The sequence below is a fragment of the Nicotiana tabacum genome, chromosome 3, assembly GCF_000715075.1.
Source record: "Nicotiana tabacum cultivar K326 chromosome 3, ASM71507v2, whole genome shotgun sequence".
Classification (NCBI taxonomy): Eukaryota; Viridiplantae; Streptophyta; class Magnoliopsida; order Solanales; family Solanaceae; genus Nicotiana; species Nicotiana tabacum.
Genome location: NC_134082.1, coordinates 172,953,928 through 173,098,106, shown reverse-complemented (window position 1 = coordinate 173,098,106; position 144,179 = coordinate 172,953,928). Strand labels below are relative to the sequence as shown.

Here is a 144,179-nt window from a genome sequence, read left to right as displayed (position 1 = left end):
GCACTGGGACCAATGACGACATGGAGCTCATAGAACATCAATCAACATTCAACACTGCCAATTCCAGAACAATGTCCGAGAGATATTATTGATAAGTTACAAAGAAACTATATAGGAGCTTACAAAAATATTAGTATGATAATTTGTAATTGGCTATTAAGAGGCCTAGTTCAAACAGAACCCTTCCTAGAAGGTGGCTGCGTAGATTAATTGTCTTAGTTACTTAATAGTTAATACTTTGAAATTATATTAAATAAATTATAACTCTATTATAAATTTATAATTACTAGAATATTTCACTACAAGTCTTTTGTTTTAATATTTTATAATTCTTTACTTAGTTTTCTAATTTTCGTTTTAACATAATAACATTTAAGTTATTAAATAAGTCAAAAATCTAGCCGTTGCAAACTTTAAAAACATAGTAATTTTCAAAAAACTAGATGTTTTTTTAAAAAAATACACTTAAGGCCAACGAGCCTATCCCAACCCGTCCCGTCCCGTTCCGTCCCGTCCCGTCCCGTCTCATCCCGTCCCGTTCCGTACCGTACCGTCTCGTCCCGTTTGTTAGCGGGACGGGATGGGACGACCGTCTCGTCCCGTCTCGTTTCGTCCCGTTAATTTCGTCACGTCCCGTCCCGTTGGACAGTCATACATGTACCCATATCAAATGAATAAATAATTTTCATGAGTCACATAAATATTATTAAATAATATATTTAAGTTATAAAATAAATTAAACATATAAGTTTTTGAAAATGATGAATGTTGATCCATTCAGTTAACTCTACAAAGGAAAAAATCATGCTCCACATATTAATATTGAGCCTTTTGGTCGTTGAGAGACTTGAAAATGAAAGGCTGGCCATTAGGGGTGTACATGGACAGGTTGATTTGGCTTTTATCAAAACCAAACCAAATTGACTATATCGGTTGGATTGGTTCGGTTTGGTCGGGTTTTTCGGGTTAACGGGTTTTTTTGTTACATGAATATTATTTCAATCTTACTTTGTTAAAATTATAGATAAAGCTTCGATAAGTGAATATATGTTTAGTAAATATGAAAAAAATTGACAGACATATGATCTATTAAAATATTCTAATGGAAGAATTATTTTAGTAACACATGATAGTTATTTTCTTAGTCGTTTAACAATAATTTTTCGTTAATTTATGCTTTCAAGGTTAATACATTAGAGGATCCCAAATATTTCTACATTTTCTAAAGAAAATTCACTATAGTGTCTTAAAATATAAATAAAATTTATATATTTATATGTCGGTTTGGTTCGGGTTTTTTAACTCAATACCAAACCAAGTCAAACCAAACCTAGTCGGGTTTTTTAATCGGTATGATTTGGTTTTTCGATTTGGTGCGGTTTTTCGGTTCGGTTTGAACACCCCTACTGACCATATAGCTCCTAGAAAAAAAATGGCAATAAGTCTAAAAATGACAAATGTTGTATTAATATTTTACAACAAATAAATTTAAAAATAAGAAAATATAAGGAGTTGTTATTTATTAAAATAAATGTAAAAATAAAGAAAATAATTAATTTCAACTCATAAGTACATTTTTTTTTACTATTTCATTCTTATTGTTTCAAGTTCGTATTTTAATTACCAATTTAACTTTAATTAATACTATATTATAGAAAGTTTTTGCTCTATTTTCAGTAATTAAAAATTAGTACAAGATTCAAAAATTAAAATATTTGAGAAGTATCTGATTATGTTAATATAAATCAGTACAAGATTTAGAAATTAAAATATTTCAAAAGTATTTGCTATTTTATCTGTAGTAGAGTTGATTTAATTACCTGGCCATTAAAAATATAAGTAATTATATTACTTTATGAAACGGCGGATTTGGTGTGCTGGCGTCGTTACCTTGTTTGTTTCCCTCATATTATCCTTCCTTATTATTAAATAATCATATTTTATCCATTACTCTACTTTTTATATAGTAATAATTCTACTCTATATCCTATTTTTCTTAGTAATGTTGCTAGTTTATTCTCCATATTGTTGGTGTGTGACATCAAGAATTTATCCAAACGTTATATTTATCAAACAATCTATATCTATACTATATTAAAAGCACGACGGCCCTTAGTGAAATGTCGTTCGCCTTTTTTGTCCTTTAGAAATAGATTTCACATTAGACAAATCGTAATTTAATTACTTCCTAACATTTAGGAATAGTACTTTAATTATTTTACTATTATTTAGGAATAATTATTTAATTATTTTTGTATTTGAGTTACGTGGAAAAATATAGTATTTAGGACTTTATACATAAATTTTTCCCCTTATTTGACTATCCATAATAACTATAATTCCTTTTATATTAATTTTTCATAATATTAGGACTTTAAATCAACTTTTACAATTTAGTTTATTAAATTCTTTTGCAAATTGATTATCCACTTCAAGATTGTTTCTTTTTTCTTTTCTAAACCTTCACGGTTGGCTACTTGCATCACTCACGATTATTTTTGTTGTTTGTTCTTTTGCAAAATTTTAGGACTTGCGTCTTCCTTGTTTTATTTTTTATATTTTTAATTAAATAAAAAAAGACTATTTACTTGTTATTCGCACAGTTTGGTTGCAAATTAATTATTTATATTATTTGTGCATTCTCGAGTAGAATGGCAGAGTTTTCCCTGATATGTATTTAGAATTTTAAATCAATAAAATTTTGTGCAATAAATTCTTCCTTATTTGAGATATATAAAGAATTAATAAGAACGACAAAATCCACAAAGAATAAATAAAAACTAACTGTTACTTAAGTTAGTAATTATATCAGTCGAGCACTCCTTTGATGTTCAAAGATATTTAGATTCTCAAACTATATGCCTTTTGCTTTGTAATATATAGTATATTGAAATCTTTTTAAAATATTATTATTAGTGCTAACATCTTAAAATTGTTGCAATATTACTTAAGCAAAAATACAAAAGTGAATCTGCATATTTTGAAAGGAAAAAAAAAAAACTTTTTTGGAACTTTAATACTTGAAGAAAAAGTTGAGAAAAAATTAATAGTAAGAGGAAAAGATGCTATAAAAAAATTAATTTTGGACAAGGGTCGGAAATTTAAATTTGGAGATCTCATCTATTCTTTAAAGTATGGTTGAGAGATAGGTGACAAGCTCAATACAAATCAAAGTTAGACTACATCCTTTTGTGAATGACTATAATAGTTCCTTCGTTGATCTGACTGACCATTGATAAACATTAATCAATTTTAAGAACTTATACTTTTTTTAGTTTTTTATTCATAACTTAATTATATTATTTAATAATATTTATCTAAATTTTTTAATTATATACTCATTGATATAATGCAGTACAATACAATATAATACATTATGAAAACAACCTTCCAAACAAGCTTTAAGTCAAAACACACATTCTTTCTCTTCTCCATCTCAGAGAAGAACCCAAAGCCTTTCTAGACTTAGAAAGATCGTTCAAGTATCAAAACCTGAGAAGATCTTCAATCAAGTTTTCTGCTATGGATCAAGATAAGTACCCTTATCCATTGTTCTTCAGTACCTATTCATTTACATGAGATTCTGAGTAGATTGACTGTTAGAAGTTAGAACCAATCTACGAAATACGAATATAGTTTTTCCAACAAAAGTTTCCAGTAATAATACCTTTTTATCTGTGCTCTTAAGAGTAGTATTATTTAGAAGGCTCTCTTATTGTTTCCTGTCAAATCATGTGAACATCAGAAGAACATGGTCAATTATAGCTGCAAAACTATGGCCTATATTTTTTTGTTCAGAGGTTTTATTTAAGTTGTGTGGGGTGGGAGGGGGTGATTTGGGTCGGGTAATGGGTATAATTAAGTGTGAATTTTAATTGAACCGGAAAATTTAAAATTGGGGTTAGTCTTTTTAATCTTGAGCTGTCACATGGCCTTCCATCCAAATCAAGAGCAAATTAGTGTCATAGTATAACAACAGGAAGTTTATAAGATAGAACAGTGAAATGGAGGGTTACTTTAAACTATTTCTAACAGTACAAGGGTATATTTGGTCCTTTCCCGTTTAATAAAAAATATTTTTTTCATCACATAATATTGGAGAAAAAGTTGCATTCAAAGGCATTTATATTATTTAGAGATCCCACCATGTTGTATATCGTGACTGAAAAGTATGACTACAATTAAGGCAAACATCTCAACATAGCAAAATAGCCTTAACATGTCTCAGCGGATAAACACATAGTCCAAACATGATTTCTATCATGAATAATAGCCCATGTAGTCGTACAAGTAGAGAAAACACGGTAATACAAAGGCATAATAGCAAAACAAGGCACATAATAGCCTAAGGTCTACCCAGATCATGAATAACCATAATATACGCATATGAGCTCGTCACCAACTATATGCGTCGCCCCAACACATAAAAAGTATCATGTCTAGGGGGAAAATACCCTCAAGGGTATATTTGGTCCTTTCCTGTTTAATAACAAATAGGTTTTTTCTTCACATAATATTGGAGAAAATGTTGTATTCAAAGGCATTTATATTATTTAGAGATCCCACCATGTCGTTGTATATCATCAAGTAACTGTGACAAATGCACATAACTGATAAATTCTTACTCCAGATAGCGACTTCAAGAACATATCTTAGACTATATTGAGGCCAGTCATTAAACATTTGAATCCCTAAGTTATCAATGATTTAGATAGGGAACTATCCTAGGAATATTTATGAAACACATAAAAGAAAAAGCACAATATAGTATGTTGGAATTACTACATTTAGCTAATGTGCCTGTTAGCTCTATCTTGCCTTTTCTCCTATAGAATTGAAGCCTTCCTTTTCTCCTTTCATTGATAGGGGACTGGCTTGAAGCCTTTAATCGATACAAGGCTCTCAGTATAGTAGGAAACTGAATGAATAAAACATATTCCCATTAGCCTCCTTTATTTTGTTCTCAGGTTGAACAAGAACGGCTGATTTGGAGCATTTCCAACTACTATATCTCCATTGTTCAGACCCCAATGCCTAGTAAAATCGAAACCCATGGCAAATGTGAGCTTTTTTCCCCATAGACCCTCTCCACAGCTACTACCTTCAATTACCCAAACCTCAAGACACTTCGAGTTCCCGGGAACCCAGTAACTTTTGCGTAGACACTGTATTTATATTAAGAAATTCACTAAATATTTGTAAATATCTAACTGTGAACCTAGATATTATTGCATATTAATTTAAAATTACGGTAGGAACCCATAAGCCTCAAATTCTGGATCCGCCTCCGCTACCACTTTCAATTACCCAAACCTCAAGACACTTCTTAAATTCATAGTGTGAAGAGTATGCAAGCAATGCAAGTGACCCATGATAGTTCATGGGCATGGAACTGTGAGATTCAGTAACCAACTCTTCTAGTACAGGAATAATGCTGAACACTAGGGGTGTTCACGGTTCGGTTTGGCCGATTTTTGATTAAAACCAAAACCAAACCAATTTAATTGGTGTTTAAAATTTTAAAACCAAAACCAAACCAAATTACATACAAACCATCGGTTTGGTTGTTGTTGGTTTGGTTCGGTTTTTCGGTTCTTAGTAAGCTAATAATAAGTCGATAATAGTAAAACAATACCAGACAACAATCTGAAAATAATTTGCTAAATTTATGCTTTTTTATATATTTATTTCGGAACTGAAAGTTTATTTACCTGTTTATACGAAAAAAATGAACAAAAAACAAACTAAAAGTTTACTTTCTCAAGCTTTAGCTACTATAGTCTTGCAATTTGAGTTTGTTTTCTTTACTCTTGTCGTAGATTTTTTTTTTTCTAACTCTTTTATTAGGAAAAATTATGTGTGTAGGTTAGAGAATTAGATTCTCTTAAGGAAAAGAAAAATGGCCGATTCCTGTTCTTTTGGGCTTAGGCAATCTTTTAAGATATAAGTAGGAAAAATCAAAATTCAAAATAATAATTAAAATGCATAAAGTATTTAAAATTATTTACGAAAAGATATTATATCATCTATCAATATTATTCATATTTTTATATAATTAATCGGTTCGGTTCGATTTTTTATAATAGAACCAAAACCAAACCAAATATTATCGGTTTTTAAAATTTAAAACCAAAACCAATCCAAATCAAGAAAAATATCGGTTTATTTAATCGGTTTGGTTCGGTTTTCGATTTGAACCGTGAACAGCCCTAACTGAACACCTCGCTCCTCAAATCAAACGAGGCAAGAACAGTTTTACGGGTTCATTCCTGTTTCTAATAACCCACTAAATAAACCCTTCAACAATTGCATCACAGATGCAGGTAGTCACAGAACATCAGCCTTAACTTCTCTCCCAAGATTCAATTTGGTCGAATAAACCTCAACAATAGTTGATTGACTTCCTTTATAGTAGTTTAGAATCCTCATGACCTTATAATCATCAGAATTCTGTTCATACCCAAAACCCACACTCACATAACATTTGCGCGTCTTTTGCAGCTTAATATTGTGCAAGGGGAGCAGCTTGAATTGATCTATCGACGGGTTCCATAGGCAAACCAATTTACGAACACTTGTGCTTAGACAGACTAAGCTATTGATTGAACCTACAACAGAATAATCAGACCTACACGGTTCAGTAATCTTTATGAATCAGCTTAGATTTCGCATAGGGATCAAACCATTAGTTGCCCTAGTTTGAACAAGGATATAGTGGCTACCAGGGTCTGAACTAAATCTCTTAAGGTGCACAGAGATGAACCGGGGGGTCGAAACCAGAAGTGCGCCAGCGGTTACATACGCACTTTAATAGCCGCATAATTTTAACTGGTAATCTTAAGAAAATATCCACAATAATTTCTTCTGCAAGAACCGAAATAATGGATTTTGTCTTGTATTCTGCATCTTCTCACATAAGGAAAAGCGAGATTCTATTTCTCGTTTAGGCAATCCATCAAGCAGGTTGTATGCAGAAACTATAGTCGCCCTGATTTAAGTCAAGCGTTTCAAGAGATTACCTAAATGCTGATTTAAGGGGGATTCGAGTTCAAGCACTTACCTGAGGATGATTTGATGAAAGGCAGAACCCGAACCCGAATTCATATTTCGGTTCGTTCTCCACATTTTGTCAGCTTAGCTTTAATTATTACTTTGACACATTGAGATAGGTAAATAAGGGCAAATTTTTGAAAACTAACTAAAAAAGACACTTATTTTAGACCAAAATAAAAAAGTCAAAATGTCACTTATTATGAACCGGAGGAATACTAACTTAAGATGCAACAACAACAACAACAACCCAGTATAATCCCACAAGTGGGGTCTGGAGAGGGTAGTGTGTACGCAGACTTTACCCCTACCCTAGGGTAGAGAGACCGTTTCCAAATAGATCCCCGACATCTTTCCCTCCAAGAACTTCCCACCTTGCTCTTGGGAAGACTCGAACTCACAACCTCTCCGTTGGAAGTGGGGGGTTGCTTACCATCAGAGCAACCCCTCTTGACGTGGGGCTGACATGGAAAGCCACTTAGCATTTTTAATGATGTGGTATGCCAATTAAGCTATAATAAAATCTAATATAGTATTATGATAAATATCACACTATGGTGGATGTCTACTCTTCTTCCATGATCTTCATTTCAAATGTTTAATGATATATTCAATGACATATTTTGTATGTTCAATGACATATTCCATGACATATTTTTTTCGCTTTTTATGCCTATATAAAGACCTTGTAATAGATAGGAAAACACACGCAGTTGAAGAAGAAATAAGAATCTCTCTTCCACTCTTTCTCTCTATATCTCTTAGTTTGTTTTTGCTTGTTCTATATTGTTATTTTGGGTTATATTTTATAACACGTTATCAGCACGAGACTCTACCATCTCAAGAAGATCTTTGAGAAAATTAAGGTATAATTTTTCTCAAATTTGTATTTTTTAAATTATGTCTGATATTATGAAAAGAAAGTTCGTTGCTCTTGAAATTTTGGGCAAGAACTATATGACATGAGTATTGGATGCTGAAATTCATTTAGATGCAATGGGTCTTGGAGACGCCATTAAAGATAAAGATAAAGCATCTACCCAAGACTGTGCTAAGGCCTTGATTTTCTTGCGCCATCACCTTGATGAAGGGTTGAAAATTAAATATCTCACAGTGAAAGATTCACTTGTTTTGTGGAATAGTTTAAAGAAAAGATATGACAACTTAAAATTGGTCACTCTTCCACAAGCACGATATGATTGGGCTCCTCTTAGACTTCAAGACTTTAAGTCTGTTTCTGAATATAATTCTGCTATATTTAGAATTAGGGGTGTTCATGGTTCGGTTTGGATCGGTTTTTTCCTAAAAAGAAACCAAACCAAGTAAGTCGGTTTTTGAAATATTAGAACCAAACCAATTAAGTCGGTTTTTCTCGATTCGGTTTATGTCAGTTTTTCGATTTTTCGGTTATTTATCGGTTTTTCTTAAATATAAGACATACACTACCAAACACACATTTCGGCGACCACATTTTCAACGTAACATTATCAAATCAATTGCCCTTTGAGAAATCTATTATTTACCAAGATATATTGATAATAATTGAATCAAATATTGATGAATAATTTAAGGACTCAATTAAAAATATATTATTTTTAACATGAAATAGATTCCTACACTTAACAAAAGAAAACTACCAATTAAACTAGAATGTAAAAGTGAAGAACTGTACTAAAAGTGCAAACGATTAATATTTACTATAAAAATTTTAAAACTTTGTATAAAAGTATACATATATATAGGTGTAATAATAAATTTAAAATAGCTACTCCTATATTCGGTTTGGTTCGGTTTTTTTAATTAAAACCAAAACCAAACCAAATTTGATCGGTTTTTAAATTTCAAAACCAAAACCAAACCAAACCAAAAAGTATCGGTTTTTTTGGTCGGTTTGCTTTGGTTTTCGGATTTTTATGAACATCTCTAATTTGAATGAACACCCCTAGTAGGCAGCCTTACCCTTGAAACTCTGTGGAGATAATATCAGTGACTATGATATGCTTGAAAAAAGGTTTACAACGTTTCATGCCTCCAATATGGTCTTACAACAGCAGTACCGAGAGAAAGGCTCCACAAAGTACTCTCAGTTGATTTCTCTTCTACTTGTGGCTGAACGAAACAATGAATTTGACATCACCCACTTGGATGTGGCAGATTTTTTTGAGCACCCTAATGAAAAAATTGTTACACCTTGTGTATTCGGCGTTATCATGCTGTAAATAGGCTAATTCGATAGGAAGATAATTTTTATGAGATATTTAAATGATGCGATAGTTATACGTTAAGATTGGAAGTCATTTGAGTTGTGATTAAAAATTCGACAAAGATCGCCGCAAGTTACGGGTTTAAATTTCACTGGAATTTGGATAAAATGTTGATGAGCTTTTCTCTCAATATACTAGGAGTTATGGTCTGTTCTACCTGCCGAATCGAATGTCTATGAGTCTAGTTTCCAACGCAACAAACCATTCGTTAATACAACTTCGGAGTAGAGAGATATTAACCTTTTCGTACATGGGTGCACACTATTACGGGAACAGTGTGCTTAGTCGGGTTTAGTTAAAAAAAAATTATTTAAGTCATTCTTTAAAACTGAAACCCCTGCGTTTTATCCTCTCCAAAACAGAACCTAACACCTAGGGATTTCCTCTCAAACTCCTCCCATCCATCTAGCCAATGATAACAACAATTTAGTCATCCTCAAGATGGAAAACACCATGGTAACTTCGGAATCGTGAATTCTTCAATGTTTCACTTTTCATAGCAAGACTCCGCCTTGAAGTAATTTCGAATTTTGAGTAATTCTGGTCACATAAGGTATGATTTAAGTTCCTCTTTGATCTTTGTAAACTTCTACCATAAGAATTCCTAAGAAATAGTTGAAACCTCTATAGAAATGTTCTTGATTTTTTTAAGAAACCTCTCATAATATGGCTTGATTGTTGGGGCTGTTCTATATGGTTTTATTGTGTTGTTTGGATCTGTGAAGACATGGATGGATTCTTGTCGATGAGGAGATGTAGTAAAGTAAAATTTGGTGGTGTGTTAGGGGAAATTAATCTACAAAAGAGTCTACAAATTCATGGCTACAAGTTATTCGCGTAAATGTCTAAATGAAGAATTATATAAGCTATGAGCTTGAATTTGATTTTGAATGGTTCGTATTATGTAGGAAATCATTCCTAAGGCTTTCGAGGTCTCGGAAACAGTATATAACTCCATCGACAAGGTATGTAGGGCTTTCGCTATACTTTTCGCCATGACTAGAATTCGAATAAACGTTTATCGAATTGTCTCGTCGGATTCGAGTTATTTCACCTTCAACTTATAAAGATGCTTAGACCTGATCCTTTCTCATAGATTGCTTACTCTAGAGGATATCTATGAATTCTCGGATTTCCTTGTTTCTTGCTTAAAAAGAACTAGAGCATTTTTACTCGTTCTCATTTCGACGTTCATATAAATCATGAATAAGTAACACTTACTTCAAAGGTATTCATAATACATAACTCTCATGTTCTTAGTACTTGTTGGCTTGTAGTAAAAAAAATTAAATATTTTAGAAACAACCATGATAGTCGAGGAATAATGATGGTAGGCCACTTTGACTCTTCTTAGAATACATCTTTTAAGGTTGGTTTTGCATTGCACCTATATGATTCATGATTTAGTATATGTATGTATTTACTTTCATTACCGAGCCACACTATAGATGGCCGGGTATGACACATATTGTGTAACCACTGATCAGTTGGGATTACCGAGCTTCACGTGGCCGGGTATGATTTTACCGAGCCTTTATTATGGTCGGGTATGTTATGGATATTATAGCCCCACAAAGGGATTTATTATTATATAATGTGATATATTATAAGTAGCAATAGTGAACGACGGTGTCACGAGCATACATTTATATCCATGTTGAATTTTAGTTTCCTACCGAGGCTAGTTTCAGAATTTAAATTATCTCTATGTCTCTTCTCTTGTTAATTACATTTTTCATGTTACACTTGTCGCCCTACATATTCAGTACATATTTCGTACTGACGCATTTTTATGCGCTGTGTTCATGCCCACAGGTTCGAATAGACAGAGTGGCGTGCCTCCTCAGTAGGACCCCCAGGATCAGCGTTGGGTTTCGCACTCCACTTCTTCGGAGTTGCTGACTTTGAGTCCATAGGTACTATTACAGATGTATATGTGTGGTTTTGGGCATGTCGGGGGCTTTGTCCCGCCCTGTTGAGATTGTCTTACACTCTTAGAGGCTTGCAGACTAGCGGTCATTGTATATATATATTTTTCGTATGGCCCTATCGGCCTCCTGGATAGCTGTTATACTGTGGTTGCAGCCTTGTTGCCCTAGGTTATATATATATATGTGTGTGTGTGTGTGTCGTGTTGGGCTCTTCTGCCTGTAGGTTATTATATTTCAGAACATATCTCATGGTTGGGTCGCTCAGGCTTTCGGGCATCGGGTGCCAGCCACACCTCCCAAGGTTGGGGTGTGACAAACTTGGTATCAGAGCAGGTCAATCCTAGGGAGTCTGCAAGCCGTGTCTAGTAGAGTCTTGTTTATGGTGTGCTGTGCACCACACTTATAAACATGAGGCTATTGGGCATTTAGGATTATTAATTTCTTCTTGATCTAGATCGTGCAATAGAGCCTAATCATAAGTGTTCATTCCTAATTCTCTTTTTGTTTACCTTCTCAGTGATGCCTAATACTACGAGACGACAAGTGGCTATGAAATTTATTCAAAGGTTGGATGAGGAGGCAGGAGAGGGCAAGTCAGGTGCCACCTGCTAATGTAGATCAACATGAGCCACAGAATGAGGCTGATTCTCAAGCTTCCGGGGCAGCACCCCCACCACCCTCGGAAGGGCGTAGAGGAGCTAACATACCTCCAGTCCCTCTCCCAGTTGTTCCTGATCAGGACCTAGACATGCGGAGTGCTGTACAATTGCTGACTCGAATAGTGGCCTCCTAGGCCCAACACCAGACCCTCGGTATTGCTGATAAGTCCGTGAGTGCGAGAGTTCGGGACTTTATCAACTTGGATCCTCCAGTATTTATAGGGGTTGATCCTAATGCTGACACACAGGATTTTCTGGATCTTATGCAATGGACCTTACAAATTATACATGCCACGGATATTGAGTCAGCGGAGTTTACTTCTTATAGACTACGTGATGTTGCTGTGACATGGTATGAGACTTGGAAGCAGACTTGGGGGCCTAATGTGCCACCAGTGACATGGAAGGAGTTCTCTGAGGCATTTTTACAGAAATATTTGCTAATCGAGCTTCGAAGAGCCCGACGAGATAGGTTCTTACACTTAGAACAGGGTAATATGAGCGTTCGGGAATATAGCATGCAGTTCAACTCTTTGGCTAGCTATGCTCCTACGATTGTTGCTGATATGAGTGATCGGGTACACCAGTTTGTTAGTGGTTTGGGGGCATATTTGATAAATGAGTACACTACAGCTTCTCTAAACCAAGGAATGGATATTGCCCGTATTCAAGCATATGCACAGGGTCTAGAGGATCGCAAGAGGCAACAATGAACCAATCGAGAGCATGATAGAGGTCAGCAGAAGAGGGCACGGTTCGCAGGTAACACAGGAGAGTTTCGAGGTGGATTTAGGCCACAGTTTCCCAGGCATCAATCTTATTCGGTAGCCAGTGCACCGCCACAGTTTTAGGGACAGTGACATGATCGAACCACTTATTCTGGTCCAGGTCAGAGTTCACGTACCCCAGGTCCACAGTTTAGAGGCAAGTTCAGTCAGATGAGGCCTCAGTTTCCTATATGTGATCGATGTGGCCAAAATCATTTTGGACCCAGGGTTCTGATGCATGTTATGCATGTGGACAACCAGGTCATATTATGAGACATTGTCCGATGACAGGTGGAGGGGGTATGGCTCAGCCGACGGAATCTGCAGGGGCTTCTTCTTCTTCTTCGGTACGTCCTCCTAGGCAGAGTATGAAGACATTAGCTGGCAGGGGTAGGGGAAGATTTGGCGCTTCTGGTTCAGGAGGTCAACAGAATCACATATATGCTTTACCGAGTCATCAGGATTTAGAGTCATCTCCGGACGTGGTTACAGGTATACTATCCGTCTTTTCTATCGATATGTATGCCTTGATAGATCCTGGTTCTATATTGTCGTATATCTCCCCCTTTGTTACTAGTAAATGGGATAGAGAGCCTGAATTGTTGCATAAGTCATTTGGGGTATCTACGCCAATGGGTGAGTCTGTTGTAGTTAGACAGGTATATCGAAGTTGTGACGTGAAGATTCATGACCGCCATACGTTAGCTGATTTGCATGAGCTAGAAATGGTTGATTTTGACATCATTATGGGTATGGATTGGTTGGCTTCTTGTTATGCCAATGTAGATTGCTGGACAAAGATTGTTTGTTTTAATTTTCCAGGTGAGCCTATTATTGAATGGAAAGGTGATGCTGCAGCGCCTAAGGGAAAGTTTATTTCTTACCTTAAAGCTCGAAGGATGATTTTGAAAGGGTACATCTATCATTTGGTACGAGTGCATGATATGGAGGTGAAATCTCCAACTCTTCAATCAGTTCCCGTCGTGAATGAATTTCCCGATGTATTTCCTTATGAACTTCCTGATCTTCCTCCAGAAAGAGAAATCGACTTTGCTATTGATATGCTTCCAGATACTCAACCAATATCTATTCCTCCATACAGAATGGCTCCTGCTGAGTTAAAAGAATTGAAAGCCCAGTTGAAGGATCTTCTGAATAAGGGCTTTATCAGGCCCAACACATCTCCCTGAGGGTGCACCAGTGTTGTTTGTTCGTAAGAAGGATGGTTCGTTAAGAATGTGTATTGACTATCGTCAGCTCAACAAAGTGACTATCAAGAACAAGTACCCCTTACCCAGAATTGATGATTTGTTTGATCAGTTGCAAGGTGCCAAATATTTCTCAAAGATTGACCTTCGATCTGGCTATCACCAATTGCGAGTTAAGGAGAGGGATATTCCGAAAACGGCTTTCCGGACTAGATATGGCCATTATGAATTCCTTGTGATGTCTTTTGGTCTTACTAATGCGCCATTAGCTTTCATGGATTTAATGAATCGGGTTTTCAAGCCATTTCTAGATATATTTGTAATTGTTTTCATTGATGATATTCTGGTATATTCTCGATCAGAAGCAGAACATGAGGATCATTTGTGTGTGGTGTTGCAGACTTTGAAAAATCAGAAATTATATGCTAAATTCTCCAAATGTGAATTTTGGTTGAATTCAGTGGCTTTCCTTGGGCATATCGTTTCCGATGAAGGTATTAAGGTAGATGGTCAGAAAATTGAAGCAATACAAAATTGGCCTAGACCCACAAATCCTACGGAAGTTCGTAGTTTCTTGGGATTAGCTGGTTATTATCGGAGATTTGTTGAGAACTTCTCTTCTATTGCTGCTCCCATGACAAAATTGACACACAAAGCCATTAAGTTCCAATGGTCTGATGCATGTGAAAAGAGCTTTCATGAGTTGAAGAAACGCTTAACATCGGCACCTGTTCTAGCACTTCCTGAGGGATCTGAAGGTTATATTATGATGCATCCAGGGTGGGATTGGGATGTGTTCTAATGCAGCATGGAAAAGTTATTGCATATGCTTAGAGGTAGTTGCGGAAGCACGAATACAATTATCCGACTCACGATATTGAGTTAGCAGCCGTTATATTTGCCTTGAAAATATGGCGTCATTATCTTTATGGTGTTCATATGGATATCTATACAGATCACAAAAGTTTACAATATATATTTAAGCAGAAAGACTTGAACTTGAGACAAAGGAGATGGCTTGAATTGCTGAAGGACTATGATGTGGATATTTTGTACCATCCGGGCAAAGCGAATGTGGTAGCTGATGCGTTGAGTCGCAAATCCATGGGCAGCTTGAAGCATGTAGAAGTTGGGAAATTAGAAATGACTAAGGAGATATATCGATTGGCTAACCTGAGTGTGCGGCTACATGATACAGGTGACCAGGGTGTAGTAGTCCAAAATATTGCGGGGTCATCACTGGTAGCTGAGGTAGAAATGCATCAATTTGAGGATCCGGAGCTAGTCAACATTAAAGAGAGCATCCCTTTTCAGAAGAAGCAGTTGTTCGAGCATTCTGATAATGGAATTCTAAAATATAAAGGCTGATGGTGTGTACCTAATGTTGGGGAGCTTCGTAAGCAAATTATGACAGAGATGCACCAGTCTCGGTACCCAGTTCATCCTGGTTCAACCAAAATGTATCATGATCTTTGTCAGCTATACTGGTGGAATGACATGAAAAAAGATATAGCCACATTTGTGGCTCAGTGTCCCAACTGCCAGCAGGTTAAAGCTGAACACCAGAAACCTGGAGGGCTACTTCAAAATATTGAGATTCCAGCTTGGAAATGGGAATCGATTAATATGGATTTCATTACAGGATTGCCCAATTCTTGCCGTAAGTTCAATTCTATTTGGGTCATTGTGGATAGGCTGACGAAATAAGCTCACTTTCTCCCAGTTAGGACCACATATTCAGCTGAAGACTATGCGAGCCTGTATATCAAGGAAATAGTTCGGCTATATGGAGTTCCGTTTTCTATTATATCTAACAGAGGTGCCCAATTTACAGCTAATTTCTGGAGGTCCTTTCAAGAAGGTTTGGGTACCCTTGTTAACCTTAGTACAACATTTCATCTGCAGACCGACGGACAAGCCGAACGCACTATTCAAACACTCGAAGATATGTTGCGAGCTTATGTCTTAGACTTCAAGGGAAGTTGGGAAGATCATTTACCGCTTATTGAGTTTGCCTACAATAACAGTTATCATGCCGGTATTTAGATGGCACCTTATGAGGCACTATATGGGAGGAAATACAGATCTCCTATTGGCTGGTTTGATGTTGGCGAGACAAAGTTGCTAGGACCCGAATTGGTACAGCAAGCTGTAGAAAAGGTAAAGTTGATCCAGGAAAGGTTGCGTACAACTCAAAGTCGACAGAAATCATATTCAGATAACCGACGTCGAGACTTGGAATTTGCTGTGGGAGACTGGGTATTCTTGAAAGAATCGCCTATGAAGGGTGTAATGAGATTTGGCAAGAAGGGAAAACTCAGCCCTAGATATGTCGGTCCATATCAGATTGTTCAGAGAATTTGGCGAGTAGCCTACAAACTTGACCTGCCACCAGAATTAGAAACAATCCATCCGGTATTTCACATTTCCATTCTTCGCAAATTCTTAGGTGATCCTTCTTGCATCAGCCCTATTGAGGATATTGAAATTTCCGAGAACTTGTCATATGAAGAAATACCTGTTGCCATTCTTGACCGTCAAATTCGTAAGCTACGGACTAAAGAGGTAGTCTCAGTAAAAGTACTTTGGAGGAGCAATAATGTAGAGGAAATGACATGGGAGGCCGAGGAGGACATGAAGTCCAGATACCCTCATTTATTTGAGTCTTCAGGTAATATGCTTGAGAAAAATATGGCAGGTGTTGCACATATATCAACCAGTGACAACTGAGGTAATTAAGTTACGGCTAACCTTCTTATTATCATTATTGTATAAGTAAATGGTCGTGTGAGGCCAAGTTGATGTTATTATGATGATGTGTAGCCCTGTGTGGCCTTAGATATGTATGTTTGGGCTGATGACAGGTTTTGGATAGTCCTATTTATAGGGGAAACTCTGGCGAAATTTTTTTTTTAAAAAAATTCAGAAGTTAGGTTAACCGTTAACATTCGAGGACGAATGTTCTTAAGGAGGGGAGAATGTTACACCTTGTGTATTCGGCGTTATCATGCTGTAAATGGGCTAATTCGATAGGAAGATAATTTCTATGAGATATTTAAATGATGCGATAGTTATACGTTAAGATTGGAAGTCATTTGAGTTGTGATTAAAAATTCGACAAAGATCGCGCGCAAGTTACGGGTTTAAATTTCACTGGAATTTGGATAAAATGTTGATGACCTTTTCTCTCAATATACTAGGAGTTATGGTGTGTTCTACCTACCGAATCGAAGGTCTATGAGTCTAGTTTCTAACGCAACAAACCGTTACGGGAACAGTGTGCTTAGTCGGGTTTAGTTAAAAAAAATTTTATTTAAGTCATTCTTTAAAACTGAAACCCCTGCGTTTTATCCTCTCCAAAATAGAACCTAACACCTAGGGATTTCCACTCAAACTCCTCCCATCCATCTAGCCAATGATAACAACAATTTAGTCATCCTCAAGATGGAGAACACCATGGTAACTTCGGAATCGTGAATTCTTCGGTGTTTCACTTTTCATAGCAAGACTCCGCCTTGAAGTAATTTCGAATTTTGAGTAATTCTGGTCACATAAGGTATGATTTAAGTTCCTCTTTTATCTTTGTAAACTTCTACCATAAGAATTCCTAAGAAATAGTTGAAACCTCTATAGAAATGTTCTTGATTTGTTAAAGAAACCTCTCTTAATATGGCTTGATTGTTGGGGCTGTTCTATATGGTTTTATTGTGTTGTTTGGATCTGTGAAGACAGGGATGGAATCTTGTCGATGAGGAGATATAGTAAAGTAAAATTTGGTGGTGTGTTGGGGGGAAATTAATCTACAAAAGAGTCTACAAATTCATGGCCACAAGTTGTTCGCGTAAACGTCTAAATGAAGAATTATATAAGCTATGAGCTTGAATTTGATTTTGAATGGTTCGTATTATGTGGGAAATCATTCTTAAGGCTTTCGAGGTCTCGGAAACAGTATATAACTCCATCGACAAGGTATGTAGGACTTTCGCTATAGTTTTCAGCATGACTAGAATTCGAATAAACGTTTATCGAATTGTCTCGTCGGATTCGAGTTATTTCACCTTCAACTTATAAAGATGCTTAGACCTGATCCTTTCTCATAGATTGCTTACTCTAGAGGATATCTATGAATTCTCGAATTTCCTTGTTCCTTGCTTAAAAAGAACTAGATCCTTTTTACTCGTTCTCCTTTCGACGTTCATATAAATCATGAATAAGTAACACTTACTTCAATGGTATTCATAATACATAACTCTCATGTTCTTAGTACTTGTTGGCTCGTAGTAAAAAAAAATATATTAGCAACAACCATGATAGTCGAGGAATAATGATGGTAGGCCACTTTGACTCTTCTTAGAATACGTCTTTTAAGGTTGGTTTCGTATTGCACCTATATGATTCATGATTTAGTATATGTATGTATTTACTTTCATTACCGAGCCGCACTATAGACGGCCGGGTATGACACATATTGTGTAACCACTGATCAGTTGGGATTACCGAGCTTCACGTGGCCGGGTATGATTCTACCGAGCCTTTATTATGGCCGGGTATGTTATGGATATTATAGCCCCACAAAGGGATTTATTATTATATAATGGGATATATTATAAGTAGAAATAGTGAACGACGATTTCACGAGCATACATTTATATCCATGTTGAATTTTAGTTTCTTACCGAGGCTAGTTTCAGAATTCAAATTGTCTCTATATCTCTTCTTTTGTTAATTACATTTTTCATGTTACACTTGTCGCCCTACATATTCAGTACATATTTCATACTGACGTATTTTTATGCGTTGTGTTTATGCCCACAGGTTACGGATAGACAGAGTGGCGTGCCTTCTCAGTAGGACCCCCAGGATCAGCGTTGGGTTTCGCACTCCACTTCTTCGGAGTTGCTGACTTTGACTCCATATGTACTATTACAGATGTATATGTGTGGTTTTGGGCATGTCGGGGGCTTTGTCCCGCCCTGTTGAGATTGTCTTACACTCTTAGAGGCTTGTAGACTAACAGTCATTGTATATATATATTTTTTGTGTGGCCCTATCGGCCTCCTGGATAGCTGTTATACTGTGGTTGCAGCCTTGTTGCCCTAGGTTATATATATATCTATATATATATATATATATATATATATGTGTGTGTGTGTGTGTGTGTGTGTGTGTGTCGTGTTGGGCTCTTCTGCCTGTAGGTTATTATATTTCAGATCATATCTCATGGTTGGTTCGCTCGGGCCTTCGGGCATCGGGTGCCAGCCATACCTCCCAAGGTTGGGGTGTGACAAAAATAAACCACTTGATCGGTGATGGATCTGTGGTTAGAAATGATTGAGCAATTTAATTTTTATGCTTTCCTACTCGTAGTATGTAATGAATAAATATCTCGTAATTTTTATTGCACTTTATAATTCTTCTTATGTAGTTCTTAAGAATATTTTTATTTCCGAAATTTTATAAATTTCACAAACAAGGAGTAATATCCTATTAATTAGTATTCTAGTCTTAGTGATCTTTTAACAATTTTAACTTTCCTTTACGTTGCTTTAATTCTCTTTAAGAAAAAGGTTTACAAGCACCCTGGAACAACTTTTGATTTTTTTTATGAGTATGTTTTTTTCTTATACGGATCAATTATTTTCATACAATGTGTAGAAAATGCAAATAATTTATGCATGTAAATAAATTTGTTGTAGTTGTATTAGTCATATGTGTACTTGTATTATTTTTTGTGTAATTATTTGTATAATAATTAGAATTTGCCAAAAAAATGCATTAAAGGCTGATATTGAATTATTGGTTTAACTTTATTTCTTTTCCATTTTTCTCTAAAAATACTAATATTTATTCATATACTTCTTTTGTATGTCAAACTACGGGAAACAAATATGGATATCTTTCAAAGCAAACTTTGATCAAAGTTCAATTGTAAAAATATTTGCTTAATTGATTCATGTACGACACATACAATATTCAAAGAGAAGAAATATTTCTCTCATTTAAGTATGTATAAGACAGATATTACTACAATTTCTGGTAGTAGTAATCTAATTGAAGGCTCTGGAAGAGCTACTATAACTCTGCCTATGGGAACAATAATTATCATAGAGAATGCAATGTTCTCCTCCAAGTACAAGAGGAACTTGTTGAGTTTTAAAGATATCCGCAGAAATGGATTTCATATTGAGATAATAGATGAGAATAATATGGAATATCTCATCGTTATCAAGAATGTCTCTGGCCAGAAAAGAATTATTGAGAAGTTCCCATCTTTATCTTGTGGCTTGTATTGGACAAAAATTAGTGCAATTGAGGCACATTCTACCTTAAACCAAAAGGTTACTGCTTCCAATACTTTTGTACTTTGGCATGATCGATTGGGCCATCCTGGATCAATTATGATGAGACGAATCATAGAAAACTCAAATGGGCATCCATTAAAGAATTTGAAAATTCTTTTAAATAATGAATTTTCTTGCACTTCTTGTTATCAAGGCAAGTTAATTATAAGACCATCACCAACAAAGGTTGGGATTGAGTCCCCTGCGTTTTTAGAACGCATACAAGGGGACATTTGTGGACCTATTCACCCACCTAGTGGGTCGTTGTCACACCTCTTTTTCGCCTGCGCCACCGCAAAGGGGCGCAGAGGGAGTTTTTCCAATTGAAGGACAATCGAAATGAGATTTATTATTTAATCAGAGTCGCTACTTGGGAGATTTATGGTGTCCCAAGTCATCGGTTGGATCCCGAATCGAGGAAAAGATTAACTCTGTTTAATAGTCTGCGCGCAGAAATCCGGATAAGGAATTCTGTTAACTCGGGAGAAGGCGTTAGGCATTCCCGAGTTCCATGGTTCTAGCACGATCGCTCAACTGTCATATTCGGCTTAATTATCTGATTTTTATATAATTATGAACCTATGTGCAAATTTTAACTTAAACCGTTTTTATTATTATCATTATTATTTTAACAAAGAATTGCAACGTTGTGAAAACGTATCTCGAACCCCGTCACATCAATGTACCCGTGGTTATCGACACATTTCGACTCCGTTGAGATTTGGATTTGGGTCACATAAATGTGCACCTGAGTTTAAGAAAGTAAATCATTAAAAGTGCGCCTAACAGTGACTAACGCGTTATTACTTTGGGGAAGGCCGTGAAATCTGCAAAACGGCCCATCCCAAATTTTATGTATTCATGATATTCCTTTATTGAGGGCCCCGCAGTTTGTGCGTTTTATTTGGCGAGGCTCGTTTCCTTTTTTTATTTTTTTATTTTTAAAATAAGCCTAAAGCAACTATAATTTGTTATTTTATTGTCTCTAAAGTAAAAAAAAAAGTCCTAATTAATTTGTTTAAGAGTGGCTTCCCCTTTAAGAAAGAAACTTATAATTAATCCGCATCGGGCCTCCAAGGCCTACCCGTGGGACAGCCGGCTTTCATCTCCAAATCCAAGAACAACTTTCCTAATCAGTTAACTAATTAACAATGGTTACAATTATTAGCTTAATAACACATTACTATTAATTTCCAATCTCGTGTTAACTATTGACCATTGTCTATTACTATCAGATTGAAAACGTGTACCATAACATTATTATTACAACTAAAATATATTACTTGTCTAAACTACAACGATACAAGTTTACGCATTACAAAATATTGTCTAAAACTTGTCTAAACTCATTAATGACAATATTATCTAAACTTACATAAATATACGCATTATAAAATACATAAAAAAAGAATTTTACGAGAATACATAGATACAAGTTTAATTCTATAAACAATTACGAGAATACATAGATACAAGTTTAATTCTTAACAAAATATGAATAACGGATGCACTCTTAATCAATAACCACATTTAAACCTATACTTGCTGATTTCAACTCAATTTTATTAGTGCAGGCGAAATGCATAAATTCGAAAAACACTTTCCTGTTTCAGCTTGCAGCTTGCTTCTTATTTCAAAATTATACTACAAAACCACACTAAACCAATATGCTATTACATAATCATATTCCAAAATCCAAACAGTCCCGGAATCAAGCAGCCCAAACAACTTATAAATAGTCCTAATTATACAGTCGTCTATTATTCATGTAATATAAACAGTCCTAGTTCAAATCTGTGCAGTCCATATCATGTCAACAAGCCAACTAGTTTAAAAAAAAACTAAATAAGTACAATCTTTAACGAACTATAACTACAAGTATTCAAATGAACTCAACTCTGGCATAAAACTACATTTTTCACTCCAAGGTTGAACTTACATCAAGGGAATTCGAAGCATGTACCTGGATATGGAACATAAATAAAAGTAGAAGAGAGATCAGCAACAATAGTAATATGGGCAGCAATACAACAACAGTTCAACAACAACAATTGGGAGTTCCAAACGGCTACCGACACAGCCCAGAAAGTTTGTAAAAAGACCAAACAACAGCAACCAATATCACCACAAACAAACTCAACCAAGCGTATATTAAACCCGAAACTGAACCACTAGACCACTGAACCACTCAAGCAATCAAAGGGAATCGAATTCAATGTTCAGAGTTCGAGTTCCTCCTACAGATGCAATGAAAACAGGATCTTTCTTTCTTTTTTGTTTTCTCCTTTTAAACTCTCCAGCCATCCCTCCTCCTTTCAGTCCTAAATCCCCCCTTTATATCCAGACCTACCCCCTCTTTTTGAACTTAACTACCCGACCCCCTTTTCCCACTAAAATCTGCATTTTTCCACTTAAAACCCACTAAGGAAAGCTTTTTCCTTATTTTCAGCCTCCATTCCCTCTTGTTCCCCATTACCTTATTAATTTAAGAACATTTAATACCCCACTAACAAGTCACTAACACTAAAATATTACCCTAACTGTTTCATTCCCAAATCACCCCTGAAACCCTTAATATTACTGCCCCTAATACAATCTATTCATCCGTATTAAAACCTTTTAACTGTAAAATCTGTTCAAGCTATCAATGATTTAAAACTAAACCTGACTAACAACTATAATCAATCCTCCTAACAACTAAATGACTAAGGTTGAGTTCCAATTAAAACCAATGAACTGAATTTAAATTATAACACAGAACTCAACAGAATCATTAAAACTGAAATTGAAAATTGAATCAAAATAAACATGAATGTAGGATCATTGTCAGCCTATTGACAATGCCCTGAAGCTAAGTGTCCACAGATCAGGCATACACAACAACCATTTGACGAACTTATTGGTTTACAAACAAGAACGAATTAATCGACGAAAACTAATTAACCGATTGCCTACAACAACTGACATTAATCAATCAGAAATAGATAATCAGGCAATTTAAGCAGCATTGACAAGAACAAGGATTTGTAATAAAACTTAATTAATCGACAAAACTTATTTGAATCGATTACACAACCTATAATCATTCACAACAACGAGCAGAAACAAATTCAACCAAATAAAAAGGTCTGAGGGAGAAGAACAGAACAATCGACAAAAATTAAAAATTAATATAACAACACTAGACAAATAAACAGATGTTTTAAAACATCAAAATAGAATAAAAGGAAAAATACCTTAAATGGAACAGAGAACAGGCGGACTTGAATCGACTCGGCCTTGAACTTTTTGAGGTCAAACGGACCTTAATCGAGTGTTCTCAACTGAGAACACTTCGACTAAGGTCAGTTAAACCCCCAAAACCCCTTAAACTTCGGACAAAAACCAGTCTTGATTTTCTAGGGTTCTTACGTTTTGATTTGGGGTTCGAGTGTTTTTAGCCCGATTCGAACCAAACCAACGGTGGTTTGGTTATGAGGTAGGTCAAGGGATGCCAGGGTGTGAGTTCAAGGCGGATTGGGGTAGGTCCAGGTTTTGCTCGAATCTTCAAATGAAGATTCGAGGCGTTTGAGGATGATTCGAAGCAAACGGGTACTAGATCTGTGTTGAGGGTGGTTAGGAGGTTCAGGGGTGTTATTTGGTGGCCGGCGGTGTCGTTGCCGCCGGGTTTCAGGCGAAAGAATGCCATGGTGGCTATGGTTTGGGAAAGGGGCTTCGTCTCTGAGAGACAATGATGAACAGGGGTTTGGACTGGGGGGGCTGGGTATGATATTTCATTTATATAGTGGGGAGATTTGATCTTGTCCGTTCGATCAAGAGATATCGAGGGTCCAGATCAGTTCACTTAACTCAAACGGTGTCGTTTGGTCTTATTAAAAGATCGGGTTGATTTGGGGCCATGGGTCGGGTATGGGGTTACGGGTGAGGGCGGAGTGATCTGGACCGTTGATCAAGTGAGATCAACGGCCCTGATCAGGGCTTCCCCAAAACGATGTCGTTTGGGTGTCTCCGAGATGGACTGGATTGGACTGGTAATGGGCTGGATCAGGTGTGGGTTTGGACGAGTTTGGTTTGGGCTTTGCTGCTTTTGGCCCAAATTTGGTTCTTCTCTTTTTATTGATTCTCTCTTTATTTTCTTCTTATTTCTTTTATTCTTTTCATTCATTTTGATTTCTAAATTATTTTCTAAAATCATAAACCAAGTTAACTTAGTAAAAATACTAATTATCTTTTAATAACATTTATCACATACAATTAAATGCCAATTAACAATAAAATCACACAATTCAATATTAAATGCTAAAAATTCAAAGTACATTATTTTTTATGATTTTCATTTTCATAAAACAAATCACTGGTTAATTAATCCTAAATTGTAAATGCAAATGCAAATGCAACACATATATTTTTGTATTTTTCTTAACTAAAGTAGAAATAAACACGCGCAAACAAAAATACCAATAAATTACAAACAATACAAAACCATTTTATTTTGAATTTTTGGGAGTAGTTCTCATAGAGCAAAAATCACGTGCTCACTGCTGCCCCTCTTTGTCCGAAAACACGAAGAGTTTTCGTGCAAAGATAAAGTGAGCGGATTCAAACGATTTTTGCCCGTTGGAATACTCTGTGTGAAGCATTTTTTTTTGAAAAGATTTAACCGAACCTTTGCTTCAAAGGTTTCCTACATATCCCTGGCTAAAAGGGAATCAAGTTAATGTAGTTCGGGAAGTTTTGGTAGCTGGGACTACCATGGGACTGCGATGTTGTTGTTACTGCTGTTGCATGCTGTTACTGCTGTTGCATGCTGTTACCACTGCCTTTCGACCTCCTTATTACTCCATTGCTAGAAAGAAAATAAAAGCTAGACTAAACTAGTGATTACAGAATCTTATCTATCTTCGACTTGCTCTTGTAGTCTTTTTTCTGATTTCTGAAATGGGATTCGTGCTGGGGGTATTTTTGTTGTGACCTTCCGCATTACTGACTTCTGACTTGCTCTTGGAATGTATTCCTCTGTTCTGCAGGCGGGCTCCTGACTTTATCAACTTCAAATATAACAACCTCCGTTCTAACAGGCGGGCTCCTGACTCCTTCAACTTAAAATTTAACAACCTCCATTCTACAGGCGGGCTCCTGACTCCAACAACAACTTAAAAATAATTCAGCCTCCATTCTCCAGGCGGGCTCCTGACTTCATCAGCAACTTTGAAAATAAGTCAGCCTCCATTCTCCAGGCGGGCTCCTGACTCCAAAAATAATTCAGCCTCCATTCTCCAGGCGGGCTCCTGACTCCAAAAATAATTCAGCCTTCATTCTCCAGGCAGGATCCTGACCTCAACAACTTCTTAAACATAATTCAGCCTCCATTTTCCAGGCGGGCTCCTGACCTCAACAACTTTTTAAAATGTAATACCTTCATTCTCCAGGCGGGGTCCTGACCTCAACAACTTCTTAAAATGTAACACCTTCATTCTCCAAGCGGGCTCCTGACCTCAACAACTTCTTAAAATGTAACACCTCCATTCTCCAGGCGGGCTCCTGACTTCAACAACTTCTTAAACATACAATACCTCCATTCTCCAGGCGGGCTCCTGACCTCAACAACTTCTTAAAATGTAACACCTCCATTCTCCAGGCGGGCTCCTGACTTCAATAACTTCTTAAATATAACACCTCCATTCTCCAGGTGGGCTCCTGACTTCAACTACTTCTTCAAAGTATAGTGTTTTATTGTTGTTGCTCCTTCTTGCCTTCTGAACCATTTTCCTTCTAACTTGAAATTATCTTTTCAGAACTGCTTCCCTCTAAACTAGTGTTTCATTCCTCTGCAAACTGACGGGGATAACACCTGTGTTTTATTCAAAAATATGTTATTTTCCTTCTTCAAATACTACTTTCTTTAAAGTTGGCACTTTCCTTCCACTGGAACTACTTCCCTCAAACTACTTCTCTGAAACCTGTCGGGGATAACACTGCTGGGGAATTATCTTCCTTCTTTAAGACTAGTTACTTCCCTCATTTTAACAATGGTGGGGATGACACTGATTCAAAGACCACTATCCTTTAAACTTGGGTTATCTTGTTTCTTCCCAGATTGCTTTCTTCAAAACTTGTATTGCCTTCTCCCGTATACTGCTGGGGATTCCACTTCCTTCAAAACTTGTGTTATCTTCCATCTTCCCCAAGTGGGTATCAAATTTCACGAAAATTTTTGCAATGAGAGAAAATTGTCTGCCCCAGTTTGATAATCTTCTTTGTGGCCATGTCTTCCTGCTGTCAATAGCATTTCCTTTCCCTGCTTCAAATCAAAGAAAAATTTGTTAGTTTAAAATATGGTGAGTGGTCATGCCACTCCTGCCAGGGATGGTTTTTCCCTTCTCCCTTTCCCTGCTTTGCATTTTATTACAAAACTTGCTGGGGATGATATTATTTGATTCTCTTCCTTCCCCGCTTTGTGCTGTCCAACCATTGCGGAACTTGGTCGAGAATCTGTCGGAGTTGTTCCTATATCTCGCAAATCTACTGGGGATCCTCTTGGAATTTGATCCATAACTTCTCAACTTCCTAATTTTCTATTTTTCTCCAACTTCCCCTGGAAATTTGGTCCCCTTGGAATCTAGACCCATTCCTCATTTGGTCTTGCGACAAACTTCTTTTCGCTTTGGCGCCTTATCTTTGGCCTGTCCCATTCGCATTTTGCTTTGCACCGTTTTGGCAACTGGTAATAAGCGCTCTGAAAAATCTTTCTCAAAACAAACTGCTGGAGAGATAAAGTCTTTAGACCAATAATGAAAAAATGATGATTTCAAAAGATAGAAAAAGAAGAAGTCTTTCTGAACAAATGCTGGGGAAAAAGAAAGAAAAGAACTTATCTGAATGATATAACCAATCCCAACGATCATGTCGTGCATTCCGAATTAATCAACCCAGTCTATTTGTATTAATCAATCTTTCGGACGGCCTCATCCTGCCGGGGATAAACGGGCACTCAACTCTTTGCCAACTACGGATTCTTTCCGTCAATCTTGTCTTGTCGCCTTATAGTGCCATTCGAGGGGTTTTCACTAATAAGACTCTCTCATTTCTCTCAACTCCCGTCGCCTTATGGTGCCTGTGAAGGTTTTCACCAATAAGACTCTCTCGTTTTATTTCTCTCAACTTACGTCGCCTTATGGTGCCTGTGGAGGTTTTCACCGATAAGACTCTCTTATTTTATTTTATTTTTCAGATGGGGATTGGAGTGTTACCGATATGACTCTCTCTTCTAGGGATTCTTTCGGCTATCAATTCATTTCCAGCTTATGATCTTCTTTTTTGCTGGGGATCAGAGTGTTATCCCCGACTTCCGTTTGCATGACTTGGCACTTCTCGGATACTGATCGGGAGGTCTTTTTTGGACATCAATATGTGTTTTTGTGTATGGCTAAAAGAAAAGGGGTATCAAAAGGGTTCAAAATCATTTTGATGGGTAAAACATTACAACTCTTGGAATCGAACTTTCTTCCCAAAATTACAAACACAACTTCTGCCCCAGTTTTCTTGCTTGGGGGTTTTATTTTTTTGTGACACTATGTTACATTATGCACACTATGTTACACTATGACCGAGCCGTGAGGCGCCTACGTATCCTTCTTTGAGGAATCAGGTCAAACGTAGTTCCCAATTCCTTTGTTTTTTTTTACTTTTCTTTTGTCTTTATTATCATTATTTTTTTCTTCTCTTTTCTTTCATTCTCATTACTGATTCCAAAAGAGGGGTATGAAAGAATAAATAAGGCTCAAAAAGGGAAGTAAAGGTTAAAGTGTTTGGATAGAAGAAAGAATTGCCTCCGTCATTTCATTCTCCGATAAATGCCAAGTACAAACAAACAACAATTACAATTAAAAGAAATCATACATAATATCTCTTAACTGCGTCAGAATTGATAGTCATGTCGACGCATCTCCCTTCAATATCTATTAAACATAAAGCGCCATTGGACAACACTCTGGTTACAATGAATGGCCCTTGTCAGTTCGGGGCGAACTTGCCCTTTGCCTCAGCCTGATGTAGGAGGATGCGTTTCAGCACTTGCTGGCCCACTTCAAACTTCCGGGGACGCACCTTTTTGTTGTATGCTCTTGCCATTCTCTTTTGATATAATTGGCCATGACATACAGCTGCCAATCTCTTTTCATCAATCAAGTTCAACTGTTCCAAACGGGTTTTGACCCACTCGTCATCATCGATCTCAGCTTCAGCGATAATCCGAAGGGATGGAATTTCAACTTCTGCCGATATCACTGCTTCAGTTCCGTATACCAACAAATAAGGAGTTGCACCTACTGAAGTACGGACAGTAGTGTGATAACCCAACAATGCAAATGGTAATTTTTCATGCCATTGCCTCGAACCTTCTACCATCTTCCGAAGTATCTTCTTTATGTTTTTGTTGGCTGCCTCAACTGCTCCATTCGCCTTGGGCCGATATGGGGTGGAATTGCGGTGTATAATCTTAAACTGCTGACATACTTCTTTCATCAAACCGCTATTAAGATTAGCACCATTGTCCGTGATGATTACTTTTGGGATCCCAAATCTACAGATGATATGGGAATGAACAAAATCTACCACTGCCTTCTTGGTTACCGACTTGAAAGTTTTAGCCTCAACCCATTTGGTGAAATAATCGATGGTGACCAGAATGAAACTATGACCGTTGGTAGTTGCTGGCTCAATAGGTCCAATGACATCCATGCCCAGGCAACAAATGGCCATGGTGCTGACATTATATGCAATTCTGTCGGCGGAGAATGAATCAAATCTCCGTGTATCTGATACTGATGGCATTTTTGCATGACATTGATACAATCACGCTCCATAGTGAGCCAATAGTACCCTGCTCGAAGAATCTTCTTCGCCAACACATATCCACTCATGTGTGGCCCACAAACTCCAGCATGTACCTCCGTCATAACTGTCGTGGCTTGACTAGCATCTATACATCTCAGCAATCCCAAATCTGGTGTTCTTTTGTATAACACTCCTCCACTGAGGAAAAATCCATTTGCCAGTCGCCGAATGGCTCTCTTTTGATCTCCGGTGGCCTGCTCCGGGTATATCCCCATCCTGAGGTATTCCTTGACATCATAAAACTATGGTTCACCATCCATTTCTTCCTCTATCATGTTGCAATAAGCATGCTGATCACGAACCTGAATATACAACGGGTCAACATGAATTTTGTCTGGGTGGTGCAACATCGATGCTAAAGTGGCCAAAGCATCGACAACCTCATTGTGAACTCTTGGGATGTGTCTGAACTCCACTGATCGAAATCGCTTGCTCAGATCGTGCAAACATTGTCGATATGGTATGAGCTTCAAATCCCTTGTTTCTCATTCACCCTGAATCTGATGCACCAGGAGGTCCGAGTCTCCCAAGACCAAGACGTCCTGGACATCCATGTCTGCAGCTAACCTTAAACCCAAAATGCATGCCTCATATTCAGCCATGTTATTGGTACAATAGAAACGTAGCTGTGCCGTAACAGGATAATGATGTCCTGTTTTAGAAATAAGTACCGCTCCTATTCCAACTCCTTTCGCATTTGCGGCTCCATCAAAGAAGAGCTTCCAACCTGGTTCCTCAGATAATTCCAACTCATCTACATGCATTACTTCTTCATCAGGAAAATATATCCTCAAGGGCTCGTATTCTTCATCAGCAGGATTCTCGGCCAAGTGATCATCCAATGCTTGGGCCTTCATGGTCGTCCTCATCACATAGACGATGTCGAACTCCGTGAGCAATATTTGCCATTTCGCTAACCTCCCTGTGGGCATAGGCTTTTGGAAAATATACTTTAGTGTATCCAAGCGTGAAATGAGATAATTAGTATATGATGACAGATAATGCTTCAATTTCTGGGCCACCCAAGTTAGGGCGCAACATGTCTTCTCAAGTTGAGTGTACTTAACCTTATATCCTGTAAACTTCTTGCTGAGATAATAGATGGCTTGCTCCTTCCTTCCTATAATGTCGTGTTGCCCCAGTACGCAGCCAAACGAATTCTCCAGGACCGTTAGATAAAGAATTAACGGTCTTCCCGGCTCAGGTGGACCCAATACAAGTGGATTTGATAAATATCCTTTGATTTGGTCAAATGCCTCCTAACATTCTGTCGTCCATTCTACCGCAACGTCTTTCTTCAGTAGCCGAAAAATGGGCTCACAAGTTGTCGTGAGTTGCAATGAACCTGCTGATATAATTCAACCTTCCCAACAGACTCATTACTTCTGTCTTGTTCTTCGGCGGTGGCAAATCTTGGATGGATTTGATCTTTGATGGGTCTAACTCAATGCCTCGCCGACTGACGATGAATCCCAACAACTTTCTAGATGGAACACCAAATGCACATTTGGCTGGGTTGAGCTTAATATCGTACCTTCAAAGTCTTTGGAAAAACTTCCTTAGGTCTGCTACGTGGTCCTCCTGATGCTTGGATTTTATGATCACATCGTCCACGTATACCTCAATTTCTTTGTGTATCATGTCATGAAACACAGTAGTCATTGCACTCATGTACGTTGCCCTAGCGTTCTTCAAACCAAATGGCATTACCCGGTAGCAATAAGTCTCCCACGGCGTAATGAAAGCCGTCTTTTCCACATCTTCTTCATCCATCAGAATCTGATGATACCCAACATAGCAGTCCACAAAAGACCCGATCTCACGTCCGGCATAATTATCGATCAAGATATGGATGTTGGGTAATGGAAAGTTATCCTTTGGGCTTGCCATATTCAGATTGCGGTAATCGACACACACCCTGATCTTCCCATCTTTCTTGGGCACTGGCACCACATTAGCCAACCAATCAGGATATCGAGTGACCCGAATAACCTTTGCTTGCAGCAACTTGGTTACTTCCTCTTTAATCTTCACACTCATGTCTGTTTTGAACTTCCTCAATTTCTGCTTGACGGGAGGACATGCCGGGTCAGTGGGCAATTTGTGAACCACTAAATCAGTGCTTAATCCCGGCATGTCATCGTACGACCATGCAAAAATGTCTTTGAATTCAATGAGTGCTTTGACTAGTTCTTCCCTGATATTTGGTTCAATGTGGATGCTTATTTTAGTTTCCCTGATATTGTCTGCATCCCCTAAATTGATGGCTTCTGTGTCATTTAAGTTGGGCTTGGGTTTCTCTTTGCACTGGCTTAATTATCTGTTTATCTCTTCAAAGGCTTCATCCTCATCGTATTCCGATTCATCATCATAATCGACCTCTTGTACAATTAGCTTAGAATCAGATTGATTTTTTTGACTAGGTTGAAGATCCGTTGTACATGTCATGTCATTAGAACCAGTATGAAGAAAACTGTTTAGAAAGAGAAAGAAGAAAATAGAATTAAAACAAAATAAAGAGAGAAAACTTTCACTTTATTAAACTGCGGGATAACAGAGTTTCACACTTTTGCCGAATACAAAAAATAAAACAAAAACTGGATTACAACTCTGGAATAATCCAGAAACAAGAAAGAAAAATCGGATCCCACTACCAAGACTCCCTCCGGGTAGGAAGGGGAGTAGCCATCCAATTGTTGATATTGGCTCTAGGCCCCACAAACTGTATGTCTGCCTTACTAGAACCTTCTCCAGCTTCTATCATGTTGACATCAGCGAACAACCTTTCAAAGCTTTCATTCAAATCTCCATCTGGCCCAATCAGTGGTCCGATAACTTTCGGGACCGACAGCTTTCTGGTACCTGCTCTGACAAATGATCTGGATAGGCGCGGGATTGGCTTGGAAGGACCCAGACTCTTTTCTTCAACTTGCGGTCCCATCGTACATCTGCTGCGGTAGGCTTAAATCCTAGACCAAAAGTATCCAGGTTCTTGGGCAAAGAAATTGGCTGGACGATACCCTGCAGATCAACCCCCAAACCCTTTCCTGGTACAAACCCGCTGTTTAACATTTCCGAGGCTATCATGAAGGTTGCAGCTACTATTCTGGGAAGTGGAAGGCCCCCGCCCTCAGGAATTTTGTCCACTGAAACTGCGTCAAAAACTTGATAAACCCATGGGCCCTTGTCATCGTCGGTTTCTATGAAGGACACAATGGCATTATTAACGGTGCCTGTACCATCATCCCCGTGTACCACAATCTCTTGTCTATACCATTCAAATTTGACCATCTGATGAAGTGTAGAAGGCACTGCTTTGGCTGCGTGGATCCAGGGTCTCCCCAATAGAAGATTATACGACACCGCCACGTCTATCACTTGAAATTCCATGGTGAACTCGACCAGACCAATTGTCAATTCCATCATGATATCACCCATTGTGTCAGTACCACCCCCATCAAAACCTCGGACGCAGACGTTGTTCTTGTGAATCCTATCATCATCAACTTTCAGTTTGTTCAGAGTGGCCAAAGGACAGATATTGGCACTGGACCCATTATCAATCAGTACTCAAGTAACCACCGAGTCTTCGCATTTCGCAGTCAAATATAGTGCTTTGTTGTGTTCTGTACACTCTATTGGCAACTCATCGTCAGAAAATGTCACTCGGTTTACCTCGAAGATTTTGTGCATTATTTTCTCCAAATGGTTCACTGAGAGCTTGTCCGAAACATGGGCTTCGTTCAGAATCTTCATTAAAGCCCGACAATGATCGCTTGAATGGATCAACAAGGATAGCAACAAAATCTGGGCTGGGGTCTTCCTCAACTGCTCTATAATGGAGTAGTCATGTGCCTTCATCTTCTTCAAAAACTCCTCTGCTTCCTCCTCCGTCACTGGCTTCTTTATTGTTATAGGATTGGCCCTTCTCAATTCTGCGGGAGCAAAACACATTCCCGAACGAGTTAACCCCTGGGCCTCGCATACTTCTTCCACAACCTCCTTCCTCTTATGCATCACCGTCACTTGACTGTAGCTCCATAGCACAACTTTCTCACTTGTTATCGGCAACTGCATTACTGGCCTGATAACAACTGGTTCTACGCGGGCCGCCTTCACAACTAACACTGGTGTGCTTGGTACTCCCTGCAGCACTACCTTGACTGGCTCTGGCTTCTTCGCAACAACAAACGAACCTTTCCCCATTACCACAACTGGCTTGTCATCTACCCTTCCCAACTGTACCACTGCCTTTCCACTGGTCGGCTTTTCGTTTGGACTGGCACGAATCATCATTACCATTTGTGAGGGTTTCTTGGGCTCCCCTCCTTCGTGCACTAGTTCGATCATGTAGGCCTCATGGTGCACCGACAATGGGTTCTCATTGATGTTGGGTGCCTATGTTGCCTGAACCTCGATCCTATTTGTGTCAATAAGATCTTGTACGGCAGTCTTCAACTTCCAACACTTCTCAGTATCATGTCCGGGCGCCCCCGAACAATATTCACAACTTACCGAGTGATCCAGATTTTTGGGAAGGGGATTTGGCAATTTGGGCTCAACAGGACCCAATAGGCCTAATTGCCTCAATTTGTGGAATAGAGTAGTATAGGTTTCTCCCAGCGGAGTGAATGTTCTCTACCTGTGCACCCTTTCATTCCTGAAAGCCTGATTTCCGCGGAAGCTTGGCCCTGAAGGATTCCTGTAGGCCATTGGTGGTGGATATGTGCTTTGCGGAGGTAGGTATGTGTTTTGTGGAGGTGGATATGTATTATGGGGAAACGGCGCACGCCATTGTGGGCGAGCCGGAGGCTGGGTGTAAGTTTGGGCGTGATGGACAGAGAAATGTGGCTCTTGTGGTGGATAATAGGGTTGTAGAGGGTTGTATGGAGTGTGTGGGTAATTTGGGTGATGGGGTCTGGGTTGGTAGTGAGGGGAAGGACCTCTGGATCTGGACCAAGTACCTTCTTCGACTGTTGCGACCTCCTCTCTTTTCTTTTTCCCGAGCGCACCTCCCGTGCTGCTTTGGATAGCCTGAGTTGTGGCATTGATTGCCGAATAGCTTATTATCTTGTTGGACCCGAGTCCCTCTTCAACCATACCGCCCATTTTTACTACTTCGTTGAAAGATTTACCAACTGACGTCACCAGGTGACCAAAGTAAGTTGGCTCCAAAGTTTGTAAGAAGTAGTCCACCATTTCACCTTCTCTCATTGGTGGATCGACTCTTGCTGCTTGTTCTCTCCAACGGAATCCGAATTCCCTGAAGCTCTCTCCAGGCTTTTTCTCAAGTTTCAACAGTGTGAGACGGTCAGAGACGATCTCAAGGTTATACTAGAAGTGACCTGCAAATGCTTGTGCTAGATCGTCCCAGGTATACCACCTGCTAGGATCCTGCCTCGTGTACCATTCCAGTGCAGACCCGCTTAAACTTTGACCAAAATAAGCTATCAGAAGCTCATCCTTTCCACCTGCCCCTCTCATTTTACTACAGAAACCTCGTAGATGTGCCAAGGGATCACCATGTCCCTCATATAGATCAAACTTTGGCATCTTAAAACCTGTCGGTAATTGAACATCGGGGAAGGGACACAGATCTTTATAGGCCACACTAACTTGGCTGCCCAATCCATGCATATTCCTGAAGGATTGCTCCAGGTTTTTCACTTTACGAAGCACTTCGTCTTGCTCCGGATTCTTAGCCGGCCTCTCAGTTTTTGTCGGGAGCTGAAGGTGAGGGGTGTAAGTGTATGGCTCGGGTGCTTTGAAGGTGAGTTCAAGAGGATAGTATTGGTTGTCGTGAACCTGAAACACTAGTTCATCAGATGATTTTTGCAATGTGGCGGGTGGAGGTGCTACGAAAACAGGAACAATTGGTGGAGGAGGGTTTTGTTTGGGTGGTGGAGCTTGGGGATTATAGGAAGTTTCTCCCTGATAGAATTGGGCAATGGGGAAGCTCGTTGATGGACCAGTGAGAGGGTGTTCCGGAGTCCGAGCCGATGAGAGGGTAGGAGTAGGGGGAGGCATTGGTGATGTTTGTCCCCTAGCCCGGGCTAGGTGCATCCCAGCTATCTCTTGTCTCAACCTGTCTACTTCCTCCTTCATCATTTGCATCTTCGTCTTTTCCTCCAAAACTTTTGTCCGAACCAGACATACTTTTGGAATGGGCCCTTTAGATCTTGTGTGGTAATGGTAATCTGCCAGAACGTTCTAACAAGCTAACTGTTTCAAAATCTCTGGATCAACAACAAACTTGTTAGCGTTAGAATTTAACACATATTGCAATTTCACGTTGGGAATGCAATGTTCCTAAGCAGTTTAACCATTTCTATCATGACTTTGTTCTGACTGCATGCGTCATTCCGACTTCTTTTAAGTGCCTCCAAACTTTCCTTTTTTAGTGGTGGTCGAATCTTATGTGGATTGCCTACGTATCATGTCCCCGCATGAATCAGACCGTGCGTAGTTCTGACACATAAATGCGAAAGTAAATTTTGGGAATTTTCCATTTTCTTTATTGAAACATTATAATACAAACTAAACTTTTTTTTTTGGAAAAGAGAACAAACCCGAAGTAAAACCAATTACGGACTAAAAAAAACTACTGACACATTTTGATGCAAAAGAGAATACACAGACAGACAACAGACTCTAAAACAAAACACTGACTCGAACTATGAATACATTAAAGCTCCAAAAGTTGGTGCCCGCGAGGCATCGTTCGACCTTGCAGCGGGCTTTGGTGTGAGATCCCTTTCAAGTTGCTCCAGTTCGTACATTGTCCGCTTGACGAAAATCATTACTGCTGACATGAAGGTAGTGCGGGTCATGTCTTCACACATTCGACATCTCCTAATGATGGCATGGGCAATAGTCCCAATCTTGTTCCTGGTTCGACCTTTTCCCATGAGCAGACGCCTTATCTGATCACTACAGCCCCCCAAAACCTGAGAATCCTGGAGATGCCGCCTTTGCAGCTGCCGTATTTCATCTTCCATTCGAGCCAGTAAATCGTAACAGTGTCCACTTTTGATTTCATAAGCTTCAACTTGCTTAAGTGTCTTGTCCTCGAGGGTGGTCATTTTTCCCTTTAGTTTGGCGATGGTTTTTTCATATTCCTTCTTCACCTGCTGCAAGTACTGTGTGCGCTCTTTTGTTCTTTTTGTCCATTGTGCCCGGAGCTGTGCTACGGCACCCTCGGATTTCTTCAGGTTATCCCGGCGCTCAATGATTCCCTCCTTTAGTCCGTTAATCAATCTTTCATCCGACCGACTCCTTTGCTGATTGTCAGCATCTATCCTCATTGGTCGGATCTGAGCCTTGAGAGCCTCATTTTCTTGGGCTAACTTGTTCTTCTCTCCTTCATCGGCAGCAACTTGCACCTTGTTCTCAAATTTCAGATCATTAATCTGTTGTTTCAGCTTGCCTATTTCGGCCCGGTATTCGCTCTCTTTGGCCAACCACTCCCACGGTTCTCGTGACGCCTCAACGAACTCTTGAATGTGAGGTTTTTTGGCTGGCCGTTCTGGTTCGTCTCTTATAATGCCCTTCTTTCTGTACCAGGTGAGATAAGTAGATGAGACTTTGCCTCTGGATAGGTCGTGCACTCGAGTGTTTACTGTCAAATATTGGCATTCATTCCATATAGAACGGACGGTTTCTTCATGAAATTGGCCATTGGTGCTAACCTCGATTGCATAAACACTGAGATCTTCGTCTAGGTGTACCACCTGACACCTCCCTAACTGTCTCATCACCCGGTAAGGCGCATAAGGCTGAATGCCTCAGAGTCCCATTAAGAGGAAGTAAGGACCCGTGGCGGGCATGTACACAATTTCTTCAACAGGAAGCCAATCCAATGTCCACCCTATTTGTGCTGCAGTGATGGCGCGAAGGCAAGATACCCAGTCTTTAGACCCTTCTGGCAATTTGAGCCCTGAAACCCTCGTGTTATATTCTTCAATGCAACCTTCGTTTGTAGATCTATAGCTCATATACTGAGGATGATGACACAAGTGCTCGATCATCCATATTTGCAATAACAAATTGCATCCTTCGAAAAAATCCGCCCCGGCTTTACAGGCTGTGAGAGCTCGGTATATTTCGGACACTATCATAGGGGCAAGCGTACTTTTGTTGTTGGTAATCAGGACCTTGACTACTCCAACCACATTTAAATCAATATTTCTGTCTTTCCGAGGAAACACCACAATGCCCAAGAACGCTACTATGAAGGCGAACCACCTATGTTCATCCCATTTTGTCCGATTCCCTCTGCTGCAAACCCCGCTTTCCAAATCGTCGAACCCTCCTATATGCCCATACCTCTGGTATATGAACTGCAGAGTAGAAAAACCTCTATCCAACTCAGAGTGCGGGACTCCCTTGCTTATCTTCAGTAGATCCATGAACTTGTGCGAATTGACGGCTCTTGGAGCAATCAGATATTTGTGCCTTAGCCCCTCAGTAATGTCCATATAACCTGCTACCTCTTCTAAGGTTGGAGTGAGTTCAAAATCTAAGAAGTGGAATACACTGTAGGCTGGATCCCAAAATGTAACCAAAGCCTTTATGATGTCACATCTGGGTCTGACGTTCAACAAACTGGTGAGACCTCCCAAATGTAATTTGATCTTATCTCGCTCTGACTTTTCCAAATCCTCCCACCACAAGCGCAACTCCAAAGGGATCTTGCTCCTAACTATTACCGGCAAACTTGGACCCGGGCTCATTCTGTATGTTTGTTTGGGGTGATTAACACTCACTGGACTCAAAGAAAGAATAAACTAAAATTGACACACATTTAAATAAATCTCCGGTCTTGTCAATATGGCCTTTCAGCACTTCGAAAAAGATTTAAAGGTTGTGTTTTACCAACCAGATAAAACCTTGAAAATGACCAAAAGTGGCTATTTTCGCAAAAACATCCTTCCGGCATCTTTTTAGGGACATTCGGCTATTTTTACAAGAATGGAATCACCCGACTTATCTATGACGAAAGATTAAAATTTTTGACATTTTTGGCTATTTTTGCAAAAGGGGAGGTTGGACCCGATGAGGGCTGCCTACGTATCTCACATCATGTAAGAATCAAACCGGCGTAGTTCGGGCAACGAATATAATCTAATTCTGAAAACAAGACTTGTTTAAATAAATTACACTAAAAACATTTTTTTTACATTTTCTCAAAATTTGGACGAGTTTGCTATTACACTGCTATTTTTTCTCTCTTTTTTCTGATATTCTAGTATTTTTAGAAGCCGGTAAACACGCAAGTCTGCAGCAAATAAATGCATAAAACAAACAGGATGCAGCAGGATGGTCTTTTTCATTTCAGGTCGCCTGTCCTAGACGGACCCAACCCCTGTGTTAAGTCCCCTAAGTCAAATGCACATGATGCAAATAAGCATTCCTATTAGGGATCTGGCATGAGGTTTTGTTATACTAAGCTTATCCTGGGTATTTGTTCTAGACCTGGCTTACCCGAGCGGACAACTCGAGCCGAAGATGGGAACTGCGTACCGGTAACCAAAAGATCATCCGGTTTTTCAACTCCTCCGAATCCTCGTTCTATTTTGGGATATGACACTAACAGAAAGAAGCCACGACCAGCGTGCACTCCTCAGGAGAGAGAAGAGAGGGATTTCGTATCAGTTTATATATACAGTTCAGATAATATCAAAGCGGTAAAAGCAACATTTAGCACATTAGGACAAAACATGTAATAAAATCAGATAATAAATAAAGCCAAATATAACAATTTATCTAAGCTCGAATTCTAAATCCTGAACCATAGATTCTGGGTTCGGTCCCCAGCGGAGTCGCCAGAGCTGTCACACCTCCTTTTCGCATGCACCACCGCAAAGGGGCGCAGAGGGAGTTTTTCCAATCGAAGGACAATCAAAACGGGATTTATTATTTAATTCAGAGTCGCCACTTGGGAGATTTATGGTGTCCCAAGTCACCGGTTGGATCCCAAATCGAGGAAAAGATTAACTCTATTTAACAGTCTGCGCACTAGAAATTCGGATAAGGAATTCTCTTAACCCAGGAGAAGGTGTTAGGCATTCCTGAGTTCCGTGGTTCTAGCACGGTCGCTGAACTGTCATATTCGGCTTAATTATCTGATTTTTATACAATTATGAACCTATGTGCAAATTTTAACTTAAACCATTTTTATTATTATCATTATTATTTTAACAAAGAATTGCAACGTTGTGAAAACGTATCTCGAACCCCGTCACATCAATGTGCCCGTGGTTATCGATACATTTCGACTCCGTTGAGATTTGGATTTGGGTCACATAAATATGCACCCGAGTTTAAGAAAGTAAATCATTAAAAGCGCGCCTAACAGTGACTAACGCGTTATTACTTTGGGGAAGGCTGTGAAATCTGCTAAACGGCCCATCCCGAATTCTATGTATTCATGATATTCCTTTATTGAGGGCCCCACAGCTTGTGCGTTTTATTTGGCGAGGCTCGTCTCCTTTTTTTATTTTTTTTATTTTTAAAATAAGCCTAAAGCAACTATAATTTGCTATTTTATTGTCTCTAAAGTAAAAAAAAAAAGTCCTAATTAATTTGTTTAAGAGTGGCTTCCCCTTTAAGAAAGAAACTTATAATTAATCCGCATCGGGCCTCCAAGGCCTACCCGTAGGACAGCCGACTTTCATCTCCAAATCCAAGCACAACTTTCCTAATCAGTTAACTAATTAACAATGGTTACAATTATTAGCTTAATAACACATTACCATTAATTTCCAATCTCGTGTTAACTATTGACCATTGTCTATTACTATTAGATTCAAAACGTGTACCATAACATTATTATTACAACTAAAATATATTACTTGTCTAAACTACAACGATACAAGTTTACGCATTACAAAATATTATCTAAAACTTGTCTAAACTCATTAATGACAATATTGTCTAAAACTTACATAAATATACACATTATAAAATACATAAAAAAAGAGAATTTTACGAGAATACATAGATACAAGTTTAATTCTTAACAAAATATGAATAACGGATGCACTCTTAATCAATAACCACATTTAAACCCATACTTACTGATTTCAACTCAATTTTATTAGTGCAGGCGAAATGCATGAATTCGAAAAACACTTTCCTGTTTCAGCTTGCAGCTTGCTTCTTATTTCAAAATTATACTACAAAACCACACTAAACCAATATGACTATTACATAATCATATTCCAAAATCCAAACAGTCCCGGAATCAAGCAGCCTAAACAACTTATAAATAGTCCTAATTATACAGTCGTCTATTATTCATGTAATATAAACAGTCCTAGTTCAAATCCGTGCAGTCCATATCATGTCAACAAGCCAACTAGTTTTAAAAAAACTAAATAAGTACAATCTTTAACGAACTATAACTACAAGTATTCAAATGAACTCAACTCTGGCATAAAACTACATTTTTCACTCCAAAGTTGAACTTACATCAAGGGAATTCGAAGCATGTACCTGGAATTGGAACAAAAATAAAAGTAGAAGAGAGATCAGCAACAGCAGTAATACGGGCAACAATACAACAGCAGTTCAACAACAACAATTGGGAGTTCTAAACGGCTACCGACACAGCCCAGAAAGTTTGTAAAACGACCAAACAGCAGCAACCAAAATCACCACAAACAAACTCATCCAAGCGTATATTAAACCCGAAACTGAACCAGTAGACCACTGAACCACTCAAGCAATCAAAGGGAATCGAATTCAATGTTCAGAGTTCGAGTTCCTCCTACAGATGCAATGAAAACAGGATCTTTCTTTCTTTTTTGTTTTCTCCTTTTAAACTCTCCAGCCATCCCTCCTCCTTTCAGTCCTAAATCCCCCCCTTTATATCCAGACCTGCCCCCTCTTTTTTAACTTAACTACCCGACCCCCTTTTCCCACTAAAATCTGCATTTTTCCACTTAAAACCCACTAAGGAAAGCTTTTTCCTTATTTTCAGCCCCCATTCCCTCTTGTTCCCCATTACCTTATTAATTTAAGAACATTTAATACCCCACTAACACTAAAATATTACCCTAACTGTTCCACTCCCAAATCACCCCTGAAACCCTTAATATTACTGCCCCTAATACAATCTATTCATCCGTATTAAAACCTTTTAACTCTAAAATCTGTTCAAGCTATCAATGATATAAAACTAAACCTGACTAACAGCTATAACCAATCCTTCTGACAACTAAATGACTAAGGTTGAGTTCCAATTGAAACCAATGAACTGAATTTAAATCACAACACAGAACTCAACAGAATCATTAAAACTGAAACTGAAAATTGAATCAAAATAAACATGAATGCAAGATCATTGTCAGCCTATTGGCAATGCCCTGAAGCTAAGTGTCCACAGATCAGGCACACACAACAACCATTTGACGAACTTATTGGTTTACAAATAAGAACGAATTAATCGACGAAAACTAATTAACCGATTGTCTACAACAACTGACATCAATCAATCAAAAATAGATAATCAGGCAATTCAAGCAGCATTGACAAGAACAAGGATTTGTAATAAAACTTAATTAATCGATGAAACTTATTTGAATCGATTACACAACCTATAATCATTCACAACAATGAGCAGAAATAAATTCGACCAAATAAAAAGGTCTGAGGGAGAAGAACAGAACAATCGACAAAAATTAAAAATTAATATAACAATACTAGAAAAATAAACAGACGGTTTAAAACATCAAAATAGAATAAAAGGAAAAAAATGAAAAATACCTTCAATGGAATAGAGAACAGGCGGACTTGCATCGACTCGGCCTTGAACTTTTTGAGGTCAAACAGACCTTAATCGAGTGTTCTCAACTGAGAACACTTCGACTAAGGTCAGTTAAACCCCCAAAACCCCTTAAACTTCGGACAGAAACCAGTCTTGGTTTTCTAGGGTTCTTACGTTTTGATTTGGGGTTCGAGTGTTTTTAGCCCGATTCGAAACAAACCAACGGTGGTTTGGTCATGAGGTAGGTCAAGAGGTGTCAGGGTGTGAGTTCAGGGCGGATTGGGGTAGGTCCAGGTTTTGCTCGAATCTTCGAATGAAGATTCAAGACGTTTGAGGATGACTCGAAGCAAACGGGTACTGGATCTGTGTTGAGGGTGGTTAGGAGGTTCAGGGGTGTTATTTTGGTGGCCGGCGGCGTCGTTGCCACCGGGCTTCAGGCAAAGGAATGCCATGGCGGCTAGGGTTGGGGAAGGGCTTCGTCTCTGAGAGACGATGATGAACAGGGGTTTGGACTGGGGGGCTGGGTATGATATTTCATTTATATATTTATATAGTGGGGGGTGATTTGATCTTGGTCGTTCGATCAAGAGAGATCGAGGGTCCAGATTAGTTCACTTAACTCAAATGGTGTCGTTTGGTCTTATTAAGAGATCGGGTTGATTCGGGGTCATGGGCCGGGTATGGGGTTACAGGTGAGGGCGGAGTGATCTGGACCGTTGATCAAGTGAGATCAACGGCCCTGATCAGGGCTTCCCCAAAACGATGCCGTTTGGATGTCTCCGAGATGGACTGGATTGGACTGGTAATGGGCTGGATCAGGTGTGGGTTTGGACGAGTTTGGTTTGGGCTTGGATGCTTTTGCCCCAAATTTGGTTCTTCTCTTTTTATTGATTCTCTCTTTATTTTCTTCTTATTTCTTTTATTCTTTTCATTCATTTTGATTTCTAAATTATTTTCTAAAATCATAAACCAAGTTAACTTACTAAAAATACTAATTATCTTTTAATAACATTTATCACATACAATTAAATGCCAATTAACAATAAAATCACACAATTCAACATTAAATGCTAAAAATGCAAAGTACATTATTTTTTATGATTTTCATTTTCATAAAACAAATCACTGGTTAATTAATCCTAAATTGTAAATGCAAATGCAACACATATATTTTTGTATTTTTCTTAACTAAAGTAGAAATAAACACGCGCAGACAAAAATACCAATAAATTACAAACAACACAAAACCATTTTATTTTGAATTTTTGGGAGTAGTTCTCATAGAGCAAAAATCACGTGCTAACAATAACTATCCACCCCCAAAAGCCAACAAAAATCCTCTTGTGTATGCCTATTGTCATCTCGCAACCTCGCGTTTGCAAAATTAATGGCAAAAATAATCCGATTACGGGCACAATTTCCCGATAATCCAATTAAGTCTATTAGACTTGATAATGCTGCTGAGTTTTCATCCCAAGCATTTAATGATTATTGCTTATCAATTGGGATAAAAGTGGAACATCCTGTAGCTCATGTTCACACTCAAAATGGCCTTGCAGAGTCTTTAATTAAACGTCTGCAATTGAAAGCAAGACCGTTACTCATGAAAACAAAGTTGCCCACTTCTGTTTGGGGTCACGCCATTTTGCATGCAGCAATGCTAATTCGTCTCATAGTTTTGGGTCAAGAACCTAATATATCTCATCTAAGAATTTTTGAATGTGTTGTATATGTGCCTGTAGCACCCCCATGTCGCACCAAGATGGGTCCCCAAAGAAGGTTAGGAATATATGTTGGGTTTGAATCGCCCTCCATTATTCGCTACCTAGAAACATTAACGGGAGATTTGTTCACTGCTTGTTTTGCAGATTGTCGATTTGATGAGGCATTTTTCCCAAAATTAGGGGGAGAAATTAATGAAACCAAACGTGAAATTTTATGGAAAAATACATCATTGTCTCATCTTGATCCACGTGCCTCTATTTGTGACACAGAGGTGCAAAAGATTATCCATTTGCAGAAAATAACAAATCAAATGCCAGATGCATTTACGGATCTGAAAAGGATAACAAAATCACATATCCCTGCAGAGAATGTTCCAATCCGTATTGATGTCTCTATTGGACAATCTTCTAGTGTCATAGCTAATGAGTCAAAAGCACGCCTAAAACGTGGCAGACCATTAGGTTCTAAGGATCGAAATCCTAGAAAAAGGAAAACAAATGATCAAGATGACACTACGAAAGAGTCTCATAATGAAATTCACGATTTAACCAATCCTGAGATTCATGAGGAAATCAATGAGCCTGAGACTCAAGAAAATAAGGAACTATCAATAAATCCAATCGATATTGAGACAAATTTGAATCGAATGGATATAGTGGTGGATTATATCTTTGCATATAATGTTGCATCTAGCATTATGCAAGAAAGTGAGGATCTTGAACCTCAATATGTTGGAGAATGTCGACAAAGACTTGATTGGCCAAAATGGCAAGAAGCAATCCAATTAGAGTTAAGTTCACTTGCAAAACATGAAGTTTTTGGGCCTATAGTCCAAACACCTAATGTTGTTAAGCCTGTTGGCTATAAATGGGTCTTTATACGCAAAAGAAATGAGAAAAATGAGGTACAAAGATATAAGGCACGCCTTGTTGCACAAGGATTTTCACAAAGGCCTGGTGTTGATTATGAAGAGACATATTCTCCTGTTATGGATGCTATAACATTCCGTTATCTCATTAGTTTTGTTGTCCATGAAAAGCTTGACATGCATTTAATGGATGTAGTTACAGCCTACCTTTACGGCTCACTTGATAATGAGATATACATGAAAATTCCCGAGGGATTTAAAATGCCTAACGCACAGAATTCAAAGTCCCGGGAAATATTTTCAATCAAATTGCAAAGATATTTGTATGGTTTAAAGCAATCAGGAAGAATGTGGTATAACCGTCTTAGTGAGTATTTATTAAAGGAGGGTTATATAAATGATGTCATTTGTCCATGTGTTTTTATAAAGAAAACAACACCGGAATTTGTTGTACTTGCCGTATATGTCGATGACATAAACCTTATTGGAACTCCTACAGAACTCCAAAAGGCAATTGATTATTTAAAGAAGGAATTCGGGATGAAAGATCTCAGAAAGAAAAAATTATGTCTCGGTTTGCAAATTGAACATTTGACAAATGAGATTTTTGTTCATCAATCTGCCTACATTAAAAAGGTATTGAAACGGTTTTACATGGATGGAGCACATCCATTAAGTACTCCGATGATTGTTCGATCACTTGATGTGAATAAGGACCCGTTTTGACCTCAAGAAAAGAATGAAGAGCTTCTTGGTCCTGAAGTACCATATCTTAGTGCAATTGGTGCACTAATGTATCTTGCTAACACTACAAGGCCTGACAAAACTTTTTCGATTAATGTCTTAGCAAGATATAGCTCTACTCCTACAAGAAGACACTGGAATGGGATCAAACGCATATTGCGATATCTAAAAGGGACTACCGATATGAGATTATTTTATGGCAATGATTGCAATCCCAATCTTGTTGATTATGCCGATGCTGGGTATTTATCTGACCCGCATAAGTCTCGATCCCAAACATGTTATGTGTTTACATGTGGCGGCACTGCCATATCTTGGCGATCGACTAAGCAATCAATCGTGGCTACTTCTTCTAATCATGCTGAGATAATTTCTATTCATGAAGCAAGTCGAGAATGTATTTGGTTGAGGTCTATAATACATCTTATCCGAGACAAATGTGGTTTGAAGTGTGAAAAACTACCCACAATTTTGTATGAAGACAATGCAGCATGCATAGCCCAATTGAAGGGAGGATTCATAAAAGGAGATAGGACAAAACACATTTTGTAACACTCCAAAATTTTATATATTGTTTGCATTCTTGATTGGGCATTTTTATAACGAGGAAATATTTTACTTTGCACTTCCTAAATGTGAAATGGTCAATATATAAAAATTTCTTACTTTAGGTTGTGTTAATATTGGCAATGAAGTTCCATGATGTTGATATATGTAACACTTAATATTATTTAGACTAGTTGTTATTAAATATAATATATAATTAAGTTTTTGGGTTTCCAACCTTTTGTATTTATCTAAGAATATTTAGTAGTTGGGTAACCATTTTATTTCATATCTATCCATAAACTCCCCATTTTTTTTCTACTCTTCAAGACAAAGAAGAGTAGCTATCCATCTCTCGCTTTCTATCTCTCTCCTCCGTAGAAACTTGAAAATATGAAGTTTCATGAAAAAAACCATGGATTTCTACTAAATCAACAAGCAAATTTCGTTTTTGGTGAAGATCAAGTTGCTCCTCTTGGTAAGTTTCTAAACTTGTTTTTATACTAGACACCTACTAGAATTTTCTACATATCTTTTTGTACAGAGCTCCGATTTAAGTGATCTAGGACTTTCTAAAAAGGTATTGCATAAATCTATAACTCTTATGAAGGAACCAAAATCTAGTTTTATTGGTATTTACCTGAAAAAGGATCAGAAAGTACAGGAAAGGTGCTGTCCAGATTTCCAATTTTAGAAATACTCCATGTACTGCTGTTAGTAAATTTAGCATACCTTTTTGTTCAAAATTGATATAGAGGTTATTAAATATGTTCTGCAACGGTAAGACATAGATCTACAACTTTTGTGAAGACCAAAAAGTCTAGTTTGTCCGTATAGATCTTTAAAACTGAGTCACTACTTGGAACAATGATACTGTCCAGAATTTCTGTTTCAAACGTTTTTGGGTAATTTTCACCAATATCATGTTTAGTTTGACTTGCTAAATCACTGAGCTTATTTAGATATTTGATTATGTATTTAAGGTATATAAACCCTTGAAAAAAATCAAAGCGGAAGTGTTTGAGGAAGTGGACAGATTTGGTTTGTTTACGGCGTAGATGATTCGAACGTCCCCAAGTTGTGATTGAACTGTTTCGTGGTAAAATACCAAGGTTTGTGTATAAACTTGTGCTCTTTTTGCTTGCTGGAATATGTTGAAATAACTTGATACTTTATTTTTCTTGGCTTCAATTTATATTGTTATATTCGTACTATATCAAGTATTGTAAGATATTTGCTAAATCGCTCATTCGTACGGATTGTTTGATCATTTTGCATTCTTGTTGGGACTTTGTCCTTCTTGTGGCAGTGACTTTGTCACTCATCTTGGCATGCCTCTTGATTCGGATCTTTTGCCATTTTGACTTTGGATTTGTAGTTCGTCTTGAATTATGGAACTTGTCCATGTTAAGTACGAACTAGAAAGACATGTTTAATATGGTTCTTGATTCTCTTGTCTATTGGGTTTTGACCCTACTTGATTTGGGGCTTCGGTCCATCTTGACATCTGATTTTGCTTAGTGTCATGGCATGACGTATATATTGGGCGGAAAAATGGATATTTGGTATACTCTCTTGAATTGATAGTATACACTTTCTAGACTCTTGAACATTGTTATTGATATTTGGAAACACTTCAAAGTTTGATATATTTGTTCACTTGTTTTAAATTATGTTAAATTGAGCTAACTATGACTGAAAAGGGGAATTGGAGAATTTAATGACTCCAAGCCTAAAGTTTATACACCACTAAGCTTTATGCTTAGCGATAGTTGTTTTCTATCGTAGGAAATGTTCGGGATGAAATCTGAAGATGGCCAGGGTGAAGTAGTCTTTTGGGAGAATTTATGGAGATCACATTTGAATATGCACCTTGGTTTGCATAGTTTTGAGACATGTACATGATATACAGGATATACAGGATATATATATATATATATATACATGATATACATGATATACAAGATATACAGGATATATACATACATATATATATGTATGTCACACTTATGTTATTTGGAGGCTTGTTGGATTTTAAAGACCAAAATCTTGTAACTTGAATTTGTAACTTATTTTATTGTATTGGAGTGTTTTAATAACTCAAGTCTTGTAATATGCTGAATTTACACTTTGTCTTGTAAATATGTAGAAAAGGAGAAAACTAGTTTCTTTTTTTTACCCAATAGTTTAAAATTTATGTACAACACAAACTTGTAGTAATTTTGAATGATTGTATAAATCTGTTAGGAAGTTGCTTTAATTTGTTGATTAATCAAGAAGGGTTATATCACCATATGTTAATATTTTGATATTGTATTTCATTTAAAATAAAATTATGGTGTATTTTCCAAAAAAAAAAATATATTGCACTTTGAACCTTTTCGCATGGGCCTACTTCCGCTACTAAAATTATTATGAATATTTTTATTAATATCTCTTTTAATATTTTGTAAGTAGTAAATTAGATTTGTTTCCTAAGCAGTACCCTCCCAAAGGGGTTGCTATAAGTTTTGGTATCAGAGCCACGGTTTGTGATTCTAGGATTTGTTTTGTTGTGATAGTACCTGGTAATTGTTGTTATTTCCTTTCTTGAAAATGACTTGGAGTTTATAAATTTTTGCATACTTGTTTAATTTAATTTATTGTATTCTGTGTGCATATGCATCATGTACATGTCCCTAATGCGGTGTGATCTTATCTTTTATAGGAATTTTAATATGGCCTCTTCTTCGAATAGAGCTGTTGAATCCGTTGATGAAAGTCAGGCCCAGTATAATGTCATGTCTCACCTTCAGGGAGGAAATGAGGAACCCTTGCCTGACCTAAATCATCCTCGTGTTAGTGAAAATGAAATGGGCAGTAATCCAAGAGCAATGAGTCATAATACTCCATTTATGACTCCTCCATTCCAGCAGATGGCTGAATTCTTTCGTCACTTAGCTGGGACAATGTCAGAACCTAGTAAAATAAATTTTGAGAGGATGAGAAAAATGGGCGGAGTTGAATTTGAAGGCACTACAGATCCCACGGTAGCTGAACAATGGCTTGAGCGCATGGAGAGGGTCTTTGAACAATTGGAATGTACTAATGCTACCAAATTTAAGTATGTTATCTCCCTTTTACAAAAAGATGCCTATGATTGTGGGTAAGTGTGCCAAATGCAAAAGCAAAACCTCCGGTGCTGACTTGGGATGACTTTGTGAAATCATTTCGTGCAAAATATGTTCCTTCTGTCTATTGTGATGCTAAAAAGAAAGAGTTTCTGAATTTAAGACAATGGAGTATGTCTATTGCAGAGTATCAACAAAACTTTCTCAGGCTTTCTCGCTATGCTAAAGGTATTATTGATGGTGAAAGAGACAAGTGCAGAAGATTTGAAGAAGGTTTGAATGGTTACATTCGAAAATTAGTGGCAATCTTACAACTTGAGGATTTTTCCAAGCTGATTTCAGCTGCACTTACTTGGGAAAGAATTGACAAGGAAGAAGCTAGTAGGAGAGAAAACAGGTTTAGGAAGGGTAATTCAGATTATGGCGGTCCATCCAAAAGGGAAAGTTTGACTATTCCAAGACTAAGAGTATACATAAATCATTACATCATAAGTAGAATAAGTCAAATTTTTCTATTGCCAGTACTCCAAGTTATGGCCAAGGCAAAACTCATACACCTACCATGATGGTCTGGACGTGGTTGCTGGTAAATTTCACTTATTTGGCATATATGTTGTTACATTATTTGATCCTGGATCTTCACACTCTTATGTTTGCTCATCACTTGCATTTCCCGACACTGTTAACTCTGTGAGACTTGACTTTGATGTGCTGGTCACGAGTCCATTAGGTCATCAGGCTGTTGTTAACAGGATTTATCGAGATTGTCCATTCATGATTCAAAATCTGGTCTTCCCTGTCGACTTGCTTGAAATGCCCTTCCGAGACTATGATGTTATTGTTGGCATGGATTGGCTCCATAGGCACCATGCATTGGTTGATTGTAGGTTGAAGCAAGTGACATTTAGAACTCCTGCATATTCACACATGGTAGTTCAAGGAGAAACATCATTGTCATCTAATATTATTTCTACGGTCTTGGCAAGAAAGATGATTTGTCAAGGTTGTGATGCCTATCTTGCTCATATAGTCGATACACGATTGGGGAATCCAAGTCTTAAGGACATACCAACTGTGTGCGACTTTCCTGATGTATTTTCTGATGATCTTCCTGGGTTGCCTCCAGAAAGGGAGATTGAATTTCCTATATCTTGTCCCTGGAACTACTCCTATTTCTATCGCTCCCTATAGAATGGCTCCAACTGAATTAAAAGAGTTGAAGGCTCAATTGCAAGAACTTCTTGAGAAAGATTTTATCCGTCCCAGTTTTCACCTTGGGGAGCTCCTGTTTTATTTGTGAAAAAGAAAGATGGCACTCTTAGGCTTTGTATTGATTACCGACAGCTGAACAAGGTAACAATCAAGAACAAATACCCACTGCCTAGAATCGATGACTTGTTTGACCAACTGAAGGGTGCCAGCTTATTCTCAAAAATTGACTTGAGGTCTGGATATTATCAGTTGCGTGTGAGGGAGCAAGATGTTCCTAAAACTGCTTTTAGGACCAGGTATGGCCATTATGAATTTTTGGTAATGCCATTTGGTTTGACAAATGCTCCTGCTGCATTTATGGATCTAATGAACCGTGTATTCAAGCCTTATCTCGGTCAATTTGTGGTTGTGTTTATTGATGACATTTTAGTCTATTCCAAGAATAGAGAAGATCATGATACACATATCCGAATTGTCACACAAATTCTGAAAGAGAGACAACTCTACGCGAAGCTTTCCAAATGTGAATTCTGGCTGAATGAAGTGGCTTTTTTTAGGGAACATTATATCATCTGAAGGTGTGAAGGTTGATACTAGTAAGATTCAAGCTATTGTTGATTGGAAACTCCCTAAAACTCCAACTGAGATAAGAAGTTTCTTAGGTTTAGCAGGATACTACAGAAGGTTTGTGAAGGGCTTCTCTATTATAGCTTCTCCCTTGACCAAACTTTTAGGGAAAGACGCCAAATTTGTATGGGATGACAAGTGTCAAGAGAGCTTTAAAAAGCTCAAATCCTTGTTGACACAAGCTCTAATACTTTCTTTGCCAGCTGAAGGAAAAGATTATGTGGTATATAGTGATGCATCTCATCGTGGCTTGGGTTGTGTTTTGATGCAAGAAGGGAAAGTAATTGCTTATGCCTCTCGAAATTTGAAATCGCATGAGTTGAATTATCTCACTCACGATCTTGAACTTGCTGCCATTATTTTTACCTTAAAAATTTGGAGGCATTATTTATACGGAGAGAAGTATCACATATTTACTGATCACAAGAGTTTGAATTACTTGGGTACACAAAAAGATTTAAACTTGTGACAAAGTAGATGGCTTGAACTCATCAAAGATTATGATTGCACGATTGATTATTATCCTGGTAAAGCCAATGTGGTTGCAGATGCGTTGAGTCGCAATTCCCTTGCAAGTTTAACTCTAAGTCCTTTGCCTTTACTTCTTGAATTAAGAGCCATGAATGTTTGCCTTTCATTTAATTCTAATGGTTCTATCATTGCTAATTTGCAAGTCAATCCAGTCTTACTTGAGCAAGTCCAAGAAGCACAGAAGTTAGATGAGAAGTTTGTGAAACGAGTTGAAAAGTCCAAAATGGAAGAGAATCAAATTTTTCATTAAGGAAAGATGGTACCTTATTTTATAAAAATAGGTTGTGTGTTCCTAATGATGATGAATTGAGAAAGCAGATCTTGATTGAAGCACATAGTTTACCTTATGCAATGCATCCTGGAGGTACTAAAATGTATCGGAATATTAAGGAGCACTATTGGTGGAGTGGTATGAAGAAAGACATTGCATAGTTCATTTCTAAATGCTTGGTATGTCAACAAATAAAGGCTGAACATCAAGTCTCAACTGGTCTCCTACAACCTTTGTCAATACCTGAATGGAAATGGGAAAGGATAACGATGGACTTTGTTTCTGGACTTCCACGCACTCAAATAAATCATGATGCAATTTGGGTCATTGTAGATAGACTAACTAAGAGTGCTCATTTCTTGGTAATCAGAATGGACTACTCACTTGAACGTTTAGCAGAATTGTACATTAATGAGATTGTGAAGCTGCATGGAATCTCTGTTTCTATTGTGTCTGATATAGATCCGAGGTTTACATCTAGATTTTGGTCTAGCTTGCAAGAAGCTTTGGGTTCCAGGTTGAATTTTAGTACCGCTTTCCATCCACAAATGAACGGCCAGTCTGAAAGGGTAATACAAATCTTGGAGGATATGCTTCGAGCCTGCATTATTGAGTTTAAGGGTAGTTGGGACAAACACTTAGCCCTAATAGAATTTGCTTACAATAATAGCTACCAATCAAGTATAGGCATGCCTCCTTATGAAGCTTTATATGGGAGAAAATGTAGAACGCCTCTTTGTTGGAATGAGGTTGGTGGAAGAAAATTTGTGGGTCCTGAGATTGTGCAACAAACTGAAGATAAGGTAAAAATCATCAAGGATCGTTTGAAAATTTCTTCAGACAGACAAAAGTCCTATGCTGATCTTAAAAGGCGTGAAATTGAGCATCAGGTGGGCGATAAGGTATTTTTAAAGGTTTTTCCATGGAAGAAGATTATGAGATTTGGCCAAAAAGGTAAACTTAACCCTTGATTCATTGGACCTTATGAAATACTTGAGAGAATTGGTCTGGTTGCATATAAGCTAGCTTTGCCACCTGAATTAGGTAAGATCCACAACATCTTTCATGTTTTTATGCTTCGAAAATACCGCTCAGATCCATCTCATGTTCTTATTATTGAGTCTATTGAGGTTAATCCTGATTTGACATATGAAGAAGAACCAATCCAAATCTTAGCGCGTGAGATAAAAGAGCTTAGAAATAAGAGAATCCCATTAGTGAAGGTTCTTTGGAGAAATCATTCAGGCGAAGAAGCTACCTGGGAGCGAGAAGAGGATATGCGAGTTCAATATCCACATTTGTTTCGGGACTAGTACAAGGTAAATTTCGAGACAAAATTTTTTTTAGGGAGAGAGAGTTGTAACACCCCAATTTTTTTTATAATATTTGCACTCTTGATTGGGCATTTTTATAACGAGGAAATATTTTACTTTGCACTTCCTAAATGTGAAATGGTCAATATATGAAAATTTCTTATTTTAGGTTGTGTTAATATTGGCAATGAAGTTCCATGATGTTGCTATATGTAACACTTAATATTATTTAGACTAGTTGTTATTAAATATAATATATAATTAAGTTTTTGGGTTTCCAACCTTTTGTATTTATCTAAGAATATTTAGTAGTTGGGTAACTATTTTATTTCATATCTATCCATAAACTCCCCATTTTTTTCTACTCTTCAAGACAAAGAAGAGTAGCTATCCATTTCTCTCTTTCTATCTCTCTCTCTCTCTCTCTCCTCCGTAGAAACTTGAAAATCTGAAGTTTCATAAAAAAAACCATGGATTTCTACTAAATCAACAAGCAAATTTCGTTTTTGGTGAAGATCAAGTTGCTCCTCTTGGTAAGTTTCTAAACTCGTTTTTATACTAGACACCTACTAGAATTTTCTACATATTTTTTTGTACAGAGCTCCAATTTAAGTGATCCAGGACTTTCTGGAAAGGTATTTCATAAATCTATAACTCTTATGAAGGAACCAAAATCTAGTTTTGTGGTATTTACCTGAAAAAGGTTCATAACTTAATTTTATATCTCTCAAAATCATCATATATATTATGATAAATATCACATTATGGTGGATGTCTACTCTTCTTCCATGATCTTCATCTCAAATGCTTAATGACATATTCAATGACATATTTTGTATGTTCAATGACATATTCCATGACATATTTTTTTTACTTTTTATGCCTATATAAAGGCCTTGTAATAGATAGGAAAATACACACAATTGAAGAAGAAATAAGAATCTCTCTTCCTCTCTTTCTCTTTATATCTCTTAGTTTGTTTTTTCTTGTTCTATATTGTTATTTTGGGTTATATTTTATAACATATAGTAAGTTTAATGCAAAAAAAGAAGAAGCTGTAAGTTGGATGATCATATACGAGAATTAACTCCTTGATTTTGTTACCTAATCAAAGAGGCAAAAATTCAGTTGTACGAAATAATGGAAGTCATGATAGAGTAGCTAGAACGTAAAAATTAGTGGAGGATCAATGAGTGTAGTGAGATGGTTAGAATAGCTTTACATTAGCCGGAAGTCTTGGGTCAAGTTCTAAAAGTAGATTATCTTTCGTTGCAAAGCACTTTAGTGGACTTACTTGTTGTGAATTTCAATTAGTCGAATCAGTTGACTCAGGGTAAAAAAAGAAAAGATGGAAGAAGCTAGTGGAAGACTTTAAGCGTGATTGGCAACTTGGCTTCTTTCGGGTACCAAAATTTCAAAATTAATTGGATGGCACCACCAAAGGCAAATGGAACGCTTTTAGCAAATGAATCGTCATCGCAAAACTCAAGTGAAAAGTTGGATGGATTATATAAATTATAAAATCTAGTGGATTCAAGTTAGAAAACAAGTCAATATGGACGGATTGAAGGTTCAAAGAATGAGGCTAAGTTAGAAAGAGATTTCCCACTAAGCTGAGGAAAATAAGCATGGGTTGGCCACTGTACTAAAAGTCGATTCTAAGTTTCCACTAGCAAATATAATTAGATAGTAAGTAAGACTTTACTTTGAGATGGCAAAAGTTTGACATTTCTCGTATGAGGCATCGGATTTGAAGGATCACCACTGTGATACTGCTTGAAATTCAGTGCTTTTGAAAGATTAGTAGTTTTGTTTCTAAATAGTAATGGTTTAGTCTATAATAGCATGTTAATTAAATTCGTAAACAATGATAAACAAACATTTCTATTAAGCACTATGAAATAAACATTCATATTAAATCTAAATGTCCCACTATTAATCTGAAGTTTATATGAGTTATTATTTGAGATTGCTTTTATAAATTAATTTTTTTTAAAATAAAAGTTTGTCTGGAAGGAATATTCAAAGAGCACTTGGTGGAACACTAAAAACTGGGCAGAAATTTTAGTCATCCAGTGACATATAGTATTTCACCCATCTCAATTTGTTCGGCATGCTAATTTGATCCATTCTCTCATCTAATCAAACTTGATGATCAACTTTTAAAATTAAAATTTAACTATTCAAAAACTACGTAAAGGTATTTTAGGTTAAAACTACACTAGTATCAAAATGTTTTAAAAGAAAAAATATTAGCCAAAATAATTTACTTTATCTTAGCTAGTGTTTAGATTTGGTTGAAACTTGAAAAAATGAGTTTTTGAAGATGAGATGAAAAAATAAATTTTGAAAGTTAAAATTGTGTTTGAACATGCATTTTATTTGAAAAAAAATTTGAAATTTTGTGAGTAGAATTTCAGAAGATAAGGTTGATCAACATTTAGGGATAAAGAAATTGTATATGATAAATTCTTTTTAACAGAATGGAAAGGACCATCAATATAATGAGTGTGAATTCAACAATCAACACACACAGCTAGAGCGCACACAGTTATACCAATTGCCTAGCTTTATATATTTAGTGCCTGTCCCTACTTGGATTCAGTTTTGAATCCTAAAGGTCGATGTCTAAATGCGAATGTTTTATTTCAACAAATTTTTATAGTGGAGAATATAATATACAAAACATATTATATTCTTTTTGTCATAACAGGGGGAATATAATATGTCCCCGGCGTCGATGGATAACAAAGTGATGGCAAAATTGCTCATCAATTATCCCATCCTTACTTTAAATGTTTAAATGTAGCACTACATTTTTGTAAACAAATCTCCTCCCATTCGCTCAAACAAAATGAGGACATCATTACTGGAGAAAACCTCCTCTTCTCAGCTTCTAGCATTTTCGTTATTTTTTCACTCATGCTTAGCCATGAATATCAGCACTGATCAATCTTCTCTTCTAGCCTTGAAAGCCCACATCACTTCAGACCCTTATCGCATTCTTTCAACAAACTGGTCTTCTTCTACCTCTGTTTGTAGCTGGATTGGAATCGCTTGTGGCTCTCGTCATCATAGAGTGATTAAACTGAATATTTCAGACATGGGGTTTACTGGTACCATCCCACCACAACTTGGCAACCTTTCTTTTCTTATTTCTCTTGATCTAAGCTACAACAATTTCCAGGGTGAACTTCCACCAGAGTTCACTCGTTTGGAAAAGTTGAGAACCATTAATCTTAGTTTCAACAACTTCACTGGAGAAATTCCTAAATTTCTAGGTGATTTACAAGACCTTCAAATGTTCGCCATTGAAAACAATAGTTTCAGTGGGTTCATTCCTTCTTCTATCGCAAACATGAAGAATCTTGGATTCCTTAATTTAAGATACAACAATCTGGAAGGAAATATTCCTTTAGGAATAGCCACTCTTCAGAGTTTGAAATGGTTAAGCTTTGGATTCAATAAGCTCAATGGCTCTAATGTGCTCTCCATATTTAACATCTCGACACTGGAATATTTGGATCTCGGAAATGCCGGTTTAACTGATGATCTTCCATCTGATTTGTGTCGTCGCCTTCCAAGATTGCAAAGGCTTGGACTTAACTTCAACATGTTAAGTGGAGAGATACCAAGAAGTATATCAGAATGCTCGGAACTTCAAGTCCTATTGTTGTTGCAAAATAACTTGATTGGAGCAATTCCAAGACAACTTGGGAAATTACAGCTGCTGCAAATCTTAGCTCTTGGGTTTAACAAATTACAAGGTATCTTTTTATTTTTTATTTTTTATAAATAGTTATTGGGAAGCTATCAAGACCATAATCAAACTAGAATAGCAAGTTGTGCATATGAATCTCAGGCTGCATTTGACTAATTAGTTATCCAGTTATCAACAGGGCACTTCACTCTATTAGAACTTTAAACAATGTCTTTTCTTTAAATCTTGGTTGCATGTGTTGAAACAGTTCGAAAACTTTGTACAATGCAACCAATAGTTGCTGATTAGAGGAATCTCCACTGATGAACAGAAGCCCTGGAACAAGTTAATACAAGTATTTAACCATGCATTTCAACTTTGCCTTTGGCATTTCTGGTACAAGAAAATTCTGAAAATTTGGAATATGTAGAGTGGGAAGACTTTAAATTCATAAGGTCCAAGGCATTTTCGCTCCATTTTGATTGATAACTGGATGTTTGAAGCGTCAAAAACCATTAATTCATATAGTCTACATATATTTCAGCTCAGTTATTGGTTCTTGATAACATTTTCATACACGGAAATGATCAGAAATAGAACAGAAAGGGAAAGGGGCTTCTATTTAATTAAGAAGCGTACTTTAACAGAAGTTCAGCTACTAACTTGACCATATGTCCATATCCAAGTGGCATCGTTAAAAATGATCATCACTGGGTATCTCATACTTCAATGACAAAATATAAACACACGCAGCTGCATTGAGCTTTTCTTAGTATATTCTTACATCAGACTACTTAAAATATCTTCCTGTGACCATACACCATTATTTTTATCCCCTGAAATAACTCAACTTGTAGCATTAGGCACAGCGGCAGCTCTAGTCTTATTTTGAGCTAAATTACTTCTAATCCAGCAACGTTACTTAAATCAGTTCATGATTTTTTTTTTAAATCTTTCTGCTTAACAATTTACAGGCACAATTCCTGATGAGATTGGTCATCTTTATAACTTGAAGCAATTGGGCATGGAAAAAAATAAATTAACGGGCTCAATTCCTTTAACCATATTCAACATTTCATCACTTCAAGTTTTATCAATGTGGGACAACAAGCTTGAAGGACCTCTACCGAGAGAGGTCGGAAATTTGACTATGCTTAATGTACTTGATCTGGGAGTCAATAACCTCACAGGTATTGAATAATATTTAATCAGACAAGATATTGGAATTCTAGTTCTTCAAATACTTCTACTGATAATAATCTTACGGAATTTTGCAGGTGTACTTCCAGATGAGATCGGTAACCTTCAACAGTTGCTGCAGCTTAAGTTGGATTTCAATACCTTTAGTGGGTCGATCCCTGCTAGTATCTTCAATATGTCAAGTCTTGTATCTATTTCACTCACACAAAACCACATTTCAGGTAATCTTCCTTCCACTATAGGCCATAGATTACCCGATCTTGAACGAATTTTTCTAGGTGCGAACAACATTAATGGCTTTTTACCTAGTTCTATCTCAAATTTGTCTAAGCTTACCATTCTCGAACTCAGTGCAAATGAACTCACAGGTTCAGTTCCTGACTCTCTAGGAAACTTAAGATTTATTGAAATTCTCAACTTGCAAGACAACTCCTTTACTAGTGAATCTTCACCACTGAGCTTTATTACTCCTTTGGCCAATTGTAAACACTTGAGAGAATTGATATTGTCTCTTAATCCCCTAAATGCAATGCTTCCAAAGTCCATCGGCAATCTTTCTTCTCTTCAAATATTTGAGGCAGATGGATGTAACCTCAGGGGCCATGTTCCCATTGAAATCGGATATTTGAGAAATTTATCTTATTTGAAGCTGGAAGACAATGACTTGACTGGCATTGTCCCCAGAACAATAAGTTCTTTGAAAAAACTTCAACAGTTTTCACTTGGAGCAAACAAAATAAGTGGTCCTTTCCCGAATGGTTTGTGTGAGCTATCCAACTTGGGTTTGTTAAACCTTTCACAAAATCAAATGCAGGGAAGTATTCCTCGATGCTTGGGGGATGTAACTTCCCTAAGGGAGGTTTATCTTGATTCCAACAGCTTCACCGCTGGCATACCTTCAAGTCTGTGGAACCTCAAAGACATCTTGAAGCTGAACTTGTCTTCTAATATCTTCAATGGCTCTTTACCACTTGAAGTTGGAAACCTCAAGGCTGCAATAATTCTAGATCTTTCCTGGAACCAAATCTCAGGCAACATTCCTAATACATTAGGAAGTCTACAGAAATTGACTCAACTGTCTTTAGCTCATAACAGGATTGAAGGATCTATTCCTGAGACATTTGGAGAACTGATAAATTTGGAAGCATTGGATCTTTCATATAATAATATGTCTGGTGTTATTCCAAAGTCATTAGAGGCACTTAAGCAACTAGACTCCTTTAATGTCTCATTCAATAGGTTACACGGGGAAATTCCGAATGGAGGACCTTTTGCTGATCTCCCTTACCAGTCTTTCGTGTCAAACGAAGGATTATGTGGTAACCCTCAAATGCATGTCCAGGCCTGTCATGGTAAATCAAAGAAAAGAATCGTGATATTTATCGTCGTTGTCTCTTCTGTTATTGCTTTAGTAGGCCTTGCTTCAGTGATAGTTTTCATGTTGAAGAGACGTCATGGTAAAACAATCAAAGCTGATGATGAGTGGTTGCTAGATGTAGCACCACAAAGATTTTCCTATTATGATCTTCAAAGAGCAACTCGGGACTTTGATGGAAACAACTTGCTAGGTAGTGGAAGTTTTGGTTCTGTTTACAAGGGGGCATTAACAGATGGGATGATTGTAGCTGTTAAAGTTTTCAATGTGCAGATGGAAGGTACATTTCAAACCTTTGATAGAGAATGTGAAATTTTGCGGAATCTTCGTCACAGAAATCTCACCAAGATCATTAGCAGCTGTTGTAAGTTGGATTTTAAAGCATTGGTACTTGAGTACATGCCAAATGAGAGCTTAGACAAGTTGCTATATTCTCGAGATTATTTTTTAAACATAAAGCAAAGATTGAATATCATGCTTGATGTTGCATCTGCTCTGGAATATCTCCATCATAGTTACTCGGTACCTGTTATTCACTGTGATCTGAAGCCTAGTAACGTCTTGCTTGACAAAGACATGGTGGGACACCTGACTGACTTTGGCATTGCAAAACTCTTAACAAAAGAAGAATCCATTGCTCATACTACAACCTTTGCCACAATTGGTTACATTGCCCCAGGTGAATTTTTTTTATTTAAGGTGTGACAAGATTTTCGATTAACACATTATAAGTTAGTTACTGATATTTAATTTTTCATTTTCAGAGTATGGACTGGAAGGTCTTATATCCAAGAGGTCTGATGTTTATAGTTATGGTATCATGTTGCTGGAAACTTTTACAAAGAAGAAACCTAACGATGAAATGTTCACGGGAGATTTGGATTTGAGAAGCTTTGTGCATAATTCACTTCCTGATAAGCTGGATCAAATCATAGATGGCGACTTACTAACACTAGATGACGAAAACATAAGTGAAAAGTTGCAATGTGTGGCATCAGTTATGGAGTTAGCCATGAATTGCACAGCTAAATCTCCTGGTGAAAGGATGAACATGACTGATGTTGTAGCAGCATTGAAAAAGATCAAAGATCGGCTTTCTTCCTATTATGGAACGACCTAATGAATTGACAACAGGTACTCTCCAAATCCTATTTGCGAAGAGAAAAACAAGTTATGAAGGTCACCGGCATTAATCATCACTAATTGTTTCTCGAATGCTATTGCAAAAGATTGGGTTGCTTTAGGAAGTTAAAGGCATGGAAGCTCATTTACTTCATACTTCGAGAAGTTACTATAATTTTGGAGACTACTGTTACTAAAAGCCGCAGATAGCTAACTTGTGTACCTTTTTTTTTGTTAATGGTTAATATTAGCTTTAAGAATTTAAGCTTTATCCTCCATTTTTGTGCATAATCATTACTAAAGCATTGTTTCCTTTTCCTCATTCTTTACCAATCTTATATACTACATGGCATGTTATACTTGTCTCTCTTGTGTAGCAACGAAGAGAGCCTTTCCATTATCTAACTTTTCCAAGTATCCTTCCAATTAAATATACAAATGAATCCAATATCTCTCTCACGTTATGCAATTTTTCAGCCAAAGAAAAGAAGAGCTGCAATATTATAAGTATGTATATACCTTGAAACTATGCTGTTTTCGATAGTTATTTTGACTTGAGAGTTCCTTTTTGTAACTAAACTAACCTTTGAAAGTCAAGCTTTTAGATGGTTATGGCATTCAAGAGGAGGGATAACTCGAGTAAAGCAACATAACAATTAATAGCCACTGTAATACACTCTTAGTTTTTTTGAGCCTTCTTCTACCCCAGTATTGTTCTGTGTTGTTGTGGTTGTTGCGGAAGCCAAATGTATATAGTGTGAATAAGTCACAACTACTATACCAAAAATTATGACAGCCACCAAATAATAAATAAGACAATAAAGCAACAATAAAGGGAACACCAGAATTTACGAGGTTCGGCTAATTTTGCTTACTCCTCGGACACAACCAATATTTTATTTCACTCCAAAAATACAAGTGAAATAATACTAAAGAGAGAAGATACAAATGCCTTAAACAGATGAGAAGGCAAATGAGAGGTATGTTTAAATCCTAAACATTAAGCTTTCTTTTATAGGGGGGAAATCCCCCCAACTATTGCTAACCCACCGATGTGGGAAGCTGAAATATTTGACATTTTAACAAATCTCCACCTTGGCAAAAATTCCGCGTCTTCAATTTTCTCTCTATAACAAATTTTGGTTGTGTCTTCATCTTCAATCTTCAGTGTTCAACAATGTTGATCAAATCCAAACAATGTTGAAACTTGACCGCAGTCACCACCTTTGTCAGCATATCAGCAGGATTCTCCGTAGTATGAATTTTCTTCACCGTGACTCCACATTCTTCTATGATTTCTCGTACGAAATGATACCGAACATCAATGTGCTTCGTCCTTGCATAATAAACTTGGTTCTTCGCTAATTGAATAGCACTTTGACTATCACAAAAAATTGTGATACCTTTTTGTTCAACACCAAGCTCCTTTAGCAATCCTTGAAGCCAAATTGCCTCTTTCACAACCTCTGTAATAGCCATGTACTCTGCCTCTGTTGTAGACAAAGCAACTGTTGACTGCAAAGTAGACTTCCAACTAACTGGTGCCTTTGCAAAAGTAAACACATAACCAGTAGTTGATCTTCGTTTGTTCATATCACCCGCAAAATCTGAGTCACAATATCCAACTACAAACTGATTGTCTTCCTGCTCAAAAACTAACCCGACATCTACAGTATTATGAATATACCGTAGAATCCACTTCACAGCTTGCCAATGCTCCTTCCCTGGATTGTGCATATATCTGCTAATAACTCCAACAGCTTGTGAAATGTCAGGCCTTGTGCAAACCATTGCATACATCAAGCTACCAACAACATTTGCGTATGGTACCTTTGACATATACTCTCGTTCAGCTTCATCCATTGGCGACATAGTAGTACTTAGCTTAAAATGGGGAGCAAGTGGAGTACTAACTGGCTTAGTCTTGTCATCTATGCCAAAACGTTGTAGTACTCTCTTCAAATATTCTTTCTGAGATAAACAGAGTTTCTTTGAACGTCTATCTCTAATTATCTCCATGCCAAGAATTTTCTTTGCCTCACCCAGATCCTTCATCTCGAACTCCTTCTTCAGTTGAATCTTCAACTTATCAATTTCTTCCGAATTCTTGGAAGCTATCAACATATCATCAACATATAGGAGAAGATATACAAAGGAACCATCTTTAAGCTTGTGCAAATACACACAATGATCGTATTTGCTTCTCTTGTACCCTTGCCGCAACATAAACTCGTCAAACCGCTTGTACCATTGTCTAGAAGATTGTTTCAATCCGTACAACGATTTTTCAAGTTTGCACACCATATTTTCTTTTCCAGCAACTTTGAATCCTTCTGGCTGAGTCATGTAGATTTCCTCCTCCAAGTTTCCATGTAAAAACGCAGTTTTTACATCCATCTGAACTAGTTCCAAATCCAATTGTGCTACCAAAGCCAACATAATTCTAATGGAGGAATGTTTTACAACTGGAGAAAACACTTCATTGTAATCAATTCCCTCCTTTTGAGCATATCCTTTGGCCACCAATCTTGCTTTGTAGCAAACATCTAATTGGTTAGGAAATCCTTCTTTCTTTGCAAATACCTATTTGCACCAAATTGCTTTCTTTTCCTTCGGGAGATTGGCCAATCTCCATGTATGATTCTGATGAAGGAACTGTATTTCATCATTCATGGCAATCCTCCACTTATCTTCTTCTGAACTTTGGACTGCGTCTTTATAAGTGGTAGGAACATCATCAGCTACAATTGAGGTTGCACAAGCAACCGTCTCTATGAGACGAACAGGTTTCGTTATTGTTCTTTTTGGCCTGCTGGTTGCTATTAATTCAAGTTGTCGTTGAGGTTCCTGAGTTGGAATCTCCTCTACTGGCTTTCCTTCCAGAGGGTAATCTTCATTTGTTTCCTCCTCTGCTTCTTGTGTAGGAAAAATAAATTTTCCCTCAAACTCCACCTGCTTAGAAGCACCTTTATTTTGTTTGGTGTCTTCTGTTACCTTATTTACCATAGCAGATTCATCAAAGGTAACATCCCTGCTGAATATTACTTTCTTTGTCATAGGACACCATAAGCGATATCCTTTGACTCTAGAAGTAATTCCCATAAAAATAGCCTTCTTTGCCCTTGGATCCAATTTTGACTCCATCACATGATAATATGCAGTTGAGCCAAACACGTGCAAAGAGTCATAATCTAAAGCAGGCTTTCCATACCATTTTTCAAATGGTGTCCTGCCATCAATAGCAGCAGATGGTAAGCGATTAATGAGGTGGCATGCATATGTAACTGCCTCAGCCCAAAATTCTTTGCCCAAGCCAGCATTGGACAACATACACCGTACCTTCTCCAGCACGGTTCATACGTTCAGCCGCTCCATTCTGTTGTGGTGTATGTCTGACAGTGAAGTGTCGGACGATGTCATCATTTTGATAGACCTTATTGAAATGATCATTTTTGTATTCACCTCCATTGTCTGTGCGAATACACTTGATCCTCTTGCCTGTTTGATTCTCCACCATCGTCTTCCATTTGAGAAAAATTCCCAGCACTTCATCTTTGTTTTTCATTGTATACACCCACACTCTTCGAGAAAAATCATCAACAAAGGTTACAAAATAGAGTTTCCCACCCAATGAAGGTGTTTTGGAAGGACCCCAAACATCAGAGTGTACATAATCCAAAATGCCTTTAGTATTATGGATTGCTGTACCAAATTTAACCCTTGTATGTTTCCCTTAGACACAATGCTCACAAAACTCCAAGTTGCAAGCCTTTACTCCTTTTAACAATCCTTGATCTGGTAGAGTTTTCAAGGATTTTCCTCCAGCATGTCCCAAGCGCATGTGCCATAGCTTGGTTGCTTCTGCCTCTTTGTCGTCACTGGATGTCAGTGTCGCTGTCCCAATAACTGTACTGCCACGATAGCGGTACATATTATTATTCTTCCGATTAGCCTTCATTACCACTAGTGCACCGGAGCATACTCTCATCACTCCATTTTCTACAATGATTTTGAACCCTTTTGATTCTAGGGCTCCCACAGAGATGAGATTCTTCTTCAAATCCGGTACATATTGAACATCTGTTAATGTTCTGATCATTCCATCATGGTTCCTTAATCGTATTGAACCAATGCCATATGAGGTAAGAGGGTTGTTATCCGCTGTGTGGACGACTCCATATTCTCCTTCTTGAAATTCCACGAACCAGTCCCTGTTGGGACACATATGATAGCTACAAGCCGAGTCCATCAACCATATGTCTGATGATGTTGATGACTCTGTTGTAACTAATGAGAAGTCTGAATCATCACAATCAGCTACATTTGAATCCATAATGGCCTTTCCATTGTTATGTTTGGCCTTATTCTTCAACTTTGGACAGTCTTTCTTCCAGTGCCCTTTTTCTCGACAAAAGGCACATTCATCTTTGCTGGGTCTGGATCTTGACTTGGATCTTCCCTTCTTTGTCCTCGTTTGACTTTGAGGATGACCCCTCACAAATAGTGTTTCTCCTTCTCCGCCCTTCTGTTTTTCTCGCTTTCTTTGTTCATAGCTGTACAAAGCCGAACAAACTTCTCTGAGAGAAACTTCGTCATTTCCATGGAGTAGAGTAGTTTCAAGGTGCTCGTACTCATCAGGAAGTGACGCCAACAACATCAAGGCCAAGTCACCATCATCATAAGTTGTATCCATATTTTGCAAATCTGTGACCAACTTATTGAAACTGGTGATATGTTCATTCATCGTGGTACCAGGAACATAGGTGAAGTGAAACAGTCTCTTCTTCATGTACAATTTATTTTGACTGTTTTTCTTCAAAAATTTATCCTCCAGTGCTTTCATAATCTACTTACAGAAGTTTCCTTTGTGTATGGATATTTCTGCTCTCTAGCAAGGTAGGATCGAATGGTACCGCAAGCAACACGATTGATAATTCTCCAATCTTCTTCTCCAATAGCATCTGGTCTCTTTTCTTCAATAGCAAGATCTAGCCCTTGTTGAAAAAGGACATCTAGAACCTCGCCTTGCCACATCCCAAAATGTCCGGACCCGTCAAATATTTCTACCGCAAATTTCGCATTTGACACAATTCTTGTCATAAGCGAAGATGCCAATGATGACGTATTGTTAACACTTGATGTAGATTCTTCTTGTTTTTTGTCTCCCATCTTTGACACAAATATTATTTAATAGCTAACGACACAAATCAAGATTATTTCCTTTCTGGTGTGGAAGATCAGACTAAGCTGCAACCACAGAGCATACTAAGACAGAATCTTGACATAGTTACCAAGATAAATCTTTTCTGATGTGGAAGATCAGACTATGCTGCAACCACAAAGCATACTAAGACAGAACCTGGCTCTGATACCAATTGTTGCGGAAGCCAAATGTATATAGTGTGAATAAGTCACAACTACTATACCAAAAATTATGACAGCCACCAAATAATAAATAAGACAATAAAGCAACAATAAAGGGAACACCAGAATTTACGAGGTTCGGCTAATTTTGCTTACTCCTCGGACACAACCAATATTTTATTTCACTCCAAAAATACAAGTGAAATAATACTAAAGAGAGAAGATACAAATGCCTTAAACATATGAGAAGGAAAATGAGAGGTATGTTTAAATCCTAAACATTAAACCTTCTTTTATAGGGGGAAAATCCCCCCAACTATTGCTAACCCACCGATGTGGGAAGCTGAAATATTTGACATTTCAACCGTGGTGAGTCTTATGTACAGTGCATTCCTACATTAAGGAATCAACAGAATTCCCTGCTTCTTTTAAGCAACATAGTATTCCCCATTACTTTAGACTTGTCTCCACAAGCGACATTGTTGAATTTCAGTCATTTACCCATTACTTTAGTCGTCTACTCAGTGAAAATTTGTGTTTCGATCAGCACGACAATCATAGCAGTATACTCTGTTTTTTTATCTTCTAAACTAATAAAAAAACATAACTTAGATAAAAATGCTAATACATGGCTGCAGAAACACTTTGGATAAAACTTGAGATCATAATTACCTGGTGCCATTTATCCAATGTTGTATAGTATCCTTTCCTGAGTATTAGACTGATTCTGATAGAAATTAAGGGTCCATCAAACTATATTGCCACAGAACACACATCAGTAAGTAAATAACACAATGGAATTTTACGTGGAAAACTCACATCTCACGGGATAAAAAACCACGACCTACTCTTCTAGGATTTCAACTTCACTACTGAGCAAACTTTAGATTACAACTTATTGTATCCTAGGAATTAACCTCTTAATCCCTCACTAACTTGTAACAAAATTCCTGCTTCTTTTAAGGAAATTTCCCACGGTTATAGGCATTACATTTTGTGGAGATTAGAGGCTCAGAGTTGAAGCAGGAAGAAAGCCATTTAAGCTGATAAATGTAGTCCCAAATATCTTCTAGTCTTTGAAATCTTCCCAAGAGAAAGTAAAGATAACTTCTTGATCAAGAGTCACTTTATATATTATATTATCTCATTAGCAGAGGTTACTTCTCTATAAGTAGCACACTTTAGTTCAATAATTACTGGTTCAAAGCTCTTTATAGTTACTTAGCTATCAACTTATCACTATAATCAGTTCTAATAAAAGACGGAGCCAGAATTTGAAATTTATGGGTTAGGAATTGTAATCTTTTTAAGTTATTAGATTCAAAATTAATAAGTTGTACATATTCAATTGATTTCTTAAGACAAATACATGGTTTGAACAAAAGCTACTGGGTTCGGCCGAACCCGCATCCCGTGCTATAACTTATGTTGATGCAAGGATGCAGTAACGAGACTGACCTATTAACAACTTGTTTCTAAGATTTAATTAGCTTCTAAAAAGAAGTAAAATTCCCACTACCCTGAATCAGCGACAATACGCCAATAATTATATAGACCTAGTATCTTCAGTAGGTGAATCTATCAATTTTTCTGGAATTTTACCGGAAAAAATCTTTCAATTAAACTTTCAATCTTCATGGATTCCTTTCTTGAAGGTCAGAAAGTTGAAAATGTAAAGAATAGAATACAAGTCCATCTTCTCAATTGTCAACGTCTTAATTAGTAGCTAAGTGCTGAGTTAAATTGTTACCAGCTCCCAATTTCTTTGGGTATGCTTCCTATGAAATAGTTGACCGATGATTGAAGGATTAAATGAAGTTCCTAAATAATATCATATGTTATTGGATGTAACATGACTGAAGAGGTGGTGAAGATGCTTTTTCATGTGTTAGTATTTAGTACCAGATCTAGACTATATTTGTCAACTCCTTTTTAAATACTTTGTTAACATTATATGTTCTTAATTAATTAGTTTCCATAATAAAGAACAGCTAGCATTATCTTCTCAATATAAAATTAATCAGTTCTTCCAACCCGTATAAATTAGATTGCTGCAAAAATCCAACCAGCAAAAGCATTAATTCCTTTCATGGTACTCAAAGAAAACGAGGTTATCAATAATGGAGAAAGCGTCATCTTTTCAGCTTCTAGCATTTTTATTAATATCTCTTCACATAATAGAAACATGCTTAGCCATGAATATAAGCACTGATCAATCTTCTCTTCTAGCCTTGAAAGCCCACATCACTTCAGACCCTTACCATATTCTTTCAACAAACTGGTCTTCCTCTACCTCTGTTTGTAACTGGATTGGAATCACTTGTGGCGCTCGTCATCACAGAGTGATTAAACTGAATATTTCAGACATGGGATTTAATGGTACCATCCCACCACAACTTGGCAACCTTTCTTTTCTTGTTTCACTTGATCTAAGCTACAACAATTTTCAGGGTGAACTTCCACCAGATTTCACTCGTTTGCAAAAATTGAGAGCCATTAATCTTAGTTACAACAACTTCACCGGAGAAATTCCAATAGGAATAGCCACTCTTCCGAGTTTGAAATTTTTGAACTTGGGATACAATAAATTAAATGGCTCGAATGTGCTCTCCATATTCAACATATCAACACTAAAATTTTTGGATCTCAGAAAAGCTGGTTTAACTGGTGATTTCCCTTCTGATTTATGTCGTCGCCTTCCCAGATTGCAAAAGCTTGTACTTGGCTTCAACATGTTAAGCGGAGAGGTACCAAGAACCATATCAGAATGCTCCGAACTTCAACTCCTATGGTTGTTTGAAAATAACTTTGTTGGAAAAATTCCAAAAGAACTCGGTAACTTGGAGCTGCTGCAAGATTTACATCTTGGATTTAACAAGTTACAAGGTATGTGTTTATCATTTTTCTCGGAGCTTAACTTTACTCGTAGTATTATGGATTGGATTTTAACTTATACTTCTAACACTGCAATAAAATTTATAGCCTATTTTTGTCAAGCTTCTTGGAAGCTAAAAGTGTATTTTTTTTTTAATAATAAAAATGCTTATTTTAGAGAGCGGAAGGCTTTGGCCAATCTTTTATTTAAGCAAATAAATATTTCTGAACAACAAGAGCAAAAAATATGCTTGTTTTCACTAATTGTTTAGTTGCTTCTGCTCTGGCTTTGTATCCTAGCTAGTTGTCATCAACTATACTTCATAGGAGCATGTACTTAAATATACAGATTTCTATTTTTTATAGATTGCTATTTCATTTGTTTTTTACGTAACTTGATAGTTGTAAAAATTCCTTTACTCTATGAACTCGTAGTATTATAACTTGAGGAAACTATAGTCGAAATGAAAACTTTATTCCTTAAAATTGAGCCCCGTTCTTTAAACTTGATGTCTAAGTTTTTTACATATTTTTCCTTCTGCTGAAAATCAATTTCCCCGGGAAGTTTGTTATACCTGTAAAATTTAATTTGCTTTATGTTGCACTTGCCTGAAGTGAAGTGTCGAGGAAGGGCAACGTAAGCCAAAATAACCGACCTTGGTGTGATTACTTTTCACCAACCAGAAGCCCGCATAATGCGCTAGCTAGACTAGGAGCACGTTTGGATTGACTTATTTTAAGTACTTTTAAGCCAAAATTACTTTAAACTATTTTGTAGTGTTTGAATAAAGTAAAAATAAAATAACAAAAACAAACCAAAAGCAAAAAGTTAGAATTCTTAACTTATGACTTAAAAGTAACTTAAAACAAGCACATCCAAACGGGTTCTAGATTGTCAGCATCTTACTAAAATCTAATGTCAAGATCACAATATACACAAGAAAATTATATGGAAAATGCACATGAGTGCCAGGGGCGAATGCACCATAGGAGTACCAGATTCAATTGAATCTGGTACTTTAATTGGGAAACATAAATTTATATGTAAAATTTTACCAAAACTATAAAAACTAGTAGTAGATATAAACTCATAACTTTATAAATAAAATAAGTTTAATTATGAGAACATCAAATATTGAACTCATAGAGTTTAAATACAAAATTCGCCTTTGATGAGTACTCGCGTTATGGGCATTACATGCGTGCATGTGCGAGTGCGGGCTACATAGACATGGGTGTACTTGTCAATTTACGCACCAAATGACACGGTGATAGGACGCATGGGAGGTCAAGGCACCATGAGTATGACCAAGGGGCTCATGGTTGTACCATGATATTTTATGTGTAGTTTTGTGTATTTTATGTGTATTGTTCTCCACTTGAAACACTTTCAACCATTAATTATAACCCCCAAATAACTACTATATATTACTTCGCTCTGTTCTTTTCATCAAAGTAAATAGAGAATGAATTTATTTGAAATCTAATATGCTTGTACGTATCAGACTTTCTCTTAATTTGGTATATTGAATTAGTTTAAGACATTGGAAAATTTTCGAAGTTAATCTATGAAAGCGGATATATTAATTAAATCAAGATCTCAATTTAACCAACGATTGAAATTAAAAACTTAAATTTAGTGGTCTAAAGTACTAGCTTTAAAGGCCATTATCAATAACAATGTTCAGTATAATACTATCCGTTTTACAAGTATGTCTAATATACACAACTTTTTGTGTTTGATCACTGAGCAGGTGAATATCATACACTAATAAGGTTATGACACGTGTCTTCAACTGTTATTTTTATTTTTTTAAAAGAAGAAGTTTTTGTTTCAATCGTTTCACCCCTAGTCCCCAAATTCCATTTCCGAATATAGGTGCTTCGTCCCAAACCTCAGAACAGAGATGGGTAGAAAATCAATTGTCTGGAAAAAAACATCACATCCTCTTCGACTTTACTAAATTGCTCCATATGATTTGATAGGATTTTCTCCTTTTGATTTTTTTCTTTGCATTTTCTATGTGCTTTTGAGTTGGGGAATGGGGAATGGGGAATGGGGATTTTTAAAGAGAGTTTCGCAGTTTGGACTTTGATTGAAATATGAGTTGGGGTTATTTGTTTGAAAGAGGCTTGGAGTGTTCCAGCTTCGAGACCTCCATTGATGGCCCTTCGAACTTGAAATCTGAGTTTGTAAACCCAGATTATTGTCGAATATTTGTTGATTGAGAACGAATAATACTTGTTTCTTAGAATTGGGAACCGAAATCTATCTACTGCTTTGAACCATTTGTTGAGGAAATTTCCAGACTCCATCGTTAGAGCTTGTGAAGAAGGAACCTGGTTATAACGAAGAAGATAATATATTTTCCAAAAATTAAAACAAATAGAATAAAATTTGGACATGTGGCACTTAAATAAGGCTCCAGATACGATTTTTTCCACCTATTCACACGCACAATTTGTTGGTAAAATTGGTGTGTATTACATATATTTGGTGAAACGTTTTTTGTGTAAAAAGCTTCTGGTGAAGAAGAGTGTGCAGAAGAAATTTGGCTACATGCTGGGGGGTAAAATATGTATTAAGTCTAAATTATATTGTTGTTGTTATGAAATAATAAAAGAAGAAGAATAGTATTGGAGAGAAAAGTAGGGGGTTGAGAATTCTTATTGATTTTGGGATGAATTATAATGAAATAGAACTTTTATTTATAGGGAGAGGGTGACTTATCCACTAAGTAATGAACCCTAGAATCTCTATAAATATAGACATTCATCATAAATATAATTCTATTTATAATACTCCTCCTTGAATGTCTATTCAACAGATAATGTGTTTCGTTAAAACCTTAACTAAAATAAAACCCAATGGGAAAAAAATTCTAGAAAAGGAAAAAGAGTACACATATCTAATAATACGCCTTTTGGTTGCCTCGTTAAAAACCTTGCCAGGAAAACCCAGTGGGACAAAATATTGTAAGAAAAAAAGAGTACAACGCGCATTCACTCCCCCTGAGGAGAGCATCAATTCACATCCTTGAGCCTTCGCATCTCAATCTTGTGCACCATCTTCAAAATATCGTTGGTAGAGATTTGATAAACAAATCAGCCATATTAACTTCAACGAATTTGTTTCCCCTTGAAATCATCATCCCTGAAAGACGTATTGTCTTTCATCTGATCTTGTTGGAATCGTCATTTCAATATCTTCACATAGGGGTAAAGACTCTTGCTATCATATTATCATGCTTATAGTTATAACAAGATACTTTTGTGCACAAATTACACTTAGGATATGGTACTTCAGCACCAAGAATTGTATATGCTTTAAGCAACTTAAATCCTTCATGGATTGTCATATAAGTTAAGTATAAGACATCTAAAGAGACTTTAGATGCATATCAAGTTTTCATGTCATGCTAGACATATAAGATATCGAAAACTGATTGCACATATCATTGACTTTATACTTTCAAGTATTTAAACTATATGTCCAAAACTATATGTCTTTCATATGGAATCAATTCTATTTGAATTGTGTCTCTTCCATTTGGCCAATACTTTTGTGTCTATATTCGATAGACTTAAGATACTCATCTATACTTAGCGCTATGATAGATGTCGTCGACAAATATTTTATATCGGTTCCAATATTTTTTCATAAAGACATAAAATAGAGATCTCTTCATTCATATATTCAGGTACCTGAATCTCTCATGAGATTTTATGAAGTATTATATCATGTAATCTTCTAGATCATTTGCCTCCTTTATTATAATTATTTTGATCATTTGCTCATCTTATTTATCAAGAAGTTTATTTGAAACCGATTTGTCTATATGGTTTAAGCGTACCATAGACTTTATCCTTCTAGGACTTAATATAAGCATTTCCAATGAGAATATAGTTACTTTCTTTGAGTCAGCAAATGCGTCTGGCATGCTTTGCAATATATTGCAGATGAATTATCCTTTTATGAACTTCAAGCTCATATTATTTTATTCGAGGATCTAGATGTACACATAATAATTCATTTCACGTAACATTTTCTCAACTGTTTATCTTGTCTCCCCCTCATGTTAGAAAAACTAACTTGTTTTCTCAACTTTGAAAACTCATCTTTGTGCGTTATGGTGTTAATCAAAATATACACCGCACATCAATAATAATAAGATGAAATTATTTGATTCCTGACCCCGAACCACTTGTGAGGGGAGAATGTAATATAATTTGGTATATAACGTATATCAAATTGATATAGATAACTTTGTTCTCATAAGCAATTGTTTAGCTATTTAAGTGGAGGCACTCAATAAATCATTTTGCTAAACCAACTGTGATGTAAACCAACTTATCAAGATGAACTATCTTGAATAAAAAAATCTGGAATATGCTCTAAATTAAATTAGTGAGCAGTTACCTCGCAAACACCAGGTTGCAGGTAAATAATAACCGCACATGTAATCATCTCATAGATGCATCTTGCGTGGTATATATGGCAGGTGAATGGGCTCATATTCACCTTTGATATTTTCAGTATTCATGGGATTCAATCCCAATTTTAGTTGGTCAATTTAATTAATGAGAACATGCAATATAAGAGAATTCGTAAAGTTCATATTTACCCATGTGAATTCTCTTTTATTTTTGCACATCATGGCTAAATCAATTATGCCAACTGGATAAATTATCAAAATTGATAAACTTCAGGTTTACACCATGACGCGTGCAATTATCAATAAACTTCAAATTTATTATGATATGGGTTTTTATATCAATAAACTTCTACTTAATTGTTGCATTCTTTTATTTATGTAGTACAAATTGGAAAATAAAATGGGTAGCTCTTCTAGAACCTTCAATTAATTTACTACTACCAGAAATTGTAGTAACATCTGCCTTACACATATTTAAATGAGAGAAATATTTTGTCACGACCCAATTTAGGATTGTGACCAGCGCTTAGGAGTAAGTGCTCCCAAGTAAGCCTCATCGGTAATTTTACAGAAAATCGGGCAGAGTTTCCCCTGTTTTTGGACCATCCCAAAAATTTTCCTGTCTCAAATCAACAACCAAACATCCTAATATCATACCAAACAATTGACAACTTGCCAATTAACTAATACAAGTCTCCACCATAACTAAATCACCAACTAACCACTAGAAATACTAATTTATCTCCAACTTTGATAATAAAGAACGATACTCAGCATAAGACTATAATAAATAAATAATACTCATGACACTAAAAGAATGACTATGGAGCGACTCTAAGAATTCAAAGAATAGACCATAACAATAAATAAAATCTCCGCCCACGCGAACAAGTGTGAGGCTCACCAAGAACTATCAACTTGTGCGCTCTAATTAACGAAATCCTCGCCTGCGTCAACTACTGTCTCTGGAAAAAAAATTAGCGGGGAATGAGTCGCTAGCTCAGTGAATAATAACACTTAACCACAACCGTTTTTATTGGGGACAAGTCAGAAAACATGCTAATATCTCAAACAGATAACATCAAAATCTTTCAGAAACAATAAATAATTTTCAGTCTCATCATGTTTTTCTTGTAGTATAATACAATTAACAGTTCAGTAATAAGCTCGGTAACCACTGTATAATATCAATATTCACATTTGGGAGGTTTCAATGAACGGATCATGTAATCGGTATAACAGTGGACTTCTTCGCAAGAAGTCAAATATAACGGTAGTCCCTACTCGAGGGAAGTCGGTAACGGTATGCTAGTTCTACCTTCCCACTAGCGGGGTCTATAACGGTAATCTGTAATTACAAGGTGCACCAGGTCTAACGAACCCGCCGTTAGCTACGGGATCCTTTAATGTTTACTCCCATTTATACTTGTCTCTGTAATCCGTATATACTCGTAGAAAATATTTTAAAACAATATAGGGCATTTCGATTTTTATCAAATCATGTAATTTCGTTTCAATAACGGTAAATCTTATCTCAAGTAACAGTAAAACGTATTCAGTAACAATGAGAATATTTAGAATAACTGTAATCGTCTAAAATAAATATAGTATTATCATATCGAGTAAAGGACTTGTCCCACATGCAGATTCAAATCAGTCGGTAACATGCTCATATTAAAATAATATGTAGATCATGCTAGTTGTAGAAATACAAATTGAGGTAATGTTACTACTCATAGTACTCATGCCGAAATACCAACTGCTTCACCTCAAGCAACTCGTACAAATTCCTCCAATCAATCTATAATTACATAATATCGATCTCATGTTAATTGCCTCATTTAGGCTAAAAATCCATCACTAATTTAGAATACCCAATCATCGGGGTTCATGTTTGAGTCTTAGTTTGTGGATTTATATTTAATCATAAAACTAGTCCATAATTCTATCAATTTCAAACTATTTAGTATAATTTATTCCTCTAAAATTAGACCTATCAATGCTTAAACTAAACCTTTATAGCCTCATTATCTCCATAGTAATTGTATATTTCTTTTTATATAAGAGAAAATTGATATTGAATTCTTTTGTACTACATGAAATTGCATCGATGCGGTGAAATAATTCAACAGATGAGGGGAAGAAGGTTAACCTCTTGAGTCGAAGGAGAGCTTTAATACTTTCAATTTCAACTCTCAATTCTTCTTAAGGCCTTTGCCCAAAGCTTTCTTCTTCTTCTTCTTCTTCTTCTTCCTTCTTCTTTATCTGTTCTTTTTTTTTGTTGCCGTTGCTTTCTGCGTCTTTGCTTCAGAAAGCTTTTGAAAGCTTTCTAAACCTTTCGTTATTCAATTGCACTAATGGGCTTGGCCCTTTATTTTAAATTCCTTTTTTTTAGTTAGTTGTTTTTTTCTTCAAACTTAAATTATTTACTAAATGTCCCATATGTCCCCATTTAAAATATTGGGGGTGTTACATATTTCTTCTCTTTCAATATTGTATGTGTCGTACATGAATCAATTAAACAAATATTTTTACAATTGAACTTTGATCCAAGTTTGTTTTGTGAGATATCCATATTTGCTTAATCTTCTTGAGACGGTAGAGTCTCGTGCTAATAACGTGTTTTGAAATAATAAAAGAAGAAGAATAGTATTGGAGAGTTGAGACGGTAGAGTCTCGTGCTGATAACGTGTTATGAAATAATAAAAGAAGAATTATAGTATTGGAGAGAGAATTCTTATTGATTTTGGGATGAATTACAATGAAATAGAACCCTCTATTTATAGGGAGAGAGTGACTTATCCACCAAGTAATGAACCCTGCAATCTCTATAAATATAGACATTCACCATAAATATAATTCTATTTATAACAGTTGTATAAATTTACTTCCAAAATGATTTTTACCTCAACTAATGCCAACTGCGAATGAATTATATATGTTTTTTTTTGAATTATATATGGTTGGTTTGGTTTTCTATGAGTATTATTGTATAGAGTATATGAATTTTTATGTGATATTTTTGTTTTAACAATTTGACAGGGACAATTCCTGAAGAGATTGGTCATCTTCATAACTTGAAGAGTTTAATCATGGCAAACAATAAATTAACAGGCCCAATCCCTTTAAGCATGTTCAACATTTCATCACTTGAATATTTATTTATGGGTGATAACATGCTTGAAGGACCTTTACCAAGAGAGGTTGGAAACTTGAGTGTGCTTGTCTGGCTTGATTTTGCATATAATAACCTAACAGGTATGGAAAAATATCTAATTCACATCATGTTAGAATTTCAGTTTTATGGATATTTCTATCTACTCATCCTTATGTTACTGAATTTTGCAGGAATAATTCCACATGAAGTCGGTAACCTTAAAGAGTTGGAGGAGCTTTCATTATCCTACAATAATTTTAATGGGTCAATCCCTACTGGCATCTTCAATATCTCATCTCTTGTAAGTATTGACCTCGACCGTAACCACATTTCAGGTAATCTTCCTTCCACCATAGGCAACGGGTTACCCAATGTTGAAGAAATTTTTCTGAATGGAAACTATGTTAATGGTGTCTTACCTGCTTCCATCTCAAATTTGTCTAAGCTTACAATTCTAAGCCTCGTTAATAATGAATTTACGGGTTCAATTCCTGAATCTCTAGGAAATTTAAGACTACTTGAAGTTCTCAACTTGTACGGTAACTCCTTCACAAGTGAATCGAGCGTTATTACTCCTTTGGCAAATTTTAAAAACTTGAAAAGATTGATATTGTCTTCCAATCCTTTAAATGCAATGCTTCCGGAATCCATCGGCAATCTCTCTTCTCTTGAAACGTTGATAGGATAGTGGGGTCGGAACATGTACGTCCAATCGCCACATGTTTGATTCATCACATCCGGTGGTATCCCTGTCATATCAGCGTGGGACCAAGCAAAGCAGTCTACGTTAGCTTTTAAAAATTCAATTATCATACCTCGCATGTCTGAGCTTAAATTGGCTCCGACATAAACCTTCCGTTCAGGCCATTGCTCAAATAATATCACTGCCTCGAGCTCTTCAATTGTTGTTTTGATGTTTTCATTTTCTTCAGGTTCTTGAATTGTATCAGGCCTCGAGTCCAAATCTGTCTTTTCTTGTTCAGCTGAAGTTTGATCTTTTACACCTTCAACTGTTTCCTGTAATTGCTATTTTTCTTTATTTACGGTGCTCGTACCTGTTACAGCGTTGACACTTCTAGTCGTCTGCTGATCCCCACGAATTTGGCAAATTCCCCATGGTGATGGGAATTTAATAACTTGATGTAGAGTTGATGGGACAACATCCATATCATGTATCCATGGTCTCCCCATGATCACATTGTAGGCCATTTCCATATCAACTGCCTGAAATTTAGTTTCTTTAACAACACCTGTAGAAAAAGTTGTTAGAATTACCTCTCCTTTTGTTACCACACTTGAATTGTCGAAGCCTGACAAGGTGTGCGCCTTGGGTATCACTTTGTCTTCAGCTTGCATTTCACGTAATACCCTTAGTAGTATAATATTTACGGAACTCCCTGGATCAATCAAAACTCGTTTTACATTAGTATCATGTACAAGTAAAGATATTACCAGAGCGTCATTATGTGGAGTTATCACTCCTTCGGTATCTGCGTCATCGAACGAAATACTTTCATTTTCTAAAACCTGCCGCACCCGCTTCCCGTGTGTAATTGTTACCTTAGAAACCTTGTTGGAGGCTGTGTAGGTTATGCCGTGAACATCGTCTCCCCCACTTATCACATTCACCGTTCTCTTGGGTGAAGGAGGCTTTGGCGGATCTTGCCTATTTTTCATATAGGCTTGTTTTCCTTTTTTACTAAATAACTTGGTGAGGTACCCTTGCTTCAATAGATGATCCACTTCACTCTGCAAAAATCTACATTCTGAAGTTTTGTGCCCGTGATCATTGTAGAATTCGCACCAATGATCTGGATTGCGTCTATTTGGATTTGACCGCATCTCTTTGCTGGGAAAAGGGTAATTCCGATCATGCTCAACCCCCACTGCAGAAATGATGCGGGACATCACATTGCCCACGTTTATAGGATATCCCACCATAATAGAAGCAACAAGAATAGCCCGGGCAAGTGGAATAGTCTGATCATGGGTAGTGGGGTCGAGTCGACTACACACAAAAGTCAACCACCCTCTAACCTCAAAGTTGAAGGTTCTCCGAAATATTTTGGTCCCTGCTTGTAACCACTCTGGAACCGTACCCAGGATTTCCATGTATGAAGCTAACCACGGACGAACCTCCTCGCCCATTGCCAACTTTTCATTGTAAAGGGACTCATCTTCATCATTGAACCCCAGGTATTCATTTATTGCCTTCCCGGTAAATACCACATTTTTGCTTCTCACTTTGGTCATTGTAGTGCCCTTCAAGATGTGGGCCACATTGTTATAGAACTCCTTGATCATATGCTCATTCGCCTTCACACAATTATCTTTGAAGAACTCCCAACCCACTCGAGCCTGAAATTGTCTATGTACATTGGGGTGTAGGGGTAGGAGGTCTTTTTCAATGAAGCTCCTCTCAAGAATCAATTTTCATGACGGCCACCATTCCCTAAACTTGTGGAACGCCACCTGGTTGACGAATCTATCCTCCCAAACAGCGGGATTCCTAGTCCGGTCAACACCCCCAACCTGCGGCACACCACCCCACGGTTACTCCCCATCTCCCTCATTACCTCTAGCTCCCTCTCTAGATATTGATGTTATGGGAGAAGTAGAGTATTCATCCCCACTACCTGCCGCTGAGCCCTCAGACGACCCAGAAGAAATGTTGATTGAGGCTCGAGCATCGGGGGAAGATGGGGGAGTGTCTCTATGTATGGCATTCTCTGGATATGGGATATATAGAGGGACTGAGTCTGAAGAGATCTCCCGGGAGGGCTCGTACTCACTTCCCGAGGTGTCAAGGGCTCTATCAGCCACTTTGAATGCTTTCCTCATGTCCTTTATGTTTTGTCTAGCCTGGGGAGTGAGTTTTACCATCCGTTGCTTCCCTCCCCGGGAGGAATTAACTCGGTCGGGTTGTTTGGCACATTTACCTTGTTGTTTGACCATTATCTACAAGCATACACATCTAACATGGTTAGTATCAGCACAGGCGGTGAAACAAGTCTTGAAATTGAAATGCAGACTGCAGATTAAATGTTGAAGAAATAGTTGCAGAACATGGCACCGCGGCCCGCACAAACAGTAGTGTGGCCGCATTGGGGGCACCGCGGACCACGCAAAAGCGATCGCGGTCTGCATTGGGACAAGACCCTGGACAACATCTCTCTAATTCTCCCCACCGCGGCCCGCACAAAAAATAGTGCGGACGCATTGGGGCACCGCGGACCGCATAAAAGTGACCTCGGTCCGCACTGATGTAAGGACTGTCACACCATCTCTCTGAATCCAACCATCGCGGCTCGCACAAAGTAGCACCGCGACCGCGGTGGGCTAGCGCGGACTGCATAAAGTGAAATGTGTCTGCACTGGGCATAGGTTCAATTTCAATTACTTGGGCACCACGGTCCGTGCAAAATGGTAATACAGACCGCATCAGGTCACCGCGGGCCACACAATGGCGACCGCGGGCCGCGGAGAGTATTTTGCACAGGCACTAAGTTAGGGTTTCATGTTTTTGCACAATTATTCAAATTTTTTCACCTACTTTGTCCCTACTCATTTGCCCAACCATTATGCATATCCAACATACAAACTCAGCTTTTAAAACTACCCTAAGCTAACAACTAAATAAAGAAGATGAAACTAACGAGAAGAAAAAGAAGTTATGAGCTGAAAAATAAAACAAAATTAATCAAGTGAATGCACAAGGACTGAGCAAAACATTACCAAATGAGAAGATGAAATGTAATTAGTTAATCTCAAGCAAGAATCACGATCAAAAGAGGTTATGAACAGTACTATTATGTCCCTGAGTGTAAAAAGTTCGAAAAGGGTAATAGTGATATTTATAGAAAAACCATGGGACCCAACCTTACCTACCAGCGCGGCCGCACAAAACCGACCGTGGCCCGCGCTGAGTTTGTTCAAATGAAGATTGAATAGGCAACCTCCGCGAATCGCGAGAAACAGACCGCGACTGCGGAGCTCCACTTTTAGAGAGCACCACTTTTGGCCATCACCAGTGCGGACCGCACAAAAGCAACCGCGGTCGCACTGGCAATCTTCAGAGACTGTTCAACTCTTTTTTCAATCTATTTTGCACTGCATCAACTCAATCCCTGCAACATCTCACAATCAGTTAGCTCAAAAATCAAACCTACACTACCAAGAAAACACAGAAAACAACAAAAAGGAAAAAAGACATGGGTTGCCTCCCAAGCAGCGCCTGATTTAACGTCGCGGCACGACTCATGTTACCAGCACATCACTTTAGATGGAGAAGTGCCACCACGTGGCTATTATCAAATTTTCCAAGATAATGCTTGACCCAATGTCCATTGACTCTGAATACTTCACCATTCTTGTTCCTTAGATCAAGAGCACCAAATGGGGTCACGAACACAACTTCAAACGGCCCACTCCACTTTGACTTGAACTTACCCGAAAATAGACGTAACCGGGAATTAAACAAGAGAACCATATCTCCAACCTTGAACTCCTTGCCCCGAGCATATTTGTCGCGAAGGTACTTCATTTTGTCTTTGTACAAGGACGAGCTGGAGTAGGCATGGAATCTAAACTCATCAAGCTCATTAAGTTGTTCAACCCGCAGATTTGCCACAACATCCCATTCTAAGTTCAACTTCCTCAAAGCCCACATGGCCTTGTGCTCTAATTCCACCGAAAGATGACAATCTTTCCCAAATACCAACCGATACGGTGACATACCAATCGGAGTTTTGTAAGCTATCCGATAAGCCCAAAGAGCGTCATCCAACTTTTTCGACCAATCGGTCCTATTAGTATTGACAGTTTTAGACGAGATACTCTTAATTTCTCTGTTGGAGACTTCCACTTGGCCACTAGCTTGAGGATGATAGGGGGTCGAGACCTTATGATTGAAACCGTACTTAGAAAGCAATGTGTCGAAAGTCTTGTTGCAAAAATGAGACCCCACATCACTAATGATAACACGAGGAGTGCCAAACCTTGTGAAGATACTCTTTTTCAAAAATGCCACAACACTTCGGGCTTCATTGTTGGGCAAAGCCATGGCTTCAACCCATTTTTAGACATAGTCCGCCGCCACGAGAATGTAAGTGTTCTCACAAGAGCTCACAAAAGGACCCATGAAATGGATGCCCCAAACATAAAAAATATCCACTTTGAGAATTGTATTGAGGGGCATCTCATCTCTTTTAGAAATTCCGCCAGCTCTTTGGCACTCATCACATCTCTTCACCAAATCGCCCGCATATTTGAACAAGGTGGGCCAATAATATCCGCAACTAAGCACTTTAGAAGTCATTCTCGCCCCGCCATGATGGCCACCATAGGGTGAAGAATGGCAAGCCTCTAGTATACTCAATTGTTCTTTCTCCGGGATACATCTACGAATCACACCATCCGTGCAAATCTTGAACAAGTATGGCTCATCCCAATAGAAATCCAAACTATCCCACTTGAGCTTCTTCCTTTTGGTTAGAAAAGAGCTCACACGGGATTATTCCGGTCACAAGGTAATTGGCGACATCGGCAAACCATGGCATATCCTTCATTGACACCGCAAGGAGTTGTTCGTCGGGAAATGAATCATTGATCTCAAGGCCGTCACAAGGCCTCCCCTCCTCTTCCAAACGGGACAAGTGGTCTGCCACTTGATTCTCACTACCCTTCCGGTCAACAATTTCTAGATCAAACTCTTGAAGAAGTAGCACCCATCTCATCAATCTTGCCTTGGAGTCCTTCTTGGTTATCAAATACCTAAGGGCAGCATGATCGGTGTGCACTATAACTTTGGCCCCCATAAGGTAAAGTCAAAACTTTTCCATAGCAAACACAATAGTCAACAATTCTTTCTCGATGACTGTATAGTTTCTTTGAGCCTTATTCATGGTCTTGCTTGTGTAGTACACCGGATGAAATATCTTGTTGATTCTTTGGCCCAAAATAGCCCCATCTGCAACGTCACTAGCATCACACATGAGCTCAAAAGGCAAGCTCCAATTTGGTGCGGTAATGATGGGGGTAGAAGTCAACTTGAGCTTAAGAAGCTCGAATGCTTGCATACAACTCTCATCGAACAGAACTTTGCATCTTTATCTAGCAACTTGCACAACGGATGTACCACTTTAGAAAAATCCTTTATGAACCTCCGGTAGAAACCCGCGTGCCCAAGGAAACTCCTCACCCTTTTGACAGAAGTAGGGGGAGGGAGCCTTGAAATAACCTCAATCTTGGCCTTATCAACTTCAATTCCTCGCTTCGAGATCTTGTGACCCAACACTATACCTTTTTCTACCATAAAATGGCACTTTTCCCAATTGAGAACAAGGTTGGTGTCTTCATATCGGGCCAACACTCTATCCAAGTTTACCAAGCACTCCTCAAAAGAATCCCCAACCATGCTGAAATCATCCATGAAGACCTCCAACATATCCTTCACCATGTTTGTGAAAATAGCCATCATGAAAGGTTGGAAGGTCACCGGAGCATTACACAATCCAAATGGCATTCTAGAGAAAGCGAATGTGCCATAAGAACATGTAAAGGTGGTCTTCTCTTGGTCCTCCGAGGCAATTAGAATTTGATTGTACCCCGAGTAACCATCCAGAAAGTAATAGAAAGCCCGGCCCGCAAGACGATCAAGCATTTGGTCAAGGAATGGCAATGGGAAATGATCTTTTCTAGTCACCTTGTTCAGCTTTCGGTAATCCATACAAACTCTCCACCCTGTGACCGTTCTAGTAGGAATGAGCTCATTGTTGTCATTAGTCACCATAGTCATACCACCCTTCTTCGGCACACATTGCACCGGAGAAGTCCACGAACTGTCAGAAATAGGATAAACCACCCCAGCATCTAGCCACTTGATAACCTCTTTCTTTACCACCTCTTACATCGCCTCATTTAGTCTTCTTTGATGCTCCAATGAAGGCTTTGCATCCTCCTCCAAGATGATTTTATGCATGTAAAATGTGGGGCTTATTCCCCGAATATCAGCTAGAGTCCATCCGATTGCCCTTTTTCGCTTTTGAAGAACCACCAAAGTGGTCTCAACCTGCATGTTAGTAAGGCAAGAAGAAAGAATAACAGGTAAAGTAGAATTTGAACCCAAGAATTCATACCTGAGGTGTGGAGGAAGTGGTTTCAACTCCAACACTGGTGGTTCCTCAATCGATGTCTTTGTTGGTAGAGTTTTGCGATTTTCAAGATCCAAGGATAGCCTCCTAGGCTCATATAAATATGAACCCATACCATGCAATGCATTCACGCATTCCACTCTACTAGCATCATCATAGACATCCATATTAAGAAGCACGACCTCAAGGGGATCTTCAACATGGATCATGGAACTTGTGTCATCCACTATCACAGCTATGACAATGTCCACAAATGAACACACCTTTGTGCTATTGGGTTGTCTCATTGATTTGCAAACATGGAATACCACCTTCTCATCCCCCACTCGAAAAGTCAACTCACCAGCTTCAACATCAACCAATGTCTTCCACATAGCTAGGAAAGGCCTACCAAGAATAATCGGCACTTCAAAGTCCACCTCACAATCCAATATGACAAAGTCGGCCGAAAGTATAAACTTATCCACCTAGACAAGTACATCATCGATTATGCCCAAAGGTCGCTTCATCGATCGATCCGCCATTTGAAGTCTCATTGAGGTGGGTCGAGGTTGTCCAATTCCTAAAGTCTTGAAGACCGAGTACGGCATCAAATTTATGCTAGCCCCCAAGTCACAAAGGACCTTGGCAAAATCCGCACTTCTGATAGTACAAGGGATAGTAAAAGCTTCGGGGTCCTCAAGCTTGGGTGCCATTGAATGCACTATGGCACTCACTTGATGAGTCATTTTAATTGTTTCACACTCCATCGACCTCTTATTTGTTACCAAATCTTTCATGAACTTAGCATACCCCGGCATTTTCTCAAGTGCCTCCACCAAAGGCACATTGATTGTGAGGCTCTTCATCATATCAATGAACTTTTTGAATTGATTGTCACTCTTTTGCTTTGCTAACCGTTGAGGATAAGGTGGAGGTAGCCTAGGCAAAGGTGCCTTGGCCTTTGGTACAACTGGCTCGGGCATGTCAATCACGTGTTCCCTAGACGGGTTCACGGCATCTTGAGTCTCTACCTCGGTTTAATCATCAATATCAATCCGCACATCATTGTTCACATTTTGATTAACCACGTCATCAACAATCAAAGGTACATCATCATCCTATGACTCAACATTTTCATCCACAACTTGCTTTTGCTTTGAGGCATTCACATCACCGTCTCTCCCACTTCTTGTTGTAACCACCATCACATGTTTATTATTCCCACCCTTCGGGTTCACTATTGTATCACTTGGTAGAGCACCCTTGGGACGAGTATTCAACGCTTGAGAAATTTGGCCTAATTGCACCTCCAAGTTCCTGATAGATGTATTATGAGAAGCCAATTGGGCATCGGAGTCTTAGTTCTTTTTCATCATTTTCTCGAACATGCTTTCAATTCTTCCCATATCTCCTCCAAAAGAACTAGAACCTTGAGAAGGGAAAGGGAGTGGATTGCTCGGTTGTTGATACATTGGGGGCCTTTGAAAGCCTTGCCCCCGGTTGCCTTGGTTCCCGCTATTGTTCCACCCTCCTTGATTGTTGTTGTTGCTCGAATTATTGTTGTTCCCGTTCCAATTTCCTTGATTGCTACCTTGATTACCCCAATTGTTGTTTTAATTGTTGTTGTTCCAATTGCTACCACCTTGTTGTTGGTTGTTGTTATTCCAATTTCCTCCGCCTTGTTGTTAATTACCCCAATTTCCTTGAGGTCTCCATTGTTGGTTGGAAGAGTTGCTTCTATTACCTTGATAGTTGTTGACATATTGAACCTCTTCACTTTGGTCATCATAACACTCATTTAAAAACCCACTACCATCATTGTCATATTGTTCACAATTCCCTTGAGATTTTTTCCCTCTTTGCCTTCTCTTAGGCATAGTGACACCTTCCATTGCATTGATTTGGTGCGGATTTTGGATTTGTTGTAACTGTGCCTTCGCCAGTTGATTCATAGTTGTTGTAAGCTCGGAAATAGCTTGGCCATGATCGTGCAATTCCTTGTGCAAGTAGATGAACGTGAGGTTACCTTGGGGCACATTTGCTCGGCTTTGCCATGCCGAAGAGGTGTCGGCCATTTCATCGAGTACATCACATGCCTCTTGGTAAGAAAGTTTCATAAAGTTCCCTTCAGCCAATTGGTTCACAATGCATTGATTCGTGGTGTTGATGCCCCGATAAAAGGTTTGTTGAATCATAGCCTCAGTCATGTCGTTATTAGGGCACTCTTTCACCATTGTTCTATATCTTTCTCATATCTCGTGCAAAGGTTTCGTTGGCTCTTGCTTGAAGGCTAGAATTTCATCCCAAAGAGCCACCATATGACTTGGAGAAAAAAATTTGGCAATAAATTTGTCCGCCAATTCATCCCATGTTGTAATAGAATGATTGGAGAGCCTTTCTAACCAATCCAATGCTTTACCCTGAAGAGAGAACGGGAAAAGCCTCAATCTCAACGCATCCTTGGACACGTTTGTCTACTTGCTACCCCAGCATGTATCCACGAACCCCTTCAAGTGCTTGTAGCCATTTTGATCGGAGGCGCCCGTGAAATACCCTCTTTGCTCGAGCAAGGTCAACATAACATTTGTGATTTGAAAGTTCCCCGCCCGGATTCGGGGAGGAACAATATCACTGGCGTATCCTTGATTTGGTAAAACTCTGGGAGCCACTCTCAGCGGTTGCGGAGGAGGGTCTGAAATATAGTTGTTCTCATTTGCATTTATATTGGCATTTCGGCCTCTCCGTGGACCTTAAGGTAAAACCTCATCTTGTTCTAGATCCTCTACCTCCTCCCCCGCTATCACATTGCCGAGAGGGTCATTTGCATTAAGAGCCATTTGTACCTGATTGATCGACACAAACAGAATTAGTAAACAAGAAGGAAAGAGAAGCAAAACACAAAACTAACTAAACAGATAGTCAACACCATAAGCTCCCCGGCAACGGTGCCAAAAAGTGATCGCTGCCAACTCGATGCTACACTAAGGTAGGAAGAGCGGGTTGCAATAGCTTTTACCTGATATGAAAGTCGGGATCGATTTCTCAGGGAGCTAGTAGTGGAGTTGGATTGTCCGTCTAGCCTAGAGATGTGTTTGTACTCCTAATGTTACTTCAAACATTTTTGGGTTTTCGAATTATAACTATTTTTATAAAACTATTGATTAACACTAAATTATGCTACAAGACTATTGCTAAGTTGTATCTAATGGGAAGAAGGGCACTAGGGTCATGACACTACCTAGGTGGCTAATTGACGGGTAGATATTACTAAGGTTCGATTGACATAATTGGGGCTTATGTTATAACCGTTGCACAATTTTACCCACTCTCACACCTCTCGGTAGAGAAAGTGACTTTGCCCAATTGACTCTCTCGAGACCAAATGGGCAGGCAAATTAGATCAAGCAACTAAGGTTCAAGTAGGGTAATTACTCTCTCGAGGTTTAACCCGTTAATTGGAACTATCATTTCTCATGAGTCCATCCCAATTCCTTATTGGGTCAATTTTGGGGTCATAAACTCTCTTTCTCAAGAAGTGTTAAACCCACAAAGCTTGAATCAGTGTTTGCAACCACCAATTCTAGATTAAAACATAAAATCAACCCAATTAGCAAACACCCATAGTCAATCTAACATTAGATGGCAACACCCATCAATTACTCACACTAGGGTTGAGCCACAACCCTAGCTAATGGGTTTAGCTACTCATGCTTGAAGAATAAAATATAGAATAGATGAAGAACTAAGCATATTAATTAATTGCTAAAATTAAAATACAAGAATCTATTGTAAATATAAAGCAAAAGTGCCAAAAATGGCTACAAAATTCGTTCTCACGAGCGCAGCCCTTGTCTGATCTCTCTCCTCTCTAAAAAATGGTGAAATGTTCTATTTATACTAGGCTGGAAAAACTGGACAAAAATACCCCTTTGGGGTAAGTGCGGGCCACATTAAATGGACCGCGGCCGCACTGGGCTCACTTCTGCTTCTCTGAACTTAGACTCTGTGGACCGTGTAGAATGGACCACGGCCGTGGAGGGAGCTGGCGCGGTCCGCGCAATCACGACCGCGGACCGCATGGCACTGGCTTTGCAGACTTTCATCTCTCTAAATCTCATGACCGCGGACCGCACAAAAGAGTAGTGTGGTCGTGGAGCATTCACCGCGGACCGCGAGATGTGTATCGCAGCCGCGCTTCTTCTAGCCTGATTCACCGACTCTCTGAACCAACTAGTGCGGCCGCATTCCACTTTGCGCGGTCCACACTAGGCCTTCTTTTCTTAAATTTCTTGGTCTTTGATACTTGTGCAGGTTTCACTTCTTTTTTTTAGCCGATCTTTGACATTTCATCATGTTGTCGATCAAACCTGCAATCAAGCACAACTTGTGAGCCTTTTAGGACTATTTTATAACAATATATGATCAAAGCATAGGCAAGTAGGGGCATAAAACATGTTAAAATCCTAACTTATCAACTCCCCCTTATAAACATCATTCCACGTTGTAGCTGGGAATTCTCGAAGTCTTTCCTTGAGTCTCCTCGTAGCTTTCGAGCTTTTTTCATTCAAATTACTTGTGAAAGCTATAGCTGCCCAGTTGTCAGGTACACGTGGCAATGTCCTTCTTTCACGTTGAAATATGTCCACGAATTCTCTAAGCAGTTTTGAGTCCCCTTGCTTGATTTTGAAAATATCCTCCATTCTTTTCTCTACTTTTTAAGTTCCCGAGTGTGCTTTGATGAAAGAATCTGCAAGCTCAGCAAAACAATTTATAGAATTTTCGGGTAAAAGAGAATACCATGTTAGTGCTCCTTTGGTGAGTGTTTCACCAAATTTTTGACTAATACTGATTCAATCTCCTGCTTAGTCAAATCGTTGCCTTCTACGCCCGTTATGAATGCAGTCACGTGTTCTCGTGGGTCTGTTGTTCCATCATATTTTGGAATATCAGGCATTTTAAACTTTTTTGGAATTAGGATTGGAGCAGCGCTTGGCTTCCAGGGTTGTTGCGAATATCTATCCATATCTACCCCTTTGATTACGGGTGGCACCCCGATATCTGCTTTATGCGCTCACTTTGCTCCTTGAGCTGTTTCTGCAAGGTTAGTACTAAATTTTGTAAATCAGAATTAATTACATTACCTGGTTCTCTCTCCTGTGATTCAATGGGAGTTCCACCGCTGCCTGAGTTAACAAGCCCGGAACGAGGTTTTCCAAAGTGTTATTATTTGGAGTAGGTGTGGGTGTTGCAACAGGTAACTGGTTAACAAGTGCCTCAACTGCTTTGTTGACCTGAGCAGCAATTAATTTCTGCAAAGCTTCATCAACAGCTTCAGCATTTTCAAATTGAGCATGCTCGTTTATTTGAGACCCATCAGGAGTACCCTCACGAGATTGTCGTGGAGAGTCTCGTGGAGTAGGAACTTGAGTGTTAATATTCTGTGGATCTCCCTGATTTTGTTGGTTCTCTTGGTTTCCTTGAGTGTTGTCATTGTTGTTCGACATAATTGATGCAACAAGGAAAGTTAAGTGAAAAGAAAATAGATTATCAGTTTTTCGGTAACGGAACCAATTTGTTTAACCAAAAAATGAAATTTTAGTCAAAGCTAGAATTTAGGAGAACACGGGTTACTGATAATCAAAAAAATGTATAAAAGGAAGTAATTTAGGTAGCAAGAGAGTAATCAAGAGAAAAACAAGTAAACCAAAGTTTATTCCAATAGTGTTTCGTGTCCTTGCAATTGATCAGATATATCTCTTTTATAGATATCTTGGAAATATACGTTTTGCCCAAATCATAATGAAGCTATTATGAGTAATTAAAGACATTGAATGCTACGTTACATAATCATTATATTCAATACAAATTCTCTAACGTATTCCACATTTAATGCCTATTAAATGTCGTATCTGCACTCTTTTCTATTGTCAGATTCATTCCTTTTGATTCTCGGACATAAATGATTTAGATAGGTACGGGCGCTGAGTTATTTGAATAACTATCTGTGCCTTTTCCTCTGTCATTTGCTCGTATCTGTTGCAACTCGTGCCTCTTGGCTAGTTGTAATTCTTTGACCATTTGACCAGTCTACGTGTATCGACACGTCACCTTTATATTTAAATACAATTTTTCCCAATACACATATCAGTCCGGCCACGAAGATTATTGCATGCACAAACCACTCATACCACAAATTTCTTGGGGCTACACCAGAATTTAGGCTTCTGGAAAAAATCAAATTATGGGAAAGGTATGATAATTGGAGTTTTAGACAGTGGAGTAATGCCCGACCATCCATCGTTCCATGACGAAGGAGTGCCCCTTCCACCTGCTAGGTGGAAAGGCAAGTGTGAATTCAACTTTACGGCGTGTAACAACAAGCTCATCGGTGCAAGATTTTTCCAGGAATTTGGCAATGGGACGCCACTAGATGAAAATGGTCATGGTACACATACTTCAAGCACCGCTGCTGGAAATTTCGTGAATGGAGCCAACTTTTTAGGCCTGGCTAATGGCACAGCATTTGGTATGGCACCACTTGCACACGTTGCCATGTATAAAGCAATGCTACTCTTATCAGAACTGAAATTGATGTATTGGCTGCAATTGAAGATGGGGTTGATGTAATATCATTTTCCATAGGCCGAAAATCCACACATTTTTGGTCAAAGGCTGTTGCGCTAGGTGGATTTGTTGCTATGCAAAAAGGCATTCTAGTCAGCTGCTCAGCTGGCAATGGAGGTCCATTACCAGGCTCTGTGTTTAATGGAGCTCCATGGCTTCTCACTGTTGATGCAAGCACCACTGACAGAAAACTAAGAGCGACGATACGCCTTGGAGATGGCAAAGATATTGATGGTGAGTCAGCCTTCCAGCCCAAAGACTTCTCCGAGACGTTATTACCATTGATTTTCCCTGGAACAAATGTTAGTGACCACGCTGCTGCATTTTGCAGCGCGGAATCACTGAAGAACATTGATGTCAAAGGAAAAATTGTGTTGTTTGTACTTGGTGGTAAGATTGCTAGAATTGACAAGGGACGTTTTGTGAAGAATGCAGGTGGTGCTGGAATGATACTCATGAATAGTGAACCACAAGGATTCACTATCTTAGCCGATCCACATGTTCTTCCAGCAGCACATGTCAGCTATGCAGATGGACTAAAGATCAAAGCTTACATGAATTCAACATCAAATCCTCTGGCCACATTGTTGTTTAAGGGAACCATATTTGGAGATGATCATGCTCCAGCAGTTGCTGGCTTTTCAGGCAGAGGCCCAAACTTGGCAAGTCCTGGAATCTTGAAACCTGATATTATTGGTCCTGGTGTTAACATCCTTGCTGCATGGCCAATTTCCATTGAAAACAATACCAATACAAAGTCTACTTTTAACCTTGGAACTGGCACCTCAATGTCTTGTCCTCACGTATCTGGAGTAGCAGCATTAATAAAGAGTGCACACCCTGACTGGTCTCCTGCTGCTATTAAATCAGCAATCATGGCGACAGCTGATCTCGTGAACCTTGATGGCAAACCAATTGAGGATGAAAGGGGTCTTCCTGCTGAATTCTTTGCCATTGGTGCAGGACATGTTAATCCATTACGAGCAAATGATCCAGGCTGACTCTATGACATTCAGCCCGAGGATTATATTCCTTACTTGTGTGGACTAAACTACTCAAGCAGAGTAGTTAGTATGTTTGTATTGAGAAAAGTGAACTGCTCATCAACCCTTCCTGAAGCAGAACTAAATTATCCTTCTTTTTCAATTAGACTTGGATTAGAAGCTCAAACATATACAAGGACTGTGACTAATGTTGGTGCAGTTGTCTCATCCTATGCTCTGGAGATTGTGCCACCTGAGGGAGTTGGCGTGAGAGTTGAACCTCCTCTCTTGAATTTCTCTGAACTGAATCAGAAGAAAACATATCAAGTAACATTTAGCTGATCAAGTACTTCAAACATCAATGCCACATTTGTTCAAGGATACTTGAGATGGGCTTCATCCAAGCACTTCGTTAGGAGTCCAATCGTAATTACCTTGGAATAGTACTGAGCTAGGAAGCTTCGCATGCATCGATCAATATGAAATTTTCTTAACGATTTTCGATGCAACAATAGGATATCTTACTTTCAAGTTTCAAGCCTTAGAATAATCTATATCTGAGTTATATAAAATTTTACTTTTACTTTGAGAAGCTATTCAATTTGGCTTCAAGTTCTGCATGTCCATCTTTTGTAGTTTCTCTGAATGCATATCGAAATGAGTATTTTTTATTAAGCTTTACCGAAATGCTGTAAAAAGCTTTACATAACCAAAGGACAATTACTACATGTAGCTCTCTATAAGAAGTGTAAATATGTAACCTTAAAATAAATGGTAAATAACATGGTTTTATTACTTCAATTACATTTATAGTGCAAAAGTAATTTATACGGTCCATGGATGTAAAAACTGCGTTTTTACATGGAAACTTGGAGGAGGAAATCTACATGACTCAGCCAGAAGGATTCAAAGTTGCTGGAAAAGAAAATATGGTGTGCAAACTTGAAAAATCGTTGTACGGATTGAAACAATCTTCTAGACAATGGTACAAGCGATTTGACAAGTTTATGTTGCAGCAAGGGTACAAGAGAAGCATATACGATCATTGTGTGTATTTGCGCAAGCTTAAAGATGGTTCCTTTATATATCTTCTCCTATATGTTGATGATATGTTGATAGCTTCCAAGAATTCGGAAGAAATTGATAAGTTGAAGATTCAACTGAAGAAGGAGTTCGAGATGAAGGATCTGGGTGAGGCAAAGAAAATTCTTGGCATTGAGATAATAAGAGATAGACGTTCAAAGAAACTCTGTTTATCTCAGAAAGAATATTTGAAAAGAGTAGTACAACGTTTTGGCATAGATGAGAAGACTAAGCCAGTTAGTACTCCACTTGCTCCCCATTTTAAGCTAAGTACTACTATGTCACCAAAAGATGAAGCTGAACGAGAATATATGTCAAAGGTACCATACGCAAATGCTGTTGGTAGCTTGATGTATGCAATGGTCTGTACGAGACCTGACATTTCACAAGCTGTTGGAGTTATTAGCAGATATATGCATAATCCCATAAAGGAGCATTGACAAGCTGTGAAGTGGATTCTATGGTATATTCATAATATTGTAGATGTTGGGTTAGTTTTTAAGCAGGAAGACAATCAGTTTGTAGTTGGATATTGTGACTCGGATTTTGCGGGTGATCTGGACAAACGAAGATCAACTACTGGTTATGTGTTTACTTTTGCAAAGACACCGGTTAGTTGGAAGTCTACTTTGCAGTCAACAGTTGCTTTGTCTACAACAGAGGCAGAGTATATGGCTATTACAAAGGCTGTGAAAGAAGCAATTTGGCTTCAAAGATTGCTAAAGGAGCTTGGTGTTGAACAAAAAGGTATCACAATTTTTTGTGATAGTCAAAGTGCTATTCAATTAGCGAAGAACCAAGTTTATCATGCAAGGACGAAGCACATTGATGTTCGGTATCATTTCGTACGAGAAATCATAGAAGAAGGTGGAGTTATGGTGAAGAAAATTCATACTACAGAGAATCCTGCTGATATGCTGACTAAAGTGGTGACTGCGGTCAAGTTTCAACATTGTTTGGATTTGATCAACATTGTTGAACACTGAAGATTGAAGATGAAGACACAACCAAAATTTGTTATTAAGAGAAAATTGAAGATGTGGAATTTTGCCAAGGTGGAGATTTGTTGAAGTTGTCAAACTCCCACCGGTTGGGGAGAAAAATTGTTGGGATTTTTCCCTTATAAAAGGAGGCCTAATGTTTAGGATTTATACACACCTCTCATTTGCCTTCTTATATTCTTAAGACATTTGTATCTTCTCTATTTAGTATTATTTCACTTGTATTTTTGGAGTGGAATAAAATATTGGTTGTGTCTGAGGAAGTAGGCAAAATTGGCTGAACCTCGTAAATTCTGGTGTTCCTTTTATTATTGCTTTATTGTCTTATTTATTATTTGGTGGCTGCTATAATTTTTGGTATAGTAGTTATGACTCATTCACACTATATACATTTGCCTTCCGCAACAGTTACTTCATCTGGTGTTAGCCTAGCGGCAAAGCCATTTAGGACGTTGCGATAGGAGACAACCATACGTGAGGAGGGAGATTTTTCCGAGATTAACGTGTTTGACGGCAAAAATGAATGGTGTCAATTATGCAAATCTTCAAAATTTGAGAAAAATTGACCTTCATCAGGTGACTCTAGATGTACAATGTAAATCTCTTTGTTGTTTTCACTTGCTAATGTAACTATGGATTGAAGATAAATTATGGAAATGGCACTCAGGTAAAGTGTTGGAGCCATGTTGAAACTATAAGTGCTAATGATACACTTCTTCTACAAAACCAAGTAGTATATATTAATTGTTATTAAGTGGACCTTGTTCTGCTGTTCTATTTAATTATCACTATTATACTTCGTTTAACAGTTACTTTCACGTGGAAGTTATCGAAAGAGTTGGAGTTCAGAGGAGATATATTTAACTGCTTTGTTATGTATGTTCCACTTGGATTGATTTTAAATTATATAATTTCCTGTTTGGACTATAAAATAAACGCCAAAGACGAGGCATTTGGAGCTTTTTTTGGCTGTTAGCCGAATACAAATATACTCCAGTATTTATTTATTTTTCTAAAAAGCCAAAATCATTTGCAGGCTGAAGACTATTAATTTTCCAAATGGCCAATCATCTGTAAGTTCTCTTGAGTGGCTACTATATAAACATCTCTATATCTGATGGAACGAAAACCAAGCGCTTGCTAACAAAGCTTGTTGTAAAACTCAAGTATCAAGTTTTCTCGATCTTCACGGAGAACTCAAGTTGTTTTTATGTAGTTGATGTACAGATCCTAATGTTTCTTCTCTACTCACCTTAGATCTGTTCAGTATTCTCGAAAAATACATCTTATATTATGTTTAGTTACTACTATAAAATATTTTTCAAATGAAAGGAGGAAAATGATGACTTCCTAACTTAACTTATTATGAGCAGAAGTTATTTCTTATCGTATACATAAACTTGGAAAATGTATGAAGAAAACTAGTAGGCGTAAACCTCAGGAAAAAAGGAAAAAAAAAGACAATAAAAAATTAGAGCTACATACAAAAAATCCGGCATTTTTTCCTTAAAGGAGGTTAAACAACATTTTAATATGAATTTAAGTTATGTAATCTGATATTGTAAAGAATTTTTACACTATTAATATATTTTTATGTGAAATCTTTTTAATTGTCATGTTGGTGCTGTTCTTATTATAGGTATAACCTATATGATCATGAGATTAACTACGACGAGTCAAGTTAAGAGCCTCTACATGCTCTAGAGATATTCATTGACCTTTTATGCCTGCAGTTAATTTTTCTATATATTTTTCAGATTATTATTTTCTACAGTTAATTGGATTTATTTTCAAGTACAACCTTTATTTAATGCATAGTCCAATCTATTACGACAAAAGAAAAACATATTAGTACAAGCTAAGTTCAAATCTCAAGGAGAGGCATACATAATTATCTCTAGAATTTATTGATCAATATCGAAGAAGCCTGATGGTGCTTTCAACAACAACAACAACAACCCATTGAAATCTCACTAGGGGGTAGAGAGGCTGTTTTCGATAGATCCTCGGCTCAGGAAGACGAAAAAAGACAATATATCAGTACCATCCATAAAAACCTTAGAAAGAAATAACAGCATCACAAGAACATAGATGAAAGCAAAACAATAACCAATAGATAAAGCCCGACACTAAGAGAAACGACTGAGGGTGCTTTCACTATTCCAAAATAACTGCAATGGGACTTCGAACGACGTGCTTATCCGATGACCATTTCAGGTATCCTTGCACAAAGTTTGTGTTGCGGCCAGTGCCAGATGCTGAACGTGTAAACGTCACTTGATAGGTCATTCTCTCCTTCGCTGCAGAAAAATTCAAACTGCTAGGACTAACAGTTACCTCAACCCCTTCAGGTGGTAAAATCTCCACATTGTAAGTTGAATCAGCCTCACCAACATTAGTTACAGCCCTTGTATATTCCTGAGTCTCTGATCCAAGTTTGATAGAAAATGAAGGATAGTTTAGCTCTGCCTCAGGTATACTTTTAGTGCAATTCACCTTGTTTTGAAAGATCGCGCTAACTTGTTGTTCTGTGTAGTTTAAACCACATAGATAAGGAACATAATCCTGAGGTTGGATGTCATAGATTAGACCAGGATCATTTGCTTTTGATGGATTCACATGTCCTGCTCCAATTTCAAAGACGTTAGCTGGTAAATGCAATTCATCCTCAATCGGATTGTTTCCAAGATTAACCAGATCAGCAGTGGTCATAATTGCGGACTTAATAGCAGCAGGAGACCAATCTGGATGAGCACTTTTAAGCAAAGCAGCAATACCAGCAAGGTGAGGACAAGCCATTGATGTCCCAGAAATTATGTTGAAAGTCAAGTTTGTATGAGTATTATTTTCAATGGAAGTTGGCCAAGCTGCGAGGATATTGAATCCAGGGCCAATAATATCTGGTTTTAGTATGCCTGGACTTGCTCTGTTTGGACCTCTAGATGAAAAGAAAGCAACTGTAGGAGCATGTTTATCTCCATTAATCACAGTGCCCTTAAATAAAATACTGGCCATAGGGGTTGACGTCGAGTTTACATAGGCTATGAGATTTTGTGCATCTGCATAGCTAATGCGCGTTGCAGGAAGAACGTAATCGTGTGCAGGTATAGTGTAACCTTCAATATCGTTATTCATTAGAATCATGCCAGCAGCACCAGCATCTTTCACTGGCTTTCCTTTTGCAATTGCTGTCGCGCCACCCGTTCCACAGAGCACTAATTTTCCTTCAACATTTGTAAGTGATTCTGGGCTGCAAGCGAAAGCACCAAAATAACTGCTGTTCAGTGCTGGGTAAACTATTGGTACCAATGTTGGAGGGAAATCATTTGGTTGGTAAGTTGATTCACCATCAAATTCTACGCCGTTTCCAAGTGCTACGGTTGCCTTCATTTGTCTATCGATCGTGCTAGCACCAACAGTAAGAATCCAAGGGGCCTCATTAGATAAGGTACCATTATACGGACCTTCATTTCCAGCTGAGCAACTTACAAGAATTCCCTTTGCCATAGAACTAAATGCACCAAGTGCAATATTGTCATCCCAAAAAGGGCCAGAAATTCCACCAATGGAAATGGATATGACATCCACACCATCATCAATCGCGGCATCCATGGCAGCCAACATGTCACTTTCGGAACACAGGCCACTTGGATTGCAAACTTTGTACATAGCCAAGTGAGCGCGGGGTGCAATACCAACGGCTGTGCCGTTAGCACTTCCAAACACATTCGCACCATCAACAAAATTTCCAGCAGCAGTGCTTGAAGTATGTGTACCATGCCCATTTTCATCTAACGGTGTCCCACCTTCAAACACCGAAAAGTCTCTTGCTCCAATGATCTTGTTGTTACATGCTGTGAAATTAAACTCGCACTTTCCCTTCCATTTGGCAGGTGGAGGAGGCATTCCTTCATCATCGAACGAAGGATGTTCTGGATAAATTCCAGTGTCCAACAGACCAATAATCACACCTTCGCCATAGTTAGACGTATTCCAGAAGCCTAAGTTTTGGTGCAACCCGAGGAAACTTGGAGTATGAGTTGTTTGTACTCGCAATACCCTTTGAGGTCTTATGGAAATAAAGCCATCCTTCGTTTCCAATAACTTCACTTCTTCTGGTGATAATCTAGCAGCAAAACCACTGAAGACATTTCGATAGGAATATATTATGCGTGAGGACACAACAGATAATAATGAGTACTCGTGTAGATTTTCAGGTGACTCAACGTGAACAATATAGATTTCTGAATTGCTCTGCTGAGAAAGATGATCACTGGCTGATATGATTGATAGCTGAGAACTTACAATTACATAGAAAGTAAGGAAAACCATCAAAGCCATGTTTTTGCTATGGAGTCAAAACTCCTATGTAAAACTTTGCTTTTATATTGTTTTTTCAGCTGATATAACTATGTTCAACTATTGTTTTATTCATCATATACTTAAAGAACTTATCGATAGAACATTGGTAACTTCAGTAGCTTTGGACTACACTCATCTTAGCATCGTATTGAGATACAACTTTCCTAGTAAATAGCAATCTAAGCCATGTTTTTCCATTTTCATATAATATTATTTTTATGTAAGTTTTAAAGATGATAAGTACATCTATTTCCTGAGTAGAGTGCACTGCTAAGGGATTCATTTCTGCCAGAGCTGATATTTTCAGCTATGGCGTCATGCGGATTGAATTAAAAAAATTCACCGGGAAGACAAATAGTATAAAGCAATGGGTAAATGACTCAGTGTGCAATTCAACAAATTATTTACTTATGACAGATAAGGAACACTTTGCTTAAAAGAAGCACTGGTTTTTGTTGATCATTAAAGTAAAAATACTTTATACAGTAGACTCACCTCAAATCCTGAATAAAAAGAAAGTAAGGAAATTAGGGGTGTATGACGTGTAGTACAAGCAAAAACCAGTAGCATACCTAAGATGAAACCTATCCTCCACTACTATTTTCCTTTCTCTGTTTTCTTCAAACTTAAGTTCTTTTAAACAAAGACGATATTTTCTTGTTGACAATTGTCTTAGACTGGCAGCTCATTGAAGAAAGGGTTAAAATGGGCTGGACTTTTGTGGGATGAATTTTAGATTGTTTCAGCATGGCTGAAATTGCCTTTTTGATACAGAGCAGTTCGCCAGCTAGGGCATTTTGAATTTGAGGGCCTTCCCATGGTCCAAAATGATTGAATTTCTGCAGAGCTCTACATCCGACCACTGTTAGCTTTATGTGTCTGTCTATATACTTGGCCTTTTTTCTTAAAGTATCTTACATGCAATGTTCATTTGAAAGATTACATGCCATAGACTAGTATATTGGATTGGTTAAAGAACTAGGAAAAGCAAAATTGGAGGATAAAGTTTATATTCTTAAAACAAATACAGATCATCAAGCAAAAGAAAACAGTAGACAAACTATCAGCAGCTTTTCATAACAATAGTCTCCAGAGTTGTAATAACTTCTTGTGAAGCTCAGTAAAGAGCTTCCATCCTTTTTACTTCCAATAGCCACACAATTACCTGCAATAACATTCAAGGAACAACTACTGATGGTTAAATACTACTGAACTTTATAACCTTTTTGTTCCAAAAGGATATGAAAGTACCTGATGTCATGGGTTTAGGTCATTCAATAACAAGAAGAAAGCTTCTGTTTGATCTTTTCCAATGCTGCTACAACATCAGTCATGTTCATCCTTTCAGCTGGAATATTAGCTGTGCAATTCATGGCTAACTCCATGATGGATGACATACATTGCAACTTTTGACTTAAGTTTTGTTCATCCAATGTTAGTAAGTCGGCATCTATGATCTGGTCCAACTCATCAGGAAGCGAATTATACACACAGCTTCTCAAATTCAAATCTCCGGTGAATATTTCATCATTAGGTTTTTTCCCGGTAAAAGTTTCGAGCAACATGATACCATAACTATAAACATCAGACCTCTTGGATATAAGACCTTCCAAACCATACTCTAAAAAAGGAAAAGGAAAAATATTTCAGCAAAACAAACTTATAACGCATTAATCCATAACCTTGTTACAAGTTAATTGAATTAAAGATTCACCTGGAGCAATGTAACCAATTGTCGCAAAGGTTGTCGTGTGAGCAATAGATTCTTCCTTAGTTAAAAGTTTTGCAATGCCAAAGTCACTCAGGTGTCCCACCATGTCGTTGTCAAGTAAGACATTGCTAGGCTTCAGATCACAGTGAATAACTGGTACTGAGTAACCATGATGGAGATATTCCAGAGCAGATGCAACATTGACCATGATATTCAATCTTTGCATTATATTTAAACAATAATCTCGAGAATAAAGCAACTTGTCTAAGCTCTGATTTGGCATGTACTCAAGTATCAATGCTTTAAAATCCAAGTTACAACAGCTGCTAATGATCTTGGTGAGATTTCTATGACGAAGATTCCGTAAGACTTCACATTCTCTATCAAAGGTTTGAAATGTACCTTCCATCTGCACATTGAAAACTTTGACAGCCACTATCATCCCATCTGCCAATGTCCCTTTGTAAACAGAACCAAAACTTCCACTACCTAGCAAGTTATTTCCATCAAAGCCCTGAGTTGCTCTTTGAAGTTCATAGTAAGAAATTCTTTGTGGTGCTACCTCAGGCAACCACTCATCTTCAGCTTTGACTGCTTTACCCCGATGTCTCATCAACACGAAAACAATTGCTGAAGCAAGCACTATTACAACGATAAGTGAAGATGCAACTGCAATCCACATCAGTCTTCTTTTCTTTGAATTAGAACGATTCTTTGAATTAGAAGGACAAGGTGGGACATGCTTTTGAGGGTTACCACACAGTCTGTCATTCGACATGAAAGACTGGTAAGGGAGATGAACAAAAGGTCCTCCATTTGGAATTTCCCCATGTAACCGGTTGAATGAGACATTAAAGGAGCCTAGTTGCTTAAGTTCCTCTAATGACATTGGAATCACACCAGAGATATTGTTATAAGAAAGATCCAATGCTTCCAAATTTATGAGTTTCCCAAATGTCTCAGGAATAGATCCTTTAATTCTGTTATGAGCCAAAGATAGTTGAGTCAATTTTTGTAGACCTCCCAATGTACTAGGAATGTTTCCTGAGATTTGGTTCCAGGAAAGATCCACATGTATTGCAGACTTGAGGTTTCCAAATTCTAGTGGTAGAGAACCATTGAAGAAATTAGAAGACAAGTTCAGCTTCAAAATGTCTTTGAGTTTCCCTAGACTTGAAGGTATGATAGCAGAGAAGTTATTAGAATCAAGATAAACCTCCCTTAGGGAAGTCACATCCCCTAAGCAACTAGGAATACTTCCCTGCATTTGATTTTGTGAAAGGTTTAACAAACCCAAGTTGGATAGCTCACACAATTCTTTTGGGAAAGGACCGGTTATTCTGTTTGCTCCAAGTGAAAACTGTTGAAGGCTTTTTAGAGAACTTATTGTCCTGGGGACAATGCCAGTAAATTCATTGTCTTCCAGCTTCAACGAAGATAAATCTCTCAAATTTCCAATTTCCACTGGAATATGACCCCTGAGGTTACAGCCATCCGCTGAAAACGTTTGAAGAGAAGAAATATTGCCGATGGATTTTGGAAGCATTGCATTTAGGGGATTGAAAGACAATATCAATTCTCTTAAGAATTTCGAATTGGCCAAAGGAGTAATAAAGCTCAAATCACTTGTGAAGGAGTTACCGTACAAGTCAACAACTCCAAGAATTGTTAAATTTCCCAAAGAGTTAGGAATTGAACCCTCAAGTTTATTTCCACCGAGTTTGAGAACGGTAAGCATTGACAAATTTGAGATGGAACTTGGTAAAACACCATTAATGTTGTTGTCAAGTAGATGGATTTGTTCAATATTGGGTGGCCAATGGCCTATAGTGGAAGGAATATTACCTGAAATGTGGTTTTGTGCGAGTGAAATTATTATAAGACTTGACATATTGAAGATACCAACAGGGATCGACCCACTAAAGTTATTCAAATCCAACTGAAGTTGCGTCATCTGTTGAAGGCTACCGATTTCATCAGGAATTGCACCTGCAAAAATAAGATTATGATGAGTATCTGGAAAACTGGAATTCTAAAATAGCATGGATTATATATTTTTCCATACCTGTCAACTTATTATTTCCAAGATCAAGAACGCTAAGCAAAGTCAAATTTCCAACCTCTCTTGGTAAAGGTCCTTCAAGCTTGTTATTCCTCATATATAAAAGTCCAAGTGATGAAATGTCGAATATGGTTAAAGGGATTGAGCCTGTTAATTTATTGTTTTGTACGACTAAATAGTCCAAGTTAAGATGACCAATCTCATCAGGAATTCTGCCTGTCAAAATGTTAAACAGAAATATCACATAAAAAATTTGATCTATTTACCCTTTCAAAATCAAATGACTCTTCTACATTAAAGTACAAATATGTAATTTTAGATGTTAGCTGTTTGGATTATAAAGTCTTGAGTTTAACATGATCAGAAAATTTATTATGGTTACTTCAACATTAAAAGCATATATAATGTATAAACTGCTCTTTGAGAATGTTACTATCCTTGAGATAATGAAATATTTATGTGACAATTAATAATTCCATTTTCAACAAAAGGAAATGCTAGGGGACAGAGGTTACGTTGATAAAGGAAAAGAAAAGGCCAATAATTGTTTTGATCAACTATGCAGTTTTCATTCACGGGGGTTCATTCATTCCCATAATTAATTTTGCGACGACATTTCTAAATTTTTTCTTTCGCCAGTCTCGATTTTGTTGTATGCATTTGATTGTTTGATGTGTTTCAACATCAAATTAATCACTTTGGGATCTGAAACACAACTATGTAACAAGTCATAGAAAGAAAAATTCGTGGTGTAGACAGGTACATGCAATTAGGAGTTTCGTCTGTGAGTGAGTTAAGGGCAAATATTGTTGTTTTATTTCATATTATTTGTCTTCTCTTTCGTGTTTTTGGAGAACCTATAAAATTGTATCTTTGCCGCTTCATTTGTCTCCATTTAACTTTCTTTCGTTATCTTCCTCACCGTCGTAGAAGTTTATTTGGTTCTTCAATGGATTTATCTACTAAGTGCAGGGGAATGATAGCTGTTTTGGGAAAGAATATGTTCAAGACATACTTTTTGTTCTTCTAAGTAGAACTTAAGAAGTCTAGCACAATATTATTTTTTAATGCCAAGAATCTTGTTTTATTTCATATTATTTGTTTAGTAATTTTTTTGTGTATTTGGTGAATCCATTTCAATTGTTTCTATTTAACTATCTTTTGTTATCTTCCTCACCATCTTCTTAGAAGTTTATTTGGTTCTTTAAAGGATTTATCCACTAAGTGCAGGTGAGTGTTAGCTGTTTAGGGGAAGATATTTATGACAAAATTTTTGTTCTTCTAACTAGAACTTACGAAGTCTAGCACAACATATATATACATAAAGTTGGAAAAATAGGAGATGAGTTGGTACCTCTCTTTGGCCAAGAATCCTATTTTTTTTTTTTTTTTTGGTTTATTCACCAGTAACTCTAAATATTTTGGTTTACTTCTCCTTCCTTAATTCCTATGATTAATGTCTACTAAGGTGTAATAGTGTGTAATTACACTAAATATTACTCCTATTATATTACTGGGCATTTCAATAGTCACTTTCTCAGTTCTCACCTTAATTACTTTAATTACTCTCTTCTCCCACTCTAATGTATTCATTACTTTGTACATATATAATCCAAACAAGACAAGGGGAATTGGCCATTCGTTTGATATTCGATTTGATCTTTTGGCTTTCCAATTCTAACATTTTTTACTTCTTCTTAACATATTTTATTTTCTTGATTTAAAATTCTTTATCTTCCTCAATTTCTATCAGCTTATCGTTTGGCGTCTCATGTGATCACCTTATTAATAGTATTGTGAATTTTGTTTTCTAGGTGAAGGTGTTGTTTAAAGAAAATATTATATTTTGGATAACGAGAGTACACAGACGAGACTTATTCACATTCTGGTCAAAAATCTTTATCTGAAAGGTAAACTATATAAGATAGATATTTTAAACATATTTTTTACTCCTTTGTGCAGTATGTACATAACTATTCCCATTTCTAATTTGACATATGTTAGCTTGTAATTTTTCTATGAAAACATGTTAGAAATATACCACACACTCCTGATCATTAGTGTTAGGCCCATATTTTGTTTTGTTATTATTTGTATTGGGCTGGGCCCATTTTCTTTCTTTGTAATTATTAATCGAGTTGGGTTAGAGGGGAAGTCGGGTCATGTATATATATATATTGTTTGGGCTTCTCATTTGAAAAGAGACAGATCATTTTCATTCTTTTGCCCAGACTCCTACGAGAGGCAGCAGTGGGGAATTTTCTGCAATGAGCAAAAGCCTGACGGAGCAATGCAGCTCAGAAATAATAACCAAAGCTCTTCTCTCTCACTCTCAAACCCTAGATTAAATCTGTACGATTTCACCTCCATCACTGTTGTTAACATGGTATCAGAGCCCGGAATCTCATAGATCCGGTGTTCTTCTTCTTTCCGAGGTCACCCTCGTCAGATTTCATCACCGTTACGATCTCCGATGAAACAGACGAAATCGACGGATTTTTTACGGTCGAGCCATATGTGGTCTTTTCTTCTGCACAACACGATGACTATCGCTTCTTCACCGGTTATTGCTTCAATTCTGCGCATCAAGGTCCAAATAGCATGTATTAGGGTTTGTTGGTGATTTCTCTTTAGATTTCAAGGTCGTACCTTCTCCGGTTGCGAGAAGAGTTGGTATTCTCTTTCATTTTCTCCTATTGTTTTGTGATTCTTCATTAGGATTACTGTTTTTTAGCATTTTTGGTTTTAATGGCGATATCTGCTGCATCTTTGCCTTTATTTATTTTTGACACTACAAGTGATACTACCTCAACACACACCCGTCCTCCTTTCCATCCTGATGATATAATCACCCTTTCCATCTTTTATATGTTCACCCTTCTGATTTGTTGGGAAACACTTTAGTCTCTGAGCCCTTTGATGGGACTTGTTATGGGAGTTGGCGATGATCCGTGTTGGTTGCCCTTTCCTTATGTATCTCTTCCTAATGGATATAAAGTTATGGTTATACTTATTGGATCTTTGACTTTATTTTCCAATTTCACTCTTCACAATGTCCTCTATGTTCCAATTTTCCAGTATAACCTTATTTCTTTTTATCAGTTAGTGGCATAATTTGATGGCATTGCTCAGTTCTTTAAGGCTGTGTGTGTCTTACAGGGCCCTTCTCTGAAGAAGCCACTGGTTCTTGGTAAACTGGACGAAGGGTTATAAAAGCTGGACATTACTCAGTCAACATCCATGCCATGTTCATCTCATTATGTTGTTTCTTTTCCTGTTATTGATGTGTGTTCACCTGATTCTGTTTTTCCTGTTGATCCTGTTTGTAATTCATCTCATTCCACTATTAATAAAATGGATGTTCTTTGGCATTTTAGACTAGGGCATGTACCTTTTTCTAAGATGAAACTTATTTTTGATATTAGTTCTTGTCTTTCCCCTAAGCAATCCTTCCCTTGTTCTGTATGTCCCTTGGCCAGGCAAACTAGGTTACCTTTCCCTAATAGTTCTATTCAATCTTCTTCCCCATTTCAACTAATCCATGTTGATACTTGGAGTCCCTACCGTTCCCCACATCAGGTGGTGCCATGTACTTCCTTACTATAGTTGATGACTACACTAGGGCTACTTGGACCCACCTTCTTGGTTCCAAAAGCAGTGCTTTTGACCTCCTTAAGGATTTTATAGCAGTAATAGTCCAACCCGCTAGTGATATTATCCGCTCTGGGCCTAGGCCCTTACGGATTTAAAACGCGTCTCTAGGGTCTAAGGCTTGTTAACTTATATACCCAACATCCCTCTTGTGTTTTGTCGATGTGAGACTCTGTCTAAAGTCTGGGATGTTACATACACCCCCTCTTATAGACTTAGCGTCCCTGCTGAGGTTTGCCCCATCCGCATGGGCTTCGCCTAGACTCAACACTGAAGTTTGCCCCACTTAACCGGGATTTGCCTAAACTCAGTTGAACCCTGACCCCATCATCGGTAAGGCTGACACAAGAGCGGCTCTGATACTATCAGTAATAGCTCAGCCCGTTAGTGATATTGTCCACTCTGGTTCAAATTCTTTGCTGAGAAAGGCATCATCCACAAGACTTCTTGTCCACACACACCTCAATAAAATGGTGTAGTTGAAAGGAAACATAGATACTTGCTTGAAACTACAAGAGCTTTGCTTTTTTAATCCAGCTTGCCTACTTCTTTCTGGGGTGATTGCATTCTCACCGCCACTTATCTTATCAACAGGTTCCTTTCACCTCTTCTCCATCACAAGAGCCCCTTTGAACTTCTCTATGGGAAGCCTCATTCTTATAGCCATCTGAGATCTTTTGGATGTCTATGTTATGCCACTATTCCAAGGGTCCATAGAGACAAGTTTGGAGCTAGGTCTGTCCCCTGTGTTTTCTTAGGCTAACCCTTTGCTAAAAAGGGCTATAAGTTGTATAACCTTGCTTCTAAAATCTTCCTTTGTGTCCAGAGATGTTATTTTCCATGAGACTATATTTCCTTTTGCCTAACCTTCCTCCACTCCTTCACCTTCATCTACTCCTTCTCATGTTTTTCCTTCCCAGTCCTCTCCTGTTGATGCCCTTCCTTCTGCAACTTCTTACTTCCCTTCTTCTTGTGAGACAAGTGGTGAGGTTTTTCCCTTATTTTCTCCTTCATATTCACCTCCTCCTTGTGATGTTTCTCCTTCTTCCTCTTCTCCCTCTTCTGCTGTTTTACCTTCTTCTTCTCCTACTCCTTCCACTTCTTCTCCACTTGTCAGGAAGTCCTCCAAACCTTACAGTCCCCCCAGCTACCTCCAGAACTATGTTTGTTCTTTCCCTACTTCTTCTAGGCATGTTGATTCCTTATCAGCTGCTGGTGCTCTTTCTATCTTTGAACCCTAGTCTTACTCCCAAGCTGCCACCGTTCCTGAATGGCAGGAGGCTATGAGGTAGGAATTTGAGGCTTTGGAAGCCAATGACACATGGTATGTCATGCTTTTGCCTCTTGGTAAAAAACCCTATTGGCTGTAAATGGATTTACAAGTTTAAATATAAGGCCGATGGCAGTGTTGAGAGGTTTAAAGCTAGATTGGTAGTTAGGGGGGGGGGACACTCAGGTAGAGGGTGTTGAATTCCAAGAGACTTTCTCTCCTGTTGTCAAAATATCCACCATTAAAACTTTGGTTGCTCTTGCTGTTAAGAGATAGTGGCCCCTCTTTCAGCTTGATGTCAACAATGCCTTCTTGCATGGGGACTTGGATTAGGACGTTTTCATGAAGCTTCCTCCTTGTTATTTTGTTCCCTCCTCATATGGTTCTGACCAATTGGTGTGCAAGCTTCAGAAGTCCCTTTATGGCTTGAGACAAGCTTCAAGGCTGTGGTATGCTAAGCTTTCTCAGGCCCTTACATCTAAAGGCTATTCTTCTTCTCTCAATGATTACTCTCTCTTTATTAAGGGTTCTGGTGCTTCACTTGTGATATTGGTTGTTTATGTGGATGACATTGTGATCATTGGGGCTGATTCTTCTGAAATTTCTGCTGTTAAGTCCTTTCTCCATGCTCAGTTCAAGATTAAGGATTTGGGGTGTCTTAACTATTTTCTGGGCATTGAGGTTTATTATTCAGATTCTAGGGTTTTCCTTCATCAGAGGAATTTTATTCTTGATCTATTGGCTGACTTTCACTGCTCAGATGTTTCTCCTGTTCTTTGTCCTCTTGAGTTGTGTGCCAAGCTTGTCTCTAACTGCTTACTGTGATAGTGATTGAGCTGCCTGTCTTGACACTAGGAGGTCTGTGAGTAGTTATTGTGTGTTTTTAGGTGGCAGTCTTGTGGTTTGGAAGTCTAAGAAGCAGCCTGTTGTTTCCATGTCTTCTGTTGAAGCTGAATACAGGGCCATGAGCAAAGTTGTGGCTGAGCTAGCCTGATTGTCTCGTTTGTTATCTGATTTGGGTTTGCATTCTTCTTCACCTATTCCTTTGTTTTGTGATTCTCAGGCTACTATCCACATCGTTAAGAACCCAGTTTTTCATGAACGAACGAAGCATATTGAACTTGACTGCCATTTGGTGCGGGCCAAGCTTGCTGAAGGTCTTATTCATCTGCCGCATACCTCTTCTTCTTCTTAGCTGGCTGATATTTTCACTAAGGCTCTGGGTGATGTTGCTCATCATGGTTTTCTTTCCAAGTTGGGGGTTTTGTCACCCTCCAACTTGAGGGGGGGTGTGGATGGTAGAAATATACCACCCACTCCTGATTAGTGTTAGGCCCATATTTATTTTGTTATTATTTGTATTGGGCTCGGCCCATTTTCTTTCTTTGTAATTATTAACCGAGTTGGGTTAGAGGGGAAGTCGGGTCATGTATATATATATATTGTTTGAGCTTCTCATTTGTAAAGAGACGGATCATTTTCATTCTTGCAGCTCAGAAATAATATCAAAAGCTCTTCTCTCTCACTCTCAAACCCTAGATTAAATCTGTACCATTTCACCTCCATCACTGCTATTAACAAAACAGAAGCAAATCAAGCCTAGAATAGTTGTCCAGTTGAAAAAAATATTATTTTGTCGAGAATGATTTATTGGAACACCTTTACGACCTCTGAATTTTAGCTTGCTGGAAACTGTTTTCCATTATTAATTCATTATTATTTGTTTTCTTAAGGTTAAAGATCGTCCAAAAAGATATTATACTATAAACTGAGTTATGTTTTTGCTAAAAATCTTTGTTTCCATTGATATGAAAATTCGTGTTAATTTGCCTTTCGTGAGAGTCCGGGGTTTACTCTGAAAATTGTAGTAAGTTTTTACTTACTATGGAGTTCTTATCTTCATTTGCCTTCTCTTGGATACTTGAGTCATTGTAGCACACATTTGTGTGTTGTGGATTTTGTTTTTTAGTAGTACGTGAATATGTGCTTCACTTGATATTTTTTTTTTTGTAAAATTGGAAGATGTAAGTGTATATAACCAATAATAAGTTGGTATTTTTGCTTTCTTTATGTTTTTAGTTTCTTCAATTTGAATAAGAAAACAATACATACTTATATTAAAAGTGAAAAAGTTTCTTAAAAATTCTTTTTATTTTTATTTTATTTTATTTTAGAAAAGAGGTTTGATAATGAAATATGCAGTAAAATATACTAATTTCAGTAAAAATATTACCTTTTTTATTTAATCAATATAAAAGAATTAAAAATTATATGCATATACAAGAAAACTGTTATTTAAAAATTTATTTCTATCTTTATAACTGCGCAAAGTGCGGTCAAATTTACTAGTTAGTTTGTATGGCCAGGAATCTTTATATTGTTAAACGTGCATGTTACGTTATTTTATCACATAGTAGTGTTTTTGTGTTTTCATTTAAATATTGTATTGTGCTTTAATCAATTGTTTCTACTTTAAAAAAATATTTCTACTTTATATTAAGAGAGCATTGGTAAATTTACTTTTTTTTATACTAGGAAGGCGCTTTTTATTCCTTAGAAGTTTCATTTCATAAAAGGAATTTTTACTTCCTATAGCAAAGGTTGATACCTTATTTATTTTAAATAAATATCTTGTTAAAAAATTATATTCTATAGATACCTTTTGATTTTTATAGTCAAATATCTATTTATGGTTACCTCCTACTCTTAAACCATAAAATACTCTTTGTATTATTTTTCTCTCTCATTCTTTCAGATTTTTCTCCACCCTCTCTCTATCAACGCCAATATCTCTCCCTCAACCGCCATGGAAATCCATATCAAAACTTCAATCATAGACACTGTACTCTTCCTTCTTCATCCAAAAACCATATCAAAACATTGAAATTTTTGAATAATTTATCTAAACTGAAGACGATGCCGAGAAAAGGAATGAGAACTCTTAATTGGTTTTCTCCTGAACATTCAACAACTGATAGTACTTCTCCGCCTACTTCTCAATTTTCTTCCCCTTCGTGTTTCGGATTTTCACCTTCTCGGCCGAGTTTTTCAGAAGCGGTGATAGATCGAACTCTGGAAATGGAAAGGAGACCCGTTTTAGCCACTTTGTTGCAGGTTGCTTGAATAGATCCATCAGAGTTTTAGGGTTTTTCATTGTAATTCAATGTATCTCGTTGTATTCCATGTATTTCAATGTATTCATTGCTTATTTTTTTTAATTATATTTCAATATATCTCGCTGTATTATATGTATTTCATTATATTCACTGTCTCGCTATATGCCATGAATGTATTCATATATTTATTTAATTAATATAATTTATGTATTCAGATGTATTATATAATTTTTCTAAAGATTGCTATATTTTTGGGGTATTTTTCTGTTGAGAATCTTTTTTATAACTGAAAATACAAAATTTGTGTGTTATAATTGAGTTTGTTGAGTTATATTAGTAGTTTATTATGTTAATTGATTCACTTTCCGTTTGAAAAACAGTGTAATCCCCTATTTCACGCCGTGAATACAGTCGAATACAGTTGAATACAATAATCTGTCCAGCTGTAATCTCATGTTTCACTCCATGAATACAGTCGAATACACTCGAATACGACAACTGATTAGCCGGATTTCCCTGATTCACGCCTATTTTTGCTACTATATTCATGAATACAATAACTTAAATACATCAAATACATCTTATAACCACACAAAAGGTATCTATAATCCGTAATATAGCAAATGATATCTATAAATGGCTAATTACTACCAAAAGATAGTGCTTTATGAAAATTTCTCTTCATAAAATTGATACTTATTGACACTTTTTAACTAGGTTCTACCAGCAATTTTCTATCTAAGATATACACTCTTCCAAGTAATAATTGACTGATTTTTTTTTTTCTCGTTACAGAAAAAATAACAACTCTGATTTTAATCATATCATATACAATATTTTGTGTCTAATAAGATCAAAATTAATTTCATGACACATTGTATATTTGTATCCACTATAACAAAATGTAGTTGTTCAACTTTGCACGTTTAAGCATTATCTAATTATTTTAGAGTCAACTGTCAAATTGGTCGAATACGCTCACTGTTCGTGATCTCGTATTTTTTCCTTCAAATTTCATATTAATCACATGTATTTCAACAATATATATGCCATTTTAAGAAGTTTGTACTAGGGGTGGCAAACGGGCTGGTCGGGTCGAGAACGGGTATTACAAAAACAGATTAATTATCCGAATCACCCATATTTAAACGGATAGAAAATTGGTTAATTTGCTGATTATTCATGGCTTCTCTCAAATGAGCGGTTAAGACCGGTTTCGACACAATGAAGGGGATTGTCACTGGAGGTTAAATTTCAGCTTCTGAATTTTGATTGAATCTCCCGCCCCGGGTATTATTTCGCACCGTTCCGTTTGAGTAGGATTACTTTTGGGAGAATTCCTAATCTCTCAAACTTGAAGAATCCCAATTTGAGGCTTTACAAATGTAAAAGTTAAATCCATTAGTTATCCGTTAATTATCCATTTTCTAAGTGGATAATATAGTTTTTATCCATATTTGTTTGAAAAGAACTAAACACTTTTAACTTATGTGAAGATTGGCCTAACAGGTTATAAAGTTATTTATACTGTTAGTATATATATATATATATGTGTTATATCCATATAAACTCGTGAGAAAAATGGTAAACACATACCTTCTAACGTGTTATGTCCAAGATCTAAACCTTTCAGCAGCTGTAAGTTGCCTACTTCTCCTGGAATTGTTCCAACAAAGTCATTTTCAGACAACCATAGGAATTGAAGTTCGGAGCATTCAGATATGGTTCTTGGTATCTGTCCACTTAACATGTTGGATTCTAGGTCAAGTATTTGTAATCTGGGAAGGCGACGACACAAATCAGATGGAAGATCACCAGTTAAAGCAGAACCCCCGAGATCCAAATTTTCTAGTGATGATATGTTTAAGATGGAAAGCACATTGGAGCCATTGAGTTTATTGAATCCCAAGGACAACAGTTTCAAACTTTGAAGAGTGGCTATTCCTGCAGGAATATTTCCTTCCAGATAGTTGAACCTCATATTCAAGATTTCAAGATTCTTCATGTTTGAGATAGAAGAAGGAATGAACCCTTTGAAATCATTTGTTTCAACGGACAGCATTCGAAGGTCTTTAAAATCACCCAAAAACGGAGGAATTTGTCCAAAGAAACGGTTGAAACTAAGATTAATGGCTCTCAATTTTCGTAAATGAGAAAATTCTAGTGGAAGTTCACCATAAAAATTGTTGACGCTTAGATCAAGTGATACAAGAAAAGAGAGGTTGCCAAGTTGTGGTGGGATGGTACCAATGAAACCCATACCTGACACATTCAGTACGGTAACTCTTTGATGACGAGAGCCACAAGTGATTCCAATCCAGTTACAAACTGAGGTTGAAGAAGACCAGTTTTTTGAAAGAATGTGATTAGGATCTGAAGTGATGTGAGCTTTCAAGGCTTGAAGAGAAGATTGATCAGTGCTTATATTCAAAGCTAAGCATGCTGCGATATTGTGAAGAGATATTAATAAAAATGCCAGAAACAGAAAGGAGGCAGAGGAGGTTTTCTCCATCGATGTTATCCTAGTTTTGCTTGAATTATCATGAAAGGAAATGTGTTTTTTGGTTGGATCTTTTTCAGCAATATAATCTCTACAGAATTGGAAATGATTAAATTAATTGTAACTGAGAGATAATGCTAACAGTTCTATATTATTGAACTAATTCAGAACATAATGCTAGCAATTATTAACTTCGTAATGCAAGTTTCATGCTAGAGAAAAAAAGGGTTGAAAAAATGTTCAAGAAAAGCATCTTCACCGTCTCTTCAGCCATGTTACATCCATTAAGCTGTTTTGACAATTGACATATTCTATTATTTAGGAACTTCATTAATCCTTCAATCAGTTAGAGGAAAAGAATACATTTTAATTCTATTCTTTATATTGTGAACTTTTTGTTACTACCTTCAGAAAAGGAATCCATTAAGACTGAAACTTTAATTGAAAGAGTTTTCAGATGAAATTCCAGAAGAAATTGACAGCTTCAGCTACTGAAGATACTAAATTTATAATTACTGGTTTATTGTCGTTGATACAGGATAGTGGGAATTTTACTTCTCTTAAAAGGCTAATTGAACCTTAGAAACAAGTTGTTAATAGGTCACTCCCATTACTGCATCTGTATTGGAAAAAAACTGAATTTACATTGTAGGTGACGTGGCATGACACGTGGACTGGTCAAATGGTCAAAAGACAATAAATAGCCAAGAGGCACGGGCGACAACAAATAAGGGAAAAAGAAAGCAACATAGGTGTGAACTGTTACTAAAATAGGTACGAGTCTCGTACCTATTCGAGTCATTTAAAGACCGAAGATCGGAAGAAGCTGAAGATACGAATCTGATGACGTAAAAGAGTCTAAATACAACATTAAATATCAAATACGTTAGAATATTTGAATTAAATAGAAATGATTGTGTAACGTTTCTTTTAATATCATTTATTGCTCATAATTGCCTCATTAAGACAAAGGCATTACATCTTCTCCTAGAATCAACTATAAAAGGAGAAGGACTCAACATCTGTAGTGACACGAAATACTATTGAGATCTTACTGAAATACAAAACTATTTACTGCTTTACCATCATTCTCAAAAATATTTTATTTTCGTCTCCTGATTATCAGTAACCCGAATTTCTTTTTAGCTTTGACCAAAGACTCAGATTTTTTGTTAAACAAATTGGTTCCGTTACCGAAAATCTGATAATCTTTTCTTTTAAGCTATATCTTGTCCATTGTTATCACCATGTCAAACAACAACACCGACAATAACAGTAATAACACATGGGGAAACCATGAAAATCAAATCCATCAAAATTAAGGTGACGTGGTTCCCTCCCCTCCAGATTCACCACGTCAATCTCGTGAAGACACTCCTGTTACTGAATCCCTTGCTGATCAACAAGAACAATCTGAACACTTTGAAGGAGGTACAAATGAAGCTTTACAAAAGCTAATTGATGCACATGTCGGCAAAGCTCTTCAGGCTCTAGTTAGTCGATTGCCTGCTGCACCACCCACACCAACTCTTAATAATAATACATTGGAGAATCCCCATTCTGGTCTTGTTAATTTTGGAAATGGAGGAACCACCAGTGAACCACAGGAAGGGGGACCAGGTAATTCAAATAATTCATATTTGCAAAATTTAGTACTAACCTTGCAGAAACAGATTAAGGAACAAAATGAGCGTATTGAGCAAATCCCTGGAGTTCCGCCTGTAATAAAAGGAGTAGACATGGACAAATACTCACAACAACCTTGGAAGCCAAGTGCTGCTCCCCTTCCAATTCCGAAAAAGTTCAAAATGCCTGACATCCCGAAATATGATGGTACAACAGACCCACATGACCACGTGACTGCATTTACAACAGGCGTGAAAGGCAACGACTTGACCAAACAAGAAATTGAATCAGTACTGGTCAAGAAATTTGGAGAAACACTCACCAAGGGTGCATTAACCTGGTATTCTCTTTTATCTGAAAATTCTATAAATTCTTTTGCTGAGCTTGCAGATTCTTTTATTAAAGCACATTCGGGAGCACAAAAGGTTGAGAAAAGAATGGAAGATATTTTCAAAATCAAACAAGGGGATTCGGAGTTGCTTAGAGGTTTTGTTGATAGATTCCAGCGTGAGAGAATGACTCTACCCCGTGTGCCTGACAACTGGGCTGCAATAGCCTTTGCAAGTAATTTAAATGACAAAATTTCTGAAGCCATAAGACGACTCAAAGAAAACCTTTGAGAATTTCCTGCAACCACGTGGAATGATGTTTACAACAGGTATAGTACGAAGCTGCGAATTGAAGAAGATACCGTACCTAAGTTTCATCATGAAGAAAGGGGTGGTTCCAGAAGATCAGAAACCGAAAAAAGATCAGGTAAAAACAGGTACGATCCATATATGGGACCTGCAGGAAAAGACCCACGGTCAAAACAAGATAGCCAGCAATATGATCAAAAATCGAGGAACAGGGACTCTGGTTCTTCTTCGAAATTCAGGAATGATCAGAACAGACAAGAGTCACGAGATGATGACAGAAGTTTAAAGGCACGATTCGGCGGATATAATTTTAATGTCTCTACCTCCGAGCTCGTGGCTGTTTTGAGAAGCATGGGAGATAAGGTACGGTGGCCAAAAGAGATGCGGTCAAATCCAAATAGACGCAATCCAGATCATTGGTGCGAATTCTACAATGATCACGGGCACAAAACTTCAGAATGTAGATTTTTGCAGAGTGAAGTGGATCATCTATTGAAGCAAGGGTACCTCACCAAGTTATTTAGTAAAAAAGGAAAACAAGCCTATATGAAAAATAGGCAAGATCCGCCAAAGCCTCCTTCACCCAAGAGAACGGTGAATGTGATAAGTGGGGGAGACGATGTTCACGGCATAACCTACACAGCCTCCAACAAGGTTTCTAAGGTAACAATTACACACGGGAAGCGGGTGCGGCAGGTTTTAGAAAATGAAAGTATTTCGTTCGATGACGCAGATACCGAAGGAGTGATAACTCCACATAATGACGCTCTGGTAATATCTTTACTTGTACATGATACTAATGTAAAACGAGTTTTGATTGATCCAGGGAGTTCCGTAAATATTATACTACTAAGGGTATTACGTGAAATGCAAGCTGAAGACAAAGTGATACCCAAGGCGCACACCTTGTCAGGCTTCGACAATTCAAGTGTGGTAACAAAAGGAGAGGTAATTCTAACAACTTTTTCTACAGGTGTTGTTAAAGAAACTAAATTTCAGGCAGTTGATATGGAAATGGCCTACAATGTGATCATGGGGAGACCATGGATACATGATATGGATGTTGTCCCATCAACTCTACATCAAGTTATTAAATTCCCATCACCATGGGGAATTTGCCAAATTCGTGGGGATCAGCAGACGACTAGAAGTGTCAACGCTGTAACAGGTACGAGCACCGTAAATAAAGAAAAATAGCAATTACAGGAAACAGTTGAAGGTGTAAAAGATCAAACTTCAGCTGAACAAGAAAAGACAGATTTGGACTCGAGGCCTGATACAATTCAAGAACCTGAAGAAAATGAAAACATCAAAACAACAATTGAAGAGCTCGAGGCAGTGATATTATTTGAGCAATGGCCTGAACGGAAGGTTTATGTCGGAGCCAATTTAAGCTCAGACATGCGAGGTATGATAATTGAATTTTTAAAAGCTAACGTAGACTGCTTTGCTTGGTCCCACGCTGATATGACAGGGATACCACCGGATGTGATGAATCAAACATGTGGCGATTGGACGTACATGCAGTGAGGGTTGTCATTTCTGATATGATAATGGTTTTGCAGCTAGACTAACACCAGACGAAGCAGAGATACTGCAGGGGGCAGAAGGGATCGTATCAGTGCAGCCACAAAGACTGTTGCATGCACGAACAACCCACAGTACTCATTTCCTGGGGCTGCACCAGAATTTAGGCTTCTGGAAAAGCATAAACTATGGTAAAGGTATGATTATTGGATTTTTAGACACTGGGATAACACCTAATCATCCGTCGTTCCATGACAAAGGAGTGCCTCCTCCTCCCGCTAAGTGGAAGGGCAAGTGTGAGTTCAACTTTACAGCCTGCAACAACAAGCTCATTGGAGCAAGATATTTCCAGGAGTTTGGAAATGGGACGCCATTGGATGAGAATGGACATGGAACACATGTTTCAAGCACAGCTGCTGGAAACTTTGTCTATGGTGCCAATGTTTTTGGCCTTGCTAATGGAACGGCTTCAGGCATGGTGCCCCTTGCTCATGTTGCCATGTATAAAGTCTGTGACGCTAGTGCTGCTTGTTCTGAGAGTGACACATTTGCTGCTATGGATGCTGCAATTGAAGATGGTGTTGATGTAATTTCAATTTCCATTGATGACATCTCTAGACCTTTCTGGGGGGACTCTATTGCACTCAGTTCATTTACTGCAATTCAAAATGGAATTCTTGTACGCACCACAGCTGGTAATACAGGTCCAGAACATGGCACAGTAGCAAATGGAGCTCCATGGCTTCTCACTGCTGGTGCTAGCACCACCGATAGAAAATTAAGGGCAACCGTACTGCTAGGAAGCGGCAAAGAAATTGATGGTGAATCAGCTTTCCAACCTGAAGACCAGGGGCGGAGCTAGCCCGCTATTTACGGGTTCGATCGAACCCGGAAGCTTTTGTGCAGATTCTATATTTGTCTTGTAAAATTTATGAAATATATACAAATTATTATTATAGAACCCAATAATTTAAAAAAATTAGAATCCTGAACCCATAAGCTTCAAATCCTGGCTCCGCCTCTGCTGAAGACTTCTCTCAAACTCTGCTGCCATTAGTTTACCCTGGAACAAATACTAGTGATTTGATGGCCCCATTTTGCAGTACCTGAGTCTTTGAAAAATATTGATGTGAAAGGAAAGATAGTTTTGTGTGAAGCTGGTGATGGGATAGAAAGACTAGATATAGGACATTTTGTGAAGGATGCTGGGGGTGCTGGAATGATACTCATGAACGAGGAGCCACAGGTCTTCACTATAGTAACTGACCCTCACGTTCTTCCAGCAGCGCATATCAGTTTTATTGATGGCCTGAAAATCAAAGCCTACATGAACTCAACATCAACCCCTGTGGCTTCATTTTTGTTTAAAGGAACTATATTCGGAGATGATCATGCTCCAGCAATTGCAGCCTTTTCATCTAGAGGTCCTTTTCCGGAAAGCCCTGGCATATTGAAACCTGACATTATTGGTCCTGGTATTAGCATCCTTGCAGCGTGGCCAACATCCGTGGAGAACAATACCCGCACGAAATCTACCTTTAACGTATTTTCTGGCACATCAATGTCCTGTCATCACCTTTCAGGAGTTGTGACATTAATCAAGAGTGCACATCCAGAATGGTCTCCAGCTACTATCAAGTCTGCAATCATGACAACTGCTGATCTTATGAACCTTGACAATAATCCCATTGAAGATGAAAGGGGCCTCCGTGCTGACTTCTTTGCTACTGGTGCAGGCCACGTTAACCCATTAAGAGCAAATGATCCGGGGCTGATCTATGACATCCAACCAAATGATTATATACCTTATTTATGTGGGTTGTACCCAAGTAGAGCTGTTAGTTTGATTGTTTTGAAAGAAGTAAACTGCTCATCAACCATCCCTGAAGCAGAACTTAACTATCCATCCTTTTCAATTAAACTTGGATCTGATTTTCTGATTTTCAAGTATACACAAGGACTGTGACCAATGCAGGCGAGCCCGTCTCATCTTATACTCTGGAGATTGTGCCACCCCAAGGAGTTGATGTGAAAGTTGAGCCCTCCACCTTGCACTTCTCGGAGATTTACCAGAAGATTACATATCAAGTAACCTTTAACCGATCAATTTCAAGCGTTAATGCCACCTTTGTTGAAGGATTTTTGAAATGGAGCTCATCCAAGCACTTTGTTAGGAGTCCAATAGTAGTTACCTTGGAATCATGAGGAAGCTATGCAACCAACTATAAGAGCTTTATTCACACTACTCTACAAAGAAACAGTAATTTCTGGATTTCAAGACCATAGGACAAGTGATAATTTTATTTTCTGTATTCCAATAGTTCAATAGTTGTGTTTTAAGAATCTTCAAAAGTTCAATGTGGAACTGGAAATGAGTTGCATTGTCTTAACTCCACAGATAACTCCATAATAAACGCTCCAACAACAGCCGTTCAAAACAAAAGGAGCATATCCTTCCACTAGGTTCCTTTTTATCTCACTACAAGAATATTAGTAAGAATAAATGGGAATGGCGATTGACAGGAACTGAACATGTCACTATAATCAAGCTTCTGAAATGCATTGACCTGTTCAACAAACAGACAGTAGAACTAGTATGGCATACTGAGTTAGTCTTTTTCAAATAATGAAGTTATAAAGTGAGGTTAGTCTAGTTAATTCTAACACAAAGGTTATGAACTATCAAGAACTAGTAATGATTTTACAAATTACAGTAACTTACAAACTACTAGGAGATAGACTTGAAACAACAATGGAGGCAATTGTATGGCTGAACTAGATATATCAAGATCGCACGCTTGAAATGATGAGGCAAGTGCTGGCTACTTTTGTTATCTGGGTCCTGAAAGCTCAATTGGTTCAATGGTAAATGAGGATTCTTCATGGATATCGCTAAAATTCCTAGAGAAGCTGAAAGCTCTTGTTTCGCATATGTTGCTTCCAACTTGTGATTCGTCCACATGCCCCATTTGTCCCGTAATGTCTTCCAGGATTCTCAAAACCTCTGACATCTTAGGCCGATTATTGGGGTTAGATTGAGTGCACTGTAGAGCCACTTCAACTGTTTTCTCTAGCTCCTCTGTATTAAAACATCCTTTTAGATCCCTATCCACAAGCATTTCCACTTTCTTTTCCTCAAATAAGTTCCGGACCTGCAAATTCGACAGGTAGTTAGAATGAGTGATTAGTAAATATGACAACCAAAAACCCGAATAAGATTTTCCATAAGCCCAACAGATCATGTACCAGATTATAAAGTCAGCATAAAAAACAAAGTTATCAAATAATGTTTCATAATTTTAGAATTCTTTCTCTCATGAGATGCGGAGCAACTTCCGCGTCTGACAATAGTTATTGTGTCAATTTTAGTGAAAATTTCAAGTCAAATAATGGCTTTGCTTATGGCCCAAACAAAATCCTGCAGAAAGATAAGCTATTAACTCGTCAATCAAATAGAAGTTACAAAATTATACACACACATATATAAAGCTGCAAATAGTGCGAGGGCTAGAAGCTACACACCCGGTCAAGAATAGGTCCTTTCTGACCTTGACCATTTCCTGCATCTAATGACTTGAGCCCTGTAATGAGTTCCAAAAGTAGTATTCCATATCCAAAGACATCTGTCTTCTCAGATGATTGGCCAGTTGATAGATACTCTGGGGCTATATGACCTATAGTACCACGAACTGCTGTTGTGACATGCGAATCTCTACAGTCTAAAAGCTTCGCGAGACCAAAATCACCAACAACAGCTTCAAAGCTTTCATCAAGAAGAATATTAGCCGCCTTAACATCCCTGTGAATTATTTTAGGATTACACTGTTCATGCAAATACAGAAGCCCTCTGGCAGCTCCAAGGGCTATATGCATGCGCTTGCTCCAATCCAAAAATGGTGTATCCCGACCATTATCTGGTAGAGAATCAAATCTTACGTGAGAACTGAGCAAAAGATGACATAATCACTGCATCAAGTAACCCGTTTACATCCCAATACACGTTCCAATTTGATTTTGATTTCATATACCTAAAATGGACTATGAATTTGGCCATGTTAAATATTAATGACAAGGCAACTGTTACCTTACCACCAAAAAACAACTCATTTCATTCATGGATGATGTAGTATGGGTTTGACGCGTAGTTGATTGGTTTATTGATATATTGATATCATTCCACTTACAAGAAACATTGACAATATATCTCCAACTTAATCTAATCAATCAGAAGCCGTTTTCATCATAGGAATCCTGGTTTCAGGCATAGAACAGTAAGAACATTGCACAAAGTCCTTGATTTCCATAAATCATGACCTTTTAAGAATTTTTGCCAGATTAACATTGAGAGCACTGGGAAATAATTGAAATTCATTGGTGAACCTGATCAATTTTAGAAATCAATTGTAACAAGATGAAAAAATTAGTTCAAGAAAAGCTCCAAGTAAATATACATCAAGCAAACCTCTCAAGCAATCAGCAACACTCCCATTTGGCATATAAGGGTAAATAAGTAATCTTTCCTCTGCAGTCATTGAGAATCCATACAAACGTAGAAGGTTCCGATGCACAGCCAAGCCTATCATCTCAACTTCTGTTTGGAACTGCACTTCCCCAGTGAAATTTGGATCTCTCAATCTTTTGACAGCCACTATTGTCCTATTGGGAAGGTATCCCTTGTAGACTACTCCAAATCCACCTTGTCCTAATATGTTTTTAGAGCTGAAATTTCCAGTGGCAATTTGCAATTCACGGAATGAAAACCTCTTCAGGTGGCCAATGGCGAATTCACAATCGTGTTGCACTGCAGATCAAAAGATCAGAGACTCATAATGTATCTAGGGTTAATGTGCAGGAGATCAGAGATGTGTTTCTAATCTTGTAGTTACCATATCCTGTGAGGACACGAGACCTGTACCAATGCACCCAACAAACAAGCAGCATGACAGTAACTATGAATGTGCAACTGACCCCAATGATAACAGAAACAACCCACCGATGATGATTGCTAATCTTCCTGTCTGAACTCATTTCTGCATGGTAAAAAAAATAGAGTTTGGTCAAAACGCTTCAGCCTCAGTATCATAAAAAAGTTCTGGTAAGATTTCAACAATACCATTTGCTGGTTTTGGCACGCCCCCACAAATTTGTGTGGGCATTGCAGAGCAAAGAAAGCTGTTTCCTGCAATACTAAGGCAATAACCAAAAATATAAGCTGAAAAAAGAATACAAAGAAACCCGAAAGGTTGCAAGAATGACATCAAGAGGGATATAAACAGTAAGCATTGTAAGTAGGGTACAAAACTTTTATGACATGAGAATATCAAGTCAAATATTTTGATTGACTTCGGCAAATAAATAACATCGTGGAGGTTCTGCTGGATCAAGCACAAGATAATACTTCCAATGATGAGAAATGAAACATTACTTTCAGGTCCATAAGCTATCAAGAAGTGACCATTTTTTTCAGTGAACAACATACCACCACAACTAACAGTCGAAGTAATGCAAGATGACAGTTACTAAAACGATAGAAAACTTTACTATGACAGAAAAACTATGTATGGCACTGTGTCATATGACATGCTGCAGATGCAACATCGTACCAAGCATTTGTATTTCACATTTGAACTTACACGATCTGAATGTCTATCCAAAATCGTGAAAAGCTGGTGAACTCTATAGAATGTCAGATGACAGCCTTCCATAGCAGTCGTACACTTTGCAGGGAATTTGTTTCACCTTCAAAATTTGCTTAAATTCTTAAAATGATAAAGCTTGAGATTCAGAGGATAATGGAAGTAATAGCTGAGCGGATCTTTTTCTTCCTTTAGTGTTGCATATATCATCATCCTCATAGAAAAAGCATAAAACTTGAACCCCTTTGATCCATCAAACTAGAGACCAGAAAGATATTTCCAATTGACTGACCAAACTAATAACATTGGAGGACCAAGCATAGAGGCAGATGGAATTATTTTACCCTGAATCTTACCTGTAATCTTTAGCCAAAATTTTTGGAGTAGGACCACTAAGATTATTGAACGATAAGTCCCTGCACAACACCATTCACAAGTTATTTAACTCGCATCTCGCCCTTGAATTGGACATACAAATGTCATGGATGGAATACATACAAGAATGAAAGACCTGAAAGGGATGCCACAGGTTTAGGAATTTGTCCAGATAATCTGTTCCTGCTAAGCCTCCTACAAATTTGACACACAAAAGGATTACATACAAAGCCAAGTAGAAGAGAACTGTAACATATGTGTGATCAAGATAGAATATTTCAAATAGTTTAGTCCACACTCACAAGTAACTTAAACGGAACAGGCGACCCAACGCCCTAGGAATTTCTCCATCAAACTGATTACCAGATAGGTCAAGGGTCAGCAGTTCAGAGAGCTTCCCAATCTCAGCAGGAACTGGACCAGATAACTGATTATTCTGCAACAACCTACAACAAAAACCAATGAATAAAATGAACCTTAACATATCATAGTAAAAGATATTTCTCAATATATCCTGCAATTAAAGAATTTAATTGTCAGTCTTAATAATATTATACTAAGTGTTGAGTTTCTTTTAATATAGAAAGGTATTAAAAAGAGGGTGAATGGGAAATGGAGGGAAATGAAAATTTTGAGTAAAATTTTAAGTTTCCCTCTCCTTTTAATGAGACATTGTCCCTCATTGGTAGAGGAAAAGGAGTTTGGTGGGTTTATATACAAATGCACTTCATGTAGCTCTTAAAGAGTTAGGAAGAAGGCAAGCCTCGCGCCGTCGTCGTCCCTCGCTCGCTCGGCTCGGTACGGCTACGGCTACGGCTACGGCTACGGCTATGGCTACGGCTTCGGCTTCGGCTTCGGCTTCGGCTTCGGCTTCGGCTTCGGATTCGGTCAAATGATTGATTGATTAATTTTTTGGACCAAATTTATTTGTTAACAGTAAATATTAACGTAATAATATCCGTGTTTGTAACGGATATGTTCCAATCCGTGGATTTGTGCGTCTCCCACCATTGCTAAATGCTTGCTCCATAATAGCAAGTGATTGCTCCATTAGTTAGCAGTCTGGTGCTCCGTCCACCATGGCCAAGTGCTCCACTAAATGAGTGGCAGCGGGTCCGTGTTTGGCAGCTAACTGCACTAAAAATAGATGGTGCAAGCAGCTTGTTGAAGACACACTGAAACAGAATTGAGAGCTATTGATCTTCTCTTCACCGAAAACTCAACGTTCGCTATAATTTGCATTCCTTCCTCTCAGAATTTCCATTCGACTTCTGAGTTTTCCTCCCTTGTTCTGCATTGTTTTAAACTACAAACAAAGCATCTGTAAGTGTGATTTGCTGCCGAACTTTGTATTCGCTGAAACACTGGGGTTTGAAGTACCGCTACACCAGTGTGTAATTCGTTCTATCCTGGGAGGAAATAATCCATAACCTTGGATACTAGGAGGGGATTAAATTCCTTAAGGAAACACTGTGAATTCAGTGGACTCAAATTAATTTCTGTTTTATTTATATTTACGTTTATAAGCTAACGTTCTAATTTCCAGAGTCATTATTTACAAATACAGGCATAATAATAACAAGCTTAAGGAATTTAATAATTTTAATTTCTGTATTTGTGTTACTTTTATTATTCTGGAAACTATAACCTTTGTGGTTTTTGTGTACTCCCGTTTGGAGAGTAAAGCCTTCGTGGCGGTTTGTTGAAGATTAAAATCAACGTGATTTTTACTCCAGTTTTAAAGACTTCGTGGCATTTTGTTGGAGATTAAAATCTACGTGATTTTTTACTCCAGTTTTAAACGTTTGTTTGTGTCATTTTTTTCCAGAAAAAATGGCGAATGACAACGGAAATCAAGCTGTTCTGATGGTGACTGCCAACGCATCGACAAGCCGAACACCAGCTTTAGCACCGGCAGAAAAACTAGAAAAAATTTTCGGGATTGATTTCAAGCGCTGGCAGCAGAAGATGTTCTTCTACCTGACTACGTTATGTCTACAGAAGTTCATCAAGGAAGATGTTCCTGATCTGCCAGATGAAACTCCAGAGAATGAAAGCTTTCTCGTGATTGAGGCGTGGAAGCATTCTGATTTTTTGTGCAAGAATTATATTCTTAGCGGACTGGATGATAATCTGTATAATGTATACAGTGGCGTGGAGACATCAAAAGAATTGTGGAATGCGCTTGAAAAGAAATACAAAACTGAAGATGTCGGGATGAAGAAATTCGTCGCTGCAAAATTTTTGGACTACAAAATGGTAGATAGCAAGTCTGTTATTACCCAAGTCCAGGAATTGCAAGTAATTATTCATGATCTACTTGCTGAAGGTCTTGTCATCAATGAAGCATTCCAAGTAGCAGCAATAATTGAGAAGTTGTCTCCATTGTGGAAGGACTTCAAAAATTATTTGAAACACAAACGAAAGGAAATGTCTCTTGAAGATCTCATTGTTCGATTGAGAATCAAAGAGGACAATAAAGCTGCTGAAAGGAGAGGCCATGGAAATTCAACAATAATGGGAGCAAATATTGTTGAAGATAACAAAAAGAGAAAGAAGGCTTCTGGTCCGAAATACAACCCAAGCAAGAAGCGGTTCAGTGGAAACTGCTACAACTGTGGGAAAACCGGACACAAATCTACGGAGTGTCGTGCTCGGAAGAAAGACAAGAAAAGGGGTCAAGCAAACATGGTAGAAAAGCATGATGATGTTGATGACTTGTGTGTCATGCTTTCTGAATGCAACCTGGTAGGAAATCCTAAGGAGTGGTGGATTGATTCTGGAGCCACTCGCCATGTTTGTACTGTGAGGGAAGCATTTTCTACCTATGCTTCTGCTGGACCCGAAGAGATGCTTTCTATGGGAAATGCTGCTACAGCAAAAATTGAAGGATATGGGAAGATATTTCTCAAGATAACTTCTGGCAAGGTCATGACTTTGAACAGCGTCCTTCATGTTCCCGAAATTAGGAAGAATTTAGTCTCTACTGGACTTCTTGTAAAGCACGGTTTCAAGTGCGTTTTTGTATCCGACAAGGTTGTAATAAGTAAGAATGAAATGTTTGTAGGAAAAGGTTACCTCACCGAGGGCCTTTTCAAGCTCAATGTAATAGTTGTTGACAATAATAATAAGACTTCAGCTTCTTCTTACTTACTTGAGTCAAATGATTTATGGCATGTACGTTTGGGTCATGTCAATTATAAAACCTTGCGGAAAATGATTAACTTGGAAATATTGCATAAGTTTGAATGCGAAAAATCAAAATATCAAATATGTGTGGAATCTAAGTATGTTAAACATCCTTATAAGTCGGTAGAAAGGAATTCAAATCATTTATACTTAATTCACACAAACATTTGTGATATGAAGTCAATATCATCTCGCGGTGAAAAGAAGTATTTCATAACTTTTATTAACGACAGTACTCGATATTGCTATGTTTACTTACTTAATAGTAAAGATGAAGCAATAGACGCATTCAAGCAATACAAAAATGAAGTTGAAACGCAACTTAACAAGAAAATCAAAATGATAAGAAGTGATAGGGGTGGTGAATATGAATCTCCTTTTGAACAAATATGTTTAGAATATGGAATTATTCATCAAACAATAGCCCCTTACACGCCCCAATCCAATGGGATTGCGGAAAGAAAGAACCGTTCATTAAAGGAGATGATGAACGCATTGTTGATAAGTTTTGGATTGCCACAGAACTTGTGGGGGGAAGCTGTTCTTACGGCTAGCCGAATACTAAATCGAGTACCCCATAGCAAAACACAATCCATTCCATGTGAAAAATGGAAAGGAAGGAAGCCCAACTTGAATTATTTTAAAGTGTGGGTGTGTTTGGCAAAAGTACAAGTTCCTAAACCCAAAAGGGTAAAAATAGGACCGAAAACAGTTGATTGTGTTTTCATAGGATATGCGACCAATAGTAAAGCATATCGATTTCTGGTTCATAAATCAGAAAATCCTGACATTCATAATAATACGGTTATCGAATCAGATAATGCTGAGTTCTTTGAAAATATATATCCGTATAAAAAGGAATGTGAGTTATTTGGTGAAGGATCTAAACGACCTCGGGAAGAAACAAAAGAAAGTACATTTTATCAGGAGGATCCAAGACGTAGTAAACGTCAAAGAACGTCTACTTCGTTTGGACCAGATTTTGTGACTTTCTTATTGGAAAATGAGCCTCGAACATTTAAAGAAGCTATGTCTTCTTCGGAATCATTGTTCTGGAAAGAGGCAGTCAATAGTGAAATAGAATCCATATTGAATAACCATACATGGGAATTGGTTGATCTTCCTCCTGGAAATAAACCTTTGGGGTGTAAATGGATTTTTAAAAGAAAAATGAAAGATGATGGCACTATTGATAAATTTAAAGCAAGACTTATTGTCGAAGGGTATAGACAACGAGAAGGTCTTGACTACTTTGATACATATTCTCCAGTGACGAGAATTACGTCCATACGAATGCTAGTAGCTTTAGCTGCAGTTTATGGTCTTGAAATTCATCAAATGGACGTAAAGACAGCCTTCTTAAATGGAGATTTGGAGGAAGAAATTTACATGGAACAACCTGAAGGGTTTGTAGTTCCAAGTAAAGAAAAGAAGGTATGTAGACTTGTTAAGTCCCTCTACGGACTAAAACAAGCACCCAAACAATGGCATGCGAAATTTGACCAAACAATGTTGTCAAATGGTTTTAAGATAAATGAATGTGATAAATGTGTGTACATTAAAAATGTTCCAAATCACATAGTCATTGTTTGCCTATATATGGATGATATGCTGATAATGAGTAATGACATTGCCAACATAAATGCGACTAAGCGTATGCTAACTAGCAAGTTTGATATGAAGGACTTGGGAGTTGCAGATTTAATTCTGGGGATTAAGATCCAAAAGACTCCTCAAGGTCTGGCATTGTCACAATCTCATTATATTAAGACAGTACTTGAAAAATTCAAGCACTTAGGCTTTAAAGTTGCAAAGACTCCAATTGACGTGAATCTTGCATTAGCAAAGAACAAAGGCCAAAGCATATCACAATTGGACTATGCTCGTGTGTTGGGATGCTTAATGTACATCATGAATTGTACACGACCAGATATAGCTTGTGCTATAAGTAAACTGAGTCGATACACGAGCAATCCAGGTCAATCTCACTGGATGGCAATGAAACGAGTTTTGGGATATTTAGAACATACCCAAAACTTTGATTTGCACTACAGTAAATATCCTGCGGTGATTGAAGGATATTGTGATGCAAATTGGATCACCGGTTCCACTGATTCGAAGTCCACAAGTGGATATGTATTCACTATTGGTGGAGGAGCGGTATCTTGGAAGTCGTCCAAACAAACATGTATTGCCCGCTCTACAATGGAGGCTGAGTTCATAGCCTTAGATAAAGCCGGTGAAGAAGCTAAATGGCTCCGGAATTTCTTGGAAGACATTACATTTTGGCCCAAACCGTTGGCACCAATATGCATACATTGTGATAGCCAAGCAGCAATTGGAAGGGCTGGGAGCGTTATGTATAACGGTAAATCTCGTCATATACGACGAAGACATAAAATCGTTAGGCAACTACTCTCTAGAGGAATTATCACGATTGACTATGTAAGGTCAAGTGATAATGTGTCGAATCAACTTACAAAAGGTCTAACTAGAGAGGTAGTTGAGAAATCATCGAGGGGAATGGGACTATGGCCGAGAACAAGTCATTGTGGCGGTAACTCTACCTAGAAGACTGGAGATCCCAAGATCTAGGTTCAAGGAGATCAAACAAAGTCATTAATGACGGTTCAACATTGTCAACAAAAATTTTAGTCTATTCTCGTGATGAGACAATGTTCAGTACCAAGGATAAAGCATTAAGGCTTTTTAATGATTTCTAAATTTGATACACGGTATATCAAATAGTGTATCTACGGGATGACACGTTTAGGAATCACCTATGTAAATGTGAAGTGTTAGCCGCTTCAAGGAGAATTTTGCAAGGCCAATTCTCTATGCACTTATGAAACCAGGCAGTGTTCATGGCTGAAACGAACACAACAATGAGAACCAAAGACGGTTAAGGGATTGATTGTGTGACTTATGGTTGTCTAGGTATACACTAAAGTTCGACGGTTCAAAGATATCAAATCTATCGATTGAGCGAGTATATCCGACATAAGTTCACTACGGAAAGTTCAAAGGAAAACCTACTTATCCAGATGCAATTAATCCTTGCTTGCAAATCACACAAATTTTTCATGCATACTTCCTTGATATAGCCATTCCCCATTCATGTGGGGGATTGTTGAGTTTCTTTTTAATATAGAAAGGTATTAAAAAGAGGGTGAATGGGAAATGGAGGGAAATGAAAATTTTGAGTAAAATTTTAAGTTTCCCTCTCCTTTTAATAAGACATTGTCCCTCATTGGTAGAGGAAAAGGAGTTTGGTATGTTTATATACAAATGCACTTCATGTAGCTCTTAAAGAGTTAGGAAGAAGGCAAGCCTCGCGCCGTCGTCGTCGCTAGCTCTTAAAAAGTTAGGAAGAAGGCAAACCTCGCATCGTCGCTCGGTTTCGGCTTCGGCTTTGGCTTCGGCTTCGGCTTTGATCAATCGATTGATTGATTAATTTTTTGGACCAAATTTATTTGTTAATAGTAAATATTAACGTAATAATATCCGTGTTTGTAACGGATATGTTCCAATCCGTGGATTTGTGCGTCTCCCACCATTGCCAAATGCTTGCTCCATAATAGCAAGTGATATTAACAAGAGGGTGAATGGGAAATGGAGGGAAATGAAAATTTTGAGTAAAATTTTAAGTTTCCCTCTCCTTTTAATGAGACATTGTCCCTCATTGGTAGAGGAAAAGGAGTTTGGTGGGTTTATATACAAATGCACTTCATGTAGTTCTTAAAGAGTTCGGAAGAAGGCAAGCCTCGCGCCGTCGTCGTCGCTCGGCTCGGCTTCGGTTACGGCTACGGATTCGGATTCGGATTCGGATTTGGTCAAATGATCGATTGATTGATTAATTTTTTGGACCAAATTTATTTGTTAACAGTAAATATTAACGTAATAATATCCGTGTTTGTAACGGATATGTTCCAATCCGTGGATTTGTGTGTCTCCCACCATTGCCAAATGCTTGCTTCGTAATAGCAAGTGATTGCTCCATTAGTTAGCAGCCTGGTGCTCCGTCCACCATGGCCAAGTGCTCCACTAAATGAGTGGCAGCGGGTCCGTGTTTAGCAGCTAACTGCACTATAAATAGATGGTGCAAGCAGCTTGTTGAAGACGCACCAAAACAGAATTGAGAGCTATTGATCTTCTCTTCACCGAAAACTCAACGTTCGCTATAATTTGCATTCCTTCCTCTCAGAATTTCCATTCGACTTCTGAGTTTTCCTCCCTTGTTCTGCATTGTTTTAAACTACAAACAAAGCATCTGTAAGTGTGATTTGCTGCCGAACTTTGTATTCGCTGAAACACTGGGGTTTGAAGTACCACTACACCAGTGTGTAATTCGTTCTATCCTGAGAGGAAATAATCCATAAACTTGGGTACTAGGAGGGGATTAAATTCCTTAAGGAAACACTGTGAATTCAGTGGGCTCGAATTAATTTCTGTTTTATTTATATTTACGTTTATAAGTTAACGTTCTAATTTCCAAAACCATTATTTAAAAATACAGGCATAATAATAACACTAAGTACTAATTATTTTAATATATTGGCATATTTCCAAGAAATATTTGAGCAGCATCACATTTCCACCAAAAATAAGAAAAGAGTAGGCAATTCATGTGAGATTTATTTTACTTACAGTGTCCGTAGATGAGTTAAATTCCCAATACTGGGGGAAAGTGAGCCAGACAACCCCATACTCGCCATTTCACTGCCAAGAATTAACAACCAAAGCATAAAAATCATCTCTTCACAGTTCACACACAAAAAAAAATGGTGACAAGATGTAACAGAAAGAGAGAACACTCACAGAGAAATAACAAAGCCTTCAGAAGAACAACCAACCATGTACCAAGTACAAGGATCCACTGAATTTATATCCCATCCATCCAAAACTTGGTGTTCATCTCTCATCTTATTCTTCATTGACATCAGTGCTGCCACTGCTTACCCCGCAACAATTTAATTCAATAAATGTTTAAGTAAGTTTTAATCTTTCCACTCTAAACTATGAAAATAGTGTTAAGCAACAAGTTAGGATTTTTCATGTGAAAATAAGAAATTGCATGCTAAGGGTAATACTACAAAAGTCCCAAAAAAAGAAGCTACAGTAGAAGAGTTTACCTTCATAGTTGACACCCTTAGGTGAAAGAAGACTCATAGAAGCAGGAGTAACGGCCAACCAAAATAGAAAGATTGAGAAAATGAGTGATACTAAAGTTACCATTTGGATCTCAAAAGCTAACTACCAAAAAGAAAGATTTTGCTTTGCAGAGCTTTCAGAAAAAGGTCCTTTTTAGCATTCATCATTGTGCAGCAGTAGCAGTGGGGTGTAGCACTATAAAATATTTCCCTCGAGCTTATAAATGGATGATTAAAGTCCTGTTTGGTTTTTATTTTACTTAAGAAAAGGGAATCCGAAGTAATGACTTACTTCGATTTCATTGTAAGTTGTAACTATAAAAGTATACTCATCAAATTTTGTAACTATAAAACTAATCAGATTCAACTTACAATTTTGCACCCCTTTTTTCTTACTGTCATTAGTTGTCCACTCAATAAATAGTCCCTCAACAACCCAAATTGTAAACCCCAAGAAATCATTGGAGCAAGAAGTAATTTTTAGTACCACCAAGGAGTATAGTGTGATGAACAATATCCTAAAATTTGAGTTTTTTTTTTTTTTTTAAAAAAAAAGTCCCTCCCAATTTAGGAGTAATAGTCGTAGGCAGAGCTGTTTTACCAACTAAGCAAGTCTCACTTGCCGTGAGTGCTCAAAATGGAAAATTCGGATAGAAAACGTTCCTCTTTTAATTTGGACCTATAAGGTGTCATTCTAAATTAATCAGACCAATAAGTACTAGATATTATCAATGTTAAACAACAACAACAACAACAAAATTAGCACTTTCTAGTAAAATATTTTCTTGAAAAAGAAATTTTTGGGGGAAATAAATGTAAAAATTTACTCTTACAATGGAAGCAAATTGTACTAGTAGTGATTTTAAAAGGAGGAGACTTTGAGATTTGGGGAGTGTTCCCTTGTCTTCCGTAAGAGGACAGCAATAGTTCACTTAATAAAAGATCCAGTGTGATTAGGCAACACCATAAGGATGGTTAAGCGGAGGGCATTCATTGGCTAGAGTTGATTTTAATTAATTAATAGGAGGGTTTGTTGTGGGGGGAGTAAAAGCGGAGAAGCAGTGAATCGTTTCATAAATGTTTTGAAAGTTTTTGCGCGGCTTTGATGTGCTCGCTTGCTGTGTTAGTAGTTTGACTTTCACGAAATGAAACAGACAATTAATCCACAACCCAATAAAGACGCAAAAAATAATCACTCCTAGTAGTAATTTAAGATAAGTTATGTGCTATATGGAAAATACATCTTTGCTTTTATTTGCATAGTATGTACATCCCATGTACCGGTAAATATTTTTCTAAGGACATCTCAAAACTTTATTTTTATTTTTCCTATTATGTATGAACGATTTTTCCATTTTCTCACAGTATATTTTTTTTTGGAAAAAAATAAAAAGAAAAGTATGCAGAAACTCATTCCCTCCGTTCACTTTTACTCGGTACATTTTGACTTTTTACACCTTTTAAAAAATAATAAATGAAATACATAATTTATCATGATACTCATATTAATTGATACATATTTTATTTGATTTGAGAAAATGATTTGAAATGAGTAATAAATACTGTGGGTATAAAAGGGAAAAAAATGTCTTCTTTTGATACGCATAAAGTGACAAGTAAAAATGAAAATACATTTTTAATAGACCTACCAAATAAAAGTGAACGAAGGTAGTAGATTTTTAAATACATAAAAAAGAGGAGAGGAACAATCCATCCAATTATCTTGATTTCAGCTCAATTCCTTGAAAACATTCCTAAATGCTTTCATTTACAAGCATACCTATAACTTTTATTCCTAATTGCTTTCATGTTTACTTATATACTTGTCATGTTTCAATTTTCGAGAGACAATTTGATTAAGTTTTGAAATTAAATTGGATTAAATTAAATTAATAATTTAAATTTATAATTTAAATATTCAAAACTATACCAAAAATATTATAATTTGCTTTTCATGACAATATGATGAAAACATACATGTTCATCTATTAGTCAAAGATTGTTGTATTTTGTGCATTGCATTGGATGCCTAGAACTTATCCCGTGTGTTTGCAAAGCGAAATAGTAGTTTGTTCAGTCTTAGAAGTGATATAGGTATTTTTTTTTATTGAGCCAGATATGTATATTTTACCCACCTAATTGTTATATATCGTAGTTAATCCCTTTGAGCCTATAATCCTTTTTCTTTGGCAATCACATTACAAGTCTTACCCATTTGTTTGAATTAACCATCTATTTAAACCTTCTAACCTCTTATGAGCACTTGAATAGTTATGAACTTTGTAAAAGTTAAAGTGTGGGATGGTTGGTTCGGCTTTTGATTGGAACTAATGAAATAAAGAGAAAGGTGCATTGTTTAAAAAAAAAAGTAAAACCCACTTGAATTGGAAAAAAAGGGAAAATAATAGTTGTATTGTTGTGGAAAAAATATTTCTTGATAAGTGGTGGCTTTTGATGTAAGTGTACTTAAAGAAGTATGGGGTAATATACATTGATGTGAAGGTGGAGTTTGGTTTGACATAAGTATGAGGTTTGAATGTTAAAGTATATGTATTAAAGTTCTTAGGGAGGTGTAGTCACTCTTATACCTAAATGTATCCTACACGTCCCGCAACCTACATTACAACCAAATGAAGTCATAATTGATCCTAGACTGAATGAGCTCGATTAGTGGAGTAGTACACTACGGGCAAGCCTATGGTGCATTTTTTGTGGCATATGAATGTTCTTTTTTAGAGTGAGTGAATTCTTCCTATCTTGAGTTCCTAATTGTTCTTAATTGTTATTGTGTGTGGAACCACTCTCGTTTGTTATGAAAGGGCACTTGATTCATAAAGGAAAGGTGAGTCTTAACCTCTGCATTAGAGTAAGTGAGTAAAGTTAGGAATATTGCATGGCATGGGAGAGTCAGCTCTTGAGGCGAAGATGTTATACTATTGGGCTTAATTCTTGTGAAATGTTCTTGGTGTGACGAGTTATGGGAGTCGCTTAGTGAAGTTAGGCCGTTGTAAAGTGTGGTTTGATTGCTCGAGGACGATCAAAGGTTTAAGTGTGGAGTGTTGATAATAGATGATAATCTTGCAATTTGGCTAATATTTACACTCTAATTTGGCCGCACTTTATCAATGTTTGATTGTAAAAGATAACAAAATGCTCTAATTAAGAGTTTTATGCTTTGCAGGAGTCATTCCAAGCTAGGAGGAAGTTAAAAGAGTGTTTTGGAGTCAATATAGAGCATGGAAGGCCAATCGGAGGATAACACGATCGAAAGGGAGAAGAAAGAGCAAGGACCAAATCCGCACCCAGGTCCGCGATCAGGTCCGCAGCCGCGGACAGAACTTGTGTCAAATCCGCGGTCAATTCGCGGTCCATCCGCGAACGGGGTGCTCGGAGCCAAATATTGCAAGGTCAATTGTGTAATTTCTAGGACGACTCTCCTTGACCTATAAGAAGCCCAGCTCGCCTAAAAAGAGGATCGAGGTTTTTGAAGTGTTTTTGAAGGCAAGAAACAAGACGGAAGATTCGGCATAGAGTTTTTACCTTTCTTCTTCTTGTTTTTATCATTGAGGATGAATTATATTATTATGATTGTGAAAACGATTATGCGTAGATAAACTCCTAATCTAGGATTTTGATGGAACCTCTTGGAGGATGATATTTCGCATTATGTTAGTACAAATTTGCCCTAATATTTTCTCTGTTTGTTCAACTATATTGTGATTGTTGTTGATTGAAGGGCCCTCAATGTTGTGCCTATTTATTATGTATTACTCGAGAGAGAGTGTATATTTAGGTAGTTGTTAAACAACATCACTTCTAACGTATATGAGGGATCAATACGGAGGGTTTAAAGGTGGGATTAGGGATAACAAAACCTTGGGAGCGATCTAAGTGAGCTGTAACTAAGGCCAGCTAGCGTAATTCGGGAGAATATGTCTAGTATATTGTTGTAATTACTCGGGAAAGAGTTACGACAGTCAGAGTGCTCATGATCGATAGAGAAACTTAGGCAAATTTATAGCAAATATAGCGGAAAGAATTCCGACAAGAGGGGAAATCAGAACCTTAGACCATTCTCACTCTTGCTTACAAACCGTTTATAGCTAATTCTTAATTACTGCATTTTATTTACATAATATTTAGTTAATAAACACCCAATTTGTTACTCAAATATCTTTGAAAATTGACATGAATTTCTGTGAGTCCAATAGCTGTGATTGATAGGTTAATTCCCTATGGGATTCGACTCCGGACTTGTTAACGGGAATATATTTGCAGCGACCGCTTTGTCCTTTTTATAAGGCATAGTTGGGCGTGATCAATACCTATAACTTTTGTTCCTAATTGCTTTCACGTTTACTTATATACTTGTCATGTTTCACTTTTCGAGAGTTAATTTGATTAAATTTTGAAGTTAAATTGGATTAAATTAATTTAATAATTTAAATTTAAAGTTAAATGTTCGAAACTATACCAAAAATATTATAATTTGCTTCTGATGACAATATGATGAAAACCTACATGTTAACCTATTAGTCAAAGCTCATGTAATTTGACATTTGAGAAGCGGAAGATGATAAAATTAATTTGAGACTGAAGGAGTAGCTTTTATTAAACAGGTTACTTAACTGCTACTTCCCCCGGTCCACAATAAGTGATAATTTTATCTTTGATATATCCATTAAGAAAATATTAACTCCTAAAGAAAAAAAAAGGTATATTCATTAAATTAAATTTAATTAATTGTTAATTTGACACATTGAAATATATAAATAAGGGCAGATTTAAAAAAATTAAAAATAAACTACTTCTTGATTATGTAAATGGACACTTATTTTGAACCAAAATAAAAAGATAAAATGGTCAATTATTGTGGACCGGATGGAGTATCAATTAAGTCAAACATTTCATGGATAGTTTCAACGCGTGACTTTAGAATTAGGACGCTTTCTAAATTAATAGGCCATTTGGCCAAACTTCCAAAATCGGCTTATTTTGAAAAGTGCGTTCTCAAAAGTACTTTTAAACAAAAAAATACTTTGGTGAGAAGTAGTTTGTGTTTGTCTTATTAATTAGAAAATCACTTTTGAGCAGCAATTAATGTTTGGCCAAACTTTTGAAAACTACTTCTAAGTATATTTTCTCAAAAGTTTCTCAGAAAAGTGTTTTTGGGGAGAAGCTATTTTTTTCTGCTTCTCCTCAAAAACAGTTTCTTCCTTATTTTTGGCCAAAAAAAGGTTGGCCAAACAGCCTATTAAGTCTAGAAACCCATAGTAGAGAAATAGAGATCGCTCCTTCACCTTTATCTGAACAAATGAGAATCGTTCAGTCGCACTTTGGACTACCACCTGGTCCGGTGGCTACCACTTTTACCAACGAGATATAGATTATAAGTGTAACATTTTAGTTAGGCTAAATTATAAGTTTTTGTATAAAATTTTGGTGACAAAACATATGGCAGATAAATTATAAGTTCTTACTTAAATGAGAAAATAAATGAGAAAACTAATAGAGCACAATGAATAAAACTTCTTATACTAACGCTCTTTTTTTAACCAAGAAAATCGTAACGAAAATAAATGCTGTAGGAAACGAAAATTTTGAGAAATATGAATTTCTCTCAGTTTAAAGGTTTAAAGAAGAAGAGGCTGGCTACATTTTTACACCAACTATTGTCAACAAAAATGATGTCTATATTTTTACCATATCACAACAGAGGCAATGTAATTACCAACCTGCAAGCGCGAACAGGTCAAAATCAAAAGGCGTCAGCCACGCAAAAGAAGAAATGAAAAGCAGGAAGCACCAAGAATTATGGCAAATATGACTAAGGCAAATCAAGAGAGGCAAATAAGATAGATATGTTCCATTAATCTTAATCACATAGAGCAACTGTAACACAATTTGCTTGCAACACTTTTCACGTAGAAGACTGCTAAATACAAACTGAACAGAGAGAGATCAACTTGAGAAGAAAAACACTGCCCTTTCAAGTCCTGGCAATCCTTTTGGAGCCTTGCAACTTGTCCATACATGTCATTCAATCGTCCCTGGAAGCTTTCTGGTCAATTACTACTATCAAACATGTACAAAAACATATTTCCTTTTTTTAACTAGTTGGCTGCTAAGAGTGGGAGACTTCGAAGAGTGGAACAAAAAAGAAAATACCAAGTACAGAGAATTAAAATGCACTGCAGCCCATTACTTTGTCCTCATCGACCAGGAGATGCCGCTTGTCCTGCTGGATTCCGCTTGAAGGGATGTAACTTGGATCCCTAAATATTTAGATGATCAACCAGTAAATTTTTCTAAGCATATACTTCACGTCATGTCACCGTGGGATGCAAAAAGATGCATGCCCATCTGCCTTTTTATATGGTCTGGTATCAACCTGTTTACGAGGTCTGGAGAGGCACCAGACAACTGAGACCAGGAAAATAAAGTTGGATGAGCAATGGTTTAAAATAGGTAAATACAGAATGTGCAACTCCGATTTTAGTATAGTTATATAATATTAATGCCCTTCAGCTGGGATCGGGAAGAATGAAGCACGAATGGTGTAATCTTTAGTTTTAAGAATAAACTTGTGAAAGATGTACCTCCTGCTTAAAATTGAACAGAGGCGGCAATGGGCGACCATTGGGAAGGCGTGCATTTGGTTCACGAAGCTCATCAAAGAAAGGATGAGCACATGCTTCAAGCTGCAAAATGAGAAACATATAATATATGAGATTTAGGAATTCATTGTTCAATAAACAAAGAGGAACCATATGTGACCGGGAGCACTGGTAACAGGTCAGTAAAAAGTAGCACAAGGAGATGTGGGAGCATAAAAAGGACCACTGAAATGGCCACCACAAATGGAGACATGCAAATCGTGCTACATATAAATCGTTGCATTAATGGAAGACAATCACATCAGGAAAAAGAAACTAAATTGAACTTACTGCAGTGCAACGTAGACTTGGTGAGTACTGCAGGAGTCGAGAAGCAAGGTCAATTGCTTCAGGAGGCATCCGTTTGTGGAAAACCTGAGATCAAGCACAACATAGTAAGTTAGCAGCAAATAGATAGATATACAAGAGCAAAGAAACAACAAAGGATTTATTTGCACTTTTGCCATTAACGCGGTTTGGTAAGAATAAAATAGTCATCCGGATGGGGATTGGGGAGTTCAAATCCACTAAAAAGCCAAACTCACTCAGTTATGATTTGAATATCTTTTACTTTTCAAAGATTTACTTGTGATTTCCAGATTTTGTTTCCTTACTATTCAATAGATATGCTGCCTAGCAGAATGAGTACCCATTAGGGAATTCCAATTTGATGTTATAGCTGCTTCAGCACACACTCATTAATCAAGGCAAACCCTAATAACTTATTTCTACACAAAATTATAACCAAACTCAAGAAATACCTTGCATCTGGTTTTCGTAGGTATTAATCTTTAAAACTCTGACCTCTCAATTAGTAGTTAAGCAGATTCTTCTAAGGCTTTCAAACCAAAATGGTTAGGGAGTAATGATTAATGAAAAAGTAGAAATCCATGCTTGAACATGTAATACGGATTCGAAAAGAGGATACCAAATAAATTCCAATTAATAAAGACAAAAATATAACCTCAGAGGTATCTAAATGGTTAAATTTCCAAAGTTCATCAACAAGCCAGCACGTATGTACTTTTGGAGAATGCTTAAACAAACTGGATGCTCCAAAGATGTTTTTCGTTTCTTTTTTTTTTTTGGGCAAATTATTAATTAAAACAAAAAGGACACCCTTGACAACTTGCTTAAGTTTCAGAACAAATTCAGCAGGAATGAGCTATGCTTCAAACAACAAACTGTTGCTCCACGTGAAAGCATACCTTATGCCAAGGGTGTGCTTTGATTTGTGGAAACCTGAAATCAGTATAGTTCGGATTCATACAGCGAATTTCCTCCCTTGTCGGTGTTCCAAGCACCTGTAAGAAGAAGCAAATGAAACCACATTCCGCTACAACATTTGCATCAGTTTACAGGAATTAATTACACGGCACCTTGATTATCTCAACAAGCTGGTCCACAGCATTTTCTCCGGGGAATAATGGCTGCAAAAAGATAATTGCAAATGTTGGTATAGAAATTGGAATAGTGCACCATAAGAGACTGAAGAGATTCCTCGAACTAGATGTAAGAATAGAAGTCTAAATCACTACAAACCTGGCCCAGAAGAAGCTCAGCAAGGACACAGCCAGCTGACCAGATATCAATTGAAGTAGTATACTCTGTTGCACCAAATATGAGTTCAGGAGCCCGATAAAACCGCGAGCAGATGTATGAGATGTTGGCCTCTCCTTTCACCTGAAAAATATTGTACTTTCCGTAAACACAGAAACCAACCACAACCACAAAATCGAGTGATCTCCAGACAAAATCGAGGAGCTTTCTGAAAATACGTAGCCCATGCCATAAGCTTACAAAAGCTAAAAGCAATGAATTCACAGTCAGTGAGAACCTAGCTAATGCTGCGTTTTTGAGCTACTGAAAAGGTGACAAAGCCATCAAAGGTACTTCTGGACAGGAATATAAACTTCCTCATGTGATTATAGTCCCCATTCCACCCCTCCAAAGAAGAAAAAAACCACCTTCTTAAGTTAAGATTATTATCAACCAAATCTGACTTAACAGTGTGTGGTCCTCTCACCAAGACAAGGAACAAACTCATAAATCTTTAGTAAGAAACTGATAATAGCTACAGAAATAAACTCTTACAATTTACACTCACCAGCACTTTTGCGCTTCCAAAATCACAGATCTTTACTTGGTGAGTAAGAGGGTCTACCTGCGAAAGCAAACAATGAAATAAGGAGATGAATGGGCCATAATTTGCTAGACAAATTTAGCAGCTAGAAAGATGCATTACCAAAACATTCTGAGGCTTCAAGTCCCTATGGCATACACCAGCAACAGTATGCATGTAAGCGAGCCCTCTAAATACCTGAACACGTATAAATCTTAGTATGGCTCAAAACTTAGGTACCACTTAGTATTGCTCAAAACTTAGGAAACAAAAGTACCACTCAGGAAAGAAATTCACTCACTTGATATGTGTAAAGCTTAACATAGATGAGTGGCATTCTCTGGTTCATATTGCTATAATGCTTTAGCACTCTATACATAGTTTCTGGAACATATTCCATGACTAAATTGAGAAAAAGCTCATCTTTGCTTGTAGTTGAATAGAAGCAATGCTTTAGGCAAACAACATTTGGGTGATCCAAAGTGCGCATAAGCTGCAGCTCACGATTCTTGTATCTACGGTCTTGCAGAACCTTCTTTATAGCCACAGTCTCCCCATTTTCCAGACATTTTGCCTTCACAAGAGAAGCATCATTCAAACAAAATGTAAAAACAAAAAAGATTAACAAAACTAGAAGATACATATTCACTTACCTGAAAGACAATTCCAAATGATCCAGTCCCCACAACACGTTCAGCCATGTAACTGACTGTCTGCTCCAAATAATAACGCAAGTCAAACAGATTTTCAATTTCGTGTAAGAAATCAGCTTACATATCCTCGTGATTGGATATGAGAAATGCAAATATGGAATAAAAAATAAGAAGGGTAAATTATTCGCATCCATCATTTATATAGTGTGTAATGCCAGAATTATTTTGATCATTTTTCTAGTGAAGAAGCATTACATATCAAAAAGACGAGAACTATGTCTAACTAATAAATTATGATTCTGATAAAGACATCTCTTCTACCTGCTTTGGCTCGCCATTCTTGCCCCCAATGGTTGTGGAAATTATATGACCAGTGACTGCATCATTCCCATCCATAACAGGAGCAGACATCTCCTACATTGCACATCAAAGATATCTCAGACCAGCATTTTCAATAACTAAGACACAACATATTAAACGAAAAAAGGGAAGACTACAACAGGCCAAAACTCTATCCTGGGGGCAAAAAGAAGCAAACAAACTTAGTACTATCATTCAGAAGCACTATCAAAAAATGCTTGGCAACTGTTAACAGATATTCTTTTGACTAGATATATTTTGTAAGATCAAAACTCAAGTATCTGAAAAGAAAAAAAGACATAAGCTAAGTGAACTCGGAAGGCTCGATCAAATACCTAATAGCAACAGATCTATAGAGAGCTAAAATCAGATCTATACCAACAAGAACAACAACTACTACGTCTCAGTCCCAAGCAAATTGGAGTCGGCTATATGAACCCTGTTACTCCATATAAACTCATCTAAGATCGGATCTATACCAACACATCCAAACAGATCTAAGACATTTACTATCACAGAAAAATTTCTCCAAAAACAAAATCCCCGTCAGGATAAAATAAAGCATCCTGAATATGAAAAAATCAAATATTTGCAACTGAGACTAAAAGGGTCCAAATTATAAATTTTAAGGTCCAGGGATACTAGACAAAGATTTCCTTTATTTCAGAATAAGATGAGCAAGAGCATGCAACAAAGAACCATTATCTTACTTTTAAAATCCCAGAACCTTTCTCAAGTAGAAACCAAAACTAAACCCAGATTTGCACTCAACAATAAATAAATAAATAAATAAATAAAAAGGAAAAAGAATTGCTAGTGCTACTACCTGAACTCAGATTGGCTAAAGAAAAGATCTTCACATAATACATACTGATTTCCAAGAATCAAGAAATCTCCAATAATACACAGTATTGTTTCCCAAAATGAAAACAGCTGTAACAAGTAAAGAAATGAACTTTTTCATTAAACAAGAAAAATCCATACCTTATCATCAGCCATAATTTCTCCAGCTCAAATTCAAAGAAAAATTGGAGGAGGAAAAAGAAGAAAAAGAATTTTTCTTGAGTTTTTTCTGCTTTGTTTAAGGTTCAAACATCATAATTGTTGGTTAGGTGGAGAGAGAGAGAGAGAGGAGAGAGAAAAAGGACCCATAAGTAAAACAGCCATGTGAATCCAGCTATTCCTTTTCTTCTTCCTTTTTCTTTCTGTCTCTCCTATTTTCTGTAATTTTGGTTTTAGCCCCTAGAGTTCTAAGTAATTGCGAATTTTCTCAATTAATTTGTGGAATTTTAGAGAAGAAAAAGATGAGTAGTGGGGTCATTGGAGGTGGACTGGAAAGCCGAATTTGACTCGCAAAACTAGATCCCGACACACTAATGTTCAGCCTAATGGCCTACTCCTCAAAAGACACTTTTTCTTTATTCTCCTACAGGCTACAGCCCTACTTCTGTATGTTTTAATGGATATTTGAGTTATTCATATAAAAATATATTTGATTTTTTATTTTTACAATATTTATTTATACTTTTAATATGTCGGACTCACTTAAATCTTATTTTAAAATAATTTAATGATTAAAACTAGGAGATTCATATTTCGGTTTGGATCAGTTTTTCCCTAAAAAGAAACCAAATCAAGTAAGTCAGCTTTTCAAATATTAGAACCAAACTAAACCAATTAAGATTCGATTTATGTCGGGTTTTGTCGGTTATTCGGTTTTTTGGTTATTTATCAATTTTTACTTAAATATGAGACATACACTACCAAACACATATTCCGGCAACTACATTTTCAACGTAACATTATCAAATCAATTGTCTTTTAAGAAATCTATCATTTATCAAGATATATTGATGATAATTGGATCAAATAATGGTGAATAATTTAAGGACTCAATTAAAAATAGATTATTTTTAACATGATATGGATTCTTATAATTAGCAAAAGAAAACTACTAATCAAACTAGAATGTAAAGGCAAAGAACTGTGCTAAAAGTGCAAACGATTAACAAGTACCATAAATTTTTAGAAACTTTGTACAAAAATATACATATATATAGGTGTAATAATAAATTTGAAATAACTACTTCTATAGTCGGTTTGGTTCGATTATTTTTTGATTAAAACCAAAACTAAACCAAATTTGATCGGTTTTTAAAATTCAAATTCAAAATCAAACCAAACTAAAAAGTATTGGGCTTTTTGGTTGGTTCGGTTCGGTTTTTGGCTTGGTTCGATTTTTCGGATTTTTATGAACACCCCTAATTAAAACCTAGTTCGCTTAAGGGATTGTTTGGTAAATGGGATAAAAATAATAGTCCTGAGATAAAGTTTGGCATTAACTTTATTTCATATTTGGTTTGAGGTATTAGCTAATTCCGAAATAATTTTTATACTAAAAAATGGTGGGATTAGCTATCCCATATAGAAGGTGGGATAACTAATCTCATGAAATATCCTCCCATTGTACCAAACGAACCAAGCTCTGATCATTACCATCACACAATTATAACCATGAGCCTTCACTCAACTTCCACTACCAACCAAGGTCATTGATCACCTTCACGTCGGCCACCTCCTGCTATGAAAATGAAGCACCTTATTTGCATTGTGATACGTTTTTGAGCAAAAATCATATAACTCTTTTGTCGAACTAATTATTGATAATAAAGAAGATAAATCTTAGCCAAACATAATTAATTCCAGATCTAAGCATATAAAGTGCGAAATAAAAGAAGAGTAAGAATGTATAAGCTTCATTAATGTGATAATCGGACATCAAACATGAGAGATGAGCTTACATCCAGAGCAGAGATGCATTATAATTATGGGAGCAAGGAATGGGGAGGGAGGTAATTGTTGATAAACAGGAGATTCCTCTCTCTTCTTCCATTGTGGTTGCTCTCTTACCCCCAAAAAATCCCCCTCTTTTCTGAGCTCTCTCCACACATATATATATATATAGTTCCTTTCCCTTTTATCCAATGGTTTTTGACTGGCATATCTTCTTACGATTGTACCTTTCATCGTCTTCTCGAATGCAACGCTTGTTCTATGATGTACGCTTCCAACGATTAAACCCCAACGATAGCTGAGGTGTTATTCACTATCTCGCCCCATGGGCATGATTACAGCTTGGTCGAACCCTTATCATTCCTATTGAGGACGACCACTACGGTCAAATTTTGCACATACAGTTAGTCTCTCCATCCGTCGAGGTCGCCTCTTAGCGGGCTCAACGGGCAGACTCTGTCGATTCGGAAGTTAGGAAAAATCTGAAATGTTTATGCCTTGAGCGAGGCCCTTAGGTCGAGGTGGCGACGTGACGCTTCAATGATACCATCAGACCGTTACGTCCGTTCGGAGTTGAATCATTGTATTGATTCGATGCATCATGAATAACCACTGTCATTATGGCGCACGTTTCAAGGAATCATATCGTTTCTCGTGCCCTATCAATTTTGATTGGCGGCCCTTAGGTTTCCCGCTCAGGACATTTATGTTCCTATAAATAGGGGAAAACACCATTCCATTGCTACGTTTTTCGACTTATCAGAAGAGTTGCAAATCTTTACCTTCTTTAATATTTCAAACTTCTGAGCTTATTCTCCTGTCAGTCAGAAATCGACGCCACCATCTTCTCTTTCCATTTCTCTTACTCATTTATTCCAATTAATCGAGACAAATGGCTGGTACTTCTTCCCAAATTGACAGACCCGCCGAAGCTCCGGTGCCGAAAAATGATGCACATATTCTTGGAGAAGGAGCGGAGGCGGCGGAAGATGAGGGGATTCCAATAGCGGCTGAAATATTGCCTTGTCTAGGGAAATTATGGAATGATTTTAACAGCCCCGCCGGATATGAACCGAATCCTGTGTCATCTACCATGGATGAAGCGACGATTGCAACGCTCAAGACGAAGTGGGGAATTCCGAATCATATTGAAATGTTACAAGCGACGGGGACGGACATTGTGCATATTTGCACCGCCCAGGGTACTGCGCATTCTACGTGCACCCTTTTGTCATTGGGTATACGCTTCCGCTCCCCTCCCTGGTGATAGATTTCTGCCGCTTCTATGAAGTGTGTCTGACTCAACTTTCACCATACGTATACAAACTCTTCCTCATGCTGCTCAAGTACTCAAAGCTCGCCGGTCAAGAGGTCACTTTGAGGCATATGCTTAATATCCCCCCCCCCCTTATTCGAGGCTCGATGATACATATGCTCCACCAAGGAACAAAGAGTTTGATGGTGAAGATGGACGACAAGGCTAATCGTCGTTTCTAGGAGAGTTATTTCTTCGTACAGACCGAGCACCTTGTGGCAGATCCAACAAAGTTTCCCGAGACGTGGAACTTTGCCCGTAAGTTTTCCTTTATTTAGTTTGTGACTTCTCTCGAGGTGGTGGCTGACCGTTTCTCTTTAGATGGCGTTGTTAATTTGTATGTGACCGTTTGTACGAAAATGAAGAGTTGAAATTTTAAATTTACTTTAATTATATTCTGAATTTTATTTGTATGTATAATTTATTTAGCTTGCAAACAATCAGAATCGTGTAGCTATTTAATACATATAGTGGAACATCCGACGATAGCTTAACGGATGAACTATCTATATATTGCCTAAAAATAAATAAATGGTGTAGTAACTCCATCAAGTAAAAATCAAACGAATAGGCCATCTAGTAGG

At 37.5% G+C, this 144,179-nt stretch overlaps 7 protein-coding genes, 1 long non-coding RNA gene and 2 pseudogenes across 9 annotated transcripts; 4 read left to right on the top strand and 6 right to left on the bottom strand.

Annotated features, from left to right (window-relative positions):
- Positions 1–3,353: 3,353 nt before the first annotated feature.
- Positions 3,354–7,152, bottom strand: LOC142179544 (uncharacterized). Its single transcript, XR_012708022.1, has 3 exons — positions 7,061–7,152; positions 3,668–3,722; positions 3,354–3,583 (listed from the first exon to the last, which is right to left on the bottom strand). It is a non-coding gene; the product is annotated as an uncharacterized LOC142179544 (long non-coding RNA).
- Positions 5,273–6,956, bottom strand: LOC142179611 (F-box/kelch-repeat protein At3g23880-like; annotated as a pseudogene).
- A 41,332-nt stretch (positions 7,153–48,484) lies between the features above and the next one.
- On the top strand, positions 48,485–50,068 carry LOC142178017 (uncharacterized). The gene is made up of 3 exons (XM_075247334.1): positions 48,485–48,912; positions 49,086–49,344; positions 49,400–50,068. The coding sequence occupies exons 1-3, from the start codon at positions 48,485–48,487 to the stop codon at positions 50,066–50,068; spliced, it is 1,356 nt and encodes a 451-aa protein (XP_075103435.1).
- Positions 50,069–55,417: 5,349 nt separating this feature from the next.
- LOC107815650 (uncharacterized) lies at positions 55,418–60,499 on the top strand. Its single transcript, XM_016641264.2, has 4 exons — positions 55,418–56,598; positions 57,506–57,721; positions 57,809–59,785; positions 59,871–60,499. Exons 1-4 carry the CDS (start codon positions 55,686–55,688, stop codon positions 60,224–60,226), a joined length of 3,462 nt encoding a protein of 1,153 aa, XP_016496750.1. The 5' UTR covers positions 55,418–55,685; the 3' UTR covers positions 60,227–60,499.
- Positions 60,500–67,712: 7,213 nt separating this feature from the next.
- On the top strand, positions 67,713–91,332 carry LOC107784389 (subtilisin-like protease; annotated as a pseudogene).
- Positions 91,333–94,767: 3,435 nt separating this feature from the next.
- On the bottom strand, positions 94,768–97,226 carry LOC107784390 (subtilisin-like protease). Its single transcript, XM_075250217.1, has one exon. It carries the CDS (start codon positions 97,222–97,224, stop codon positions 95,041–95,043), a length of 2,184 nt encoding a protein of 727 aa, XP_075106318.1. The 5' UTR covers positions 97,225–97,226; the 3' UTR covers positions 94,768–95,040.
- Positions 97,227–98,496: 1,270 nt separating this feature from the next.
- On the bottom strand, positions 98,497–111,594 carry LOC107784393 (uncharacterized). The gene is made up of 4 exons (XM_075241878.1): positions 110,652–111,594; positions 101,022–101,234; positions 98,960–100,945; positions 98,497–98,866 (listed from the first exon to the last, which is right to left on the bottom strand). The coding sequence occupies exons 1-4, from the start codon at positions 111,565–111,567 to the stop codon at positions 98,520–98,522; spliced, it is 3,462 nt and encodes a 1,153-aa protein (XP_075097979.1). The 5' UTR covers positions 111,568–111,594; the 3' UTR covers positions 98,497–98,519.
- Positions 111,595–115,545: 3,951 nt separating this feature from the next.
- Positions 115,546–117,312, top strand: LOC107784391 (subtilisin-like protease). Its single transcript, XM_075247317.1, has 2 exons — positions 115,546–116,167; positions 116,450–117,312. Exons 1-2 carry the CDS (start codon positions 115,546–115,548, stop codon positions 117,310–117,312), a joined length of 1,485 nt encoding a protein of 494 aa, XP_075103418.1.
- A 552-nt stretch (positions 117,313–117,864) lies between these two features.
- Positions 117,865–130,146, bottom strand: LOC107784392 (putative LRR receptor-like serine/threonine-protein kinase At5g45780). 2 transcript variants are annotated; one of them, XM_075250216.1, is made up of 11 exons: positions 129,679–130,146; positions 129,365–129,497; positions 129,194–129,265; positions 121,660–121,803; positions 121,494–121,552; positions 121,339–121,398; positions 120,460–120,525; positions 120,233–120,376; positions 119,809–120,147; positions 118,869–119,260; positions 117,865–118,498 (listed from the first exon to the last, which is right to left on the bottom strand). In XM_075250216.1, the coding sequence occupies exons 1-11, from the start codon at positions 129,779–129,781 to the stop codon at positions 118,178–118,180; spliced, it is 1,833 nt and encodes a 610-aa protein (XP_075106317.1). In that variant the 5' UTR covers positions 129,782–130,146; the 3' UTR covers positions 117,865–118,177. The 2 variants fall into 2 exon arrangements, with proteins under 2 accessions (XP_075106317.1, XP_075106316.1); XM_075250215.1 differs by having other exon boundaries at positions 117,867–118,498; positions 120,460–120,533; positions 121,481–121,552; positions 129,679–130,126.
- A 5,395-nt stretch (positions 130,147–135,541) lies between these two features.
- On the bottom strand, positions 135,542–140,683 carry LOC107809264 (shaggy-related protein kinase eta). The gene is made up of 12 exons (XM_016633865.2): positions 140,472–140,683; positions 139,449–139,541; positions 139,128–139,187; positions 138,776–139,048; positions 138,598–138,672; positions 138,460–138,516; positions 137,895–138,035; positions 137,732–137,782; positions 137,561–137,656; positions 136,644–136,727; positions 136,296–136,397; positions 135,542–136,119 (listed from the first exon to the last, which is right to left on the bottom strand). Exons 1-12 carry the CDS (start codon positions 140,484–140,486, stop codon positions 136,018–136,020), a joined length of 1,149 nt encoding a protein of 382 aa, XP_016489351.1. The 5' UTR covers positions 140,487–140,683; the 3' UTR covers positions 135,542–136,017.
- Between the last annotated feature and the right edge of the window lie 3,496 nt (positions 140,684–144,179).

Excerpts from the sequence above, each read along its gene's own strand:
- LOC107784390 (XM_075250217.1), bottom strand. The coding sequence starts at position 97,224 with ATGGCTTTGATGGTTTTCCTTACTTTCTATGTAATTGTAAGTTCTCAG.
- LOC142178017 (XM_075247334.1), top strand. The coding sequence starts at position 48,485 with ATGGCCTCTTCTTCGAATAGAGCTGTTGAATCCGTTGATGAAAGTCAG. Across the intron at positions 48,913-49,085 it reads AAAGATGCCTATGATTGTGG|GCTTTCTCGCTATGCTAAAG; the intron begins GTAAGTGTGCCA and ends AAACTTTCTCAG. Across the intron at positions 49,345-49,399 it reads TGACTATTCCAAGACTAAGA|TACTCCAAGTTATGGCCAAG; the intron begins GTATACATAAAT and ends TTCTATTGCCAG.
- LOC107784392 (XM_075250215.1), bottom strand. The coding sequence starts at position 129,781 with ATGGTAACTTTAGTATCACTCATTTTCTCAATCTTTCTATTTTGGTTG. Across the intron at positions 120,377-120,459 it reads CGTGCCAAAACCAGCAAATG|AAATGAGTTCAGACAGGAAG; the intron begins GTATTGTTGAAA and ends TTTACCATGCAG. Across the intron at positions 118,499-118,868 it reads AAGGACCTATTCTTGACCGG|GTCCGGAACTTATTTGAGGA; the intron begins GTGTGTAGCTTC and ends TCGAATTTGCAG.
- LOC107809264 (XM_016633865.2), bottom strand. Across the intron at positions 138,673-138,775 it reads TTAAGCTTTACACATATCAA|GTATTTAGAGGGCTCGCTTA; the intron begins GTGAGTGAATTT and ends ATACGTGTTCAG. Across the intron at positions 136,398-136,643 it reads CAAGTCTACGTTGCACTGCA|CTTGAAGCATGTGCTCATCC; the intron begins GTAAGTTCAATT and ends CTCATTTTGCAG.
- LOC107784393 (XM_075241878.1), bottom strand. The coding sequence starts at position 111,567 with ATGGAGAAAACCTCCTCTGCCTCCTTTCTGTTTCTGGCATTTTTATTA. Across the intron at positions 100,946-101,021 it reads TGGAAATAATAAGTTGACAG|GTGCAATTCCTGATGAAATC; the intron begins GTATGGAAAAAT and ends TTATTTTTGCAG. Across the intron at positions 98,867-98,959 it reads AATTGGTTACATTGCTCCAG|AGTATGGTTTGGAAGGTCTT; the intron begins GTGAATCTTTAA and ends TTCCTTTTTTAG.
- LOC107815650 (XM_016641264.2), top strand. The coding sequence starts at position 55,686 with ATGAGGACATCATTACTGGAGAAAACCTCCTCTTCTCAGCTTCTAGCA. Across the intron at positions 56,599-57,505 it reads TGGGTTTAACAAATTACAAG|GCACAATTCCTGATGAGATT; the intron begins GTATCTTTTTAT and ends AACAATTTACAG. Across the intron at positions 57,722-57,808 it reads GGGAGTCAATAACCTCACAG|GTGTACTTCCAGATGAGATC; the intron begins GTATTGAATAAT and ends GGAATTTTGCAG.
- LOC107784391 (XM_075247317.1), top strand. The coding sequence starts at position 115,546 with ATGATTATTGGATTTTTAGACACTGGGATAACACCTAATCATCCGTCG. Across the intron at positions 116,168-116,449 it reads AAGCGGCAAAGAAATTGATG|TACCTGAGTCTTTGAAAAAT; the intron begins GTGAATCAGCTT and ends CCCATTTTGCAG.